The sequence below is a fragment of the Bubalus bubalis genome, chromosome 14 (assembly GCF_019923935.1).
Source record: "Bubalus bubalis isolate 160015118507 breed Murrah chromosome 14, NDDB_SH_1, whole genome shotgun sequence".
NCBI classification, from domain to species: domain Eukaryota; kingdom Metazoa; phylum Chordata; class Mammalia; order Artiodactyla; family Bovidae; genus Bubalus; species Bubalus bubalis.
The window spans coordinates 16213707-16333741 of NC_059170.1; the positions used below are offsets into that span (position 1 = coordinate 16213707).

The 120035-nt window shown below is 40.8% G+C and overlaps 2 protein-coding genes and 1 long non-coding RNA gene across 8 annotated transcripts; 1 reads left to right on the forward strand and 2 right to left on the reverse strand.

Moving 5' to 3' along the window:
• Positions 1 to 1495: 1495 nt before the first annotated feature.
• ADIG (adipogenin) lies at positions 1496 to 13080 on the reverse strand. The gene is made up of 3 exons (XM_006051753.4): positions 12905 to 13080; positions 6376 to 6508; positions 1496 to 4145 (listed from the first exon to the last, which is right to left on the reverse strand). The coding sequence occupies exons 1-2, from the start codon at positions 13029 to 13031 to the stop codon at positions 6390 to 6392; spliced, it is 246 nt and encodes an 81-aa protein (XP_006051815.3). The 5' UTR covers positions 13032 to 13080; the 3' UTR covers positions 1496 to 4145; positions 6376 to 6389.
• A 2471-nt stretch (positions 13081 to 15551) lies between these two features.
• RALGAPB (Ral GTPase activating protein non-catalytic subunit beta) lies at positions 15552 to 106179 on the reverse strand. Of its 5 annotated transcripts, XM_025263479.3 has the most exons (32): positions 105970 to 106179; positions 101828 to 101972; positions 91031 to 91246; positions 87801 to 88003; positions 79516 to 79679; positions 77824 to 78010; positions 74259 to 74390; positions 68561 to 68739; positions 67114 to 67262; positions 66769 to 66985; positions 64306 to 64341; positions 62882 to 63083; positions 59983 to 60150; positions 59354 to 59468; positions 58838 to 58985; positions 56964 to 57028; positions 55620 to 55749; positions 53677 to 53810; positions 50451 to 50633; positions 49032 to 49183; positions 43231 to 43418; positions 41095 to 41201; positions 39271 to 39423; positions 36670 to 36879; positions 32739 to 32897; positions 29651 to 29816; positions 27171 to 27293; positions 25536 to 25672; positions 24028 to 24136; positions 23188 to 23266; positions 20142 to 20290; positions 15552 to 19640 (listed from the first exon to the last, which is right to left on the reverse strand). In XM_025263479.3, exons 3-32 carry the CDS (start codon positions 91214 to 91216, stop codon positions 19447 to 19449), a joined length of 4524 nt encoding a protein of 1507 aa, XP_025119264.2. In that variant the 5' UTR covers positions 91217 to 91246; positions 101828 to 101972; positions 105970 to 106179; the 3' UTR covers positions 15552 to 19446. The 5 variants fall into 5 exon arrangements, with proteins under 5 accessions (XP_025119264.2, XP_006051811.2, XP_006051810.2 ...); XM_006051749.4 differs by lacking the exon at positions 101828 to 101972 and having other exon boundaries at positions 53677 to 53798; XM_006051748.4 differs by lacking the exon at positions 101828 to 101972.
• Positions 106180 to 106361: 182 nt separating this feature from the next.
• LOC102416515 lies at positions 106362 to 112466 on the forward strand. Of its 2 annotated transcripts, none has more exons than XR_326957.4 (4): positions 106362 to 106510; positions 109418 to 109533; positions 111238 to 111330; positions 112407 to 112466. It is a non-coding gene; the product is annotated as an uncharacterized LOC102416515 (long non-coding RNA). The 2 variants fall into 2 exon arrangements; XR_326956.4 differs by lacking the exon at positions 112407 to 112466 and adding an exon at positions 111645 to 111705.
• The last annotated feature ends 7569 nt before the right edge of the window (positions 112467 to 120035 follow it).

Sequence of the window (120035 nt, forward strand, 5' to 3'; positions counted from 1 at the left end):
TCCCTTCCTACTGTCCTCAGGCCAGAAAGGCAAATGGATGGAAATGCTTAAAGGCGTGCGGGTTCTCTCACTTCACAGAACAGCCCCTTAGTGAAGACTGGAGGATTCCCAGGGCCCTGGAGAAGGAAGGCCACTTAGGTGGAGGAGACTAAAAAGCCTCACAACCAAGTCACACCTGTGTTCAGTTTAGTTCAGTTCGGTCGCTCAGTCGTGCCCGACTCTTTTCGACCCCATGGACTACAGCTCTCCAGGCCTCCCTGTCCATCACCAACTCCCAGAGTTTACTCAAACTCATGCCCATTGAGTCGGTGATGCCATCCAACCATCTCATCCTCTGTCTTCCCCTTCTCCTTCTGCCCTCAGTCTTTCCCAGCATCAGGGTCTTTTCCAATGAGTCAGCTCTTCGCATCAGGTGGCCAAAGTATTGGAGTTTCAGCTTCAGCATCAGTCCTTCCAATGAATGTTAAGGACTGTGACCCCATTTTGACAGCTAAGCAATGAGGGAGGAGCAGTCGTTTCTTTGGGTGTACTTTCTGAGGAGGTCAGACAAGGGTGCAGAAAAGAAGTCAAGTAAAACCCTAACAGTTCCAATGGCATCACTGTCCTAAAGTCACGTGATGCGGTGTGGCAACAAATCCCTCATTCCACCAGAGAACAGCACATCCATAGAATTTGTTCCGAGCATCACTAACAGGTGAGTTTGTGTTTGTTTTCAGTGTTTTATTGATGTGCGGTATATGCAGAAAAGTGCACGGATCCTCAGTGGATGGTATAAATAACAATCTCTGGTTGTCATTTTGTTTCCAACATTTATCGAATTATTATTACTACATGCCCAGCACCAGACACATGCAGGCATCATTTAAATATTCAAGGGTGAGTGCTACTGTCCCCAGTTTACAGATGGGCAGACAGACCCAGGAGTAGATGGCCCACCTACACACATCCAGCTGGCAAGCTGCAGACCCAGGGTTCAAATCCAGGTTGCAAGCCCCAGACGCAGTGCTCTCAACTGCTATGCGCTATGGTTTGTGGACGCCACGGTGAAGGAAGTGATCTGAGCCCATTCTTTCCCCTCCATAAACCCTGCTCTCCTTTCTGAATTCCTGGTCTCACCAGATGGTCGCTTCAAGTGCACTGAGGGCCTGAAATGATTTGTTACTCCTCACATCCAATTCGTTGTTGTTGCTTAGTTGCTAAATCATGTCTGACCCTTTGCCACCCCATGGACAGGAGCCCACCAGGCTCCTCTGTCCATGGGATTTCCCAGGCAAGATACTGGTGTGGGTTGCCATTTCCTTCTCCAGGGGATCTTCCCAACCTAGAGATCGAATCTGCATCTCCTGCATTTGGCAGGTGGGTTCTTTACTACTCAGCCACCAGGGAAGCCCTCACATCCGACTAGCCACTAGACAATTTTGTTTCATTAAAAATTTTTTTTTTTATTTTTAACTGGAAGATATTTGGTTTAAAATGCTGTGCTGGTTTCTGCAGTACAACAATATGAATCAGTCATAACTATATATATATCCCCTCCTTCTTGAGCCTCCCACCCACCTCTCATCCTACCCCTCTAGGTCATCACAGAGTACGAGGCTGAGCTCCCTAAACCTCTAGATAATTCAATCCTTCATACACCTCTTGCATTCCCCCAATTCCCATCATCCTGGTCCAAGAACCCCTCCTCTCTGGCCTGGACCACAGCCTCATCACAGTCTTCCTACATGGCTTCAAGGTACCCTTAAGACCAGACGGGTTCATTTCATGCAGGGTGCTCATTCTTTGAATTGTCCAGCGATGTTCACCAACTTTCTTCCACATAGTAAGTCTGGTAGAGTTGATCTCTGGGTTGTGAATTTTTCAAGTATGGCTCTTTTGTGGTATAGACAACACGGATGAAAACATCTTGAAATAGAATTAATATAGGCTTCCTGAATCCGAGCTGAGGCTAGGCCAGGAGACAGAGAAAAGCACAGCTGTGGGCGATCCCTTTGCCTGGTCAAGGTGGGTGAGAGCCAGAGAAATAGGAGCCCTGCTGGGCCAAGGAACTGCATTCTAGGTGTGGAGACCAGACCCAAAGACCGCTGGTTCTAAACCCTGACTGTGCACAGGAAACCCTTCAAAGTCCCGACGCCTGGGCCAAACTCCAGACCAACGGCACCAAAAACCAATGGAGATGGGACGTGGGCATCCGCACTATTGGAAGCTGCCCACTTGATTCCACTGTGCAGCCAGGGCTGGGGCACTCTGCTGGAGGCATCATTATGCCACGAGGGCTCAGAGAACTGTACAGAAGCTTTCAAGAGTCGGGAGGGAACAGATGGGCTGCATCGAGATTCTCACATAGCACTTCTGGGAGGGAGCGGCCGGCTGCATTTTTCAGGTGACTAGGGGAAATTACAGTGCTGCCCGTGACCCCAGAGAAGACAAGTGCTCCCAACCAGATCAGGATCCTCCAAGCTCCATTTGAAGTAGCAGAGTGGCTCCCCCTAGCGGATGTTAGAGCACATTTAATATTTGCCATCATTTGAACCTGGGAATGTTAGCACGTTCAGGGTAGCTTGCCATTGTTTGAACATGGGGCGGTCTCACATTTTAAAATCCTCTAGCTCTAATTCCTCTCTGAAAAGAGACTAAGAGAGGATTATCCTGGGGTCCTGCCCCTGAGGGACAACAACTTGCAACAGCTGATGGTGGCTGCTCCTTCAACGGGCTTATCTGCAGGGCTTTCCAGAGAGGTTCTGGAAGTTCCCCAGGGGGTTGAGCCTTGCTCTGATCCTTCCTTGGAACTCGGTCAAGCCTGCCTGCAGAAGCACGTTCTCCAATATAAAATAAAAAGGTAACAAAAAATCAAGTTGCCCATTTAATGAACAAAAAAAAGTAATTCCGGCTCTAATAACTCAGACTTATTCTCTCTCTTTTGTTTAGAAGCCTTATGGGGGTTTATTGGTGGGACATGGGTTGAGAGAGAAAAAGGGGACAAAGATGACCACCCAGGGGATCCCGTGGGTCTGTCCTAATCTCCAGCCCATCAACCCTGCTGCCTCCGTGTAGCCAGCAGGGGTGCAGAGACGGGGGGGTTCTGGAAAGGTCAGAGCTCTGTGTCTCCTCCATGTTCTCTTCCAACACCCCATCCTGGAGAAGTGGCACTGCGGAGCAGGGCTGGCACTAGAGTCAGGGCTGAGTTTCCCTTCCAGCCCCACTGGTGTGACTCTGAGCAAGGTGATTGACAACTCCGTGCCTCAGTTTCCCCATCTGTCAACCAGGGATAACCAGAGACCCTACCTCACTGCCTGCTGCTGAGGGTTAAAAACCATCATGTGTATAAAAACAATGCCTGGAAAAGCACCTGGTACACAGTAAGCGTTCACTAACTGGGAGCTCTTCTTTTTGTGATAGTTATTAAATGAATATTTGTTATTAAAATCAACCTGAAGACTAATCAAGGAGTGAGACTGAGGGAATTCCTGGGTGGTCCAGTGGCTAGGACTCAATGCTTTCACTGCCGAGGGCCCAGATTCAATTCCTGGTTGGAGGAGTAAGATCACAGGTCATGTGGCTTGGCCAAAAAAAAGAGTGAATTTGTGCTTGAAATGAAAGAACAGAAGTTCAGAGCATGATCTGCCATCCCTTTGGACAGATGGGAACAGATCCCCAAAGGTCAGGATGGCACGAGTCGGTGCCAGGACTACCCCGGGTGCCAGGGCTGCCCCCGTCCCCACAGCTTGTCAAATGAGTGGACTTGATCAGGCCCAGCAGGCTTGTCAGGGTCTCCTGAGCACAGGAACCCTCTTTGTTTCTTTAATACGGATCCATGCCCTCTAGCCCAGCCCTGCCCTCGCAGACCTCTGAGCTCAGCTGGCCAGCTTCTCCCCGGGGCCGGCCCGCTTATGCTGTCTTCACAGTATAAGAGGAGCTCCGGCTCCTCCCTGGGGGGCCGGGGAGGTCGTCTGTAACATAGAAGAGCCGGGTCTCTGGAGGCGTTTGTGTGTCCATCGGTGGAGGAGCCAAACTGGGCTCACAGGGGAGCACCTCACTCGCCAAAGTCCTCTCCCCTCCCTGGAGAGTCTCCCATCGCCGTCGGCCATGGCCACGGCCCCACTGATGCCAGGAAAACCAGGCTGGGAAGTAGTGAAACACTGAATCTAGGGTGACAGGGAGATGAAAAAGTAAGTGAGGGGTGGGAAGGGAGAATGGGACGCTAGTGGGCGGGAGGTTCAAGAGGGAGGGGACATACATATACTTAGGGTTGATTCACATTGTTGTACGGCAGAAACCAACACCGCATTATAAAATAATTATCCTCCAATTAAACATTAAAAGAAAAAAAAAAGAATGGGACAGGATTCTAGGGTAGAGACCAAAAATCTCCTTCTCTCCCCCCATTAATAGTTCAACAACATACACTACCATGTGTGAAATAGGTTAGCTAGTGGGAAGCTGCTGTCTAACAGAGGGAGCTCAGCTTGGTGTTCTGTGATGACCCGGCGGGTGGGATGGGATGCGAAGCCTCAAGAGGGAGGGGATATGTGTACACATAGAGCTGATGCACTTGGTACAGCTGAAACTAACACAACAGTGTAAAGCAACTATACTCCAACAAAAATAATTGTACACAAACAGGTCAGGCTACGTGATTTGTGGCACCCATTAAAAAAATGAACATGCGGGGCCCCTTGTTCAAAAATTAAGAATTTCAAAGGACTTCCCTGGCCGTCCAGTGGTTAGGATTTCATGATTGCACTGCCTAGGGCTTGGGTTGAATCCCCGGTTGGGGAACTAAGATCCCACAAGCCACATGGCGTGGCCAAAATAAATTGAGAATTTCAAGATGAGGACAGCAGAAGGTTAAACAAAGCACGAGGCTCTCCTGAACAGGCACCCTTGTGGGACTGCACAGGTGACCACTGTGAAGCTGGCTCTGGACACAAAACTTTGAGTGCACATCCAGGTGTGTGGTTTTCTGGGAAAAGGGCCCTCAACTGTCAAGGTCATGACCTGACAAGGTTAAGAATCAGTGTCTCTGAGGTTGAGTGAAGATCCCTGCTTCTTGCCACCGCCTCTTTTCTCCATGTGAGATATACGGGCTGACCTGGGGGTGGCCATGGTGGCCCTGGGGACAGAGAGAAGAGGACGTGTAAGAGATGGCGTTTAGGATGTTGCTGATGGACTGGATGTGGGTAGGAGGAAAAGAAAGGCATGAAGCCTGACTCTTGGGCTTGAAGCTCAGGCAGCTAGACCAACCAATGGCAGCTCTCTTTGTGGGTATGGGGACCAGCAGGGAAAAGACGGGATGCTGTGCTTTGTTTCGTGGGGTAGCAAAGGGAAGGAAGAATCTCATTCTAGCCATGAGAAGGCTTCAAGAGGACAGATAACAGAGCTCAGAGGGAGATTAGAGCGAGAGATATTTGGAGTCACTGGCACAGAAATGGCATTTAATCCCATTGGGATGTCCTAGGTGTCCTCTGTTCAGCGAAGGTAGAACTCTGATACTTGGGCAAATTAGTTAACTGCACTGCCACTCCGCATTCCCTCATTTAGGACTCTGTAAATGAGCTTGCGAGTACTTAGCAAGGGTCCTAGCACCTCTTAAAAACCCAGTGACTATCAGCCATTATTATTACTATCACTATAGTTTTTAAAGTTTCTTTTTTTTTTTTTTTGATGTGGACCATTTTAAAATTTGTTACAATGTTGCTTCTGTTTAATGTTTTGGATTTTTGGACAGGAGGCCTGTGGGATCTTAGTTCCCTGACTAGGGATTGAACCCAAACCCGCTGCACTGGAAAGCAAAGTCTTAACCACTGGACCACCAGGGAAGTCCCGTTATTACTATACTACTGTTATGATGTCATTCGCCTTCCTTTTACAAATATCTACGGTGCTTAGGAAGAGAGATGTCAGTTATCGAGCATGTCAGGGATGTTAAGTGCCGTGGCAAAAGAAATTTTATAGCAAAGTAAGTGAGGGGGAGAGATGATAATATTAAGGAGGTTGGCTGCGGGCTCTACTGAAAAAGTGACATTTGAGCAGGACCTCCAAGGTGAGGGATGTCTGGAGGAGAAGGTTCCAGGCAGAGGAAAAGGCCAGTGCAAATACTCTAAGGAGAGTGGTGGGAGGTGAGGTCACAGAGATAAAAGGCAGGGGGACCTTTGTAAAGAAACCCTTTATGGAAGGGGTGACTGGTCCTCTAACCTGCAAAACCAGGTCTCCCACACAACAAGGCAGAAGGTTCTCTGATGGCAGAGACCTCAAGTTTTCCAGCACAGTGGAGGGTGAAGACTTTTAGGATGGCAGCCGCCCTAGGCTTTGGCTGAGGCTTCAGAAGCGCTGAGGCTTCTGGTTCCAGCTCTCCAACCCTCAGAGGGGCCTCACCGGGCAGAATAGGCTCAGCAGCAGGGCCTCTCCTCCTCTTGGCTGTGGAGCATCTCCTCCTGGCAAAACTCGGCAGGGTCTTTGCTCCAGGGCTCCCAATCGAGGCATACATCTGAGTCATTTTCCTCTGAATCTGTGGAAGGACAAGGACAAGGCCACTTGGGTGGTCACTTCTTATCTCCTATTCCTGATGCTGAAGGAGCCCCCTGCTGGATACCGGCATCCTTGCAGCCTTATCTGAGGCCAGGGGGCCAAGGCAGAATCATGACATGTGAGATAGCCCTCCCAGGAAGACTTCAAGGCCTTGAATGGTGGCCAGAGACCAAGAAAGAAGGCTGGTCCGTGAAATACCAACCTTCTAGAAGAGGGAGGACCCCAGGAAGTCCCTGGTGGGATAGTGGATAAGAATCCGCCTTCTAGTGCAGCAGACACGGGTTTGATCCGTGATCTGGGAAGATCCCGCATGCCATGGAGCAACTAAGCCCATGAGCCATCACTATTGAGCCCAAGTTCTAGAGCCTCGGAGCTGCAACTACTGAACCGGCACGCTGTAATTACTGAAGCCTGCAAGTCCTAGAGGCCACTGTGATGAGAAGCCCATGCACTGCAATGAAGTGTAGCCCCCACTTGCCTCAACTAGAGAACGCCCGAGCAGCAACGAAGACCCAGTGCAGCCATACATACATACATAAATTTTTTTTTTTAAGTGGAGGAAGGACCCTAGAGGTGAAGAAATGACCTACCTGCATTGAGCATGGTCCAGGAGGGGACACTGAGGAGACACAAGCCCGCCTGCCCACCTGCTCATCCATTGGTCCACCGGTTCATTCATTAACAAAAATCTGAGTATATGTGTCCAGTGGTTTTTCTCACAGCACTGTTCTTTGGTGAAGCACACACACACTGAAATACCCTGGACACCACGTGTGTGTCCATGATGAGAAGTCTGGGTGATGAAGTGTGGCACACTCACACCACAGAACCCCTCCATCCTGTGGCATGTCGTGAGGCTGTTACATGTCAGATCTGTATCTTTCTGCCTGCAGGATGTCCGTGGTGTATTATTGGGTTGGCCAAAAAGTTTGTTCAAGTTTTTCAATAACATCCTTCCCCAAGTGAACTTTTTGGCCAACCCAATCAATGGCGTTGCAGAGAAGTATATGACAGAATCCCTTTAACCTTAGAAAACATGAATTTTTGCCTAACGAAAAAAATTATGACATTTGGATTCCACTTGTTTGATTTAGTATGAATAGAATGCGAGATTTCTAATTTAAGAAATAGATATGCAACAGGTAAAAAAGGTTTACTGTATAGCACAGGGAGCTACAGTTGGTATCTTGTAACAACCTATAATAGAAAATAATCTGAAAAATAATATTCATATACATATTCAAGTTATACATATACTCATATATATTATTTGTGTCTATGTTTAATTGAATCACCTTGCTGTGTACCTGAAACATTGTAAGTCAATTATACTTCAATACAATATATATATTAAGAAAAGAGAATCCTTTTTTTAAAAAAATCCAAAGAACACACCTCCCATTTTTAAAAAAATGGGATTATTTTGTATTATTATACTTTGTATTATTTGGATAATTATGTATTATTAAATGGGCACATGAGCTTGCCGACATGGCTTATCTCAGAAAAGCAAGTTGAGAAAAGAAGGCAAATGGGAGAGATTATTATTTTTCTTGGTATACTCAAGCAGATTCACCAGTTACAGAGAAGTAAAGGAGGCTGAAAACAGCCCCTCAAATGCATATCAAGAAAAGGCCAAGCCTTGATTTCCTCCTTTGTAAAATGGGCATCATAGTAACTTCTGTTATGGTGAGGGTTCACTGAGAAGTAAGACATGTTAAACAGGCTTTCAGTGCAGTTACTGTGATTTAAAATCAGTGCGATGGACTTCCCTGGTGGCCTAGTGGTTGAGAGTCTGCCTGTCAATGCGGGGGACACAGGTTCAACCTCTGCTTTGGGAAGACCCCACATGCCACATGACAACTGAGCCTGTGCGCCACAAGAGAAGCCACCGCAATGCGAAGCCTGCTCACCGCAGCTAGAGAGTAACCCCCGCTCCCTGCAGCTAGAGAAAGCCCGCATGCAGCAACAAAGACCTCATACAGCCAAAAATAAATAAATAAATCTTTTTTTAAAAGAACTGAGATCATTAAAAAAAAAATCAGTGTGATGAAGTGACTTTTCCTCCCAAGAGACAGTGACTGTTTTTTGAACACATCCTCTGTGCTTTTGTTTTTTTGAAAGATAATTGCTTTACAGAATTTTGTTGCTTTCTGTCAAAGCGCAACATGAATCAGCCATAGGTAGTACTCTTGCCTGGAAAATCCCATGGACGGAGGAGTATGGTGCGCTGCAGTCCATGGGGTCGCTAGGAGTCGGACATGACTGAGCGACTTCACTTTCATTTTTACTTTCATGCATTGGAGAAGGAAATGGCAACCCACTCCGGTGTTCTTGCCTGGAGAATCCCAGGGACGGGGGAGCCTGGTGGGCTGCCGTCTATGGGGTCGCACAGAGTCGGACATGACTGACGCAACTTAGCAGCAGCAGCAGCAGCACACATATATCCCCTCCCTTTTGAACCTCCCTCCCATCTCCCTCCCCATCCCACCCCTCTAGGTTGATACAGAGCCCCTGTTTGAGTTTCCTGAGCCATACAGCAAATTCCCATTGGCTATCTCTTCTACACATGGTAATGTAAGTTTCCGTGTTCCTCTTTCCTTTGTGCTATGTTTTACATCACTTTCTCATTTGATCCTCTTAACAACTTCATGAAGGCAATTATCAGTGTTATTCATCTTTTGCAAGGAAGGAAGCTTGGAAAGGTGAAACCAGGCTCCCACCAGGTGGTGGTAGCTTGGGACTCAAAGGCAGGTTCCACAGTCTGGTGCAGTTCCTTCCCGGGCCCTTGTTCGAAGGCAGAGTTCAGAGGCTACATCCTGCTTCCCCATGTCAGGCCAGGGATTGGCATCACTCCCCTTCCCTCCTCTTCAGGGCTCAGCTGCCATGACCTTTTCTTTTTCTTGCCTCTGCTCTCATCTCACCAGGCAGCTCCCTCCTATCCACTTGCTCCCAGCTGCACTTGGAAAAGCGCCTCCACCCTCATGGGATGCATGGGTGCTGAGCCCTCTGCCTTCTGGGCTCTGAAACTGCCTGCTGAGCCAGGCCAAGCAGGGGTGGGGAGAGGGGAATCAGAATTCCTCTTGCCTGCTGTTCATACTGGATTCCAGACCAGACTGATTCCAACAAAGAAATCCAGGGCAGACTAGAAACCCCTGGACAGGGTGCCTGGAGTCCCAGCCCAGCAAACCCTGACAGACCCAGACCCTGGGTTTGAGCCAATTCTCAGCACAAGGACAGAACAGACCCAGTAATACTGAGAATTCCAAGAAGACAGGGGCCCTCGGGAGGGCTGCTTGCCTCGCTTTAAAGACAGTTTCTCTTCATTGCAAAATTAACAAAAGGATGTCTTTCAAACTGCCACGTGAGATGTCGGTGGGTGAATGCCCGTCAGAGAAGAGGTCAAACAGGGCAGGTTGTGGATGGCTTAGAGCTGAGCCTCCAGGGAGAATGAATTGCTGGAGGAGGTTATTGCCTTGGATCTCAGGGACGGTGTCCCACCTTCCAGAAGAGTCACCCAAAGCCATGCCTGCTTGTCCTCTAACCTTGACACTGCCTGGATTACTTCTCAGCCCTCGAGCACCTGCTAGGTGCCCTGTGTATCCGTGTACCCTGCCCTTGACATGCATCTTTCCACAGGCCTAAAGGGGAGGGAGATGGGGGTGGCTCAGATGGTAAAGAGTCTGCCTGCAATGTGGGAGACCCAGGTTCAATCCCTGGGTTGGGAAGATCCCCTGGAGCAGGAAATGGCGACCCACTCCAGTATCTTGCCTGGAAAATCCTATGGATGGAGAAGCCTGACAGGCTACAGTCCATGGGGTTGCAAAGAGTTGGACACGACTGAGCGACTAACACACACATACACAAAGGGAAGGGATCATTATCATCTCCATTTTGTAGGGGAGAAAACTAAGGCTCAGAAAGGACTTGTCGCAAGTCACACAGCTGGTAGGCGGCAGACCCCACATGGGAACCAGAGGCCACTCTCAAGTGTTTCACAGGTGTGTAGCCTTGGGCAGGTTACTTCTCTCCCAACTTTACTTTCCTCAATTGTACGATAAGGATTATTTCACAGGGTTATCCTGGGGATTAAATGAAATAACACACATCGAGTGTTGAGCATCAGGCTCCAGGACAGTTTTCACAAAAGCTATTGTTATAATTAAGGGCAAGGCAGAGGACTTCCCTGGTGGTCCACTGGTTAACACTCTGCACTTCCAATGCAGGCGGTGCAGGTTCGATCCCTGGTCGGTGAACTAAGATCCTACATGCCGTGTGGCATGGCCAAAAAAAGGGGGGGTGGGGGGCGGGGAGGGGGGAGGGGCGAGGCTGAAACCTGGGCCCACCTTCCCTAGGCTCGAGAGAGAGATGTGCTTCTATAGCCACTACCCAGACAAGGGCTCCGCCTTCTACCTGACACCATGACACCAGCCCTCAGCCTGCGGTCCACCCTGGGAATCGAAAGAGAACACACTTTAGACATTTTCTGGAAGCCCTCACCAGAACTCCCAACTGCACAATTGCCCGCCCCCACATTGGAGATCATGGGACAAGTTGGCGGTGAGCCGCTCGGCCGGTCTGGACGCCATCTGAGCAGAACTGGCAGCACACCCAGCACCCTCCCTGCCCAGCTGGTCAAAGGTGATGGGGCGGCGGAGCAGGAGGTGGGGGGTCAAGCGGTCCCCAGGAAGAGGTCCCTGGGTGAGGGGAGTGGCTGCGGGGGGCGGGCGGGACCCTCGGGGAGCAGAGTGTCATTCCTGACGTCCCCGCCTGCTGGCCCACTGCCCCCAGCCTCCCTCAGGCCGGCTTCGCCCTGCTTCCTGCTCCTCTGGGTGGTTAGCTGAGTTCAGGACACATGTCAGCCGGCTTCTGGGTCCCACAGTAACCCACAACCTCCCTGCGGCGCGATCTGAGCTGGAAACCGTGTGAGTGGTCTCTATGTGCGCATGCGCGCACGGTCGGGTCCAACTCTGCGACCCCATGGACTGTAGATAGCCCTCCAGGCTCTTCTGTGCGTGGGACTTTCCAAGCAAGAATACTGGAGTGGGGTGCCATTTCCTACTCCAGTGAGTGGTCTCCGGGTACCTGCTAAATGCCTAAGGCCGCTGTGCCTATCCAGCTGGTTGTTGATTGAAAAAGCACCAGGCTGAGGGCTGAGAGGGGCTGAAAGCCAGCCCAGGCTCTCTACTCCTGGAGCCTTGTGCCCTGGCTGCGTCCACAGGAGGGACAGCACATACTACTTCATCAGCCCAGAGGGGCCACCTCTTTCCAGTTGGTAACCAAAGACTTATGTGCTAGCGGTGGCCCTGAAGGGACACCTTGTTTTCTTTTTGTACTTGCTTATGTATTATAAAGATTCAATTCCTCCTCAATTACTGATTGGCTGCAAAAACAGAAAGCATTCACTACCATGCTGACACATACATTTTACATTTGATACCATATTTCATACAAAAAGTATAGTTCTGTTATTCTGTTTATATGTTTATAAATACAAAAATTATACTTTACATATACATTTTGATATTAATAGCTCTTATTACCAGTGGCACATAACTAGTGCTTGCTCAGAAATCATGAATTTTGTATACACAATAACCAAGTCCAAGTCCATTTCTGTTCCAGGTTTATTTTACCATAAATATTTATATTGTAGTGCAAAAGCAAATTGTTTTATCTTCTATCTGCTGCTGCTGCTGCTAAGTCGCTTCAGTCGTGTCCGACTCTGTGCGACCCCATAGACGGCAGCCCACCAGGCTCCCCCGTCCCTGGGACTCTCCAGGCAAGAACACTGGAGTGGGTTGCCATTTCCTTCTCCAATCTTCTATCTAGAATACCTTAATCAAATTTGCAATCACACTCACAATAATTTCATACAGACCAAAGACCTTCTGTGCTAGCGGCGGCCCTGAAGGGACGGACATGCACACATACGTGTTGTTTCCCAAACTCAGGATTCACTCTGGGACTCCAGGTTCAGAAACTAAACTAGCAAGTCAGTCCTTTCTCTTGCAGGCAACCGTCTGTTAACACAGAGCCAGCAGTTAAAACACCTGAAGAAGTGAAGTGAAGTCGCTCAGTCGTGTCCGACTCTTTGCGACCCCATGGACTGTAGCCTACCAGGCTTCTCTGTCCATGGGATTTTCCAGGCAATAGTCCTGGAGTGGATTGCCATTTCCTTCTCCAGGGGATCTTCCAAATGCAGGGATCAAACCCGGGTCTCCCGCATTGTAGACAGACGCTTTACCGTCTGAACCACCAGGGAAATCCCTAAAACACCTGAAGGAAACCCTTTTCTTGACAGTTGTTTCAGGAACCCCACCCTGTTCCATGCCCTGCCCAGCTCCAGGATTAGGGCCCAGCCTGGGCAGCTCACCTTGGCTGAGTAAGAAGCGTAGCCGGATGATCAGCAAGAACAACAGCAAGGCCACGGGCAGACAGAGCCAGAACACCAGGAAAGAAAATGTCAGCTCGTTCACCAGTGGCACCAGAGGGTACTTCATGGTGCGTGTGTGGCTAGGCCAGGCCAGCCGGGGCTGCCCTGGGGACCTGGCGGGCCGGGCCACGCTCTGCTCTCAGCCCAATTGTGACTGAGCCAGTGACGTAACAAGGAAGCCACGGCGTCCTTCAGGCCAAGAGAAAGCTGTTCCGGACGAGTGGGCAGAAGTGGGTAGTGGGACAGTTTGAGAACAAAAGCCCAGGCTCCCAGGCAGGCCAGCCCGGATTTAAATCCCTGTAAGATGCTGTGGGATCACAATCCTCTTGCTTGCTCAGAAATCATGAATTTTATATGTACGACAACCAATTCCATTTCTGCACTTGGAATTTCTGTACTCCCCAGTCCTCTTGCAGGATGGAAATCCTTAGAAGACACTGGCCAAAGGAGAAGGGCAAGGGGGGACACCACTGTAAAAATGGGGCAGGTGTTAGGGAGATTAAAATGGAGAAACGTCCTATTCAGGCTTCAGAAGCAGGAGAGCAGGCCTCTGACTTACCTGGACACTGCCTGGATTCCACGCCTGCTTTCAAGCACAGCAAGTCAGGCAGCACGTTAGATAAGAAAGGGAATGGGCCTTGGAATTCTTGAGCCCCTGGAGGTCTGGCCAATCCCCAGGGTCTAACGAAATCCTATGACTCACACTGTGAAATGAAAAGCATTGTAAAACCAGAGCTGCATTTTTGCCTGTAAACTGATGGTGGTATCAGTTTGCAGCCTGGGTTTATTAAGTGGGACCCCCGAAACTGCAATTTGAAGTCTTTCCCATGGGGTGGACACACCACCAGGGACCCTTTCCCAGCTGGTACTCCCGATTGCTGTTAATGAGGGACTTCCCTGCGCTGTTCAAGTCTGGATGTAGGTCTGCCCAATTTGGTGATATATATGCTGTTATTTTGTCTATTGTTTCTTTTCTTTTAATGACTGTACATTGAAATTGTCTAATAAACTATAAAAAATTGAAATTGTTTGTGTGTAATGAGTGGTTTAACAAATTTAAAACAAAAGTAAAAATTTCAGCAAAACAGGGACTTCCCTGGTGGTCCAGTGAATAAGACTTTGTGCTCCTAATGCAGGGTGCCTGGATTCCATCTCTGGTCAGGGAACTAGGTCCCACATGACTCAAGTAGAGATCCCCCGTGTCACAACTAAGCCAGCACAGCCAAACAGATAATTGAAAACTTTCAGCAAAACAGTGGGTAACAGCTGGGGCTCAGAGAGCCAGTGTGTTTAGAGGGAGTCTTAGTCCAGTTGTGGAATGACCAGAGTCCCCAGCAGAAGTCAGGGCAGATAGTATTAGAATGTGTACCTTCAAAGCATGGTCCCCTGGTGAGCTGTGCCATTGAGGACCCTGGGGCCAAGAGTAGAGGAAATGGGTAGTTTGGGTTGGGGTGATTTCTCGGCCCTGGGTCCTGAAGGGGCTGAGGTCAGAAAGAACTGAGCAATGTAGCTGAGACAGACTTGAGCACTCATTTCTTTTCCAGACCCCGAAACAGGACCCCCGGGCAGTCAGCCCAGGGCTAAGCTTCCCTGGCCACCAGGACACCGCGGCAGGTCCTGGGGGGAGCAGGCGTGGACACACGGCTGCAGGGGAGGCGGCTCCCAGCCCTGGTGTCCAGGCGTACTTTGTAAGGAGTCACACATTAGTGTCATGTGGTCAGCAGCAGGCTGGAGGGGCAGCTCTGGGCAGAGGCCAGCACCATAGCTGTGTGCTCAAGAGGCACACAGCTGTGCCACCACCTGTGACCTAGGCATTAGGTGCTAATGGGCCCCATGGAACGTGCTGTAGCCAGCTCTGCTCAAAGGGCCAGTGGGCAGAGGAGGCGCTCCCCCCGCGTCTCTGCTTTCCTGACTGGCCAGTCCTGATGGAGCTCTGATCTTCTGCAGGCAGGGAGCACAGCTGGCATTTCTGGTTCTCAAGACACAGAGAGACAGCTAGCCCCTCGGCAACTGCTAGCCTCTGTCAGGTGGGCCTTTTGACGGCAGTGCTTTAGTTACATGACATCCTTTCAGCATAAAAGGCCAAGTACTTTTAATTTTAAAAAATTTTATGAAGTCTAGAAAAATGGTATGGATGAACCTATTTGCAGGGTAGGAATAGAGACGCAGATGTGAAGAACAGACTTGTGGATTCAGCAGGGGAAGGAGAAGAGGGGAGTGAACTGAGAGAGTAGCACTGACTTGTATACACCACCATGTGTAGAATAAATGGTGAGTGGAAGCCGCTGTACAGCACTGGGAGCTCAGCTCGGTGCTTTGCGATGACCTAGAGGGTGCGCTGGGGGGAGGGAGGGAGGGAGGCTTAAGTGGGAGGGGATATATATGTATATATACAGCTGATTTGCATGGTTGTGCAGCAGAAACACAACACTGTAAAGCAATTATCCTCCAATTAAAAAAACGAAAGTAAATAAAAATTTTCAGATTTTGAGAATTTCATGATGATCTACAAAACCAGGGTAAAAACCTACTGATGTAAATTCTGAAGAACATCTATGCAAGAGTCAAACCAAAAGCACACGTGACATTGTTAGATAAGAATCTCCTTAAAATTTAATTGACTAAATGTATTACATTCAATATTCCATGGTTTCTTCTGGACAAAGGGTCTGCATAAATACAAACAAGCCTCTGGGCCTTCTTCCCTAACCGACGAAGAGGAAACACAGGAGGCGAGGGTACACGGACACCTTCGTATTTACATTTTGCCTTTACTTTACAGTTCAGTGCCAGAAATATTTACAGAAAATACAATAAGAAAAAGATCATGTCTTGGCAACATACCAAAATTCATACAAATTGTGTATATGATTTCAAGCAAATAATGATACTGTTTATTTTTTTAGCCACAACTGCCAAGCCCTTCAGAGGAGAAAGATGTTCTTGGTCACTGCAAGAGACAAGGACTTGGGAAACTCGGTTTGCTTCAACAAATATTTATTGGGCGCCTACTGTATGCAAGGCACTGTGGAATCCCAAATTATACCTTTCCCTCACCGTTAAAAAAAGAAAAGCATCTGAAAAAACATGAGCTGATATTCTGAGAAAAACACTATACAGTACATGGCTTCTTTTGCTGCTGAGAACCCACGGTTTGATTCCACGTTAAATGGGTGGATTACCTCCAATCTCTCCATCTCGGGACAAGAGGTTGTCATGGAAATCCCTAAAACAGACCATCTAACACAACTTACCGCTTTATGTAAACATATAAACCAATTCTTTTTTGGAAAAATATAACCAGAACAGGTTTTAAAATGCTGAATGAAGAACAACCAGCAGGAGTGTCAAATCACCTCTGATACATTTTTTTACTGTCCAGTGCGAAACATGTCTTTGAGCAAGGCTGACTTCCACTTTCTTTGGGTAAAGTTCTACCTTCCAATGCAAGTTAAGTACTCTTGAAGACTCTGCTTCTCTAAAAATCACTCTGCAGAACTCGATAAATGTTTCCTCGGTGTATACAGGAAGTAACCACTCATGAAGCCTCACATGTGCAACCTGTAGGAACTGACGTAACTGGCCCAAAGACCTATTTTGTTTTATAAATGAGTCCAAAGGGCTGCCTCAGGGGAGCTGAGGACTTGGAAATGGAGGGTAGCGTGCATGCGTGTTGTGTATATATTGCCAGGAAGGGAGTGGGGGTCAACCCACCAGGTAACGATTCCAGTCAAAGGGCCAATGGATAGGAGGGGGTCTTAGGAGGAAGCACTGGACAAAAAGAGAGCTGGCTGAACAGGAAAACGCAAAAGTACTCCTCACTGTCCTTGGTGCTCTCAGGCAGACGGGGAGAAAGCCCCTTGCCCTCAAATGTGAGAAGGGACTACGAGGGGCTACCTGCCTCTGTCCCTTGGGTAATACATTCCCTGTCACCAAATGCAACATTCATCCATGCCCTCATTCACCTGTTACAGCAGCAACCGAACTGTTCAAGCCAAAGACCCCCCAAAGGTTCTGAACCTCTGTTAGCAAACATCAAGTGGACTATTCAAGGTTATTCTTGGGACTAAATATGCCCCTCTGGCATTATTCTACTCAAAGTGATTTTTACAAAGGCAGTTGAGAGATCTCAGTGACCATGAAACTCACACCCACACTAGTGAAAGGTCTAAGGGTCCTCACCACACTCCCTTTTTAGGTAGATGTGATTTTGAGCAGAAGGAGCCAGCACCTGACGAGGTGTTGCATACCCTGTATTCTGTGCTGTATATACTGGGGTTTCATGCCTCTGGGAGCAGCACAGCCCTGAATCCATCCCGTCTTCCCTGGAAGACCACAGAGTCTTCCAGATCATAACTGTACTCAACACAGTTGTTCACTGACTTATCAAAGCCATTAGAATTACAAAGAGCTGTGACAAATTAGAGCAAACTGAAGCATCATGAAACCCGCCACTAACACGAACAACCACAGTACGTTCTCCTGACAGGAGAACTATGCCAAAGGTCAAAGTGTCATCTCAAGGGTCACACTGTGGAGATATACCTACACCAGCTATTTTTAGCTTCTGGAATGTTACAAGTTGCACATTAATTTATAGCCTTCTTTGCCCACACCTATTAGAAAGAAGGGCCCATTTTTTTCCCCAAGAAATGTCAATCTGGAATTTCCATGAAAGTTGTTAAATCTCACTCTATAGCTTAGTAGCTGGGCTACTAATTTAAGAGTAGAACTTACTAATCATACATCCCCCTCCCCCATTGCTACCATCTGGGAATATCAATTTATTGCCCAGATTAAAAAGAAAATCAAATGTTATACCCTGAATGGAAACTGGAGTCATAGAAGGAGGAGGTTACCTTTACCTGAGCTTAAAACAAACATGAAGAAAAAAGGTGAGGCAAACTTGGAGAGCTGCTATGCCCACATTTCTTGCTCCTAGATATCAATATATACTTCTGGAATAGAAATATCTGCACTGGGAGTTAGGTCCTATACTATCCCCTGTCCTCTAAGTAAACTATCAAAACATTGAACCAAACAGCCCACTATAGTCCTGACCTACAGAATCTACTGACATCAGAGTTCAAGTAGGAAATCACCCCTTACACAATTGTGATCATTCCTCTTTGGACTTTTAAATGTCACTTATCTTCTTAGCACAAAATAACCTTAATAAAAAAGAAAATAACATAAATATTCTTATGTTATTCTTAATAAACATAAGAATAGGAGAAATGAGCAGTGTACACTCTAGCACTGTAACAGGAATCCTTGTAAGGATGTTCTGGGTCTGGCCACCTCAAAACATTTATCCCTGGCAGAAAAGTAGCAGCGAGGTAACAGAAGTATTTAAAAAACCTGGGCAGGGATTTGTCACGCCTTCAGCTGGCAAAGTCCAGAAAATATGACAACAGCTGTTTCTAAAAGCAGCCACCCCAGGGGGCGGTCACTAATGTTTGTCAATTATGATGAAATCCAGTAGCTCTCTGAGAGAGATCTGAATTAGGAGCGTTGAGAGGCTATTTCCTGAACCCCAAATTAGAATCCTTCATAAACTACTGCAGTTTCCTGCTTGGTCCTGAAATAAGAGACAAGGGATGAAACCAAACAATGTTTAAACCTGTGCTATGAATTTGTATTTCTTAATATTTAACCAAGAAATTACCAAGGAATTACAAACGGTTAACCTGTCGTTTTGTCTCTGAGCTAGACAATAATGAAGAGGGGGGAGGTGTCACTTGTGACTTTTAACTCCACAAACTCCATCTGTATCCCCGTTAAAGGACCAGACCATGCCTCCATTTCAGATCCGTTCCTGGGCTGCCCAGAAACTGAGGCCTTCAGACAGACCTTTGCAGTGATGAGAATAACTTTTTGAAATCTGGAGAGAAACTATGAAATATTTTAATATCAGACTGAGCAAAAACACTTCTGTTCCTTTCTGTCAGTATGACTGCTGGATGACAGATGGATGACAACTGGACCTACGAGTGAGCAGAAAGTTGAGATTCCCTCCTTCTCCTCCACGCTAGCAACATGAGTTTTTAAACGTCCTGGATGATTCTGAGACAGATTTTAATTTTTAACACAACCTCCTAAAAAGTGAGGTATAAAACTATCTTCAACTGCTAATTTGCAAATTTGAGACTACCAATGCACATGTTTAACTGAGATGCATAAAAGCCTTTCTCCTCAAAAGGCTTGTGTTTAAGTAAAATTGTCACTTCTGAAAGAAAAGTTTATGGCTAAAATGTGTATCATCATTACCAGCAGGAATATGATTGTGTCTGGGAGCCCATTTCACTAGAAAGCCAAAAAGTCTTCTCTCAAATGGGTTTATAATGTGTCTCTTCTATTCTGGTGATTAAACAGTAAGCTCTTGGGGAGTGATTTATTTTTACAGTGATCGCCTATCAAATTGCTTCGCTTTGATATTATAGCCCCAAACTAGAGTTCAATAGTCCTAGACAGACAGTGGTCTAAGAACTGCAGTTTTTGAGTCCAACCTCCTGAAAAAGTGAAGTGTAAAACTCTGGCTCCAACTGTTTGTTCCGGTACTTGTTGACAATGTCAGTGATCTTCTGTTTCCGGCGGACGTGTGGTGGGCTGTAGGAGTCACTCTCCAGTCTCTTTCTTCTACAGATATTAATTACAGTCTGCCTCACCAGAAAACCTTGAAGACAGAAGGTTTTCATTCAAATCAATGTGAATAAACAGGTAGCTAGGTGAACTATAAGTATTCAAGTGAACTATTTTTGGCAAACTCAAACTATCTAATTCCATTTACAAAACTCCTCACAGAGACAGATAAAAACTGTCAGAAGAAAGTAAGATAAAACTGTCAAAAGAAACACAATGATGAAGAAAAACAGAATCAAACTCTAGCCTGACAACCCATTTCCTGCCCTGGATTACAAACAAACTATATTCATTTTCCAATACTGGAAGTTTGCGAATTACAGTTCTTCTGGTACTTACTAGATTGAAGCACACTTCAAAACAGAACAAAACATGCTTCCTCTTATAAATAAGAGCCAGAGGATTTTCTACATGTGAGACCTATTAAGTAATATTACCATTTCCTTATTTCTACTTCTTTCTGGTTCATAAAAATGTTAAATAAAAAGAAAAGAAAGAAAGAAACTTCAATCCTTCAGCTACATATGAGGCTTACCGAGCGCTCGCCTACTGACAATCATCCCGTCCACGAGAGGGATGACCATGTTAAATTTTCCAGTGGCTCCTTGAATTTTTATCCGGAATAATCCAGTGTTTAAAGGGTGGATGAAGATGACAGGAACTTCTTTTTCAAGAGCAGTGGATCTTAAGAAAAGAAAAGAACACTCCTTTTACTCCAGATATTCAAGAGCTGTAATCCTAGTCCCCCATGCATGATACAAGAATACCAAGGGAAATACTGCCAGGCAGTGTTTAGATGAGCCAAGTGATCAGTCTGCTCAGAACTCTTCTTCCTGGGAGGCCATGTGGAAGCCCCCCACCAACATCTGGCCCTACATGCCCATCACTCGGGTTAGCCTTTTGAAGCTGACCAAAAAAAGGGCCTAAAATTGTGCTTAGAAAACCACTGGGGACACAGGGTGGAAGGAAAGGCCAGAAAAATACATCGTGGGGAATAACCAATCTAGCAGCCAGCTGCGGGACTTTCACTTAGTTCCTCCTCCTTGCAGGGAACAAAAATGGAGCTGGCCAGAGGGCAGGAAATTCTACCATGTTGAAGACTAGCACCTCAGAGCAAGTGGGAATGTAGCGTAGGCCCACTAAGGGAAGCCCTGATATAACTTTTTTAGGGGCTGGGGAAGGAGGTTGGGAGCACCTTAGTCTGGGGCAGTTGCAGGTGTCCTCCTCAGCAGAGGTGAAGAACGGCTGAATCTTGACACAGCCAAAGCCCTCAAAGCCCCTGAACAGGCAACAGGTGCCAAGGCAAGCAACCACACCCATAGGAGACTGAATGACACATGTGTTGGGGATATGCCAATGCATCTGGACATACCCATGTAACTCTTGGATGCTATTTGTCAGGGTTTTGGTTTGTTTTTGTTTTGCAACACAATGAGCCTTCTTTCTAAAGTGATTTTGGCCAAAGCAACAGAGAGTCAATTTTTCAAGACATCTAATAACAATCAATCCTATACTAATTCTGTCCGTAAGACAAACTCTAAAACTTTGCTAAACTACTAGTAAAATACAAATTTTACAGTTCAAACATATTATAGCACTTTTGACCTAAAAAGTTTAAAACAACAACCAAAAAAACAGTACAAGACACTTAAAAGTTCTCTTCTAAACTAGTTCAAGTAAAGTTTACCTCATGAAATCTATTTTGGTCTCTTCAGCAAGTCAGTGTCAAAAAAGAAGGTTAAAAAGGAGTTAGAAAAACAGGACTGTTCTGTATTAAAGGAGACTGAAGGAATGAGTACCGGACACAAGGCTGAAATGCGTGCTGGTTTAAACAAACCAGCTGCAAAGACTATTTTAGGGGAAATGGAGAAATTTGAATATGAACTGGCTACCAAATGAAATTAAGAAATTATGACTAACTTTATTACTGATAACGTTATCTTTATACATTTGAAAAGTATTATTTGAAAAGTATTAATTTTCAGAGGTGCATACTGATATTCAGAATGTTAGAAAATCTGCAGTTTGCATTAACATACTTTGGCATAAAAAACAGAAATTTTAGGAATGATCTGCCCTATTCTGGAAATTTAAGGCTATGGTTTTTCCAGTGGTCATGTATGGATGTGAGTTGGACTGTGAAGAAAGATGAGCTCCGAAGAATTGATGCTTTTGAACTGTGGTGTTGGAGAAGACTCTTGAGAGTCCCTTGGACTGCAAGGAGATCCAACCAGTCCATTCTAAAGAAGATTAGCCCTGGGTGTTCTTTGGAAGGAATGATGTTAAAGCTGAAACTCCAGTACTTTGGCTACCTCATGAGAAGAGTTGACTCACTGGAAAAGACTCTGATGCTGGGAGGGACTGGGGGTAGGAGGAGAAGGGGACGACAGAGGATGAGATGGCTGGACGGCATCACTGACTCGATGGACGTGAATCTGAGTGAACTCCGGGAGATAGTGATGGACAGGGAGGCCTGGCGTGCTGTGATTCATGGGGTCGCAAAGAGTTGGACATGACTGAGAGACTGAACTGAACTGAATGTTAAAATAAACCCTCTTTCTAATGTTAGACTAAATTCATTTTATATGCAATATAAATCAGAACAGGGAAAATAGAAGGAATTTATTATTTATTTATCAAAGCTAAAATATTTTATGTAAATATTATTTAAATATTTAATATATTTAATATATATTTAACATATAAATATATTTAATAATTTTTAAATGTATATTTATATATAAATTATATAAAAATATAATATATATTGTATATTAATATATTTAATATATAAATATATATTATATATTAAATATATATGTTTACTTTTTGATATTTAATAATATATAAATATATTTAATATATATTAAAATAATTTAAATTTAATATTTAAATTATTTATTTAAATATTATTTATTTATCAAAGCTAATTTATTTATTATTTAAATATTAATTAATTTATTATTTATTTATCAAAGCTAAAATATCAAGTTAAGCTTGATATAAAGTATTTGTTTAAACAAAAGACAAGACAAGCAAAAAGCTTTGAGATGATAAAGCCTGCACAGACACATTTTTACTATTCTATTTTTAATCCATTTTTGTGCATGAGCAGCTAAAATAAAAATCTTAATATTATAATAAAGTTAGTATCCTGCTTTACTTAGAAATATTTTTCCATTAAATAGCTCATGGGATGAGGATACTTTAACTGCTATCTATCCAAATGTTTTGACCAGTTAAACTCCATTATTTCCATCTAATATTGCTACTCTATTATCACTCTTCATTAATACTTAATTGTCTCCACTTTTCCATCTTTCTTTTTGCCTCAGATAAATGTACAACAGCAATTAATTATGCCATTTAAAAATCCTTGCTAATTTGATCACCTTGTGCATTTATCTACAAACTTTTTTAATTCTTTCTCCATAATTATGTTTACTTCTTACTGTCTTCATCCCTTTTGTTTCATAAAAGTCATTATTTCTTAATTAAACTAGAACCACCATATTATAAAAAATAGCTTTCTCTATGCTTAAAGTCAATATTGATAAACTTCAAGCCACGTAAGGGAGTACCTCAGAGAAGTGCTACTGTTTGCAGTGGTTTCCACACCAGTACTGATTTCTGTCATCAGGTCTGAGAGGGGAAAGTTTTCTGGAAGAAAATCATGGCATTACATTCAATATCTCCCTTCAAGAAAACTCAATTTCCTAAACTCTTTACATAGCAGACAACAAATATATGGACTTTGCTCTCCTAAAACATGTAGTCCTAAATATTCCTCACAAATCAAAAAAAAAAAAAAAAAATCCATCAAGGCATATTTTAGAAAAGTTCATCTAAAGCAGAGTTTTTAGAGAATGTAATCTATAGTCCTCGAGGGCTTAGAAAGAGCTTTAGAAGTGTTAGAAAGCAACCATTACACTTTCCTATGAACTCTGAGCTGAAGGAGATTCTAAGGTAAATACACATTTCTAATGTTCTTATGCAGCTTACATAAAAATCATGAGAAACATATTCATAGCGGAATCCCTAAGGACCAATTAATCTTTACAATGAAACAAGATTGTGGAAAGAGGGTGAGGAAGGTGAACTCCCTTCCCCTTCCCAGAGGTCCTGGGGTGACTGGGAACCACATGAAGTGGGACCAAGTGGCCAGAAACCAGTATCTGCCATACCAAGAAGATCTGAAAGCTCTGTATCCATCAAATCTTCACAACTATGAACTAATTAAGTGCTGAGTCACTCATTTAACAGATTAGTCACCTAAGGTGTAATGAAACCCAAGCTTCCTGAACTCCAGTCCCAGCTCTTGGCCACCATATAGGGCCTATGCTGCCACTCCTTTTAGACATTCAGCAAGTCATTGTCATCCTACCAAAATCTTGTTTATGGACAAAGTCCTTGCACAATACCTATATCATCATAGCGTTCCACCCAGACTACAGAAACTCTTGTCTCGGGTCCAAGGGGAGGCACAGGGCGACCCTGAGGCAGCTTCTTCATTCTGGAACTGGGACTGAGCTGTATGAGGCAGAGAAAAGCAGAAGAGGGGAAAAAAAAACTGGCTTAATAAAACTACAATCATACATTCATCAAGCTATCCAGTGACATAAGGATCAGGTCATGGGAAGTCACTTCCGGAAAACAGTATAAAATACATTTTCAAAAAAGCCCTTCTTTGGTTTCTGTTTATCAAGTCTCAAACTAGAACAAGGCAATGAAAGTCTAAAATATTCAAATAAAAAAAAGATAAGCAATACTGAACAACTATAATTGACATTAATAAAAACAAAATTTGCATACTATGTCTTAATGAGGACTTAAGAGGATGGAGTCTATCTCTGTAACCAGAAGGTAATATGCTTTTTCCATCAGAGTAACATCACTGCTCCGCCTGGGGATCTTTCCAGTGTTGAAGTCTTGTCAACTGCTTTTCCTCTGTCTACTGAGATAATGATACAAAATTTTTTTTTCCCCTTAGTTTGTGAGTAGTCTGCAAAGTATGTGGTAAATAAAAACATTGTGCTTTGCTGATCTTGCTCTTCTCCAAACTGTATTCTGTGAAATCTTTTTTAAATGGAGCAACTTATGATTTTCAAAATCAGTCTACTTCAGAGAGTTTTATACAAGCTAACTTTTTTTCCTAAATCAATTGTAAAGGTGAAACCCCTCCCATATTCTTTTAAGCAAATACTTATATTAAAAATAATTTTAAGTGTAGAGAGGTCCAAATTAAAATTCTTTACAATGGAAGAAGGGCTTCAGACAAGTTTGCACAACACTTCTTTCGTCTTTATTATTTATTCTATATCAAGTGTCTTACATCTGTAAACTGATCCTATACTCTTGTTAATTACGACTTGGTCATTTTCCAGTAAGGATTAGGAGATAACACGAGGGGAGAACAAAGACAATGACGTAACATCCACTGATAAGGTCAGAAAAAAGTGTGAAACCAACATGCTCTCTTCTTGCAGTAGCCGCTGTGCCACCTCACTCGGTGCAGTTATTCATACACCGGATTATTCTTCAAAATGCTATCATGTGTGTTGTCAGACTGAAGTTGAATTTTGCATGATTAATGCTATAAAATACATACTATTGTACCTCTAGTGGATATTTCAGGGACCAAATAATAACCTATACTCGAGAAGGAATGGGTGAAAGAACCAAGCATGGAATCGAAATGACTAAATAGAAAAAAGCAACAAAGATGGAATTAGAGTGAATCATCTGTTGCAAGCTGAAAAGAAGAAAATCATGAAAATTTGATTTTAAAAAATTAAGATCCTAATGAATTAGTACAGATATAATTATTTTTTGGGTTAAAGTTAAAAGCTTTTCAGGTGTGATTCTGTAATTACCTAATTACCTCCATTTCATTACAAATTTCTGGAGATTAATCAACAAAGTGACTTACCCTCTGTGAGGAATTAAGATTGTCTGTGTGATTAGGGAAAAGCTCAAGTGTCAGGGATGGCTGTTTCAGTATTCCTGGCATAAGATCCATATTTGAATCACTATCTTGGTCTGAGATGTTACTTTCCAATGAATCAGCTATAGGGTAAAGAAAAATATATATAAATAAAATATCTACTACTTCGTTAGAGCAAACGTGTTTATTAAACTAGCTATGTTAACAGTACAACTTAAATTACTTAAGCAAAGCATTGCTTATAGTGCAAGGGTTGGCAAACCTTTACTGTAAAGGATCAAGTAATAAATATTTCAGGCTTTGCTTGCTGGCTATATAGGTCTTTATTGCATATTCTTCTTTATTTTATTTAAGCCCTTTAAAAATGCAAAAAACATTCTTAGTGTTTTGAATTTGGCCTGTGTGCCATAATTTGCTGGCTCCAGCTCTACTGAATTGGTGCAAATAAGCTGGGCCAGAGACACCAGAGATGGACTCAGTCCACAGAGGATGGTTGGGGCCTGGCTTCTGGAATTAAGGCAGGAGATCACAGCCTTGACATGAAGGCAAACAGCTGCTCAGACATTGACCTAGACCATGGAAGGGCCCTCCTGCCAGGGACACAACTGGCCCCAAAGAAGAGAAAGGGAGGAACCTCAAGTGCAAAATCAAGGGTCCAAGTACAAAGGTTAAGAGGCGGCCAAAGCAGGGTACAGGAAAAGTCATTAGCCTAGAAATGCGAAATGTGAAAGCATGATGTGCAGCATCCCATCCTATGGATGGTCTCATGGAAAAGGTCAAGTTTTCCATCTCCTGTCTGGTCAGGCACAAAGTAATGTACTTAATTTGCAAGAAGCAAAGGTTCAAGGCAAAATAAGACTAAGAATTCAGACTGAGAAGTAATGATCACTCCTGATCCTTGAGAAGAACATGCTTGATGGCCACCTTTTCCAGGTTGGAATTTCTCCACCTCAGTGTTAGAAGACCAGGCAGTTACCACCATGAGAGCCTCCAACTGCAGGATTCTCTGGGGTTCCATACAAAGGCTCTCACATGGAAAGAGGGAAGCAGGTGGGGGTTCACTCATTAGAGAGAGAAATGAATAAACTGAAAAACAGGGCTTCTATGTATCAGTTAAACTAATCAGATTTGTTGTTGTTTAGTCGCTAAGTCATGTCCAACTCTTTTGAGACCCCATTAGCCCGCCAGGCTCCTCTGTCCATGGGATTTTCCAGGCAAGGATTCTGGAGTGGGTAGCCATTTCCTTCTCCAGGGGATCTTCCCGGCCCAAGGATCGAAACTGCGTCTCCTGCATTGGGAGGTGAATTCTTTACCACTGAGCCACCTGGGAAGTCCAATTAATCACATTAAAGAAAGTTAAAAAATGGGTCAAAGTGGATCTCCTTTGCTATTTAAAAATTATTATTAGAGGGTCAGTCTTCTAGTCTTTCACTACCTTCCTTTGGTTAAGAGGAACTAACACCCCATACCTCTGCATAATCTAAAAGCTATCATGTCTTCAAAGCTTAAGAATGTCTTAGATGACTTCAGAATCTCTCCCAGTGCAGTAATACTGCACAAACCAGTGAATACAAAATTGTTCCATACAAAAAACCCAGCACCATAAAAAAATTCTCTTACTTAAGGACTCCACAGGAGAAGGAACCACAAAAGCTATTTCCGTAAGGGCATCGGCATAATACAGCACCTTCTTCTGTCCGTTGAAAATGCTAGCCCCAACGTCTTCAGAGGAAATCACTTCATCTATGAATGAGAAACACTACATCAGTGCTCTGAAAAGCGGGGAAAACCAGTATCACCCTGCTACATGAAATTTAACTGTAGCAGTTAATAAGAAGTGATAATAAATAGAAGGTACATTTCCAACATAAATAATGTGTAGGAAGAATAAACTATAAATGTTCATTAAATGGCTTAACACTAACTTTAAACCATAAAATCTTAATTTCACAGTTGCTGAAACTAAATCAGATCACTTCTGATTAGCAGGACCTTAGTTCATGTGTATCAGGCAGATTCAGGGAATAGTCTTTTTGGAAGAGGTAACAGTAATTAAAAGAGAGACCACCCAGTCCCTCTGAAGGGAGGTGGGGCAGATGTCTGCATGTGTGCACGCTTGCTCGCAGGCTTTGCTGTCCTTGGTCTCTCTGCTGCTCTTCAGCTTTGCTTTTGTGTCATTTTCTCCAGTGATCAGTGATATAATATGAAAATGTACAGGCAGCTTTAATCATAGTATCTGCTCTAAGTCAGCAAGATAGAATTAAGCAAAATAACACTCTTGAGAGCTGGTATAGTTCTCCATTAAAATGAACACAATGCCCTACAAGTAATACGTAAAAGACCAACAACCTGACAAAAAATTGGGAAGAGGAAATAAGTAGTTCTCGGCTAAGAAATAAAAATATGAGATGCTGAAACTCAATCATAATTAAAAATAGAAAACTCCTCACCTAACAGATCAGAAGACACCTAATTTGGTGAGGAGGTGGCAAACGAAGTTTAGACCAGAGTCTAGCAAACTTTTTCTGCAAAGGATCAGATAGTAAATGAAGCTTTGTGTGTCATATGGTCTCTGCCATGACTACTTAAGTCTGCCGTTGTAGTGTGAAAGCAGTCCGATAATACATGAACAAGTGTGGCTGAGTGCCAATAAACTTTACTTACAAAAACAGGCATGGGCTGTAGGTGCTGGCTCCTGGTTCAGATGTTGGGCGGGCATTGTGTCTACCATAGCAGACACTGTGGTTACTGCCCCAACACACTCATTCTTCCCGCCTCCTCGTTCACATCTCTCTCTCAGGGTCATTCCACCTCTCTTGCCACAGCAATGGCTCATGGTGGTCTAAACACTGTGTATTTCTGGCTTTGGGAGAAGGGACGTTCTGAGACCCAGCTAACCTCTCCTCTTTAGACTAGTGTGGTATGTGAATGGTTTTAGCCTGGAATGGCCTTTTTGCAGTGTGAGGAAAGCCAGGATGGGACAAAACCAACACATGGAAAACAGAGCTAAAAGAAAACTGCAGAAAAATAGAGCAGGAGTGCTGATCAAATGGCAATAAAACTGTACACTAATCTCTGGAATTTTAAGTTATATGAGGCAATAAATGACCTTCAAAATCTAGCCCAGTTTGGGTCAGGCTTTCTGTTACTTGCAACCTTAAGCATCCAAGTGATACATTTATACATTTATCAACTTGAAAAATGTGCAAATCTTTGATCAATTCTACTTGTGGGAATTTAGTTGATAAATACACTCAAGGGTAACTATTAAAGGTTATGTGGCAATTGAAATTAGAGCACATTCTCATATACTTTGATTCAACCTTGGTTGAAAGCAGGAGAAAACTATGTCACAAGTCACAATGGTATTTAATGGGAAATTTAAGAGCATAATCTCGCTGACAGAGGAACTCTGCTAATTCAAAGCACTAGATACAGGCATTCCCCACTTTGGAGAGGTATTATTAACTTTCCAGTGATTTCAAGAGCCCTTGGAACAGAAAGCTCCAGCCAGGTAGGGCAAAGGCCTTAAGATTAAACTTATACTTGCTATCCTGATTACAGTTCCTCAGGAGGATTTGCATTGATGTGTATGACTCTCTCAGTCAGCTGTTTACTACAAAGGTTATTGTATCATGTCCTAACAGTGTAACCTTAAATGATAGCCACAAAGTCTAAAAAACATACCTGCTAGTAGAAAAACTATATTAGACAAAGTATACTTGTTAGGAAACTACTGTTTGCTATAATCTAAATTTATTATAATACTGTTATAGAAAATGGAATTTGTTCACTCCCACTATAAAAAACTTACCAACTTTATGATAAGTAAGCCATTAATTTTATATTAGTTGTCATAATGTATGTATATAACATACATGTTTATATATATACATACATAATTATTCCTCATATTAACAGAAAATGTTTGGAAGATGATACAATTATTAAGTGATCTCCTGTGAGGATGAGAGGAAAGAGACTTCTCCATTCCATACCTCTGCCTGTTTTTTTTTTTTTCTTTCGTAAGACTACAAATTCATATTAAAGGAGAAAAGTCAAGAGTAACGAGAAAAAACAAATGACCATATGAGATTTACCTTGTTCAGGTCCTTCACCATCATCGCAAGTGTTAATAGACCAACTGGTGGAAACATGCCCAGTCCACCCAGGGTGTTTGCCCACATCTACTGACCAGCCAAGGGAGAGCAAAAATTCTAGGAAATGTGGCTGAACATTTCTGGAAGACTCCACATTCTTTAAAATCTGAAATACATACCAATCATCAACTATAGTGAAGGAAACAAAAGAGCATATCAAAGTATCTTCATAAAAATTCTCTTCGAAGTGTCTGATAAATCAAGTCCAAGCTGAGAATAAACTGAGAACTACACATATGACTGCAGTTAAACATGCATGCTTCTGGGTTATATAGATCCAGGTTCAAATCCTGGCTGGGCTTTGGGCAAGTTTCAGTTTCTGAAACCCCACTGTTTCAGTTTCTTCATCTATAAAGTGAGTAATAATGATGGCTGTGAAGATCAAATGAGATAAAGCAAGAAAATCCTTTAACTCTCTCCCTAGCAAAATAATTACTGAGCCAGACATGCTTACTAAAAGTAAACAAAAAACACTAGGTCCCTGCCTTCACATAGGTATGTGATTATTTACTTACAAGTCGTGACAAATGCTATAAAAAATATAAACTTGTTAAAAATTCAATAATGACTAGCTATAATTAATAAGTGAGTGGGAAAACATTCTTCTCTGGGTTCAAAGAAGAGAATACAACCATCCCAGATAAAAATGAAGGCTCTCTCCTCTTCACCAGGTACGAAATTTAATTTCTGGGCCCCAGAAAGAAAAGTCCCCTGTTCTAAAACAGTGGTTCTCATCAGGTGGATTTTGCTCTCCAGCAGACATCTGGCAATGTCCGGAAACATTTTTGACATCACAACTGGTGGGGCACTCCTGGGATCTAGTGAGCAGAGGCCAAAGATGCGGCTACATGTCCTATTTTTATAGAACAGCTCCCTGAACAAGGAATTACTTGGCTCAAAACAGCAACACTGCTGCTGTTCAAAGTCCAATGCTAGAAGAAGGAAAATGAGAAATCCTCTACAAATTAAAAATGAAATGGGGAGAGAGGTAGTGTATCAAAATCACCTGGGGAATTTCTTAAACATGAGATTTTCTTAGCCTACTCCAGAACTTCTGTATCAGATCAGCAGAGATAAGATCCTGGAATTACTACTTTCAAGAGGTCTCCCAAGTAACTTCTAATGTAGCCAGCCCACAGATCACTGATGTAGTTCATACAATGCTAACCTAATGAAGTCAAAATATGTGGTTACATCAAATACTTCTCAATCTAGTGGGCATCGTTGCCAGGCCTCATCTCTTAAACACTTCTTTTCAGAAGTGTACCTATTTAGTTTCCCATATCCCTTCATATTCTTTTAAGTGCCAGGAAACTGATCTGACAGCCAGTTTTTGTTTTCTCCCAAATAATTATTTTATTCAGAGGTGAGACTTTTAAACAATTTGAAAATGTAGCCAAGATACAATAAGTAAGTTAAATTCAACTTGTAGGCCACTGACTGGCAGCTTGAAATTCATCTAAATCTTCCCTATGGGGCTAGGGAAGGCAGGATTCAGTCATTCTAAAGGATGCCTCTGGGAATCTTATCGTTTTCTAGTCACCCTTGGTCCCTAAAAAGCTAAGAAAACTCAACTGGTGTAAGAATTACCTCAAGGGTTTGTGTCTTCTTCTATATGTAGGAGGAAAATGGCCCCACTACTCTCATATGAACCATCCATTAGAATTCCTTCAAAATAGATCCCCACCCTCTGCATTTAATCCACTTCTACTGAAGATCTTCCAAAAAACTTGAGTCTACCAGTCTCATCTCTGGCTACCGATAGCCTCCCAAGCTCTAAACAAATTGGAACCAATAATGAATTTTATGAAAATGAAATTCTCTCTCATCTCCAGGGCCTTTGCACATGCTGTTTCTTGATTAGTGACAACCCACTTCTACCTTTTAACCTACTGCCAATGTATACCTGATACATTAGCTTAAAAGTCTTTTATTCCAGGAAGTCTTCTTCAAACCAGGTTAGGTTTTCATGGTATGGCTCCTATAACATGTTCCTATCAGCACACTTTATCATAGTTGTGTGTTTAATCATCTGTCTTTCCCTCTACACAGTAGTTCCAGAAGTCCAGAAACCTTGTATATCTTGTTCACCACTATAACCCAAGCACCTGACAGGAGACACTTGGTAAGTATTTACTGAATCACTAACATGAAATGAGAAGAATTTTCTCCTTTTCTAGTAGTCTGCCAATAATCTGAAATATGCTTGTAGTATAAACATTTTGTAATTCTGGTACATTTCTTTAAGTGTGTTTAATCTGATTAACTAATGGTCTTACAATGATTATAGTGAAACTCCAAGATAATACAGTCATAGTGCTCTACACATGTGAATACATTCTATATTTTACACATCTTCCTTTGGTCCTCTCTTAGTCACAGTTGGTAACTACCTGTCCAATCCATGTTTCAACCACTTATCTCTGATAGACACTTGATCTCCTGACATTTGCTCTCAGTTTTCTGTTCTCACCTATCTTATGTTGTCTTCATCCTTCTCCTAGTCTCTTTGTTACATGTATCCAACTGTGTTTTACTTATTGTTTTTATCCTTTACTTTATTTCAGATGTTCTTCTCCTACTGTGCATGCCTTGACTAAAATTATTTCCTTGTGAAATTACCTGGAAAGTGAGTTCCTCAAGAGGAAAGGGTGTTATCACTTCTACACTTGGGCACATTAAGGGAGCCACAGGGAAGATGGTCAGTAAACAGTTGTTGCTGGGCAGTAAAGCCTAACTTTAGCTTTTCATGGTTAACTTTTGTTATTTTAGTTTTCTGTGTCTTAGGAATCTGAATTCCCTAAGGTAAGAAAGACATGCTCTAGCTCTTCTCTACATCATTCATTGAGAGTCAAAAGACTCGAGGCTCTAGGCACCATAGTTTTCATTAACTCAGTTTCTGAACTGATTCACAAGAAATCTTTAAAGATCAAGAATAACTCACCTTCCACCATAGAGAAGTGCAAGTCATGAACATTTTTTTCAATTTACAGCATAAAAAATTACCCCCAAAATCCAGAAATCTTACCTCCTGGTTTGTTTTCTGGCCTGGCTTCATATAGAAAATAAAAACTGTGTCAAAGGGACGACATGGCAAGAGATCCAGATACCCAATGTCATCAAAAAATCCAGGTATCGTGGAGTCAAGTGCGATAAGGTGAGGAGGTAGACGACTGTTTGCAGGTTCCTACCGCCAAAGGAAGAAAGGAGAAGATATCATCTCTTTGCACTATTCTAATTATAAAAGCAATACTTGCTCATGGTTTAATAAACATTAAGTAAAAAAAATTAAAAAGTGACAGGAATAAGCAGAACCATAATCCCAAACTACAGAAACTATTTAACATTCTTGTGTACTTCCTTCCAGTTCTTTTGCCTTTTTTGTTAAAGACGGTTGAGATTATACTATGTATTTAATTTAAAATCCAATTTTCTCTGTAATACACCAAACTTTCTAGAAAAAATTTAGTATGTATTTTATTCTTATTAATTGCTGGTGGAAATGGAAAATGGTACAGCCATGCTGGAAGACAGTCTGGCAACTTCTTGCAAAGCTAAGCATAATCTTACCATATAGGACAGCAACTGCATAACTTGATATTTTCCCATATGAATTAAAAACATCTACTCAAAAACCTCCACACAAATGTTTGTAACAGCTTCATTCGTAACTGCCCAAACTTGGAAGCAACCAAGGAGTCTCTCTGTAAGTAAACTGTGATAAATCCACCCAATGGAATATTATTCAATGATAAGAAGAAGTGAGCTATCAAGTCACAGAAAGACATGGAGGATCCTGAAATGCAAACTGCTAAGTGAAAGAAGCCAATCTGAAGAGACTACATACTATGATTCCAACTATATGACGTTTTGTAAAAGGCAAAACTGTGGAGATAGCAAAAGATCGGTAGTTGTCAGGAGTTGGGGGAATTTCCAGAGAAGGGGAGGGATGACTAGGAAGACTACAGTGGACTTTAGGGCAGTGAAACTCTTCTCTATAGTGTTATAATGGTGGACATATATGATTTCATATTTGCCAAAACCCACAGAACTGTACAATACAGAGTGAACACTAATGTAAACTATAGAGTTCAGTTAATAATCCATCTGATACTGGTTCGTCAATTGTTACAAATTATGTCACAACAATGCAAGATGTTAGGAGAAAATACATGTGTGGAGGAAGAGAGGTTATATGGAAACTCTCTACACTTTCTACTTGGCTGTTCTGCAAACCTAAGTGCTTTAAAAAGTAGTCTATTACTTTTTATGCATTTCTTGTTTTGTTTTCCCCCTGATCCCTTATCTTCTTTGAGATCTTGATCTTGACCAGCAAGTTGTATCATCCCTGGTATTTTTCAGGAAAGCAGCCCTCAGAGATGGCAAGGATTACTCTTTTCCTACTCCAAAAAAGGGCTGAGGCAACACCCTGTCTTTAAAGACACCACTATTTCTGCAGTCAAACAGAAGAGTATTAACACTATGAAAAAAGACTACAGATAGCCTTGTGTCAATTCAGGTCAGATTTCTCCACTAAATGAATTTTCTACAAACATACAAAAAACGTTCTGCTTTTCATTTTTCACTCTGAAATCGTGGAGAAGGAGCTGCAGTCTGGCAGTGTGCTGCAACACATCTTGTAGGACGAGGGCTCCTGGTTCTTTTTTTTTTTTAAAGCTACCTCATCAGCTTGTTCTCCGGATGATCTTCTAATTCAGGAACATAACACATATGTACTTTATATCTCTTAATAACTTCTTCAAGTTTTTTCCTCTAGGTCTGTGTTTTTCCTAATAAATTTTGTTAGGATAACTTTTATCAATATCACAGTTGTAACTGAGTTATTTTGCATTGTATTTCTAACTGGATATTAACAGCTATAGTCATTAATATTTGTACTTCATATGTGGGGATCTTAACTTTCATTTACTTTAAACACTCTACTGATTCTCCTTCTTCTTGTCATTCAGTAGCTCAGTCGTGTCCGACTCTTTGTGACCCCATGAACTGCAGCACGCCAGGCTTCCCTGTCCTTCACTATCTCATGGAGTTTGTTTAAACTCATGTCCACTGAGTCAATGATGCCATGGCTGCCTAACTAGAAATCATATTACCTGGGAACTGTCTTTTCCTTTCCAATGGTTTTTTCCCTCTTACTTAGTTTCTTTTAGTATTTCATTGACCTTCCTGGTTTTGATATTATACTATAGTTAGGTAAGATGTTACTCACTGGGGGAATCTCCCTACACATTTTTTTTTTTTTTTAAACATTTCCTCATTCTCCATCTTGTTTCCTAAATGGGCTGCCATTTACACAGATCTACATTACTGGCCCTGGTGAAGTTTTTGGCTGTTTATTCATTTTTTAAAAATCAGACTGAATATTGTTTTGCTGAATATTGACTGTTGTACTGACTGATCTGCTAACAGAATCAAATTATTTTCTTAATAACTTTACTAATATTTACCCATAACTGACTCTCCTGCATTCCTAAGATAAACTTTACTTGGTTGTAGAAGTTAATTTGTTTAACATGCTGCTGAATTCAGTTTTATTAGTATTCTCCTTAATACTTTTGTATATACTTTTGCATGTGTGTTCTGTCAGGTTTAAGTTATTAGAGGTACGCTTAGATTCATAAAATAAATCAGGCTACTTTCTGACTTTCCCTATGTTCTGACCCAGGTGAGAAAGTACAGGAATTATTTTCTTCAAAGATTAAACATTTCAACTACAGTAGGTAACATGAAAGGAAACTGCAATCTCAGAGATTTGTCTTGTCTCCATTCAGTCCATAGCATGCAATCATTTCCTTCTAGAATGTTTTTATGTACTGCTTCTACTCTGTCCAATTTTCTCCACCAGGAATATCACTAATCATCTGTAAGATTGTATCTTTGTTCCTTTCTTTCCACATTTACCACTGCATTTCTCATTATTTCCTCTTTCTGTTCTTTTCTTCTGCATTTTAAGAGTTTTATTTTTTAGTCTCCACCACTAATTCAATTTTCTACAACATAAAATATTTTTCATCTACATGCCAAAATCCAAACTCAAGACAGCAATGTTCCCTTCTACTTTTCTTAAAAGTTAAATGGCCTTTAGCCAAGTAGCTGCTAGAGAGTAAGGCAGGGGGCAACTTGTACAATAAGTGACTTCTTGCCTGGCAATCTTCAGTTGGGTTTTTCAAAATAAACAGGCTTAGTACAAATTCTAAATTCACATACATGGAAGCTATTTCACATTTTTGAGGCCCTGTTTCTACATATGTGAAATAGAGATACTACCACTTTCCTAGTAAAACTGTTTTAATGAAATTAAGAATAATGGCAACATTTACCTCACAGGCTGGCTGACTCTGTTCTATGCACTACATGAAATGCCTGACACAACCACAGTGAGATGATACCTTTATCACCCCTATTTCAGACATGAGGAACTAAGGCTCAGAAGTTGGGTAACTTTCCCAAGATCACACAGCTGGTACGTAGTGATGCCAGGACATAAACCAAGACAGTCTGACCCCAGAAACTGCACAACCTAACAAGTGTTTACACTCATTCCTTTTCAAAAGTGGCATGAAACAACAGTCAACTGTAGACCATACTTTCAGTCATAAACTTTACCAGAGAAAAGTTTTAACATTCTTTTTCTAACTGCTTATAGATGTCATTAATATATATATAATATGAGTTCTACAGCACCTAGGAAAAGTCAAAGGTGGATATACTATCAAAGCAGCTCTCACAACAGAACTCTGAATACATTCATGGGAAAACTGCCTTGGAGCTCATATTGTAGGCTGCAGCATCATACAATTTTATTTCCTTGTATGAAAGGTAAGATTTTAAGTAGTTTCTGTTTTTTTAATTCTCCATCTTCACAAAAATGCTTTAGCTATCATTAGTTGAATGTTAACTTATGAATATATTTACTCATAGAAGTTTATGAAAATTACCTTCAATGCTTCTAAAGACAAAAATCCGAAGTGTGAAAGGAAAAGACGTGCTGTTTGGAATTCCTGGGCAGGGGGTGGGGGCTTACAATCTGTAACTGGATCAGGAAAACTTCTCTTCTGCAATTCCTCCTCACTTTGTTGCTCAAGGTGTATTTCATAAGCGATCTGCTGGGCCATGCCATTCCTTAATTTTTCATGTCTCTCTTCTAACTGAAATAAACCGAACATTTCATTTTGGGGGAATTATCATATCAGGATTAATCTTAATTTTTAAATGAAAATAAGGCTACAAGCAACAAAACAGAAGATAATTTTCAGTGATCAACACTGAGCTTCAATTCAATACAACCAAGAGCAAATACGCATAAACCAAGCAAAAATGTTTTAAAGTTAAAATAAAACCCCAAGAATGTTCCTATAGCCTCAAAAATTGCTCCTTTATCTCCTCGCTATAAGTGAAACCATTCTGTCTCTGCTTCCCTTTACACTGGCAAGAAAGGGGGCAGAGTTGCCATTCTCTGCCATGTCCCCTCCATCTTCCACATCATTTTCCATCTTCTTCCAGACCCCTGTCCATCTTTGTCCTGCAAGGATCTCCTCATTCTTTGAAGTCCACAACTGCATGGATTAGCTGCTGTACTCTTGGGAGTTACCTCTGCTTTCCTTCTGATCTATCCTATTTAAAATTTCATCCTCTTTGGTGAATAGCCTGGCCTACATTCCTACAACTTCCTCAACCTTCACAACTCTGGCCATTCATGACAGACTCTGTACTTCAAATGTGCTGTACTTTCAAGAGCTCCAATTTTGAAATTCCTTTCTTACAGCTCACCTGTATACCCATTCTCCCTTTACCATCACTGTGGGGTAAACAACCCCTCTATTTCTCCAAGGCTTCTGGCTTCATCTATGTCCCAACCAAAACTAAACCCCCAAATCTGACATCTTAATACCCTCTTCTAAGCATATAAAATGGCTATGTTATTCCTTATGCTTCTATTCACCTGGCCAATCTCCATATCACTCAGATTTTTTTATTTATGCCTCTGGATACCAAGAACTTTTGAAGAAAGTCAGCAGAATGAGTTAAGTAACTTCACTACAGATGATACTACTTAATCTAGCAAGGCTGCCTGCAATTTTAAGAAGCATCCTTGCTTCCCTATGTCATTTCTAAGAACTAAGATTAAAATTTAAATAAGCAGCTTCAATTTCCGTCCTTTCCACCTCTAAATGTGTCTGAACCTAAACCAAGCCTCTCTTCTCTCCTATCTTACCAGAAGGACCCCTTTTCTAGATACAATCACAGATTTTCTTGACCCAATTGCCTCCAGGGCCTTATTCTATTACTTATCATTTCCTCAGCCTGCCTCACAGTGTAGGCTGCTGACCCTTCTTCACTGGCTCCTTCTACTTCTGATTCTTCTTAAATTAAAAAAAAAAAAAAAAAAGAAAGAAAAATTAGCCCTGCCTTTCCTTCACTAGGCCATTTCCTCATTCTATTTTCTACTCTGTACCTTTTGCTTCCCTGGTGGCTCAGAGGTAAAGAATCCACCTGCCAATGCAAAAGATGCAGGTTCAATCCCTGGGTCGGGAAGATCCCCTAGAGGAGGAAATGGCAACTTATTCCAGTATTCTTGCCTGGAGAATCCCATGCACAGAGGAGCCTGGCAGGCTATAGTCCACAGAGTTGTAGAGTTGGACATGACTTTAGCAACTAAACAACAACCTTTCCCCTTACTGCTAACAGTTAACAGTGTAGCCTATATTCACTGCCTTTTCCTCATTAACCATTCATTCCCCAGACCTTACACTTTAATACTCCTTTGAACTTGATCTCAAAGGTCACCAACATTTCATAACAAAATCCAGGGGCCTCTTCTTAGTGTTCCTTCCCCCAGTCTCTCCAGCATCTGATACTATAGGCAGCCTCCATACCTGCCCTTCTATTCGCTCATGCCCTGACATACCTGTCTTTCATTTCTTAGAACTCCTCTTCCTCGACCTAAGCAACCAATTATTTAATCTAGTTAAGTACCTACATTAATCTAAAGCCAAGTAATTTTTTCCTAAACCTGTCCTCTTCCTAATGTCTATATTTCTATAAATGGCACTAATATCTTTGCCACTCAAGCCTAAATTCTAAAGTTCTTCAGCTCTTTTCTATCCCTCATCAATCCAAGACTGTCTGGATCAAAATATTTCTATGAGACATGCCATATATTTAAACTTTATACTACCAGTAAGACAGTCCTTCCCATCCCCTGCCTGAGTTGTCATAACGGTCTCTGAATTGGTCTCCCCTCTCCAAATATCCTCCACTAGGGTTGGATCATGCCCTCACACTAATGAAACCACAGACCAGTCCAGTTCCTTTAGACTGGTTCCTTTGGACATCGGCAGCCCGATGTCAAGTTCCTTTCACTTAGCCACAATCTCTATTTGTCTTACTACATGGCAACCTCCTGGATGACAAACATCTAGGTCATCTTAAGAACCACCTCCAGGGATAACAAACAAAGGCAGTATCTTGATCGCAGAAGTTGTTTAAGGATGTTTATAGTCATTCTCTTAACAACAGCTGGTAATAATTTATCTTACTTCTTCCGTGACGATTTCATGCAAATCTGGAATGCTCAGATCTGCTTTCACAAAAGGAATCTTATCCACCTCTTCAGGAAATGGTCGATGTTTCACAGTATATTTAAGTCCAACATCATTTTTAGGAACTGGACGAGGTTCAGGCACAAAAAGCTGTTAAAAAAAACAACATTACGTTTATTACATTTGGCGCCATCCAAAATGACATGTATTTCCCTGGTCTCTTAGATGTCTATGTTTCCCTAGGGTTACAAAACACAGAATCTCAGTAAAAATCTGCAAATACTACTGCTAATGGTAAAGGCACCAGTGTACTCTTTTTTATTTTTATAAAAATCTTCATCAACTTACAGATTTTTGCAACTGATATATGTGTTACGGACCTCTATTGTACCAGGCCTGAATCTTCCACATTCAGTGATAAGCTAATAGATAAGGCATTTCCAAATTTAAGGCTCAAACTTCCTTCTTCCCCCAACAGCTCTCAAATCATACAAGTTGACATCCACTGGGCATCTCTAGACAGTGAATTCAATAATTAGAAACTTAGCATTGCTTAACTGAAAAAGTCTGGCACTGAATCTAGGTCTTCATGGCTCCAAATCCGTGCTTTAATAAACATATATGAGCTATGTGACTTCTCTTTCCACATTTGACAAATGGAAACAACACATCACAAGACTGCTGCAAGGGTTAAAAAAAAAATATATATATATGGCACATATTAAACTGTCAAACAGGTTTTAGTGCCTTTTCTGACCTCCTTCCTCCTCAGTCTTTAATGGGACTGAGTGGCTTATAGTGTTGCTGACAGATTGGTGACGGGTATGATGCCACTAGGAGAAAACAGGCATGTGCTCCTCAGAGCAAACAAATGTTATGCAACAGCAACGTCTAGAATGTTGAATTATTTTAGGCACATACTCTAATTTTGTGAGTTTCTCTCTCAAATGCTGGTAAAATTTTATTAAGCCATGTTTTAAAGAATTTTTAATAACGTAAGTAAAGCTTACAATGTGATAAAAAATGAAAAGAGCAGTATACAAAATGACTAAATTCTATTGAAGTGTTAGGTACAGAAAGGGAAAAAAAGATTGGAAGAAAATCCACTAAAACAGAGGCTGTCTACTTCTGAAGAGTGACTTAAAATACCTTCTTCATTATTTTCATTTTCCAACTTTCTCCCATGAGCAAATTTTATTCACATAATTACAACTGTTATAAAGAAATAAGCTGTGCCACCCCAAAGAAAGACTTCATTAAATTATACAGCACATTAAAAAATTACAGAGCATACTGCCAGTTAGACAGTTAAATGAAACAATCAGAAACTAAGTACTGTTGACAGAGACATCTAGGATCTGGCCACATGTTTTTCACATGGCATGTACGTAGATTTTATTTAACATTCCATGAAAAAAGGTGGGGCCACTCTTCAGAACAGCAGTTCTTTTTAACTTTTCATTTTACTTAGAAGTATAGCTGATTAACAATGTTGTGACAGTTTCAAGTGGACAGCAAAGGGACTCAGCCATACTCAGAAGAGCACTTCTTAATCTTAAGTGGATGTCAGAGGCACCCAGAAAGCTTTCTGAAATTACACCTGCCTTGAAGATGTCTTTAAAGAGTATTTCAGTGGACCTGGAATTCTAGCCTCCTAAGATGATTCTGATGTGAACTCACTGAGAACCTGGCTAGGATCAAAAATATTTATTTTCTCTGTTATTTTTGTTGGAATATTATTTAACCTTTAAATCACAACACACACAAACACATACACAGGCACTCACTCCTAGCCACTCCCCTGTAACTTCTGATGGATACCTTCTGATTTGCTTTTGCTCCTCTGGGTAAAAGGCAAAGTTGTTGTGCCCAAGCAAGTCTTCCAGACATTCCCCGGACGAGCACAGTGACAGAGGGGAAAAAATCATCTAGAATAAAATATTGGTGGAAAAGTTTTTATTTCTGGCAACATATAAAATACACCTGCTGTCTATTTTAGAGCTTCTACTAAACACAGCCCTAGCACAGTGCTTCTCTAGCTTTTCTCCTTTGTGAACCACCTCTGCAGATTCTGCCATACCCATGTACCGCTGTGACTATTATCTCACTTTCTCTATTAACTTCTTTCTTCCCTTTTTCTGTTTTTTCAAAAGGAAATTATATCCTTAAAAGGAAAACCAGGAACTCTGGTGTGTTAATTATATATTTTTAAAACACCTGTTTAAAAATACATAAAATAACATCATTATCACATACCTCCAGCAGTACACATACACATTTTTTGGAAACATTATCCTGGCAAATACTCTTAACTGTCAGTGTTGCAGACGGTCTAAATGCAAAAGACAGGCTGGGTGCTTGTGATGCTGAGGTCCCATTCACCCTTGCCTTTGTGTACTGCTGCCCACCACTGGCAGGCACTGTTTCATCCCAAGGGGGAATGAACGCAGAATGGACTTCTTAAGCACCTAGATCCTTCTTCCTATTCCTTTCTTTTTCCTCTGGTCTAGCAGTCAAACTTGTTCAAACTTCTCTCACTGTTGTTTTAAAATGTCCTTGTACATCTAAATAATCCCAATAGTTTATATTTTTGGTTGACTTTCAATGCAATGAAATAACTTAGAATGAGAGGAGTGGAGTCTTAAAAAATTTGGAAAAGGGTTGACACCCTTCCGGGCAGGAAACCTGGAGGAGAGACTGGTATTTTATAGACTCTTATAGCAGGTAGCTTGGGAGTGGGAAGCAGGAGGAGCCAGGAATAATTGATACAAGCCAGGGAAAAAAGTCAAGCAATCCCAGGTCTAAGGTAGAGAAGGATGAGGTGCCTGTAGGAAAGACCTGGGACCAGTGCTTCTGGAGTTGGGCAACAATTAAAAGCCCTACCTCGTTCTTATTAAAATCACTATATTTTACCATAACATGAAGGACATCTCTGGTGGTTATTTCCCTGAACTTCTGGGAAACACCTAGTTTCATTTCATGAACAAGTCAAATACCCTCTCTGAGCCCTACTTTCTTCATCTGTAGATTCCCTGCGTTCCTATATGCCTAAAGGTTCTGTAATCTTCACTTTCCTTCCTCTTCCCAGCAATAAGGATCTCTCTAAGAACATGCTTCCTTTACATACTGGTTGATTCCAATTGAAAAAAAATGTACTTTGAGCAGTCTGCACTGCAGGGATAATACACCTTGAGATGGTTGTAACTGGGGGAAAGATGGGAAGAAAACAGTGCATGTTGCGTCAATGGAAAATCAATGAAGGATTTTCAGGAGGGCACGGGCATGATCGGATCTACATTTGAGGATGGAGGCACCGGTGGCAGCAGTAGGATGGAGGGAAGGGTGATGAATTTTGGAAATGAAAGGAGGGACAATCAGATCAGGCAAGAAGCAACTGCAATAATCTAGAAATAAAAGTCCTGCATTTGGTTGTATTGGGAGGAATGCAGAGAACAGAAGACGCCAAAGTCACTAAGGGAAGAGAAACTTGGAAACCAAATACATAAGGGAGTAACAGGAAGGAGCAGGTGAAGATGACTCCTCCAATTCCCAGCCTGTTTGGGTGGCAACAATAACTGAAAAAGAACAATGTGGAGTGAAGGTGGGACAGGAGAGGTGCAGGATCCAAAGGCCAAGAAGGAAGGAAGAGGAATAATGATTTTCATACACAGGGAACAACAGAAAATATTCTATCAACATAAACTTTTTATACAGCTATGGAGTTCTTTTCTAGTAGATTTACATTAAGAGCCTCTAAAAGATTCTATTTCATATGTATATTCCACTTTCTGAGCCTCTGCTTTTCAGTTGCTATTATGTCATCAGCTAGAAGCCTTTTTTGACAAATGCAAAATTACTTAAAATTTGTCTTTCCTTCCCCGATGCCAGAGACAGCTTGCTAATATTGATAGACATGTTGATTTAGCGATGGAAAAAGCCCAAAGTGCTGAAACTTACTCTGTTCATTTCCAAGAGGTTGCTCCAGCATTGCCAGGATGACACTGTTATCCAAGACAAAGTACCGGAAACTATGTTTGTTTATGGTTGGCAGTCTGGAGTATTTGATCAAAGTGGTCTCATTCACCAGACTACAAGGAGAGGCAGGACCACTGGGTGAAGGAAATGCACCAAGCAACTGCATAATACTAGAGAGAATGCAAAAGATAACAGTTAATTCCCAAAGCAAGACCATAACTTTACCCCATGCATCAATCTGTCTCTCTAGATTTATCTGACCACAGCCATGCTTCCTCTTTGAGGGTCAGATTTACTCCCTGTGGTGGATGTTGTGGTGTGCTGTCTAGATTCCCTCTCCAAAACTGGAAAGATCCACTGCCCCAGATACAGGGAGATGGTGGCCCTAACTTTCAGCTGAGTCTTGGAGAGGCCAATGAGAACCACTTTATTCAAGACCACAGCTTCCTCCTGGGACAGCTCATGTCCAGTGAATTGTGGATGCTGGGGGATAAGGGGTATAAAGTCCCAGTACCCAGGCCCCAACATGAGAGACTCTTGAAGGGCCAGCCCAGCTCCAGAGCTCTTTGCTGCAAACGCATCGCAGTTTGGTTCTTCCCTCTGCTCAGTCTGACTTCCCTCATTCCCCCAAAAGGGTTGATCCTGACAGCACTTTCCAATAAACCTCTTACAGGCAAATTTCTCTCTCAAAGCCTGCTCCCCAGGGGACCTGACCAATCATACTTCCAAATCATGAAGCTCCTAAAGATATATTTTAAAAATATGCACACTCCAGGTTTAAGGACTATGCTAGCTAAAGCATTCTAGACCCAGACAAGGATCTGAAGATCAGCCAAATCCCCTCAACTTTCCAGCTGAGGAAACTCAGGCTCAGAAGAGATAAGTGATCATTAAAAGACCAGAAACCAAGACTTGCTGCCCTCTCACTGTGTGGCCATGAATAGCTATCCTCATTCTACAGACCAGGAACTAGATGCACTAGTAGTTACATCTTACAGGATTGCTGTAATTATTAAATGAGAATATATAAGAAAAAAATACTTTTTAAATTAGAAGTCAACTGATCAAGCCTAAACATTCCAAAATGTTTACATCCACAGAGATTCCTGCATGTCTTCAAGGAACAGTAGTAATAACTTATACAATACCACTTACTATGTGCCAGAGTCTAGAGCTAAGCACTTGACACCTAACATTTTATTTATTTATTATAACAACCCTATGAAATAGGTACCATTATTATTCCCATTTCATAATTAAGAAACTGAAACACAGACAGAATCTTGTTAAGAAAACATAAAGATTTCATCTTGTGGTCCTAATATCATCAAACCCTTCCAAAGCAACTCATTTGGAAAATTAGTATTCCCCACCACTACTTTCATCATTGCAATTCTCAGCTTGAGTAGCCTCTCCTCTTCTCTTTCATTCTAATGCTTGAACCCAAATCTCTCTGATAACAGAAGACAACACTGCTCAACAGATACTTTTCCTCCATTTTTTCTCTTCCTAGGACGAGGATTATTTAAGAATTTCAAGGACAAGGAGAATTTCATGATGAGTTCAGGCCTAAGGATTTGTAGAAAACCAGTAATGGGAAAAACATGGGTTTTCTAATATGGAACAGAGATGGCTGTCACAAGCATATGGACCATGTAAGCTTACGTTCCATGCAAGATTTTTAAGACATTATCAAAATATAGGATGCTAGGAAGGGAATAGGTCAGTAAGATCAAATCATACCAGCCTAACTACATTTTCTCTTCTCGATAATGACTAGACTGGAAAGGCAGAGAAGTATCTTTGAAATTAAGACATGCAACTTACTTGGCAGTATATCATTAAAAACTTATAGATAAGATTTAAAAATCCCTGTGAACCAGAAGGGAAATCTCTTATCACGTGCTTTGTCAGTCTTTTTCTGTTCAATATTCTTATCAGAGTTTCTGATTAGGACACACAGGGCAGGCTCATTAAATCTGCAGTTGACCTAAAGTTGAGCTGCAGAGTTAATATTACCAGACAGAGTAAGAGTTGGGATCCAAAGGAATCTTAAAAGATTAAAAATAATAAGGTAAATCTTACATAAAGAAATTTCAAGTTTAAATGTAAAATTCTATATATTACATCCAAATACCCCAAAATAAGTGATCAGGATGAGAAAGACAAAAGGTAAATGTGTTAAAAAAATAAATAAAAGCCTCTAAAGTTTGCCTTGACTAGGTTCTCAAAAACCCAATTTTAATGAAAATACAATATTCTACAGAGTTTAAAGGTGATCACCCTTTAAAGACGTACACAGTCAAACGAATGCCACTGAAAGAAAAATGACTAGGATAAAAAGTACTTTAAATCCCTGTCATTTGAAAAACAGTTAAAGGTACTGGCAGAAATGAATGAGAAAGAACATGAGCATTGTTGGAATTCCTTCAGTGGCCCAGCAGCTAAAACTCTGCCTTCCAATGCAGGGGTGTAGGTTTTATTTCTGGTCAGGGAACCAAGATCCCACCTACCAGGGGATGCAGCCAAAATGTAAAATAAAAAACAAACAAAAGAACACAAGCATTGTCTTCAGATATCCCCACTCTTTGGAAATAAAGAATTTCACGATCAAAAGTCTGAATCAGAACAAATGGGTAGAAGTTAAAGCGGGAGAGATTTCAGCTCGATGTAAACACCAAGTTATCAACAATTAAAATGAAATGGGCACATGGGGGGTTAAAGTATCTCCAAATTAGAGGCTAAATAACTTGGTAAATAACTCTTAAAAATCACTAAGCAGAGGGGCTACTGAAATGACTTCCAAGAGTCCTAATGTATATTATACGGCAAGGGGAAAACCACCACCAAGCTGATCTGCATTCTGTAACTATCTCCTGTGTGCTCACACTGTGAGGGGTGTAAAAAGGGAAATGGGGCCTCTACCCAGGGTGGGGAGCTAAGACTAGCACGTATCAAACACGACCAGGTGTGATCATGACACCACAGAATTCATGTAGTGTGGCAAGGTCAGACTGAATGAACACAGAGGTGTGGAAAAGAAGCAGAGTAATCAAAGAAGGTTCCACAGAGGTAGCTAGATGTGATGTGAGCAGCTAACAGTGGAGGATGTGGCCAAGAGGAGAGGGAAGTCCCGAAACGCAGGGGAAGCAGACAGACAGGTATGAAGACGTGCAGTTCACAGCCACAAGTGGCCAGCCAGCTGGGACAGAAGGATTGTGCTAGGAAAGATCACAGTTTGAGTGGGGACTCAAGGAGGGCCTTGAATACCAGACCAAAAATTTCATAGCATATGGCAATAAACAGAAATCTTCTGTTTTCAATCACTCACACAGCAGAATAAGCACAGTATCTAAGATGATGAGTTCAGTAACAGAATGCAAAATGAAAAGAGTAAGAGATTGAATTGGAGAAGGCAATGGCACCCCACTCCAGTACTTTTGCCTACAAGATCCCATGGACGGAGGAGCCTGGTAGGCTGCAGTCCATGGGGTCGCTAGAGTCGGACACAACTGAGCGACTTCACTTTCACTTTTCACTTTCATGCATTGGAGAAGGAAATGGCAACCCACTCCAGTGTTCTTGCCTGGAGAATCCCAGGGAAGGGGAGGCCTGGTGGGCTGCCGTCTATGGGGTCGCACAGAGTCGGTCACGACTGAAATGACTTAGCAGCAGCAGCAAGAGATTGAAAACAGGGAAATCAGACAGAAAGTGAGAAGGGCCTGGACTAGGATGCTGAGGTCTGAGGGAATGGAGGAAATACTTTCAAAATTAAATTCTACCGGACTTGGTCACTGAGTTCATATGGGGAAAGACAGATAAAACAGAGATAAATCAGAAAGAGTCAAAATTTTGAGTCTGCATAGCTGGAAAACAGTCATGATACTGACACAAAGCTCTAATTGTATGGGAACAGAGAAAACTGGTTTTGGATGTTTCATGGTGACTCTTTAGGGCCCTTTTTAAGACATGAGGCATTTTGTAGAGCTGCCAGCAGAGATAAGATGAGCCACCTAGGCAACTACTGCCTCGGTTGAGGACTACAAGCATGACTCTCTGCTCATTCCGGGCTTATATCCAATCCTTGCTGCCAATCATACTCTCAATGGAATGTCCCATCCACAGGCTAGGATGGAGCAAACTTATTTTTATATAATGCAGAGTCCCAGTGAGAAATATCCTTCCCCCTTTCTGCATATCCCTTTTATTCTTCAAGGTACACATCAGATCTTAGTTTTTAATAACCTTTTTAAGTCCACCCCAGACCACACATGGTCTTCTCTTTGGACTTTAATAATTATTTCTAGTAATTAATCACATTTTTCTGATTTTCCAGCTATTAGTCAAACCTCCACAGTTACTGAAAGCCCAGCATCAGCACAGTGAGCAGGAATGAACTAAAGCAAGCATGCTTCTAAAACTTTACTGAATAACCTAAGCCCATGAGGAACAAAAATAAACCCAACTTTATTGTGCATGCCCCAAGTTGTCTTGGAAAAGGCTCATATGCACACAAATCTTCTACCAGCTGTCTTCTTGTGTAGTCAGGGAGTTGTGTCTGACTCTGCTGTGATGCCATGGACTGTAGCCCGCCAGGCTGCTCTGTACATTAAATTCCCCAAGGCAAGAATACTGCAGTGGCTTGCCATTTCCTTCTCCAGGGGCTCTTTCTGACCCAGGGATCAAATCCCTGTCTCCTGCATTGCAGGCAAATTCTTTACTGCTAAGCCACCAGGGAAGCCCACAAGCTGTCTTACCACTTTTACTAAGAAGACCAAGATGAGCCAACTCAATATGATCTGACATTCCTCCTTCCTGCTTCTTATGTTGTTCTGGATCCTCATCCACACTTACCCTTTCATAAGCCACTTCTTCCCAACTGTACCAATTCTACGCAATCTTCTCCATCTGTCTCTTTCAGTCAATAAACTGCCTTTCTTCCCTCTTTCTACTCTGCTAACTAACTGGCCAAACATAAACTTTCAACTCTCTCTGCTACTTTTTCAAGATACCAGCCTGTCTCCGTCCCTTCATTACCAAATGCTTGAAATAGGAATTTTCTCTTGCTGCCGTAACCACCCCTGCAATCTGACTTATAGCTCAAACTATCCATTCTCTGAGAGTCAGGTCAATGTGATTTTCCTCAGGAATCTGACTTCCTGAATCTGAAACTATTCACTCCCTTCTTCCAACACACCTGCATTCCATATGTACCCCTTCTCTTGGAGCATTTATTCTCCAGCTAATATTATAGATATTTGTGTTCATATCTTATTCCTCCCTATTGGACCAGAAGCTCTCTGGGTGTGGAAACTAAATCTGATTTTTTTTAAAATTCTATTACTAGTTCGTAAGAGGATGTTTATAAGTTTTGACTGAATGAACCTATAATATGTAATATAAATGGTGTAGCACAGAATAAAAACCACTAAGCTGGAAAGCAGAAGAGGTAATGGTGTAATCGAAGTCTCTGGACTCAGCCATCAGAGTGAGGATGTGGGTAAGGTTCTCCAAGATCCTTTCTAGCTCTAACATGATATGACTTGAATTACTGCCAGCCAGCATAGAAAAACAAGGACCCAAACTTTTAGCCTCAAGATCCTGGTTTCTTTGGTCCAAAAGAACAAGACAGTTTCTTTTCCATTTTATTTCTGGAGAAAAAGTATCCTAAATCAGGTTATGTCACTTAATGTTGAACAACTGGGGAGGAGATGAAACAATACAGGATCACATCTAATCCCGTCTAACTCCTAGACACAATCCCTCTGATGTCACTTTCATACCATGTTAGGGTGGCTTCAGCAGCATCCTTTACTCTCATAGAGGCAGGGTTTGGCTCCTTATCACCTTTGTACTTGACCTCTTGCTCACTATTCTTGGACTTGCTTCCTGAAATACCCAGTTCCACAATTTCCAGCACTTCCTTAAGGCAATCCTAGAAAAAGGAAAAGCAGATTAGTTTTTGTAATACATCTATCTTATGAGAAGACAAGGAAATACATCCAAGGGTCAATGTTGGTTGTGTTTTGGTGGTGGGACTCTTAATTTCTCATTTTCTTTGGTACGTACATATTAACTTCATAATAATTTAATAAAATAAACTCCCCCCCCCATTTTTCTTTAAAGATCTATATTTGAGTATTAAGAGATCTAGATAATAAGTAATGATAACTTCACTTCAATTTTATCAGTCACCATTCTTATAAAATTATCATGGACTATAAATTGTGAAAGGTAACTGAAAGAGATATAACAGGAATTCAGCTAAACCTGGATACTTTTAAAACAATTTCTGGTATCCTAATGCTATACGTCATCATGCAAATGACTAAGATTTAATCAATGGTATCATTTTTATAAACTACATAAAGCTCTGTATAATTTTCCAATAAGCCTGATATCTCTTCTTTTATTTACACTATGCATTCTTTTATAACTGTCTTCCCATAAGAAAAGTATTACAATGGTAAGAGAAAGCAGCCTAGATAATCTGTGTTTACTTAAAATGAAAGAAACATTGTGAAATGAAATTTTTAGCTACAAACAACCTTTACGAACAAGGTGTTTTCTAGGTTTGCAGCCTGGTTATCAACCTCCCTTTCTGGTCTAATGATAGGTGACCAAAGTACCTTCTGGCCATCTCAAGGCTACCATCCTTTCAAGAAAAAACAATCCTGATTGTTTGCAGATAAATTATCTAAAGCTCCATCTTTCAAAGAATTTCTCCATGGGTTAATCTGCAATCAAATACAGTTGACCCCTGAGCAACATGGGAGTTAGAGGCATCGATCCCCAGTACAATAAAAAAATCCACATATAAGTTATTTTTTCTTTTTTTTTTTCTGTTCCACATATAAATTAAAGTCAGCCCTCCATATATGCAGTTCTTCCCTATCCACAGCTCCACATGCCTGGGTTCAACCAATCACAAATCATGTAATAGTATTAACAGTTTTTTAAAAATCTGCATGTAAGTGGACCTACACAGTTCAACCCTATGTTATTCAAGGATCAACTATATAAGCATGATGATAGTTTTTCAGTTATGCTCAATAGGATGAGTGTTCTCCTGAAATATAACAAGTTATATTCAGCTTAAAGTATGCAATATTGGATTTAAATTTAGATATTCTCTTTTAAAAGATATTTTCCCAATATACATTTTGGTTCCTATTTTCTGTTTTAATACCTAGTAAACTAACCTTTTCATCAAGCATGTCGGGGTGCTCTGTCAGCCAGACACAGAGACACTGAAAAGCTGCCACTATCATGGAGTGCAGATCCCGGGAGTGAAGAGGAGCTGGCCGACTACACTGGTACACAATGTAGCCGCACACAGAACTGATGGCTCGCTTCCGGTCTCCAGAGTCAACCATCACCTTCACCTGAGCATATTCGTTTGGTGAACACAGTTAGCCAGGAACCACGGTACCAATTTCAAAGCCTCTACACTGAGGCCCAGCCTTTCTGAGAATATAATATTTCAGATGTACTATCATATACACTCTATAAAAAGAGAGGGCATTTTTCAAACCCTAAAACAGTAAAATTTCATTTTAGCATTCCTTTTCATGCTCTAAAACCTAAACTGCTGGGCTACAACTACTCATCACTGCCATAGATCACAAGAAGAGCTGGCAATGGAACATTGTACACATTTTTTTAAGCCCCCTAACCCACCCCATAATGATGCTCTATGGGCTACAAAGTTCTATGCAGCTGTCCAGAGGTATAATTAACATATAGTAAACTACACATATTTAAAGTGTACAATTTGATAAATTTTGGACTAAGTATACACCTGTAAACTATTACCACAATCAAGATGGTAGACATATTCATTACCCCTCAATCTTCTCATGCACCTTTATAACACTTCCCCAGAAAAAAAACCCAAAACTTCCCCTACTCCTTTTTGCCCCCTCTCTAGGTTACTGCCAATTTGTTTTTTGTCACTATAGGTTAACTTGTCTTTCCTATAGTTTTATATAAATAAAAACATAGAGTATTGTACTATTTGGGGTGGGGGGAGAGTCTGGCTTCTTTTACTCAACATAATTGTTTTGAGATTTATCCACAGTCTTGTGTATATCAATTTTTCATTCCGTTTTACTACTGAGTAGTATTCCATTATATGGATTATACCATAATTAATTTATCCAGTCATCTGTTAGACATTTGGATTTTTTCCAGCTCCTGAGTATTACAAATAAAGCTGCTATGTATAAGACTTTGTAAGAGTATATGCTCTCTTACTTCTTAGGAGTGGACTGATTAGATCATATGATAGGTGTATGTTTAGTTTTTTAAGGACCTGTGAAGTGTGAGTGAAAGTCTCTCAATTGTGTCCAACTCTTTGTGACCCCATGGACACATTTATTAAGCCCCCATGGAATTCTCTAGGTCAGAATACTGGAGTGGGTAGCCTTTCCCTACTCCAGGGGATTGTTTTCTAAAATGGTTACACCATTGAACATTCCTTTCTCTCTCTTTTTTTTGTACACGAATATCTGATCTAGCACCACTGGATGAAAAGACTATCCTTTCTCCTTTTAATTATCATGGCACCTCTGTCAAAAATTAAATGTCCATACACACGCAGATCTATTTCTGGACTCCCCGGCTCTATCTACTGATCTAGTTGTCTAATATTCCAATACCAAACTGTTTTGATTACCACAGCTTTATAGCAAGTCATGAATCAGGTAGTGTCAGCCCTTTATGATTTGTTAGGTCTAGACAGCACTCCATTTAGGGTTAATTATTCCTTACTACTGCAAGGGTACTGAAGGTCACAGTCAACAGTATCTTGCTCTCAAAGACCATGTGGTCCTGCACATTGCACAAATGGCTGTTCTTACCTCCTACATCAGTAACTGCTCCTCACAAAACTATGGCCATTACATCTACGCTTGAGAATCTTTGAGGTAAAGGTAAGCTCTAAGTGGTGGTGAGAACACCTCAGGTTTTCTTGTCTATTTTGCCTTTCATGACTCAGGTAAGTCACAGCCTCTGCTCACCTGTCCCTCATCTATAAAATGAGGGCTTAAAGTTTACCATCTCAGACAACATCACCTTATGCGTGTATATCACCTTTGTGTTTACAAAGTGTTCTACATATTTCATGTCACTTCATCCTCACATGACCAGGTGTTACGCACAAGATAATCCTGCCTATTTTACAGATACGAAAATAGTTATATGCTAGTGAAGATTGAGAGAAACTGGAACCCTCCTACATCACTGGTGGGAAAGTAAAGTGATTCAGTTGCTGAGGACAACAGTTGGGCAGCTTCTCAGAAAGTTAAATACAGAATTACCATATGACCCAGCCATTCCCCTCCTAGTTATATAACCAGAATAACTGAAAATTGGCATTCAAATAAACACATGTACATGTATGCTCACAGCAGCACTACTACTCACAAGAGTCAAAAGGTAGAAACAGCTCAAATGTGCTACAGAGGAATGGATAGACAAACTGGTACACAAATATGATGGAATATCATTCAGCCACAAATGGAATGAGATTGAGACTTTTTCCTACAACATAAATGAACCTCAAGAACATATTAAGTGAAGAAAGCCACATACAAATGGTCATAGGTTATATGATTTAATTTCTATGAAATATTAGAATAGGTAAATCCACAGAGAGAGAATGCAGACTGGTGGTTGTTAGAGATAAGGGGAAAGGGAGATCAGGAAACACTGCTAAATGGGTACAGGGTTTCTTTTGGGGGTGATAAATGCTTTGGAACCAGAAAGAGGGGGTGGTTGCACAACACTGTGAGAGTACTAATAGGCACTGCATTGTTCACATCAAAAGGTTAATTTTATGTTATCTGAATTTCACTTTAATTAAAAAAAAAAGAGAGAGAGAAATGCAAATGGACACCCAACTCTAAGGTTCCACAAAATAGATGAACAGTTGGGAAAGAAATCTGAAAGTACAGCCAACTTTCATTTATCTCTGATAATGGAAGATGGAAGAGTCACAGGTAGGCCCAAATGGTGTATTTTAGGATAAGTTTTCCTTTTGTTGCCAAATCTGTATTTATTCGTTAAAATTAGATGATTGATGATCTTATAATGGCACAAAATGTCATGCTGAAAATTTAAGGGTATTATGAGTAAACACAAAATCAACCGGTGTTCCATCATTATGTGCAAATAAAGAACAAGTACTGAAATGTTTCCTATCATCTAACAGCAAAAATATCATTCACACCCTTTGACCCTATTAAACAAAAAAGTAAAGATCATTTTGTAAAATCTCACTTGAAGGCTCATTTTTGCACACTTTGGATATCAACTGTGATGAGTATAATCAAGACTGCAACACCCACATGAAGGGGGTCAGGAGATACAGAAAAAAGAGCCATACTCCAAGGCTGCTGGGCTAAAATAAAGGGACTGTCATCTCACCTTTGCCAGTCCAGAGAGGAGCTCCAGAGCTGCCAGTGATATGCTCATGTCTTGCCGCCACTGGGAATTGAGTCTTTGGGTGACGAGATGAATGCTGCGAATCAGGAGCCCAGCAGCTGAATCTGTATTAAGAGCTAGGATATAACCCCAATGCCACATCCCACAGGGAGGGAAAACAACTAAGCATTAGTAACGAGAAGCACAGCATTCCACTAGGCACAGACCACAGCAGCCACAGTGAGCATGACGGGCACCCACACAGTGTTATGCTCCCCGCCCCACTGGCCTGAGCAGCTGAGCCTGACTGAACAACGGTGCGCAGGGCACACACACTAGACCAGAGCAGCTTCTAGCTCCCAGCTCAGGTACTCTCACACAGACATCCACTGGGATTTGAAAGCTTCAATATCATTCTTATAACAGTATAAATCTCAACATTTCCAAATTAACTCACAGAGTTACATTTAAAAAACAAAAACAATGAAACAATCAAAAGGCTATCAATTATTTCCTTAGAATTTTATAGAGGAAGGAATTCAAATTTTAGAATCTCTTCAGATGCTGGGAATTATCCTAAAGCATCTGCTGAAATTATTTTCAGGGTTCATAACGTCAAAAGTCACATGCAATGCTTTTTCAAGCAAACTTTAACATTTAATTCTCTGAGACAACTTTAATACTCTTAAAAAATTAAATAATCAAGTTACTGTGTTTTTATGTAGCCTCCAATTCTATATTTAAAAGTAATTACTAGTCAGTTAATAATAAATTAGGACAAACTAAATTGAATTTATAAAGGAAGCTTTAGGGACATTATACCTGTCGATCCTATCAGAAAGAGGGCAGTGACAACAGAAAAAGGAATGATCATTAAAGAGAGACATTCATGCGACACTAACACAAATCTGGATTTTTTAGTAAAAACTATTTTATGACATTACAAGCAGAACTCACTAACACCAGTTCAAAATGCTGAAACAAACAATAACCACTTCGAACATTTATATTAGAACACATATAATAATGCAAAAATTTCTTTAGTTTAAAAGTGTCTTAGAAGCAGGAAAAATAAATAAATTTTCACCTATATTTAAATACAAGCATAATGAATAAAATAACGATTTAAATAACTTCTTCATAAATGCAATATTTAAATGTGTTAAATGGCCACATAATGACCTTATGTATCTGACAAGCTGAAGGATACTTATAGCAAACTTAAATCACTGAAACATGCCTGGACTCCTGGGCTCATAAACTCTCCAAATGATTAAAACATTAAACTCCATCTAAGAAGCTAGATTTCATTCCAATCTAGTTGGATTAATAATCTTAGATTCAATACACCACTAGTATTTACGCATAAAAACATAAAGGCACCCACAAACTCAACAAAACCCAGAAAGCAACTGGCCACGGTAAAGGACATTATTGAATAGGATGCTCTACTTGCAAATGCTTCCTTACTCTTTGTGACTGAAGAATCTAACCAGACATAGGGTATACAGGCTTCAAATACAAAGGCAGACTCCATCAGGTTGCCATCTAATGCATAAACCATTACCCATCCTCACCATACTGCAAAAACTGAAATACTGACTGATTCTGCCATTAGACTCTGTGGCAATGCCTAAATCCTATTTGATTCTGAATTACTAGTGCCTGGTACAGAATTCAGAAATGTTTCCTATAAATCACTTATAAAATCTAAGAAACTATCCAAAATCTAACTACTAAAAACTGTAGCGCTAAATTTAAAAGATCTGTTTTCTTTTTCATAATGTTTTAGACTAATAGCTTCTCTGTTATATTAAGTACATAAAAATCATGAATATGAAAATCTAGTTAAATTTCTCTGCTTGTTTAATATAGCTGGGCATTAAAAGTTTTTCTACAACTTTAGATTAAAAAAATAAAACTAAACTAAACTAAACATGGCTTACCATAATCTCTCAGGAGAGCTTGAGCAGGTCTTTCACTGTCAGGAGTTGTGGGTTCTGTGCTTCCACCACTTGCTGAACTAATACCACTATTTGTGCGACTGTGACTCTTGAAGTTATTTTCTCCACCACCCTGGTCAAAAAAAAATGAATCAAATATGCAAATATGGACAGAAGTCAATTACTAAAAGCCATGCTGGTAAAATGGAATGTGCCAGCTAAATAGCACAAACTGAAACATAGATAAAAATTGACAAAGGATTAAAACTGTTGTGGTGTTTTAACATAAACACCATTTACTGGTGGTATCAAGGGTCTGATGATTAGAGGCTGCCCATTCTGGAATCGTCTTTGTTGCTGTTTAAAAGGATCAGACTTTTTCCACCTTCATTGGACTTCAACAGTTAATGGTTCTGGGTCTGTAAAGAAATACCCTAGTGCCTCCCAAGCAAAACTTCAGAATAGGAATACATCTTAAAAAACAAAACACAAATAAACAAATAACAGTAACTTTCCAATGTTACATAAAATACACAAATAATAAATATATGATTAGTATATATAGCATGTATTAGTATATATAGATAGATAGATAAAGATCAACTGTTATATGTACAGGAGCTAATGAAGGTATCTGCTAAAGACTTCCCTCATCTCCCCTACAAACACAATTCATTTTATCCACGTAAGACGACTGTTATTAGCCACCTACTGGGACATGAACATAATTTCCTTAATAATAATTTGATCACCCATCCTACATCCACTCATCTCACCCCAGTATACTCGGTTAATTCCTCTCCCACCAACTGCCTGCCTCTATTCCAGGTAGAGGGATCACACATCTTGAAGACAGAAGCAGGGAGCACTGGAGTCTCTGGAAAGTACTTCTGATTTAGTAGCACTGGTGCTTTGGGGAAACCTTCAAACTTTGGTCTAGAGGGACAGAAAGAGCAGCTGAGATAGAAAAGGATAAACTAGATGCTGTTTACAGCCAACACTAGATCTACTACAGATACAAGGAGTCACAGAGTATGGGAATTTTTCTGATTATTCAAGCCAATTCACCAACACAGCAAAAGACATAAAAGCTTTAGGTAAATACTGTCCAGGAGTAAAGACACTGTTTAGCTGGAATTTCTCTCCTACAGAATCTCTCAGGGACTTGATGAGACACCGAAAGCTAAGAAACTTCAAAACAGATAATATTTCTAAAAGGACCTGCTGAATCAATGAGCTGAATCTACAAACAAATGCCTTTAAGAACACAAGGACAGATATTTTGGAATATAATTTACATAAAAACAGAAGTTGATATTCTCTAATTACATGTTGTATGCTTCTTACCATCTCCATTTGGCAACCAATGGCTTCTAAAAGTGCTGAATCTTGAACAATATTTAACATTGCCCCTAAAACAACAAAAAAATACATTTAAATACATGACAAGAATATGAAAATGGACAAAATATCTCAATTAACAGCAAAGACAAGAATATGATTTTAGCAGAGTATTTCTGGAAATTCCATAAGATTACTGATAAATCCATCAGTTGGTCAAAGAAGAAACTCTTCAAAAGTGACCTAATTCTGATCTGCCCCCCAAATTTCAAAATGACATTTTTCTAAAATAAATCTGAACATCAAACTTTGTTTTGTATAAAAACATGACCAATTTTTAAATTCGTGTAAAAGACTAGATGTAAACATCTCAATTTTAAGGGTAATATATACTAAGAAAAATATTATGGAACATTTTAAAACCAGATTCTGATCTTTTCAGTATAAAATAACAAAGTGAAAATCCACAGCTATATCTTTCTGACCAACCGCTTTTTAAGAATGCTTTTAGGGCTTGCCCACTGCATATTCTGAAGGCAAGCTGCATGTATTTATCACCAAGGAACTCATAGCCCTAGAAACTAGTAAAGAAACAAGATGGTGAACCTTGCACTCTACTCATCCCAGTGGGGGAGTGCTCCGGTGCACTATGGATAGAAAGAACACACATAGTTCTGCCAAACTATGCAAGAGTGACAACTGACTCTTCCTTGGAACATACAAGGGGAGCTTCTACAGAACAAGGATAAAGCAGAACTAAATACTCCATCAACTGTAGAAATTATCTGATTTCAAGTGATATGTGTTTTGAACAATCTAAAAAACTACAACGTGGAGGCTCTCTCATATTGAGATTTAACCTCTGTTCATTAAACTCCTTTACAAAATGAAGGATCTACTCTTCTGTTTATTCTCCCTTCTCGCTGCATAACCCACTATAATTACGGGCACCCACTCCAACCACTACTGTCGCCATAAATTCTCCAGCCTTGCTGTTTCCCCTCCTGAAATGAAATCCTCACCTCACTGGTGCCTATTCAAATCCTGCCCTTTAAGATCCAATTTAATTTCCACTTTCCCCTACGAAGTTTCCTTGCTCTTTCAGTTTATCCTCCCTCAACACTAAAGACATCCAACATGACATGCAATCAGCACTGCCTTCTGCTGTTATCTGAGTACTCTGTGAAGGTGTTTCAATCTCTGCAATGAGACTTGCTCAAGGATAAAAGCTGTGCAATTTGCTTCTTTCTCCTCAGAGTACCTGTACCTAGGACCACGCCCTTGGATTTGATTAAAAAACAAAAAAGTACAGTAATAGACAGCTGCAGTAACCAAGTTGAGAGGCGATAAGGGTTTAAAATATAGAAGTGGTCATAATGATGAAAAGTCATTCAAAACAGTATGATTAGAAAACCAATAGGAAACAATAAGGGAAAAGGGAGGAGGCAGAAACAGCTACTCCTCAATCTCCTTTTGGCAGGTTCTGTCATGACTTCCACAATTACACCCAACTCCAAATAGCCTTGCATGTACTAACGGGCAGGAGGAAAAGGCAGAAGTAGAAGTAATGATGGCAGAGAGGAAAGGGGAGAAAAAGGGGACACAAGGAGAGACGAAGGGCAAGAGCGGAAGAGAAAAACAAAGAACACACAAAAAACAAAGCCAGTATGACCTACCAAGACAACTGATGCGTTCCTTCCCTCATCTCACCTCTTCAAATTTTTTTCATGTTTAAGAGCAAACAATTCTGCCTCTGATTAAGATTTAAAGTAGGGCTGTACTTCGCTTAGGTTCCTATCACTGACCCCCTGCCTCTAGATGCCTGAGATCAACAACAGTATCTGGGTTTCCACTTACAGAAAAAATGTGTGAACACAAACCTAGTATCATCTGAGTGTTGTTGGGGTCCGTTTCCGTTTGCAAGGCACCTATTAGTATATTCACAAGTCTCAACTTCAGTGACAAAAAAGTTATTGGTTTATCATAAGAAGAGCTGTCATCATTACTAAACTTTCCTTCCAGGACTACCTGCGGAAGAAACAAATAACATTTAATATCACCTGCTGCGGCACACTACAGTCCTGTAGGAACTGCTACAGCGGATAAAGAGAGGATCAGCCCAATGAGCAGGGCTTTCAGTCTGACTGATGGTAGCCACCGTGCTAAGTCTATCACTAACTTACACAACATAGGGGATCAGACACACTAGTCTCTCACCACGTGAAATAGTAGAATGGCTGAGTGACAGAAGACATACCTTCACAAATCAACTTTGCTGATTCACGTGAAATAATCTGAAATTTTTAAGAAAGTTCCTGTTCCATCTTAAAAATATATATTGACTTGAATTAGCACACAAAACATACAGAATATGAAAAACTTTAATAAAACCTTACCTCAGATTTGACTGTGCCAAAGTGATGTGGGAGGGGCAACAAAGAAAGCAGGATATTAATGGAAGATCGTCTCAGTTCTGTTGGATTTACATAGCTTTTGAATTTTGAGAGCTCTCTGCAAAAAAAAAAAAACCAAAAGCTATTAGTATTTCTGAACTCAAGTATGTTTTTAGCTATTGCCAAATATATATTACGCTAATTTTTCACAATACAAATACTGGGTTTGGTTTTACAGAGAATGCAGAAACTACTTTCCACTGAGTTTATATTCTGTAATTTGTTTTTTTGGGAGAGAGAATCGTACTGTTAAACTGTTAGGGAATTAAACTAGAATCTGATGGATTAATTTAAAATATCAGGCCTATGCTACAAAAGACCTATGGGCTGGGGCTACTCTTATCGCTCCAGACCAGGCCAGAAAGGATTCAACACATCCATGGACAAATCAGAACTGAAGGAGTTCAGGGACAAGGTGGGTCTGGATGCTCTAACTCTCATTTAATGTGGCCTGAGAGCCCTTGGATTACGAAGACCACTGGACAGGAGAAACTGGGAAACTGGGCAGGAAGCACCAAAATACACCAGGCCAAAATCAACAACTGACATACTAGCACAGGATGAAAGCTTACCTGTCAGGCAAAATGGTTTCAAGAGCTGAAATAAAGTAAGGAACCACAACATCAATCCCTTTCAAGTCACAGCAGAACAAAGGAGGGGAGTTTAGAATAACGTTGGCCAAGACAGGATGGCACACATAATCATTTATCTGCAAACCTTGAATTAAAAGCATGTAAAATCTAGGAAAGCAAGAAAAAAATTTTAAACAAACTGCTGGTCAACTGTTTTCATAATCACTAATATTTTCTACATAGTCATCTTAAATTCTATTTCCAATCTTCTACTTCTATCCTTTAAAAGGCATTAATGAGAGTTAGAACAATTCAGAATCAAATACACTAAGAACCAAGTTGTATTTCTTAATCAAAAAAAAAAAAAGAGATTCATGTTTATTACACTTTCTTGCAGTGTTAATTAAGCCTTGCAACTCAAAGTTACAGGTGCCTGCAAATGAAGTTAACTAAAAACAAAAGGCCGCAGTAATTATCAATAAACTGGAGGAATTACCAAATTAAATTTCATGTCAGTAAAATTTTGCAGTATTCCAAAATTCCTGAAAAAAAAGTGTGTTGTGTCTTTTCCCACTCCCCTACTATTTTGGGGGCACGATGAAAGAAAGAAACCTCATCTGACCCTTTATGCACAGTATGAAGGTCACCCTGAGTAAGAATCCTTTTAGGAATGTACTTTAAAGTGTACCTTACTTTCAACATCCTCCCCTAACCCCAAAGAACTAAGCATTCAAACTTCTATCATTCAAGAGACACTATATAGGTACACTCTTCAACTATATAAGGCATTTTCTCCACAAAACTCCTCACCTCCTGGTTACTGCTCAACGCATTTCAATCTACCTTCTCTCTCTGGAACTCAACTAAAAACATGTTCTAACAAACAACCAGTGGCCTCTCAACTGCTGAATCCAAAAGACACGTCTAACTCTTAATTTACTCTGCTTTTTGAAAGCCTTCAACCTTTTGAGTACTCCCTCCTCTTATTCTTCTCTGATGTCTATGGCTAGTTCCTTTAACAAATCTTATTCCACATGCCTCATAATACTAGTGTTCCCCAGGCTGACAACCTTGGCTCTCTAAGCTGTTAGTCTGGTTAAATAATACACAAGCCAGCAAACATAGTCAAATTAGTCTCTAGCTCCATAGCCATTAGCCAAAAGCACACTGGAGACCTGAGGACAGCATGTGTCTGACTCTAGAACTCCCTGTGCACCATGTCTGGCACAAAGTAGGAACTTTATAAATATCTGTTGATAAATAACCCACAGGCACCTCAAATTCAACAGCTTCAACACTAAGCCCATCCTCGGCCCCCTCACACATCTGTTCTTTGGTTGGTCACACTACCACCCATCTGATCTTATGGGCCAGATGGAAGGCTCATGGTCACAGCCTTCTCCCTTACTGCTACTGACACCGTTTGGAGTACCACCCCAACCCACAGTCTCCCTCCTAAGAAATGTGCCCTTACAAGGGGTGCCTGTATACAGTATGAACCACCTTCACAGCCGTAGCTGATCAGACTAGAGGCAGACAGCTGATTAATCAGATCCTCTTTCCCAGGAATCTGAAATTGGGATTCAGAATAATAATTGGCCTTTGTGTCACTAAGGCAAAGGCCATGGAAATTTGGAACTTAGAAGCACACTACAATGTAAGAAATTGATATGCAGATAACAGAAGAATGAGGCAGTTCTAGAAGACCATGACGACAGAGAAACAGAAAGGTGTTTTGGTCCCTGAATACTTTCTAACCCCTGGTTTCTGCCCTTTCTGAGACCCTGCTGCATGTCCTGATCTTAGAAATATTAAATAGCATGAGTTTTTCAAACTTTTGCTTAAGTCACATTAAGAGGGGTTTCCATTAAAGTCAACAGCTTATTATTATTAACTCCTGATTAGTTCCCTGCATGTACCATTCTGTTTCTACCTATATTCTCTACTTTTTCTGAGTCAGTTTAATCTTCTCTCCTGAGAATCTAGTATGTACACAGACACCTGAATGTTCTTTCTAATATCACTTCAGCAGCTGTGTGAAAGATCAGTTGAGGAGGGCAAAAGAGAGTCAAGAAAAATAGGAGGCCATTACCAGTTAATTTAGGGAAAAAGTGACACCTGAAGTGTCATGGTGGGGACAGAGTGGAGAGATTAGAAACAGGGTTAAATAGAAGAAAGGCAAGAGTCGGCTGACTACCTAAAGATACAGAGGGAGAGAAGAGAGGCCTAAAATGACGGCAAGTTTCTGGCATAAGCAACTGAACGGATGGCAGAGACATTCAAAAAGACTGGCTGAAGGCACAGATTTGGATAGAATGACCCCATTCAACTTGCTAACACTTGCTAGTCTAAGTAACTAGCCATCTAGTAAGTCCAGCACAATCATCCAACTCTCTGTACTCTTTCCTGAACCCCCGGAGCAAGGGTATGCTGCTGCTTCCTCTGAATTCCTATAGCACTTTATCTGTGTCTCTCTCCTGCCAACTTCCTATTGCTGCTGGATTGGTATTACTGTGTACATGGCTCTGCTTGAGAAAATTAGCTCCTTAGAGGCAGGATTGACAGTTAACATTTTTGGATCATCTATAGTGTCTAATACTGTGGCCAAAAAAAAAGTATCAAAAATTGAGTGTGGCCCTTCCAAATCTCTCTATAATTATTAAATGTCAATAAGTTAGAATAAATGCTTCCAAAATAAAAGAGATGTATTGGGGGTCCTCATAAAATCTAGTACGGTAGGTAAAAAGGAATTCAAGCAAAACTTTCAATTACTTACATGCATTTGCAGGTATTTAAAACCAACATTTACTTATCAATTCAGCCTACCAAGCCATGCTACAATAGACTTTCACTATCACAACTATACAAATGGAAAAATAAACAAAAAAAATTCTAAGACCTGGATAAATAAGCTGGCAGAATCTCTTCTCCAGTCTTCTTGCTACAAAAAATCCTACACAGTGTCCCACAAGCCTCAGCTCTTCCTGCTTCATAGTTATCAGGAAATTCACTTGCATCAAACATAGGATTGGAAACCATGGTGTCTGTGGACATTTGTGACCCTTTCCGTCGAAACTCCATGCTAGCTTGTGTTGTAATGGCTGGGGAGAAAAAAGGAGGGTTTTATTATATTTGTTGATATGCAAAAAGGCTCATGGGACCCTGGACACAAAGATCAAATGTTGGTGTCATTGAATAGCTACTTGAATAGAATCCAATAATACTTTTGTTTGGCAACTAGGTCTTAATTTTTTTTTTAAAGGGCTCTCTGAAATCTTCTTTGAAAAGGGGTAACAATTAGTTTATAGTGGTACTCTCAGTTAACAGATTCAACAAGAAGCATTTTTCAACTGAATTTTTGATTAGCAGAGTACATTTATATATATATCTGTATTCACACACATACAGATATATAACACAGAATTTGGCTTTTCTATTACTTATTCTGTTTTTTCCTCTCCTGATAAAAGTGATGCTTAAACAATAAAAAAATAGGTGCTGCAATTTACACATTACCCCAGACAGACATCATAACTGAATGGGTCATCCCATGCCAGGGTGTATACTTTAGGGAGAGGACAAGGTAAGGACAGAATGGGTAGGGAGGAAGAGAGAGCGTTCCCACCACCCACCCAACTCCAAAACACACACTGAAGAATTGCTCAACCAAGCAAAATGAGAATGAATTTTAACAACCACAGACAGCAGCTAACTTGAGGTTGATAAATCAGAAAATTGGATTGGGTAAGAAAGATTATCATGGTCATTTGTCACTGAAACAGAAGCCCTTCGAAAGTTGCTCGCGTTTTTAGGAAAAGATTTCATTGTGTAGTGAAAGTCACTCTGAAATCTTTTATCACTCTACATGAAATGTTTATTTTATAGTAATAGATTTAACAGAATGCAGAGTCAAGCATAAATCTTTATGCAACTTCCCATGAGCCATTTTTAGTCCTGAATAAGGTATCCAGCAATAATACATTTGAAAAACACTACATGCAGAATGCATACAAATCAAACACTAAATCTGTAAAAAAATAAGCTTAAGCTTTAAATTAAAAAAAAAAAAAAAAAGCCAAAACACAGTTAGTGCAAAATCCTGGAATTCATGACATGACCAGACTAGTGTACAAAATAATGGGACTGATTCAGGCAGATTAATTTGCTTTTGCCAACAATCTTCCCCATTCAAAACACAGAAAAGTATTTTTCTTCCCAAGTGCAAAAACTACAAGAGACAATGACAATCAAAAATTTTAATGGAATTATGAAAAAAATAAAAACATGACTGCAATTAAGGAGAAGCTTCTGGTTCCTACTTACAAGATTTATAAGAAAGAAGAATTTGGATAAAAGATGCTGCAAGATAATAGAAATAAATGGAAACAAATCAAAGGACAGCAGTAATTATAAAATACTTTAAAGATGGTGAAATTTTACAATAAGTTTAGAAGCTTTTTAGCTTTTTAAAAGTTAGGTTAAAAGCTTTATGATACAACAAGCTAGTTCAAAAACAGGAAACTGTGCATTCAGATCCAAAATTATGATTTTTGTATCATGCAAAACAATGAACGAAGAAAATTACACAACTACAAAGAATTGAGGTTCTGAACTGCCCATAACGTGCATTAAAATTTTAGTTCATTAACCCTTCCCAGCTCAATGTTACATTTACAAAGCACCGTGTACTGTCATGTATATCTAAAGCTAACTAGTTCATAGAAGCAAACATTTTAAGTTAGAGGTGAACTACATGGCAGAATTCCTTGATGGCAGCCAGTACTTAGAAAACAGACTAATAGAGTTAGTATTCTCCAACTTTCCACCACCCCAAATCCTCAAAAGCAGCACCCAAAAGGACTCTAACCCATTCAACTGTCTGGACACCTCCTATCTCCTGAGTAATACAACAGATTTTCTCATCTCTGAACACAAGGTCGGGGAAGAAGAGCTGCTATCCTTTCCCCACCAAGGAAAATGGTTAAGAGTTGAAAATAAGAATTAGTTGCCCACATACGATGTGAATTTTAGTTTCTATCTTTTGGCACGAGAGGATGAGCAAAGCTGTTAAAAACTCCCTATAGAGTGGGAAGATTTGTAAGTTCCCTTTAAGCAAGCCCACCAAGGAAGCAGCAGGTTGAACCACTCTGGATTCAGGGATTTTAGTGTCAACAGCTTGATACCCAAAAGTTACACTGTAAAATAATTATATCTTAGTGAAAATAAATATATGACTGACTCAATCTAGAAAATATAATACAATAAACATAAACATGGGTCATACAATTCAAAATATAAGGCACATGAACATAAGAAAATAGAAGCCAGAAAGTTTTTTAAGTGTTTTCATTTAGTCATCAAATAAATACATTTACTTATCCATAAGTCAAACTTGTAAATAAAATATGAAATGGTAGAATAAAAGGTATCTGAATTTGAACAAAACAAACAAGGAATCCCTAAACTCAATCATGCAACCTCAAATTATATTCCTGAAAATGTCTTTATATCCACTTCTCTTATAAATTATTTAAAGATTTATAAGAACATCCAGAATAATTACATGTGTATAATGCTAACAGACATAGACCCTTAGTTCTGAGATGATATATAAAAGAAAAGAATTTATTTCTGAGAGAAAGCAAGAGACTTTTATGGCTATTTTATTAGTTTTATCCTTGAAATCAACACTCTCCCCAGAGATGCATTGTGTGTGGTAGTCGCTCAGTTGTATCTGACTCTTTGTGACACCATGGACTGTAGCCCACCAGGCTCTTTTCTCCATGGAATTCTCCAGGCAAGAATACTGGAGTGGGTTACCATTCCCTTCTCCAGGGGATCTTCCCAACTCAGAGACAGAACCTGGGTCTCCTGCATTGAAGGCATATTCTTTACTGTCTGAGCCACCAGGGAAGATGCATAATCTAATGCAATTAGGCATCCTTTTAACTCAAGTTATTTCCAACCCCAGGGGAAAAGTGCTTCTCTTACCAATCAACCAATATTAATTATATTATTACATAGAGCAGAATTAATGCATAAAGCACAGTGCTTGGTACAAAGTAACCACAACTCAATAAATGTTAGCCATTATTATTATTCAGCTCTATTCATACAGTCATAAATATTCAGTATATTCTATAGGACCCCACCCTCCCATCCTGCACCCTAATGCCACTACTTACAACTATAATGGTAAGATGACATAGATCAGATTTAGATAAGAGTTTCATTTCTGAGATATCAAGGTTGAGTTATTAATTCTTTATTAGTCTTATTTACTTACAGAGCAAATGATATTTTTTTAAAATGTGCCCTTGAAATAAACTTTTCTAGACTAAAACCTAAAAGGATAGTCTTCTGTGAAGCAGAAATTTGATTTATATGCAGTAATGAGGGAATGGCTGTCAAAATTTAAGAAAACACTTCTTGTGAATAAATTTCCGGTCAATCATGTTTAATTCTTTATATCAATAGTATTATCCTGGCTGACATGAAGGGAACTTCCAGGTCACCTACTGAAAGGAATCTGATTGAACAAAAAGTGGCTAGCCTGAAATGTATCTAATAAAACCAGACAAAAGCCAAACCTCGTAGAATAAACATGAAAAGGACACGTAGGAAAACGTTCAAAATTAGTTCAGCTGGAAGGGGTTAAGCACAAGACACTGCTTGGTCAGAGACAGAGAGCTTTTTAAGATACATATTAATCTTGCAGGTAGGAAAGATTAAAAAGAAAAAAAAGGAAAGAAAAAAATGATAACGTATTTCTTGAGCAATATTTACCAGTCATGCTGCTGTCTCTGTTTATCCCATTATGAAGTTTACAGTGAACAAATGCTGCATCAAATAACCATGATCCAAAGAGATTCAAGATGCTGTTAACCTTTGGTCTCCGGGGGGCAGGCAGTGGCCGGGGTTCTGAACTAGTCTGATTTGGACTTGACAGAGGAGAGGTGGAGGATGTCTGATGCTGAACTTTTGAGGTGTGAGCAGTACTAACCTGTTAGAAGAACAAAAAAATATAGCCACAGTCACAAGAAGTTTGCAAAAATAGCAGGACTTTTTAAAAGGATGGCTGATTAAACAGCCAATTTTATAAGGTATAATAATGGTGATGAAAACTCTTACTGTGCTTGTCTTCATGGTGGCCTTATTCACAGTAACAGCCCGGTGCCTCCGATTATGTGGTGGGGTGGTATTGACAGCAGTGCTCTGAGGCATACTCAGTCTGTTCACGGGGGTTGGAGGAGCACTGTCTGATCGGGGTCTAGAAATGCCTTTAAAGAAAGACAAAAAGAGTTATTCCTCTTGTTCAAAATATGTGGTCAGCAAATCTTCCTCAAGCAACACTGGTGAAGGCTCAGGACCGACTAGTATAGCAGAGACTACAAGCTGCCTCCCAACTGCCACCCATCCTTTCTTCCTGAGTTACAGAACACAAAACTTAGCTGGACGTGGCTACCCAGAATAAACAACTACATTCCAAAGGCTCGCTTATGGCCAGATGTGGCCATGTTCTGACCATAGAGAAGTGGGTGATTACTGGGTGAGTCTTCTCCAAAAATCTCCTTTTAAGTGTCCTTTTAAGGACCAATCAAAGGTAGATGCTTCTTTCTTCCTAGTTACTAAGAGGATGGCTGGAACTCTTTCAACCATCATGGTCCATGATAATGTGCTCGAAGGATGAAGAGCCAGAAGATGGAAGTGCCCTGGGTTTCTGAGAATGGTGGAACTGCCACAGCAGCCCCATACAGCTTAGCCTGGGGCTTAACATGTATGAAAATAAGCTACCCTGTTTAAACCACTGGTATTTTTGACCAAGTGGCAGCCAAACTTAACTGAACTAATGTATTACCTCTGTAATACCGCTGTAATATATTAAGTACACATAACAAATGTTTTCTAAATGACAGGTATTACATATCAAGGGCTTCTCAGGTGGCACTAGAATCTGCGTGCCAATGTAGGAGATGTTAAGTGACGTGGGTTCAATTCCTGGGTCAGTAAGATCCCCTGGAGGAGGAAATGGCAACCCACTCCACTATTCTTGCCAGGAGAATTCCATGGATGGAAGAGCTTGGCAGGTTACAGTCCATGGGATCACAAAGAGTTGGACACACTTGAGCATCTGAGTACATTAAATATCACTGCTCTTTAACAGGTTAATAAAATTCTGACTTTTCATGTGAAAAACAGTTTAAAACAACGTTTCACAAAAAGTATAATTTGCTTCCTAATGATTCATATAAGAATGATACCTAACACATTTTAATCTGTATTTTCTAGGATTATTAGTGAAATGACACGCCTCTCTTTTGCAAATCATTTATTCATAGCCTTTGTCCACTTATCTACTGGGTCTTATTCTTTTCTCTTTGCATCGTCTGATCTATTCAGCATTTATATAATAATAACAAAAACACTCAGGCTATTACATTAGTTGCAAATAATTTTTCCTAGTTTACTACTTGGCAATCAAATCTCTTCATCTTTTTCTTTGGGCTGTCCCCTAATAGTCTCTAAAACCAGACTCTAGAGTTATCTTCAAACATCCAGCAACATATACAAAATTCACCTAAGAATGCATCCACCAGACAGCTGATTCCACGCATGGCACGAAAAAATATTTGAGGCAGATGTTTAAGGCAGGGATACTGATTCAATTCTTGGGGCATTCCGCTCACATTTAAGAACTGTTCCTGAAATTTGGGAGTAGAGCTTATAATGGCTGGGTTACTCAAATCCACGGGATTACTATCAAAAGAGAGAGCAAGAATTAATTATACATTTAGAAATTTCTTTAGCAATAAAATACATACAATCTAATTTTAAGAACAGGGCTGTGTGTACCTATTTGATTCAGAGAGGAGATGAATCTGTGTTTAATAGGCTAGAGAAGCAAACATCAACTCTACAGAAGACCTGCAGTGTGCTTACATAAACTTCATTTGCCTATTCAGAGAATGAGAACCAAAATAAGACTAGAAATTTTTAATTTTTTAAAAGTATATATGGATATATTGTTATATGTTTGGAATTAAGCAACAGAATGGTTAAATTATAAATAAATGTACAAGAACCCCAAGGAGAAAATTTTACTTTAGTATTAATATTTCCAATTTTTAAAAAACTATGTGAAAATCAGGATTAGTGCTTACATTCTTGTGCATGCACTCAAGTCGTACATTTTGATATATTTAAAACAACATATTTGGGCTTGAGTATTTCCACTGAAAAACAGATTTATGTTTTCACTCAAAACAGTCTGCTTAAGTGTCCATTAAACAGCCTTTCCAACTCAAAGTAATAATGTTAGTTAACGCATAGCCAGCCACTTGGAAAGAACTTCCACTGGCTACAAGATCAAAAGAATTAGGCTGAGAAATATAAATCCGTGGTTTATAGAGGACCTGGGCCTTTGAAACCTTTTTCCATCTAGTTAGAATCTTAATTTCAAGTAAATGAAAGTGAGGACAAAAGAATGTGTGTGCCTGTATGGAAAAGGGCTTCTAGTATTAGTATACTGTATCCACAGAACTGTAGTTCACTCTGTGGGGTGGAGGAGAAAAGAAGCCTCTAAGGACTTCCCTGGCAGTGTAGTGGTTAAGAATCTGCCTTCTAGGACAGGGGACGCAGGTTTAATCCCTGGTTGGGGAACTAAGGTCCCATGTGCCTCAGGGCCAGAGAAAGAGAGCAATGCATATATGCACAAGAAGATCAAAACAGCCAAGAGAGACAGATGATAGAGCAGCCTATCCCAAGGCTGCCCAGATCCCTCCAGTCACGAGTACTGAATGTTCACTGCTTCCCGACGCCCAGTAAGACCTCTCTATCATCACACAATAACCCCTCTTTTCCACCAGCATTTGTTCAAATTCCTATCCTGTATATCCAAAAAAAAAAAAAAAAAAGCAACTAAAACACTCTTTCAGCTCAAGAAGAAGGACAGAGTATGAAGAGATCAATTAATAGTGAAAGAGTAGGAGCTTCCCTGGTGGCTGAGTGGTAAAGAATCTGCCTGTGAATGCAGGAAACACAGGTTCGATCCTTGGTCTAGGAAGATCCTACATACCATGGAACAGCTAGGCCCACACACCACAACTATTGAGCCTGTGCTCTAAAGCCCAGGAGTCACAACTCAGCCCACTGACTGAAAACTACTGAAGCCCACACACCCTGGAGCCTGGGCCCCACAAGAGAAGGCATCCCAATTAGAGGCCCATGCAATGCAACAAAGAGTAGCCCCCGCTCACTGCAACTAGAGAAAAACCCATGCAGCAACAAAGACCCAGCACAACCAAAAGTAAAGAAATAAATAGTGAAGGAAAGGAAAAGACTATCTAAGAACGACCACTAAAAAAAAAAGGAACTACCATTAAAGAAGATTCCACTACTAGAGTTTTACTGGTGGCATATTTCAAATTCTTAAGGAATATATAACTTTCATACAACAGAGTACAGAAAAAGATAGGACGTTTCCTAAGTTTTTTAAAGTTGCCAAAGAATAAATTAGTCAAAAAACAGAGAGAGAGACAATTTGGGAAAATATTAAAAGAACAACATTCCATAATCAAGCAGAATTTATCTTTAAAGGATGCAGGATGATTCAACACTGGGGAAGAAAATTAATATACTATCAATAGATAAAATAAGAAAAGATATTTAATTGCTTAAACGGATCCCAAAATATGACTTGAAAATAATTCAGCACTATTTCCTATTTGTATTTTTAAATTTAAAATTCTTTAATTGCTTATGAAATCAAGAACACAAGAAACAGTAACTATCTAATATTAACAACCAATATCCCATTCAAAATTTCATGCACTAGAGGCATTCTAATGAAAATCAGAAAAGAGGGATGTCAAAACAGTGTCATTTTAACACAATAGTGTTGTAGAAATTCTGACCAGTATCAATAACCTCAGATATGCAGATGACACCACCATTATGGCAGAAAGTGAAGAAGAACTAAAGAGCCTCTTGATGAAAGTGAAAGAGAAGAGCGAAAAAGCTGGCTTGAAGCTCAACATTCAGAAAACTAAGATCATGGCATCCGGTCCCATCACTTCATGGCAGATAGATGGGGAAACAGTGGAAACAGTGGTTGAATTTATTTTTCTGGACTCCAAAATCACTGCAGATGGTGACTGCAGCCGTGAAATTAAAAGATGCTTACTCCTTGGAAGGAAAGTTATGACCAACCTAGATAGCATATTAAAAAGCAGAGACATTACTTTGCCAACAAAGGTCCGTCTAGTCAAGGCTATGGTTTTTCCAGTGGTCATGTATGGATGTGAGAGTTGGACTGTAAAGAAAACTGAGTGCCGAAGAATTGATGCTTTTGAACTGTGGTGTTGGAGAAGACTCTGAGAGTCCCTTGGACTGCAAGGAGATCCAATCAGTCCATCCTAAAGGAGATCAGTCCTGGGTGTTCATTGGAAGGACTGATGTTGAAGCTGAAACTCCAATACTTTGTCCACCTGATGAGAAGAGCTGACTCACTGGAAGAGACCCTGATGCTGGGAAAGATTGAGGGCAGGAGGAGAAGGGGATGACAGAGGATGAGATGGTTGGATGGCATTATCGGCTCGATGGACATGGGTTTGGGTGGACTCTGGGAGTTGGTGATGGACAGGGGGGGCTGGCGTGCTACGGTTCATGGGATCGCAGAGAGTAGGACAGGACAGAGCAACTGAACTGAACTGAAAACAATATACAAAAATAACTGTAACAAAAATGGCAACTTTTCAAGCACCTACCACATACTAGATGCACTGTTTTATATTTTCTTCAATTCTTGTAACAAGATGGACACTATTATTATCCCCATTTTATAGATTAAAAAGAGACTGAGACTCAGAGAGACTAAATTGCTTGCTCAAGCTCACAAAGGAAAAAGCAGTAGAACACGAACTCATATACAGGTCTTACTGCAACCAAAACACTTTTAATGAATTACCACAGACTCAAGTATAAATTACTAGAAAGGAGACATTTTTTATTTGCAGATATATGCAAATATGTGTCCATTACATCTAGAAATCTAAAAAGAATCAGTGAAATACAGCATTTTAAAACCCCAAATATAATATACAAAAGTAAAATAGGTAAAACATTTTCTTTACAGCAGCAACAGCCACTTGTAAGACTTAACAATAGGAAAAAAAGTTGGCCTTTCACAACATCAGCAATAAATACATAGGAATAATCACACACACACAAAAAATTATGCAGATGTACAAAACACTTCCACAAGATATTTAAGATTCTTAAAAAGAAAAATACCTAGTCTTGAAAGGCAACCACAATATATTAAGATGTCAGCTGCTCCTAAATATAAATACAAGCTAATACAATTCTCATCTTTGGCGGAGATGAGAATTGCTTAGCTGTTTGATAATTTCTCTTTTCCTTCTATGTTCTCTTGTAATTTAATGTGGCATATGTGAGTTCCAGCCAAAGGAATATGGGTAGCAGTGATTCACATCAATTTAGGAAGTCCATAAAAACTTTCCACATAATTTTCCTTGCTTTCTCTTTTCCATCTTCTAGCCAGATACAGAGGCTTCTGCCTACAAAGTTAATGTTCTAATAAAGCCACATGTTGAAGATGGCGGAGCCTTTGCCAGCCTGAGGCCCTGAATAACTACCTAAGCAAAGCTGTTCCTTACCCAAGGCTTTTATGAAACATACTGTACTAAGCCACTAAGATTTCCAGGTTCATCTGCTAAAGCAGGACATGTTCCTTACCCTAATATATACTCCAAACCCCAACAGGTTTTGTGAGGTTCTTCTCTTCACATGTGCTTTATAGCATGTCAAATGGATTATAAAATTCATCTAAAATGTTAAACAGGCAAGAGGGATTCTTAAAAATATTCTAAGACGTGGAAAAAGGGAAAAAGTCGTTAGTTCTACCAAATACCAATAACTATAGAAGGTTAAAGTAATTAAGTGTGACTCTCCTATAAGAATGAATGGTTTTGCCATAAATAAATTAAAAAAATTTTTTTAAAGTATATAATAAAAAAAAAAAATGAATGGAAAGATCAATGGAATAATATGCAACCCAAAGACAAAACCCATACATATAAAAGGAACTTAATGGCACAAAGGACACAAAGTCAGAAGCAGTGAGTGAGTATGCTGCTGCTACTGCTGCTAAGTCACTTCAGTCGTGCGACCCCATAGACGGCAGCCCACCAGGCTCCCCCGTCCCTAGGATTCTCCAGGCAAGAACACTGGACTGGGTTGCCATTTCCTTTTCCAGTGCATAAAGTGAAAGTGAAGTCGCTCAGTCGAGTCCGACTCTTCGCGACCCCGTGGACTGCAGCCTACCAGGCTCCTCCGTCCATGGGATTTTCTAGGCAACAGTACTGGAGTGGGGTGCCACTGCCTTCTCCGGTGAGTGAGTATAGGTGAGTATATACCGGATCAAAGTACACAGAAGACTTTCTAATCTTAAAGGAAATAGAAAATGGTCACAGAAAAAGGTAGATGTAAAAAAATAAACTAAAATCACTGAAAGATGAAAAACAAACTACAAACTGAAAAATAAAATGACAGAAAATAGTTAAGATCCCTAATTTATAAACAAGTCATACAGAGTAATTCAGAATCACTAATATACAAATAGAAAAATGAGACTCATCAAACCAGAAAGAAAAGATGCAAGGAAAAAGTTTATGAATCAAGACAGTACACAACAGAATTAAAGTTCCACAGAGCACAAGGATAGGGCTAGAATAGAGAAAGGCAGGAAGCAATGAAACTGAATTGAAAACAATATCATAAAGAAAGAAAGAGCATGAAGTATTATTACTTTTAACAATCTGTCCCTCTGTGATATTTTATGCTGTTCCCTTAGTGGAATTTTAAACAAGGCTACCAGAGGAGAGGCCTTGAGAATAAGACTGACCAGTCAGTGCTGGTCACAGAGAGAAACAAGGTAGTCTTCAGGCCCCACAGAATGTGACAAAGTCCTGGAAGACAGACTGTCACCCAGGCGGCAGCAACAGGCAAGAGAACAAATACTGCACCTACTGCAGGGAAGAAGCCCCTAGAGAGTGTGGCCCAAGAGCAGCTGAGGAGAGCCTGACCCTGCCAGGATGGAAGGGGCATGTGACACAGATGAGTGTATTGTCCAATTTGGCTCCATCTGACTCCTGGGCTTAGCAGCCACACTGTGAACTCCAACAAGGAGTTATAGTATGGTTCCTGCCTAAGACATTTACTGGGTAAGGACACATGAAATACAACAACAAGGGTACCTTAACATATGTAAAAAGCGAAACCATGTCTGTGCAACACACTCATTATCCATTTCAGGAGGGATCAGACTGGCATCTTCATCAGGAACTTTGAATGGAGGAAATGAAGGACCATATGTAAAGCGTAGCAATCTAGAAAATTAAAACAAAAAAAAATCACACCACCAAGTTCCTTTTTAACAGAACTGAAGATACATTCAAGCATTAAAATATAGTAGGAGAAATATGATAGGAGAAAATAGATGAAACTTGTATTATACCTCACTGAAGTGAATAAAATAAATGAAAACCTTTTTATAAAATAAACTAGAAGAGGACTTTCAGTTTTGTAAAAATTATTTTAAAGTGTTTATTTCTTTAAAAAATTAATATCATTTATAATTTAGTTCATATAGTTATGTTATATGATTATATTATAAATGTTATTTACTTATATGATATAATTATAAAATGAAAAGTGATTTTATAAATTAAATATTGCTTCTCATATAAATTTTAATACATCTTATTATATATAACATTGTATGTAATAAACAACACTGTATATAACACTTATACAGAATATAAATTTATAATGTATGCTGCTGCTGCTGCTAAGTCGCTTCAGTCGTGTCCGACCCTGTGCGACCCCATAGACGGCAGCCCGCCAGGCTCCCCCGTCCCTGGGATTCTCCAGGCAAGAACACTGGAGTGGGTTGCCATTTCCTTCTCCAATGCATGAAAGTGAAAAGCGAAAGTGAAGTCTCTCAGTCATGTCCGACTCTTCGCGACCCCATAGACTGCAGCCTACCAGGCTCCTCCGTCCATGGGATTTTCCAGGCAAGAGGACTGGAGTGGGTTGCCATTGCCTTCTCCATTTATAATGTATACTATAACATAAATTACAAATTATATATAATTTTATAAAATTACAAATTGTTTAAAATTTTAATTTATAACTGCAAATAAATAAATAAATAAATCATATAATCATGCACAATTATGCTTATGTTGATTATATAGTCATATAATATAAACAATAAATTTTTTTAAAAGAGTCATCATACTACAAATGCCCTCAACACAACTAATTTATTATAATTTATTCGTAACAACTGCAACATAACTTTACATGAAGTTTAGAATTTATGGTATGTGTCCCATAAATTGAATTTGACCATTCAGTTACTTAACTAAATACTAATATTCCAAATGTATTAAAACTGTTCAAAGCCCTTTGACTCAATTATTAATCTATTATACTTAGAATAGATTATGATCTACTATAACTAATCTAAAAATATATCTTAATAAAATAACCAGAATACATACAAAGACTAAGTGTAAAGTACTCGCAAATCAACAATATTTTTTCTTTTTTACTTTTATATCCTTCTTTATTTAGCTTTTTTTGTTTTGTTTCTGCCCCACTGAGCGACTCATGGGATCTTAATTCCCTGACCAGGGATTGAACCCAGACCCTTAACAGTGAGGGTGCCAAGTCCTAACCATGGACTACCAGGGAATTCCCAACAATAGTTTTTAAAAGGAAAACAAAGAGAACAATTTAGATATCAAAACAGCAGAGAAACTATTAAATGAATTATAATTCCATTTATATAATGAAAAACTATAAGGCCATTTAAAATAGGATCTTGAGATCTACATAAGAAGAAAAAAGGTACATGTAATTACTAGGACAAGAATCAGACATCAAGCTAAAAAAAAGCAGGTAACACTATATAGAATAATCTCAAATTGATTTTTTAAAAAAGATAAGATAGAAGAAAATATCGGAGAAGGCGATGGCACCCCACTCCAGTACTCTTGCCTGGAAAACCCCATGGACGGAGGAGCCTGGTGGGCTGCAGTCCATGGGGTCGCTGAGGGTCGGACACGACTGAGCGACTTCACTTTCACTTTTCACTTTCGTGCATTGGAGAAGGAAAGGGCAACCCTCTCCAGTGATCTTGCCTAGAGAATCCCAGGGACAGAGGAGCCTGGTGGGCTGCTGTCTATGGGGTCACACCGAGTCGGACACGACTGAAGCGACTTAGCAGCAGCAGCAGCAGAAGAAAATATATTCAAAGATTGGTTATTTGTAAGTAATGGATATTTCCCCTTATGTCTTCCTAATTTTCCATAATAAGCATGTATTGTACTTTTATAATCAAGATAAAAGGATGTATTATTTAAAAATAGATTCATAATAGTGACATTCACAAAGACATACCAGAATAAACAAACAAAAATTCATCTTAAATGAGTGATAAAGATATATATATTAACTCATAAAAAGACCAATGTACCTTCTGATACGTAATACCACCTATAAATTATCTGTTCCCACCTCCACCACTAAACCTCCCATTAAGTCTAAATCAGATTAAGTTTCCAGTCTCCTGTCAGATTAACTACCAGCTGACAGGAAATATAAGGGACAGAGGAACATATTAATTAACAACTAGGACATAATCAGAAAAATCAAGAATGTGAAGCATTCAATAGGACAAAACAACCCAATTCAACAACAAAAAAAACCTGCAAGGAAATAAAAATGAGAGAGCAGGAACCTACAGTTTAAAATAGGCTTAAGAAATATGTCAACTAAATATAATGTCCAAACCTTGTCTGTGTTCTGATTCAATGGAATCAACTATTTCAAAAAGTTGAGACATTCAGGGACATCTGAACACTCAAAAGCTAAACAATATTAGAAAACTGTTAACATTTTGTTCATGTGTGATAATGGTATTGTGATCATGTTTAAAAAAGAATGCTCAGCTTTTAAAGAGTTATATATTACAAGAAATGAAAAAAAAAAAGTCTGAAAAAAATGAAGCCTAACGGTTTACTCACAGAATAGTGATATTATATATAAATGGCTAAAAAAAGAAACCAAAAAACAAAATAATTATTATAAAAAACTGCCTACTTTGGTTACATATGAGAACATTATGGTATGGTCCTATTTCTGTAAAATTATGTATAATAAGATTTCTGGTGAACTTAACTCTTTCTGTTATAACTTTCTTTGGTTCATTTTTTTTTTTAATAATGATCTTAAACATTTTGGACTTCCCTGATAGCTCAGACTGTAAAGCGTCTGCCTACAATGCAGGAGACCTGGATTCAATCCCTGGGTCAGGAAGATCCCCTGGAGAAGGAAATGGCAACCCACTCCAGTATTCTTGCCTGGAAAGTCCCACGGACGGAGGAACCTGGTAGGCTACAGCACTTGGGGTCACAAAGAGTCAGACACGACTGAGTGACTTCACTTTCGCTTTCTTTCTAAACATTTTAATAATTAGAATTAGAGTGGGATTTGGGGGGTGGGAATAGTAGGGCTCAGAATTCATCTGCCTCTCCAACATACTTTCTCAATCTAAAAGGTTTTAGATTAGACAGGCACAAAGCCCATTGCTACATCTATTTTTAAAAACTGATTGATTCTATTAACTAAAGTATAATAATAAGAGACACAGAATAGAGGCTTTTACCATGTACTCCAGAAAGATACAGAATTAGGGGAAGGCTGCCTACGGCCAGACGGATGAAAGAAGACAAGTTGATGACGGTAACTTACCTTGAAGTGAGCGCACAGATGACCTTGCTCCACTGCTCCACCACTGCTGGGTGGTGTCTCCAGTTAGCCACCATCTCCTTGGCTGTTTTCCAGTAAGGAGGTGTTGGGAAGCACCGCGTACATGCTAGTAACCAAACCTCAAAGAGAACACCAATCAACTTCTCTGCTAGATTCTCAGCAATGCCACCTTACCAACAAAAAGAAAACATCTTTGGCATACTTATTTGTAAAGCAGAATCTTTAACTCACTGATTTGGGAGAACTGGTCAAAAAATTAAAATAACTGCAATGTTAAGTTTTAACTTTCAAATAATCACTTAATAGTAAGAACAAAAAACTACTCTTAGGAGCTCTTATGAAGGAAATCATGAACACATCAACCCATTATCACATGGGAAGTTTTCAAGTGGCCCTGCTGGGTTCTTATGGAAGATCTTAACCTTCCAGTAGTGAGACAGGAGCACACACAGAAGAAGGGAAAGGATGATTGCCTACAATGAATGGCTATTAGTCACTTTCCGTGCCACATAGCTCATACACGTGACCTCACATTAATTCTGCAGGGTAGGTTTTTATATCAATAGTATCTATTACCAATTATCAATTATATCCATTTTGAAGATGAGAAAACAGGTTCTGGAAATTTAAGTAACTTGCCCAAGTTCACACAGCCAACAAGAAAAGGAATCAGAACAAATACCTGAGACTTCCTACCTTCAAACTTTGCTATAAAATGCTTCATGTGTTTGAAAGCCACCCTTCAAGGGAGAGGGAGCCAAAGAAGGGAGCCAAAGGACTAGTTCTGGCAGGACAAAGCCTCAACCACAGAGCCCAAAATAGAGCTGCTCCTCGGTTCCAAGCCTGGGAACTAAGGAGAAGAGCAGCGGTCTGTACTCTGCCTACCCACAGAAGGCAAACTTTGGATTTCCATACAGAACGAAAAGTTCTAAGGATTTCAAATGCGCAAAAATGAAGTTTCAACAATAATAAGCTCCAGAAGGGGAAGGATGGCTTGATTTATGGTGCTGAATCCCTGGCATGGGGATTGTTTAAGAGAGAGGCACACTACCTATCTGGCTAGCTCATCACCAATGCCAGACAGGGTATTTCTATTATGGAGTCCCTCTCAACACTAAAATTCTTCCTGGACACTGCACTTGTGTCAGAGCACAAGCACACTCACATGTGTCAGTAAAAAGAATACAAAGATGAATAAGCAACAGGGGAATTTGGAACTAGAATTATCAACTTATTGTCTGTGTATACTGTGCTATATTATACAAAGCAAGACATCTTAAAATACACTCTAAACTCATAAAACTGAAAGCTTTTTGATGGCTAGGTAATAAATGACACACTTGTCATACTTCCAAATAGAATACTTTAAGATTTTCTAGGTTTCATTTGCTAAACAAAATATCTTCTGCAGCCATCAAGTTTTCAGTCTACCTGGATAACTACTTTGTAACCAGGTACATTAGTTGTTTCTTATATAGGCTCTGTCCTGATACACTGAACAAGCTACTATTGCTGTCATTATCAAACATGTATTAATTCACTGAGTCTCTCCTCATATTGGTTTTTCAACTGTAGTGCCAAATTTTAAATCCCCACTGAGTCTACTACTCATTGAGTCTAAAAGTGAACTGTGTTTGGAGCACAGCAATAAATTAGAAAAAATAATTAACAAACCTTGAACAGTTGGTGGCGCTAGAAGTATGTCATTAATCTGCAGAAGAAACAACAGTAAGACTTCCCAGGTTTCTCGGGCCATAATGGATGACTCACGGGCCAGTTTTTGAATGGCTTTCAGGACCTGTAAGCATAGTCGGGTCTGACTGGAGCCCTGTTCCTGTCTAAAGAAGACAGACAGACATCACTGACAAGCTTAAGGACAGAATGCAACAGTTAAAGACAGGCAACTCCCTAACAGCACCAGCAGACAGAACTAGGCGCACCCTCTTCAGTTCAAAGCTATTTCCTTCTCATGCAGTTTGGCACTCTGGGATCTAAACCTACCACTCCTAAAGAGCTTGAAGAGCTCCCGGGGAGAGGGAGGATACTAGAAAGTGGATTTCACCTCTGGGTTTTCTAAGTCTGAAAAGTGCCTGGCACATACAACAGATACGCCATAGGTTTCTGCTGAATGAATGAGTAAATAAATACCCACAGCCACTTCTGCTGCTCACACAGCAGAATGACCTTTGTATTCTTTAAAAAAATTTTAAACATATGTTCACAAGAATTCAGCATGAATTTCATAATGCTCACAATCCCTTTGAAGTTAATGTCTGCTAGAGAAGAGCCTAAAAAATGAAATATCCTAACAGGTCCCCAAAACTGATGGGATACAGAGACAACTTCCTCAGAAATGAGCACCTGCTAACTGTGGCTCTATTAAAAAAAGGCAACTTAACCCAAAGGTACCCAAGATACTCCCAAAGAAGTTTTATAGCTCTGTTTAGTTCACAACACCATTTTTTCCCAACAGTATTATTACATTAGTATATCAGGGCTAGGGTTGAGGAGGAAGATAAAAGTACAAGCCCCAGCCCTTATCCCCACTGTCCAACATAGATCACCTTAAGATTTTCAAGAATCATAGTAAACCTACTACATTGGCAAATAGTGAATGGGCTTCCAGAGTTCCCATGTGAAGACCAAGGCAAGTAACTATTATTACTGAAATAAATCTTGAGGCCAAGTTTCTACATGACTCATGTCACAAAAAATTCATAAAACATGTTTCTATCAGAGGAGGGAATCTCAGAGCCTCCTCAAGAAATCCAGACAATGAAGTGAGTGCTCTCAGAACTTCCATCACAACCTCAGGATAAAGATTTTCAGATTCTGGGCCACGACCCATAAAACCAAACACTTACACTAGAGCTGCAAGAAAATGACAACCCTAAGTTCCCCCTAAAGCAGCCAGACCTAGAGTGAAATGATGAGACATTCACCTAGGAAAAGACAAGAGTCCCCAAGGACAGGGAGAGGTCCCATGTTCAGTTTGAGGTGAATCCGGACCCTGGGAAGCCAAGAGGCTCAAGCCTGTATCTGTTGGTCTGCTACTAAGCAAGAGTAAGAAATATACAATAGCCCCAAACCTCATGTAGCCATATAAGAGGAAACCCAGAATAAAAAATAAAAATACCACTAGTGGTCCTAGGGGCAACACTCTTACAAGCTAGCAATGACACTAGAAACTTCCCAAATGGTAACCCAGGCTTACCTACCATTCCTAGTACTACCTGCCCAGTGCAGAAAAGGAAACATCTGCTCCTTAGGTACTGTGGCATCACTCAGACAGCCTAAATTCAAGAGCAGTGTCCAAGTTTCTACAGCTAAGAGAAATACGGCAATCTTTACTGAAAAAGAAATAGAAAGGTCGAAACATCAAAGATGCTCTTTTCCCCCTAATATTTCCAAAAGCAACTTACGAACTTCAGAAAAACCATTCTAGAACATGAGCTGGTGAACTATGTATGGCCTGTGGGTCAAATCTGGCCTGTCATCTGTTTTTGTAAAAAAAAATTGGAACACAAACATGCGCGTTGATTTATATATTGTCTATGGCTGCTTCTCTCTATCAGTAGAGTTGAACAGTTGTGACAGACACTACGGTATGGCCCACAAAGCCTAAAATATTTACTATATGCCTCTTTACAAAAAAAGCTTGCCAACGACTGCTTTAGAAGAATGCCACACTTTCTAAAGTACAGTATATTTGAGCAATGAAGACCCTAATCAGTTTTAGATGATGGGTCACTCTTCACTCAGCCATGCGCTCCCCCAAATCAAACTGGCAGGCAAAAGAGAAAGGCTACATCATTCTGACCTAATCTTCAGCAAAGTGGTAGAGGCTGTTTCCTCTATTCTGAGAGTTAGTTTTCATAAAAACAATTAAATAAGGAAACTTGACAATTTTGTGACTATTTGACTCAAAAAACAAAAACAAAAAACTCCCAATAACAGGAGATAAGATCATAACTCCCAATATTTAGCACTGAAAATATTCAGCTCCCTAAGATACAATTTGCCAGGAGAACTCTAATACTCAGTTCAGCACCCTCTCAGAATTACACACACTTTTGGGAAAACAAGCTAATTACCAAATAGTAAAATGAACAATTTATACGATATTGATGCTTCTTAAAAAGAGAAAAGCAAAAGCCTAATTAATATAAATGCAATCGCTTCTTCTCATCAATAAAATTAACTGAGCACTCAGAGTTGGTAAGAGTACAAAGAGGAGACAATACTAGCCACGAAACTCTCCCATTTACTAAGAAAAAGCCTAGTAAATTAGTCTCCTAAATGGGATGATAAGAAAGCATTAAAAGTATTATCATTTTAGAAGAATCTGCTTAGCTACAAACAATGTCTTCCTACCACTTACTTTCTACCATTTACTGTTATAACTTCTTTTGAAATCAATAAATACAAACAACCAGCATTTAATTCACCCAAATGTAACCTAGACAGTGTATTAAAAAGCAGAGACATCACTTTGCCAACAAAGGTCCAAACAGTCAAAGCTATGGTTTATCCAGTAGTCATGTACAGATGTGAGGGTTGGACCATAAAGAAAGCAGAGCACTGAAGAACTGATGCATTTGAACTGTGGTGTTAGAGAAGACGTCCCTTGGACAGCAAGGAGATCAAACCAGTCAATCCTAAGGAAATCAATCCCAAACATTCATTGGAAGGACTGAGGCTGAAGCTCCAATACTTTGGTCACCTGGTGCGAAGAGCCGACTCGTTGGAGAAGACCCTGATCCTGGAAAAGACCGAAGGTTGGAGAAGGGGACAGCAGAGGATGAGATGGTTGGATGACATCATCGACTCAATGGACATGAGTTTGAGCAAGTTCTGGGAGATGGTGAAGGACAGGGAAGCCTGGCGTGCTGCAGTTCACAAGGTCACAATGAGTTGGACATGACTGAATGACTACACCACCAGAAGTAGAATTGGGTGGCTGGTGATGTGGTGATAAGATTAAGGGGTTAACAGACATACCTCAATGTACTGCACTTCGTTTTATTGCACTTCACCAATATTGTGGGTTTTTTACAAACTAAAAACTTGTAGCAATCCTACACTGACTGAGCAAGTCTATACGTGCAATTTGCCCCACTGCATTGCTCGCTTCGTGTCTCTATGCCACATTTTGGTATTTCTCAAAATATTTTCATTATTATTATATCTTTACAGTGATTTGATGATCAATGATCTTTGATGTTACTACTAGAATTGTTTTGCGGCACCACAAACCATGCCCATATAAGATGTCAAACTTCACTGATAAACGTGTTCTGACTGCTCCACCAACCAGCCATTTTCCTGCCTTCTCTTTCTTCTCAGGCCTCCGTCTTCCCTGAGACACAGCAATATTGAAATTAGGCCATTTAATAACCCTACAATGCCTCTAAGTGTTCAAGTGAAAGGAAGAATCATGTCTCTCACTTTAAATCAAAAACTAGAAATAACAAGTACCTACCGTAATAGCACAGGGAACCATATTCAATATCCTATAATAACCTATAATGGAAAAGAATCTGAAAAAGAATGTGTGTGTATGCATGCACGTGCACAAAACTGAATCACTTGGTTGTCTAACAAAATCTAACAAAGCACTGTAAAACGGTAGAAATGACTAAGCTTAGTGAGGAAAGCAGGTCAAAAGCCAAGACAGGCTAGAAGCTAGGCCTCCAGCATCAGTAAGCCAAATTGTGAATGCAAAGGAAAAGCTTTTGAAGGAAATTAAAAGTGCTAATCCAGTGAACACGCAAATGATAAGAAAAAGAAAGGGCCTTATTACTGATATGAAGAAAGTTTTAGTGTCTGAATAGAAGATCAAACAAACCACAACATTCCCGTAAGCCAAAGCCTAACCCACAACAAGGCCCTCCCTCTCTTCAATTCTGTGAAGCCTGAGAATGGTGAAGAAGCTGCAAAAGGAAAGTCTGAAGTCAGCAGAGGTTGGTTCATGAGGCTGAAGGAAAGACGCTGTCGCCATTTAAAAAAAAAAGGTGTACATGGGGGGCGGGGCAGCAGCAAGGTGAAGCAGCAAGTGCTAATGTAAAAGCTGTAGCAAGTTATCCAGAAGATCTAGCCAAGATAATTAAGGTAGATGAAAGTAGCCACACTAAACAATAGATTTCCAGTGGAGACAAAACAGCCTATAGGCTTCTATTGGAAGATGCCATCTAAGGACTTCCATAGCTAGAGAGAACTCCTGGCTTCAAAAATGCAAAGGACAGGCTGACTCTTGATAGGGGCCACAAGCAGCTAGTGGCTTCAAGTTGAAGCCAATGCTCATTTACCATTCTGAAAATCCTAGGACCCCTAAGAATTATGCTAAATCTACTCTGCCTGTGCCATATAAATGAAACAATAAAGTCTAGATGACAGCTCACCAGTTTACAACATGGTTTACTAAATATTTTAAGCCCACTGTTGAGACCTACTACTCAGGAAAAAAGACTCCTTTTAAAATACTACTGGTCCTTTACAAAGCACTTGGTCATCCAAGAGCTCTGATGGATGTGGACAAGGAATGTCACCTGCCATTTCAGTAAACAATGTTGTGGCCATAAAGCCACCAGTCACTACAGCCGCTCCCTACAGTACACCCTAGGGGAATTCAGGACAGAGGAAAACAAAATACTGGGCCTACACAGTTAAGATGCATATCAAAGGAATAATTTCAATAAGCTCAAACTCTTGCATCTTCCTATACAAAGAAAACTCATTAACTTGAGATGTCTTTTTTCTTTTTGATTGGCAGTAATTTTTCATGTTCTGCTACACAGCTTTTTTTTTTTTTCCAGCAAAACTCCTATATATTCTTGCTCCTTCCTTACCTCTTTGGAACACTCCCTCTGAGCTTCTGAGAGGCTATATCCAGGCTATAGTTTTCAGTAAGTCTGATGAATAAAATGTAATTCTCAACTTTTAGGCTGTGCATTTTTTTTCAGTCAACACTGAGATGTACAATGAGATAAATGTTGCCTGCTAACCTACCATTCATTCTGCTGCCCATGGATGAAGGAGTAATTTGAACTTTCAAGTCTTATTATTTAAGAAATACATTGGGTAAGACTATAGCTGCCATAGACAGTGATTCCTCTGATGGACATTTTCAATTTCAAGTAGAAACTGAAAAGCCGGTGGAAAAGATTCACCATTCTAAATGGCATTAAGAATATTTATGATTCATGGGGAAAGGTCAAAATATCAACATTAATAAAAGTCTGGAAGAAGCCGATTCCAATCCTCACAGATGACTCTGAGGGGCTTAAGACTTCAGTGGAGGAAGTGAATGCAGATGTGGCAGAAATAACAAGAGAACTAAAATTAGAAATGGAACCTGAAGATGGGGCTGAATCGCTGCAATCTCATGATAAAACTTTCATGGATGAGGAGCTGCCTCTTATAGATGAGCAAAGAAAGTGGTTTCTTAAGATGGAATCTACTCCTGGTGTAGATGCTGTGCACATTATTGAAATGAAAACAAAGATTTAGAATATTGCATAAACTTAGTTGATAAAGCAGTAGCAGGCTTTGACAGGATTAACTCTAATTTTGAAAGAACCTCTACTGTAGGCAAAATGCTATCAAATAGCACTGCATGTTACAGAGATATCATTCATGAACTGATGAGTCAATCAATGTGGCAAATGTCACTGTTGTCTTATTTTAAGAAACTACCACATCCACTCAACCTGATCAGCCAGCAGCCATCAACATCAAGGTAAGACCCTCCACCATCAAAAAGATTACAGTTCACTAAAGGCTCAGATGATAGTTAGCACTTTTTAGTAATCCTAGTGTTTTTAAATTAAAACATGTACTTTTTTTTTTAGACATAATGCTATTGCACACTTATAGACAACAATATAGTATAAACATAACTTTTACATGCACTGGGAAACCAAAGAATGCTTTATTTCAATGTTTGCTTTACTGCAGCACCCTGGAACCAACCAACAATATCTTGAGGTATGTTTGCACACTTGATCCTATAGATCACAGCACATAATGAAGATTCTCTTTTTAATTCAGATTTTCCAAAGTAATCTTCCTTCTAAATTTAAAAAGCTAAAATTTACAGAGCTGGTTTTGGCTGATTCATAGTCAGTCCCTCATCATCTGACAGACCAAAAGTCTTAACCAAAACTTTTCCAGAAGGATGGAAGTCAGCCCTCTTGACCCTTCCACAGACATTTTCAAAAAAGAAAAACACACATACACACACAGATGAAAACAGATTTTTCTCAAAGGAAATCCCTACAAATGGGTAGGCAACTAATGTTTTCCTCTCCATTTTCTATTATTTCCAAAATCCTTTAAAATGACATATAATTCTTTTAGAATGGGAAAAAATGTTCCAGGTATAAGTAAGGCAACCATGTGGATCACAATAAACTGTGGAAAATTCTGAAAGAGATGGGAATACCAGACCACCTGACCTGCCTCTTGAGAAACCTATATGCAGGTCAGGAAGCAAGTTAGAACTGGACATGGAACAACAGACTAGTTCCAAATAGGAAAAGGAATACAACAAGGCTGTATATTGTCACCCTGCTTATTTAACTTATATGCAGAGTGCATCATGAGAAACGCTGGGCTGGAAGAAGCACAAGCTGGAATCAAGATAGCCAGGAGAAATATCAATAACCTCAGATATGCAGATGACACCACCCTTATGGCAGAAAGTGAAGAAGAACTAAAGAGCCTCTTGATGAAAGTGAAAGAGGAGAGTGAAAAAGTTGTCTTAAAGCTCAATATTCAGAAAACGAAGATCATGGCATCTGGTCCCATCACTTCATGGCAAATAGATGGGGAAACAGTGGAAACAGTGTCAGACTTTATTTTTTGGGCTCCAAAATCACTGCAGATGGTGACTGCAGCCATGAAATTAAAAGACGCTTACTCCTTGGAAGCAAAGTTATGATCAACCTAGATAGCATACTAAAAAGCAGAAATATTACTTTGCCAACAAAGGTCCACCTAGTCAAGGCTATGGTTTTTCCAGTGGTCATGAGAGTTGGACTGTGAAGAAAGCTGAGTGCCGAAGAATTGATGCTTTTGAACTGTGGTGTTGGAGAAGACTCTTGAGAGTCCCTTGGACCGCAAGGAGATCCAACCAGTCCATCCTAAAGGAGATCAGTCCTGGGTGTTCATTGGAAGGACTGATGCTAAAGCTGAAACTCCAATACTCTGGCCACCTCATGCAAAGAGCTGACTCACTGGAAAATACCCTGATGCTGGGAGGGATTGGGGGCGGGAAGGGAAGGGGACGATAGAGGATGAGATGGCTGGATGGCATCACCAACTCGATGGACATGAGTTTGAGTGAACTCTGGGAGTTGGTGATGGACAGGGAGGCCTGGAGTGCTGCGATTCATGGGGTTGCAAAGAGTCAGACACGACTGAGCGACTGAACTGAACTGAAGGCAACCGTACATTACAATATTTAAGGTCTCTGTCACAGAAGGTAGGAGAAAAACTCAGTAACAAACTGTCAAAAGTATTCTTTTGGTCTTCTACAAATTTGCCCATAATTTCAAATCTGCTTACTTCTATATCTTCATTCTCTCATAAGATTCATTTTAAGGTACAGGGCTTACTTATTCTCTAGCTTAAGTTTAGACAAAAATTATGTTAGGCAAAAGCAGAGTTTTTTGACTGTAAGGGAAAGGGGTCACAGTATTTTCATATCTAATAGCTATCAGATCTTAGAAGCAAAGCCAAAAGCTGTTAAAATGAAAACACATTGTTAAAGAGTCCTAGAAAACATTATATAAGCCCATCTCTCTCATACATATTAACGCTTTTTTAACTGAAAAAGACATGAAAATTACTGCTCAAAAGACTTAACAATGAAATCAGTTCCTATAATTCAAAAAAGTAACAATGATGAATATTTTATTATGATCCGGATAATGGCCAGATAGACTAGTATAGCTTACCTTGGTACAAAAAGATTTTGCAGGTGTTTTAGTATATTTTGAACATATAGATTAGGCTCTTTAATAACTGGCAATGGAATAGAATCTTTCGGTAACACTAAAGCCATAATCCAGTCGGTATATACATCAACACAATATTTTACAGTCTCTCCATCCAATGGAAGGGTCAGTCCATAGCAAATTACTTCCATGGTCCATTTTACCTAAACAAAAGAAAATATAGATACAGAATTATTAAACATCCCTCCCTGTTTATCAGTAGACTGATTTAAAATGTTAACTTCTTATTGCCAAAAACCTCTCAATTGAAGTATATTCGTCTCAACAAGGATCAGATTAATTTTAGAAAATGCACCTCCCATGTATAAGACATACTCAGACAACAGTCTCTAAGCAAAAGATTTAAGAAAATAAATTATGTGCTTATTTCTAATTATCAAGCCTACATTGGCTTTCACCCCTTAGACATTATTATTGTTTGCTCTGTAAAATAAAAAGTACAGGTCATCTTGGCTTTCCACAGAGATTAGACGCGCAGAAATAGAAAATTTTAGATATTTTCCTCCACTTAATTTGCATGTGGGTATGTGTCATTTAGGAAATCATTTACATAAATTTAATCATATTCCATTTTCAGATTATGCAACTTTAACAAACAACAGGAAGGAAGATGAACTGTCCAACTCTTACTGTGTGACTATTTTCATTTGGCAAAGAAAATAATATTTTAAATGGAAGGGCAAGATCAAACACAAGTCAGAAGGGACTGAAGCTGGGTAACATCTTAAAAAGGCACTTAGCTACACTAAATGACTTCCAGCCTCCTGACCTGTCTGAATCATAGGGGCTGAGAGAAATTGTCTAAGAGACTGCTGAACCACTGCCAGCCATCATGAATGAATAAGGTACAATGAGAAGGGGAAAATGGTCCAACTTGCAAAAGAAGATAAAACTATATTCCAGATAATATAGACTGGAAAGTTTAAGTGAATTCCAGACAAAACTCTGGGACAAATTACTAAGCAGATGATCAGTGAGTACTTACAAAAGGGAAAAAGGGTCAGTGGGAACTAGCCTGCTCAAAAAGAACAAGTCATGCCAGACAAGCTTCATTCCTCTATCAAAAGGGTTACTATGAAGGCAGCTGGTATGAACCTGGTACTGATTTAAAATCAGTTTCCGAGGAACTTTCATAAATATTATCTAACCATCAGAATAACCCACGTGAGAGGGTAAACTATCCTCATTTTAGACAGAAGGCAACTGAAGTTTAGCAAATTAAGCTATTTGGCCCAAAGCATCTGCTTCAAAATGCTGGAGCTGAAAACCAGATCCCTGGCCTAGAAATCTAAAGCTATTCTCACCATGCCATTAACAGCCTTCTCTGGCAAAGGGGGATCTGGGCTTTAACAAATTTGGTCCTTGTGGACAAGATGGAGACAACACATAGTCCAGAAGAAGGTAGAATGGCTGGATTTGTAACTGGTCAAAATAACATGGGAGACTAGCAGTGGATTACCAAGATCATGTACCAAGATCATTTTGGAAGAAGATGTCCAATGGCATGCCAAAGGCTCTGCCAAGATTTTAACTTAGAGAAAATCAGATTACATGCTGACCATGTGTAGACATCACAAAACTAAAAAAATAACTAACTTGTAAAACAGAAATTTAGGATTCACAAAGATTTCAGCAGTTTAAAACTAAAGCTGAATGTAACAAGATAAATACATGTATTGAAATTTTTAAGCTCAGAACAAAACCACAAAGGTCACAGGTAGAAAATATATAACAACAGTATAATAGAAAACAACATGCCACGGCAATTACTATTAAAAGCAACTATAACAACACAGTGAGGCTGTGACAAATGAGGTGGGGAGGGGTGCAGAGCGGGATCAAGCTGAACAAGGGAAAGAATTTTAAAAGAGGCTGCCAAGTTCCTAATTATCAGAGGAAAGACCAAGGAGAAGATATACCTTTGGTGTTATCTTCATACAACAGTTCACTTACATAATTTGAGAGGACACTGGATTTAAGAACTATTATTCTCTCATATTCTTTCAAGGGTAGAAGGAGCTGCACTGAATACCACCACCTAATCACATGCCATCTCTTCCCAGGAGAAGGCAGCAAGGAATTACAGATACACCAAGAAGAGAGCGTACCAGGGCAAGTGCTAGTCCTTACGGCAGCTCTCTGCCAGGGCACTCTGAGAAGAAAACGCTCTTCAGTATGAAGGGCTTCCCCTACGGTAATCCATGGCCTACAGAGGGTAAATAAACTGCCTCCTGAGCCATAATCTTCAGTCTATCTAGAGTGGTCTTATACCTGGATTAAGTCTAATCTCTCCTTCAGGTGAAATCTGAACATAAATGAAAAGGGATGGGCAGGTTAAGTCCAACTTAAAGCAACTTAACTTTAATGCCCAGTCCCCTGAACCCAAGAACAGAACCAGCTCCAGGCCAAGCCACTCCAAAAACTCCTCATCTTTAGGGACAGCAAACATGACCCCTGTTCCAACCACTTGGGCTCACAGCCATACCGACTGAACTGCTCTGCAGTACTCTCAAACTTATAAGTCAGGATGGAGACAGCGGGAGAGCCTCAGGCTCAATGCACACGGGTAGCCTGAAAACCACACAAGACAGGCCTTTGGTTAGCGGCCTTTTAGAGGTAAAAACGAAGACCTTCCAAACACAGCCTCTGAATAGAAATCTGAAGACTGAGCCTAGAACTTGGGGAAAGGGGCCTGAGGTCCTGACATCCAAGTCTGCTCAGCACACAGCTCAGGTGGAGGAGAATTGGGTCCAGCTAGCAGGAAGTCCCAATAGCACAATGGAACAATCTATTCCTTGAACTCCCACAAACTCTGAGCTCTAACCCGCAACCCATATAAGTTCAAACTGAGAAGTCACACTCCATTGAGCAGAAATCCATTTTAAAAGCGTGTGATAGCTGCTCAGCTGTGTCCGACTCTTTGTGACCCTATGGACTGTAGCCTGCCAGGCTCCTCTCTGTCCATGGGATTCTACAGGCAAGAATACTAGAGTGGGTTGCCATTCCCTCCTGCAGGGGATCTTCCCGACCCAGGGATTGAACCTGGGTCTCCTTCATTGCAGGTACATTCTTCACTGTCTGAGCCACCAGGGAAGCCCATAAAATGTTAAATAAATCATGCAGTAACAAACATACTTTCACATAGTAGAATGAAATGAAGAAACACTTACTTCTTTGTCAGTTTTTAACAAACTCTCACTCCCAGCCACTGAAGGGGTACCTAAGGCCTGCCCGAGAGGATGAACCACTGCATTTGCCACCTCTCGCCCAACGCTCTCTGGATAGCTGTGCAGCACACTGGTGTGGCCCTGATCATTCTGAATCACCAAATGCAGCGACCTCCACTCAGAGTACATCGTGCCGCTAAAGGACTATCCAAATGGCACCTGGAAAGACAAAAGAGAATTCCACGTCAGATTATACTGCTGGAAGCTATAAAAATAAGTAAAATACATATTAGCACAATAAAGCAGCTGCCTCGAGATGACTGAGGGAAAAAAAAAACAAAACACCTAAATGTTTTGAGAATGTTCTCAATAGCCTCTTGGTGAGATCAGGTAGGAAAGGCAGACTCTGGGAAGCAGCTGTCTGAGCACCTCCCCAAAAGAGCCTTCAGAAGCCCAGAGGAGAGCTGGGGTAGATGGCTGCTGTGCAAGGGGATAAAATAATCAGATCTGGGGCACTCATGGCATGAGGGAACCCTCCTCATTCCATGTTCCAGAATGGAAAAAGATGGAAGAAGGGTATGCTCCAAGTAGAAAAGGGAGACAAAGGAAAGGGTTTACTCCAAGCCCCAGATTTTTCAGTTAACAGTTTCCAAGTACCTATTACATGCTAGAAACAGATCCCTGCAATTTCCCACCACTGCCCTTAAATCAGACATAAAATTCTTCAAGAACATTTCATTCTCTACAGCAGTGGCATACCCTCTTCTGGTAATGGAACACCTGGAACTCAGTATCCTTCAGAAAATCTATTAAGACCTGCCACTTATTGAGCATATATTACCTACTGCTCATGAAAGTATCACAACTCTGTGAAAATTAAGTCACGTTATCCCTATTTCACAGATGAAAAGACTGAGGCATAGAGAGGTGTGCTGCGTCTCTGGGGCTTCAGAACTATAACATGATAGAGCTGGGTTTTGAGTCCCATCTGTTGCACTCCATGGACCATGCTCTTAACCGGAGTACGTACTGCCTCTCTCTAGCCTATAGATTCTCCACGACATAGACTGCGTTTCCCAATGCTGTATATTCTCTATGAAACAATATCTAAGTCTACTATACAAATAAAAAATTCTAGCCACAGTAAACGCTATTTATATGATTACAATGTAAATATTATAATCACAAATGTCATATTCATGAAGCAAATCAAGGATGATTGGTCCTTTCCAAATCATTTCTGTAAACCTTCATTTTCTACTTGCTCTGAAATCTGTTGGCCCAACCAGCAGAGTTTAAGGGTACATTTAAGCTTTAAAAAGTTCCATCATTTAAGCGAGTTTTTCTTCAAATAGGTAGCTTTGTTTAATTTTATCTTAGAAAACCTCATTCCAGCTCAACAAGTACCAGTGTTTTTCAAGAGGATATGGCCCTCCTCTGGACAAGAGTCCCTGAAAACACAAAGGCAGAAGGGATGGATCAGCATCAAAAAAGGTACCTACAATGTGAAGGATGGGTGCATGCGAGACCCTATTAAAGCTGACTCAGTCTCCTTAGGATTTATAAGGAACCCCCGACAAGGGTATCCCGGTGTTCCCCTACCCCCGGCTGCCCTAAAGTAACTCTCTCAAAACTGGAAGGGAAAAAAGGGGAAACTCTGATAGGGTGCCATTCCCATCAGAGGACAACTTATACCCACACATTTTTTCTCACCTTTTAAAATAAGCATATATACACATAAATACATATATATATATAGTACACAGTATAATATACATACACACACTATAATCTCTTACCTAAACACACAGGAACATTATACTACAGGGTTTTTTGTTTTAGTGTGATTTTTCACCCTTTTCATTTGTTTGCCTTCATTCCCTATCCAAGTAATTCACTTCCCAGAATAGATAATCCATTTAAACAACCTAACACTTCCTCTTGTATTTTGCTCAATCATATTAAAATAATTTATATACACGCAAAGCTAGGAACTATATACTTTTTTCTTATTCACCAGTACCTCACAAATATATTTCTTTCTAATAACAGATTCTTTTTCATGGCTATGTACTATTCCATGATATGGCATAATTTATTCAACCAATCTCCTAATAATGTTTTTTTCAGGAGAAAAAAACTAATATATTTACTTCATTTCCCATTTTTTTGTCACTAGGAAATAATAATGCAAAAAATAGGCTTGCTTATATATCCTTAATCAGTGGCCTTTAAATTTCTACAAGAGAAACTACTGGATCAAGGAGTATATGTATTTTTAACGTTAACAGGTCTTGCCAGATCGCCTCCCCAAAAGCTGTAATAACTCCCATTCACATTAGGAATGGATGAGAGCTTTTCTATCTTCTCACTCCCAATCTTTTGCCAAGAATCAGATTTACTTATGTATGTATTTATTTGCCAGTTTGGAGGTATGAAATGAAATTTCATTATTCTAGCCAAATATATTTTTATTTTACACCTTCTAGTTTTGAGTCTGCCTTAGATGATTTCTCCCTCCTATCCTCCATATCAGTGCTTTCCAAAACATGGGTCATAAAATAAATGTAATAGATAATACTTTTTAATTATATGAAATAGAATATACAATAAAGGCACCACACACAGTAAAGGTAAGCAAAGTTCTGTGAAATTTTGTTTCATTTTTTATATATGCGTATGTTCTGGGTCACAATATAAAATACATAAAATATTTATTGTGGGTCTAGGTCCAAAAGTTTAAAAACATAGCCCTAAAATGTATATGTAGTCTACTACATTTCCAAGAAAGATAATTTAGTCCTCATATTTAAGTTTTTGCCATCTGGAATTTACTTCTATAAGTGTTACAGCAAAGACCCAATTTTATTTCCTTTAAGATGTATAGTCAGTTGTGTCAACATCATCTATTAAAAACACATCCTTGGGACTTCCCTGGTGGTCCAGTGGTTAAGAACCTGCCTTGAAATGTAGGGACATGGGTTTGATCCCTGGTCAGGGAACTAAGATCCACATGGAGTGGAACAACTAAACCCCTACCCTACAACCACTGAGCTTGTATTCTCTGCAGTCTGAGAATACAACTAGAGAGCTCGCATGTTGCAGCTACTGAGCCCACACACCACAACTAGAGAGTCCATGTATCGCAACAAAAGACCCTGAATGATGCAACTAAGACCTGATGTAATCAAATAAAAATTTTTTTTTAAATCACACCCTTTCCTACTGACCTGAAATACCAATTTGTCATATATTAAATTCTCATTTATGTAGAAATTTACAAACCTGTTCTGTTCAACTATTTGTCTATCCCTATGCTCATGTTATAATGATTTAAATTCAGTGGCTTTATACAATGTCTTGACTATTTTTTTTTCAAAACTTTTCTTAGCTATTCTCAGGCATTTACTCTTTTACATAAAATTTAAGATGATTTTATCCAAATAAAGGAAAACACCTTGCTGAAATTCTAATTGAAACTACTTATCCACCTTCTCAGTTTCATCTTCTACTGCCACTTTCCCATCCCATCCTCCAAGCAATGGCCCCAAGAACTACCAATGATTGCTCACACTCAACAAGTTTTTTCACACCCTATTATTACAACTCATGCTGTTCCCCACCTCAATGCACCTTATGAAGTCTCTACCCCTCAAGGCACAGCTCTGCTGCTGCTGCTGCCAAGTCGCTTCAGTCGTGTCCGACTCTGTGTGACCCCAGAGATGGCAGCCCACCAGGCTCCCCCGTCCCTGGGTTTCTCCAGGCAAGAACACTGGAGTGGGTTGCCATTTCCTCCTCCAATGCATGAAAGTGAAAAGTGAAAGTGAAGTCGCTCAGTTGTGTCCAACTCCTAGCGACTCCATGGACTGCAGCCTGCCAGGCTCCTCCATCCATGGGATTTTCCAGGCAAGAGTACTGGAGTGGGGTGCCATTGCCTTCTCCAAGGCACAGCTCAAGTATCCTCTTTGGGAAAACTTTTTTTTTTTTTTAATCTGCCAATCACCTCTCTACCCCATCTCTGAGTCCCTGTTACAGGCTATCCATTTTAAGTGTCAGGTTAGGTTATTCATTAGCTTTGTAAAGATATCTTTTACCACAAGTGTGTCAACCTTTTTTGAGGGGAAACCTCACTTCCTGAATCTTTGAGAAGTCCTTGGCACACAGTGCATACTGAATGTTTTAGAATGCCAAGGTTTACCAATGGGAAAAAGGAAGATGTTAGAAGCTGTTCCCTTTATGCCACTGAAGGAAGTCCAAACAAAAAATTGAAAATGTCCATTCGCTTTAAGGTATTTATTAGTTTAAAAAAAAAGTAGTTGGAAGGTTTTCAAATATTTAAGGAATATTTAAGTAATATTTAGTGTCCATTCCAGGCAATACATTATTGGAGGGGAAAAAGTGTTTTAAGGGGAAAAAAAGACAAGCTAGCTCTCAAACGCCACTGTACACATAAGAATAGCCCCTCTAGTTTAAAATGCAGATTCCAAAACTCCATCCCTAAAAAGCTTGATTCTGTAGGTCTGGGTTAGGGCCTGGGAATTTGCTTTTAAGAAACAGCTACCACCCTTCTCAATTCTGAAGTATAGACAGGAGTATCTTTCTTGAAAAAACACTCTGGAAGACCAGTCAAAACAGGACTAATAGCTCTTAAATTTTTCTTAAAATTTGTTTAAAGTTTTTAAATATAAGAGATTTCTAATTTTTCAAATCTATTAATGTTTAAATGATTACATGGAAGAAAATGAAATAAATGCTTAAAAATGCTTATCACATTTCAAGAAACATGTAAGGTAGACAGGAATAGAAAAGATACAATGAAAAGGTTGAATTAAAATATTTAAATGCATGTAATATCAATAGAAAAATATAGATGCTAACTTTCAATAAAATGCATAAAAGACAAAAATATTAAGACAAAGATATACATTGTAATTACAACTGTCCCTTGGTATTCATGGGGTACTGGTTCGAGGACCCTCCGACAATATTAAAATCACAAATGACCAGGTCTCTTACATAAAGTAATTACATGTAATCTATGCACATCCTCCCATATACTTTAAATCTCCAGATTATTTATAATAAATACCTCATACGGTGAAAATGCTATGTAAATAGTTGTAAATACAAGAGAAATGCCATATAAAAAGCTGCCTGCACATGGTAAATTCAAGTTTTTCTTTCTGGAACTTTATGAAAATTTTTTTCCTAAATATTTTGAATTCATGGTTGGCTGAAGCTGCAGATTCAGGACCACCAACAGAGGGCCAACTGCACAGGCAAGTTAAATAAAACAATGAAGAGAAAATAAACATTGGAAACAAATAAGAATATCAAAAAGTAAAGCAACTAAAGGTATCCTTTTGTACCTATTAAACTAGCAAAATGTGTGATAAAACCACACTCTGATTTAGGAGGTAAGGCCAATGGGACACATTTCAAGAGTTTAAGGGAAAGATTTTCAATTAAAAAAAGGACTGGCCCCCACCCCGGAGGACACCTAGGAAACATCAAGTGCACTTCTGGTTAACATTATGATCAGGGCATGCTACCGGTTATTCACGGACAGATCCAGGTTATTTATGGGCAGATCTTCTTATAATACAGAAGACAGTCCTGCACAATGAATAATTAGGTTACAATTATGCTACATTTTACCTGACTTTCTAATGTCTGCCAGAAAATCATTGTGTTTTTAATTGTTTAAGCCTAAAAATCTAACTTTTACTCATATATACAAAATATTTTGTGGTGTTTTAATATACATCAGATTTTCCAGTAACGCAATTAACCCTGCAAACTGAGGAAAAATTCAAGTTTTTCATGTTCAGAACCTTACTGTACCAAGAACTGTTCACCATTTCAGAACAATCACATCACCAAAGGCCACAGCATTGGTGGTATCTGAGTTGCTAATACCACACACTGCTTTCAGTAACACAATCACAAGAATTTCGTATGTACTTAGCCCTTATTTCAAAATGTCAAATATGAAGTGCATATTACTGTCTTACTTCTCAATTTATAAGCAGACACAAGCATCTGACCACTTTATATGTCTAGTATAGCTGGACCTGAACATTCTTACCAAAATACCAATTTTATCGGAAGGATAGTAATTCATGGTTTTAATTTATTATTGTTAGTTTCACATATTTTTTAAAATTTCTGTGTTGTTAGGTTATATATTATGTGTTAATTTCAACACAGTGAAGCAGTCATTACCAAATATTAGACCTGGGAAGGACGAAAACCTCCAGTCTAGGAAACTAAACACAGTAAATTGTGAAGCAGGTAGGGTGGGCATTGTGGCAAACTAGAGAATTAAAGCTCTCTTTAATGGCACAGTCACTACTCAGCCTTAACCAACTATTACCCTTAAAGAATGCAGACCCAATTTTTCAGGAGACACAGAGAAAATTTGAACTTCTCTGTAAAGTCTACTCTTCAAATGTTTTCAGCTAACTAAAGTTTAAAAAACAAAACAGGATGCAAGCTAAAAAGAACTCGTGGGTCAATTTATGACTGATCAAAGATAAAAGCATATGCTAGTTTTGATAACCAAATTAGCATGATTCTTGTGGAAGGAAGGTAGGGAGGCGTACATTATGAATGAGCCATTGCCGCCCTGGAAGTTACCCTAACCCATCTCTGCCCCAGGGTCTGGGGTTATAATCTATCTGTGGAGGTCCTATAACATCATTTTGTTTCATGTTTGCTGCTGTTAGGGGAGGAAAAAAGCTGAGGGTCGAGTGTAACGTGGCAGATTTGGCAGGGTAAGTCCTGCTGGGCTCAGTTTTGTCAGTGGTCAGCCTACTCTCAAACGCACAAAGAAGAACCCCCTCTTGCTGGACAGCTCAGGCTGTCCAAATACCAAACCCAGAGATCTCAGAGAACATCAACAGTTTTAGGAACCAGAAGTGCTCCATAGTCTGGGGCCTCCTGGACAGGGATGTTCACATCAGCATCAACCTCTCAGGAGTCAAAAATCCTGTTGGGCCTTGACTGCCTAGTCCATTTACCATGGAACCGTTTCTAGTTCTATCCTGTCACTAAATGGACACACATTTGTAAGGCACCTCAGGCTGATGCCAATTTTCTAACCATTCACCCAAGAACAGCATGAATGTTTTGCCAATACATAGTAGGAGACATAGTAATATCAGGTGCTTTGATGCAGTTATATTAATATTGCTTAATTTATCCTCATGAACCAATTCAATAGAGAAATGCACTAGACATTCACTGTTGTATTGCACCTAAGATGGGTAAGTGAGCATAATTTAACTGTCCATCAATAATGGAATACCTTCATAATTAGGGCAGATTAACTCTATATACTATAATGTAGCCATTAAACATAGAGATAAGAAGCATAAAAACAAATAGGAGACTGGTTAAAAGCCAGGACTCTGGAGCTAAGCTTCTTATATTCAAACCCAGCTCCACCACCTGCAAGCTAAGAGATCTTACAAGAGTTACTCTACCTCTGCATCTGAGCACCTTCATCTGTAAAATGAGAATATCAGCAGGATAACGGCTCCCTTTAGAGTTGTGATTAGAGAATCAAGACATGTAAGATGTTTGGAACATGTATGGGGGGATGTATATATCATGATTACAACTAGAAAAACATTCATGACTGAAAATTAGAAGGATCACAGAAAAAATATGAGTAGTTTTAGCTACGTAGTAGAACTGCTGTACAGTTTGATATAAGTTCTTATTAATAGCATGAATGTGTGCTAAGTCACTTCAGTCATGTCTAACTCTTTGTGACCCTATGAACTGCAGTCCACGAGGCTCCTCTGTCCATGGGATTTCCCAGGCAAGAAAACTGGAGTGGGTTGCCATGCCCTCCTCCAGGGGATCTTCCTCACCCATGGATCAAACCCATGGTCTCTTGCATCTCCTGCATTGGCAGGTGGGTTCTTTACCACTAGTGCCAAACCTAGGAAGCCCCTAATTAATAGCTCTTCATGTCATAAAGGCAGAGCATCGAAGAATTGATGCTTTCAAACAGTGGTGCTGGAGAAGACTCTTGAAAGTCCCTTGGACAGCAAGGCGATCAAACCAGTCAATCCTAAAGGAAATCAATTCTGAATACTTATTGGAAGGATTGATGCTGAAGCTGAAGCTCCAATCTTTTGGCCACCTGATGCAAAGAACTGACTCACTGGAAAAGACCCTGATGCTGGGAAAGATTGAAGGCAGAAGAGGGCGACAGAGGATGAGATGGTTGGATGGCATCACCAATTCAATGGACATGAACTTGGGCAAACTCAGTGAGATGGTGAGGGACAGAGAGGCCTGGTGTGCTGCAGTCCATGGGGTGGCAGAGTCAGATATGACTTGGTGACTGAACAACAACATGTCAAAGAATTGCTAAGTATATATGGGTAGACTTCACCATACACATAAATATTCAGACACTGGCATCAAGTTGATGTTTTCAATAGACAGTTATTAACCATCTATTCCAGTCCATTCTAAAGGAGATCAGTCCTGGGTGTTCTTTGGAAGGACTGATGTAAAGCTGAAACTCCAATACTTTGGCCACCTCATGCGAAGAGTTGACTCATTGGAAAAGACTCTGATGCTGGGAGGGATTGGGGGCAGGAGGAGAAGGGGACAACAGAGGATGACATGGCTGGATGGTATCACCGACTCAATGGACATGAGCCTGAGTGAACTCCGGGAGATGGTGATAGACAGGGAGGCCTGGCGAGCTGCGATTCATGGGGTCGCAAAGAGTCGGACACGATTGAGCGACTGAACTGAACTGAACTGAACTGAACCATCTATTATGTACAATGCAGTAGATCAGGAAGGAAACAGATTACTAGGACTTGGTTACTATTTCAGTAAGTTTATAGTCTAATTGAGGTTGAAAAATACATAAATAATGAACATAAGTTAAAAAATTCAAGTTCTGAACACCTTTTTTTAAAAAAAAGAAAAGCTATAGGCAAGATATTATCTAAGTTTAGAGGACAAAAGACTTTTGGATGAAAGAAAGGCTGAGCTGGAAAACAAAAGGATACAATCAGGGAAGACTATAGTATATAGGGCATATGAATTGGGTACTGAAGCAAAATTATAAATTTTTACAGAGATAAGAAAATTGAGTGGATAAGAGAATACAAGGAGCAGCTAGTATATAAGAGGAAGGACACTTGCTTCAAGTAGCAAAAAACAGCATCAGAAACTAAAAACCTAGAGTGGCAGAAAAGCAAGCTACATACAGAAGGCAGTAGGGTTTCAAGATAAGGAGTGACTTATCTTGAACTTATGGAATATCATTATTATAATTATAATGATAATAATTATGAAAGACTATGAATACTAGGACTGGAGATCTGAAATTAATGTAGTAAAAACTGGGGGCAGAGATGAGAAAAAGTTTAACTTTATCACAGGAATAACACAACAGAAACTGAATTCCTATTAAGGAAATTTGATGGAAGTATCCAACACAGGCTGAGGGGACAGCAGAAAAGCAGACTCCAGTGTGTCTGATACACTGAGGAAGGGAAGGGCAGGAAGGATGGGAACATGGCCGGGAGGGTTGGGCACTGTGGTGAAATAGGAAGACATAACTGAAGTCAGATGGTTGAGAGCTTTGACTGCTGTGTTAAGGATCTTATGAGTCTCCTTCCCAGCTATCAGGGCTGTTGGCTATCAATTTGAGCTGCTAACAGGGAAGTCTCCACTTTCAACACTCTAGAAGTAAATGTGATATTGAATTGAAAGTGAAAGTCACTCAGTCGTGTCCGACTCTTTGCGACCCCATGGACTATACAGTCCACGGAATTCTCCAGGCCAGAATACTGGAGTGGGTAGCTGTTTCCTTCTCGAGGGGATCCTTCCAACCCAGGGATCAAACCCAAGTCTCCCGCATTGCAGGCAGATTCTTTACCAGCTGAAGAACAAGGGAAGCCCAAGAACACTGGAGTGGGCAGCCTATCCCTTCTCCAGTGGATCTTCCCAACCAAGGAATCGAACCAGGGTCTCCTGCATTGCAGGTGGATTTTTTACCAGACAGGAGGAAGGCAAAAATGACAGTGTCCCCTGAAGATCACTTAATATCCTTCCCAACTCCACACACTTCCACTTTCTAGGTACTCTCTGGATGTTTCTAATGTCAGGTCATTGTGTGCTAGGTAACAGCTTATGGCTTCTAAGTACTACCACAGAATAACATGAAGGTCTGGTCTAATTGACAAATTACCAAAATGATCAATACAGTGGTAGACACACTAAGACCACAGTCTGGCATTAATTACATCAATTGACTCAGCCAATATTTATTACATGCCTTCTATACACCAAGCATGGGGAATATCATAATGAATAAGCATCATTCTTGTTCCTAAGGAGCTTCAAATCTAATTACAGAAAACAATTTTTCATAACTTTGTAAAATAAATTCATACATCCGTTATTTCATTGAACAAACATTTATTAAACACCTGCTATGTGTCAGATATTGTCCTAACATGTAGGGAGGCAAATATGAATACGACACAATGGCTGCCCAAGAAAAAGTTTCATAGTAAAGAAGAGAAACCCACGATGAATAAATCCATGATACAGTAGCATTCAACGTAACAACTGAGGTGATGATTTATGAAGGGAACATCCTACAACAAAAAAACTGCTATAGATCCTGCTGGATAACAATGCAGCTGGATACAATTGACCATTTTCAAAAAGTTCTCACGTTACTTCACTTTAGTTCCATAACAAGCCTAGGAAGTTAAGGAAGACAGATGTCACTAGCCACTACAACTTGCTCACGGTCACATCAAGCAACAGGTGAGCTGGGATAAGAAATTCCACCTCTTGCCGCGAAGTCCAATGCTCCTTCTTTTGTTCAGACTCTGCACCTCACCATATGACCTTGGACAAGTCACTTGGCATTTCTTTGTCATAGTTTCCTCACCTGTAAAACAGGGAGAATACCTGCAGTACCTAGCTACAGTGACTCGGGAGAAGGATCAAACAAAGCAATGTAAGTCAACATACTCTGAGTAGTACAAATCCAAGATAGACACTATCAGGCATGCTTTGTTTCTCTAAGGAAAAACAGGGTATAGGGTGCCAAAACACTGGATAAATGAACTGAGTAAATAAATGCTGGATCTTAAGGCACATACATGTGTTCAAGGTCACGCATAGAACTTTTATAACTAACAAAGACAAAAAGAACATATTTCATATTTCTGTTGTAATGGCAAATATCAATCAACCTTAGCCAAAAAGGAATGCATTCACCTGTGCACCAGATTCTAACTGTTAGGGATCCTATAAAATGCCTGAATTACAAGAAAGAGAGACAAGTTCTGCCTGCATTCCTTCCGAAAAGTGAAAACAGGTAGTTTTCGCTAGCCTACCCCACTTCCAAAAGAATACTCTGCCTGCACAGTGCTCATGCTCATCTTTTATGCCTCACACTTGCTCTAATACAGTAACCATAACTACATGTTACTTAAATTTGAATTAAATTACAAATTCAGTTCAGTTACACTAGTTACATTTCACATATTACATGTGGCTAATGGCTACCATATTGGACAGTGCAGATATAGAACAGTTCCAGAAATTTCTATTTGGCAAAGCTGCCTTAGATACTACCCTTTTATTACAACCCTTATTAGGCTATAGATTCCTGAAGGAAAGGAGCTGTGTCTTATTTATCGTAACATCCCCAGTTTATACAGCAAAGTACATGTCATACGATGAAAAGCACTCACTATTCATCTAACTTAGTATCTCAAACATAGCACACTACTCTGTCCACTTCCCCCATCCCCAACACACACACACACACACACACACACACACAAGAAACAAGACATCCTCTCATATGAGAGGTGTGAGGGTGGAAGGGGATACTGTATCCAGAGCAAGAAGACCTGCATTCTAATCTTGGATGTGCTACAGCCAACCATGTAGTCCTGAGCAAGTTACCTACTTTCTTCATCTATAAAAACTTAGACTTAAACTCCATGTACCTTAATATATCTAAAACTTTTAGTCAGCTTGCACCAAAGAAAATAATGTATTCTATCTGAAACAGACCTATCTGAAAGGTCTTTACAGATGTCAGGCAACACATCTACTAACACCGATGGGTATCTCATATTTAAAAGAATCATTTCGAGTTCTCAGGCTCTCATGATTAGTCACCTTTGGTCTTTAACTGAGTCTGTGTAGTTTTTCACCTTTTCTTGGGGATCAACTAGAGACTTAAACCTGAGGCTTAAAGATTGAGTTTCTTCCATGTGCTAAGGCCAGAATGGGATACTCTGCCATATCTGATCAGAAAAACAGGGCAAGTTTCTTGAGTATCTGAATTTAACATAAATTATTACATCAGTTTCTACATTAGCCTTAGCCTAAAATTTGAGCAAACAATACAAAACTGAACCAAGAAAATCTTTCTATAATAATCTGTATAATGTAAAGAGTGTCATTCCATGAAATGTGCTTTTTATTCAGTCCATATACTTCACCATATTTAACTGCCATAAAAAAATCTTTACTGTCAAAAAACCTCTTCATAATGACCTTCACACACATACTCACTTTTATAAACCTTACATGGTTTTAAGACTAGCCAAGTACAAATATAATCTGAATTACCAGCCTGCCTTCCTTTATAATTTGTAAATATGTTGGACAATAGCAGTTCAGGCATTCTGTAATAAATATATACTAACTTTATCAATTCTTCTGACATCAAGGTTTTAATCTTTGTTAAGTATTTCTTAAATTCTCCCTCCCAGTAATAGGATGAACTACCAATGGCACTTCCATCTATTAGTATTTACCAAGTGCCAACAAGGTAGTAACATTTTAAAGTATTAAGTTGCTCAGTGGTGCCCAACTCTGTGAACCCATGGGATGTAGCCTGCCAGACTCCTCTATCCATGGGATTTCCCAGGCAAGAATATTGGAGTGGGTAGCCATTTCCTTCTCCAGGGGATCTTCTCAACCCAGGGATCGAACCCCGGTCTCCTGCATTGCAGGCAGACTCTTTACCCTCTGAGCCACCAAGGAAGCCCAATTACACTGAGTGGATGATAACTAAACACTACTTTGGACAGCATAGTGTTCAGCGGGGAACACAGACAAAGGTCTAAGAGCAATAAAAAGGTTTCCACTACAGAACTGATTGTATCTGCTTGTGATAAAACTAGATATTAAAAATCAACCAATGTCGACTGCACATAGTCCTTTTGAGTGTGTCACTAAGTGCTAAGTGTGCAACTTAGTGTAATTCAAGTGCTAAGAATGCAACGTGTTTATTCAACTTGGGGACACTAATTAACCTAACTAGAGTATTTTCAAGCAAAAAAGAGCAAACCTCTGTAGACTAAGAACTACCAAACACCTTTTGCAAAAATGGAAATAGAGAAGGATCTGTTTGCCGCATGCAATATGTGGCATAAAAGGGACTCAAACATTCCATTCAGTAAAACCTTTGTTGAGTCTGTATGTCAAAGCACTGGGCGGAATACAGAGATGAGAAAAGATGGTTCAAGTCGCTCATAATCTTAGCAGAAGAAAGAGAAATATGGCACAGAAAGATCATTGGTAAATTTCATTAGGATCATGCTAAGGAGCGGATAGGAAAGACCCAAGGTTGTTGGGAGTGAGGGGTTGGGAGGGAAGGGTCACAGAGAGGCATCCTGAACGTTAAAAACTCTGGGAGTTATGCAGCCAAAGATAGGAAGAAAATACTCTGTGCACGTGTGTAAGAAAGAGCAGAAGTGTGTGTGTTTGGGTGGCACAGGGAGAAACCCAAGAGGACAGTCTAGGCAAAGAACAACATATGCAAACAAGACCCTGCGATCTAGGAAAATTGCAAGGTAACAGTTTCGCATGAGATGCACACACTTTACAAGGTCCAGCTGACTCGGAAATCCTGCACAGAAAGTTACTTCCCACCCCCAGTAGGCTTTCACAAGGTGCAGTGAGCCTAATGAAAAGATTATCTGCGGGTGGAACCAGAGTTAAAAAAAAAAAAAAAGTCCCATAAGGTTCTCCTACACTGGAGAAACACTGAAACGTTTTCTTGAGATGCAAAATTATCTAGCAGTTCCCAAACTTTGCTGCACACTGAATTCATGGCGGGGATCTTTAAGAAATACTGTCTGGCGTCGTCCCCGCCCCCCGCCCCCCAGCTCCCCTCCCAGACACCCTGATTTAATTGGCCTGACTCTGTTACCTGTGCATCAGAAATCTTTAAAAGATGTTCCAGGTCATTTTTACGTGCAGCGAAGTTGGAGAGCCACTGACCTAATAGTTAAGAACTTGGATCTGGAGTCAAATTTACCAGCTCTGTGACCTTGGGCATAGACGTCACCTAACCATTAAGGGCCTCAATTGCCTCATCAGGAAGATGGGGATAATAATCCTCCCTTACCGGGTTGTTGTGAAGTTGGATAGGGTGAACGTAATGGCCTGGCATAACGCCCGGCGTATAGTAAGCGCTAAACAAGGGCTAGTTGTTCATCTTCATTATTAACTCTTCCTCCTCGAGAGTCACCGTGCAATGGGCAGCATCGTTCCCACAGGGCGGCAGCCACTCGACCAACCTTGCTGCTGGACCAGATTCTTCGCCGGAGTTGTCTAGCTCCGCTCCAGACCCGCCCCCTCCCCCAGGCTGCCAGGAAAGAGCTTCTCCCGGCCAGGGCAGCTCTCAAGGACCACCCCGGGTTTGAGCAGATCCGACAGAGGCCACCGACTCCAGGGACAAGCTCCCCCGGACCCCGTGGGTCCCCCCCCCACCCCGCCCGCAAAATGAGATGCGCTTCCGAAGGCCGGGCCCTTAGAGCCTCCGGGGCCGAGAAACAAGGCTTAGCCATCCTTGGACCAGCCTGAGGGGAGAAGAGGGGAGGGTCTGGCCGAGACCTGGAGGCCCGCCCGGTTACCTGAGGCGACGGGCGGGGCCCGCATCGCTGGGGTGGGCGCCGCCGCCGGCCGCACTCGGCCTTCCGCCTCACGCCACCCGCGCCATAGGACCGGCGCTTTCGCTGCCCTGGCCGGCTGTCCTCAGGCGGGGGTTCTGTCCACCAGTCAGCGACTCTCCCACGGCGCCCGGGGACGACGAAGGCCAGTCGGGCCGGCCGGCTGGGATCTGCTCAGGCAACTTCCGACTGCCAGGGGCGGCAGCGTCAAATAACTCCCCGAGCCGACTGGGCCACCGCGCGTGCGCAGCGCGCCTGATCAGAGACTTGTGCAGGTCCCAGACGGCGGCGTCAAATAATTCCCAAGACACGGAGCCGGAAGCTGCGCGTGCGCAGCTATCCCAGATCGCCGCGCGCGGGACATAGTCCCTCCTTCTTTTCCGGATCAAGAAGCGCAGGAGTGGAGTGACGGATACTCGTATCTCATCGCTATACAGGCGTGGAGGCGGTCCACCTGCGTCCGTACGAATCAGTCGGAACTCTGCCTGTTTTTGATGCGAACGAAGTAAGGTCTTCTCTGCAAATTTCTAGCTCCTACTCAGGTTCCAGGAATTTCTCACGTCCCACCATTACAGCACCCTTCTTTTGAAATGTGGCCTTTACCCCCCGCCCCCTTATAGCATTATGAGCAATGCACAATTCCAGGCCAGATGTGAGTTACCAAGATGAATCAGACATCAACTTCAGAGCCTGTCATTAAGGATCTGAGTCTGATAAAGGCAATAAGACGTTATTAACTTTAGTAATAATAGCAAGAGATACCAGTTTGAGCACTTACAATGCACCACACGTTTCGTAAACAGTAGCACTTCCAATCGTTTGGTTTCAGCTTCAATGAAGAAAATGATAAATGCCATTAGAGAGATACAGCTCAAGTGCCTTGGGGGTGTAGAAGAGGAAACTTGGGCTGAGAGAGAAGAGGAGGGAGAACCTGGCCTTGAGATTGTCCTTGATATTCAGAGAGGAAGGGATCAGGGTAATAGCGCTGCACTCACTATCTGCAAAGAGCAGAATGGAGCATAGAAGATGCTAACTCCTCCTCCTTACCTTCAGAAGAGACCATGGAGCAAAGAGTGACAAAGGAATTGGTATCCTCATGGAAAGAAAAGAGAAGAGTGTTTAAGATTTTGTACACACATGAAAGTAGCTAGAAGAGAGCTAAATCTAGGTCACTTTGTGGATCATAGCTATACATTTCCATTAAATACCGTGTGGCAAATGTTATGAGAGGCTCTCAATATTTATTCCAACCACTTAAACTTGCTTTTCTAAACTACAGAGGCTGGAAAGCAAAGCACACACTTCCCAACTTCCTTTGCAGTTGGGAGTGGCAGTAAGACAAAGTTCTGGCCAATAAGATATAGGTAGAAGTCTCAAGGGAGAACTTCCTTTTCAGAATAAAAAGGAACTCTTTGGAGAAGTTTGTGAGCTTCACCCTTCCCCTAATTCATGCTTGAAACTGAGGCACAACACCTGGAGGTACAGCGGTCATCTTGGCACCGCGAGGAGGATTGTGCTAGGGAATGTGAAACAGAAGAACAAAAGAAGCCTGGTTTAGGACATACTCAAGCAGCTGCACAAACCCTGGACTGCCTTCCTGTTTTATGGGGGAATAAATGGGGGGCAGGGGGAGATTCTTCTTTAGATCACAATTTTTTTTAGTTATCTGTTACTTTCAATCAGACTCATTCCTAACATAAGAAATATGGAACTCCTGTAATATAACAGACAGGTAAGGGGCTAATAATGGAGGTGACAAATTAGAAGAGCAATGGATGATAGAAACTGGGAAAATGACAGACACAGAGGACTGGGAACCTGTCAGAGCTTTTAGGGAGATGATGAAAAATAATCTGTCTCCTACCTGGTGACTTTAATTCATTCCTGCAAATTCTGCCTCTAAGTGAAAAGCTGATAAATGAAAAACATTATATTTCCATTAATTTTGATGGGAAAAAATATGTTTAATTCCAACTTGAGACACCTAAATATTTTAAACAAAAAATATAGCAATGAAACAATGCAAACAAAAATCATAAGCAATAAATAATCTTAAGAATATGACTTCTACATAAAATATAAGGTATAAGGACTAATACATTGACCAAGAAGATACGATTTAGTATTAGGTGGGGGCAGGGGAGGTGGAGGAAAGATGCACGTGAGTCATTCTTTAAAGGTGATATTTCTGCACCTTTTCATTATCAGTTTCTAAAAAAAACTTTGAGGGTTTCTCTTAAACCAACATAAAAATAAAATTATAACACACACAAAGCACCTTGAGGGAAAATGAAGACTAAATATCAGAACACTGAAACGGGGAAAAGTATGCATACACAATAGAGTGAAGAGACGTGAAATGCTATATAGGAAAAAATTTGGATTCTCCAAAACAGATTGCTTCTCCATCGTAAATTCTAACTATAAAAGTAGAATAAAGTGGGAAATTATTGTCTGAAACTGAAATGGAACAGTTACATCAACTTTCCTGGCAGACTTTTTTCCTAAATTGATGACACCAATATACATTGTCTATCCCCCAGTACTTCTTACAATGTAACCAACATTTTCCCACTGAGAGATGGGATCCATACTCCCTCCCCTTGAGTCTGGTTGGCAGCTGTGACTGTTCTGGCCAATAGGGCAGAAGTAATGCTTTGTGTGGAGAAGGCAATGGCATCCCACTCCAGTACTCTTGCCTGGAAAATCCCATGGATGGAGGAGCCTGCTAGGCTGCAGTCCATGGGGTCGCTAAGAGTCGGGCATGACTGAGCAACTTCACTTTCACTTTTCACTTTCATGCATTGGAGGAGGAAATGGCAACCCACGCCAGTGTTCTTGCCTGGAGAATCCCAGGGACAGAGGAGCCTGATGGGCTGCCGTCTGTGGGGTCGCACAGTCGGACACGACTGAAGCGACTTGCAGCAGCAGCAGCAGCAATGCTTTGTGACTTCTGGGGCTAGGTCATAAAAAGGATACAGCTTCCACCTGGCTTACCCTCTTTTGCAATGCTCACCCCCAGAACCCAGTCACCATACTGGGAGGAAGCTCAGACCACAGGAAGAGAGCATATGGAGATGTTTCAGCTGACAACTTGAGAATGTTTCAGCTGACAAGATCAGTGGCCAGACATGTGAATGAGGAAGCCTTCAGATGATTCCAGTCCCCAGGCTTCAAGCCAGCCCACCTAAAACCAAGCAGAACAAAGACGATAACCTCAGCCCAAACAGCAGATTCATGAGCAAAATAAATATTGTCATTGTCTTAAACCACTAAGTTTTAGGGTAAATTGTATGGAATCATAGTAACTGGGACAGTTTTCAAGAGCCATAATTGAGAAAAGTTGTTAACTGAACAGATGTATGAGAAGTATGTTGTCTGTAGCCAATTTTTTCTTTTTTCCTTTTTTGAGTTGAGCAGAACTTGCTTGGTGTAGATAATGGTTGAGAAGACCCACTTTATTTCTCCTGAACCTAACACAATACTGGCACAGCGTTGGTGGTCAGTGACCATTTACTGGATGGATAGGTGAGTGGGTGGAAAATTCATTGGCTCAGCACTGAACCCACTTTCTTGCTGGACTGTTAAAGTCTTAATGAATAATATCCATTGGTAGTGGTAGTAACCATTATTAGACCTGGGTAAGAAGTCCCCAGGTTTCTCTGGTGGCTCAGCGGTAAAGAATGTGCCTGCAATGCAAGAGCCATGGGAGACACGGGTTCAATCCCTGGGTTGGGAAGATTCCCTGGAGGAGGGCATGGCAACCCACTCCAGTATTTTTGCCTGGAGAATCCCCATGGACAGAGGAGTCTGGAGGTCTATAGTTTATAGGGTCACAAAGAGTTGGACATGACTGAAGCGATTTAGCACAGCAAGAGGTACTAGATCCTGTGCTTTAAGCAGTACTTCATTTTGGAATGGTATTCCTCAAAATTTTCTAAGTGCCTTTCTTAGGCCAATAACACCATCTTGGTCAGGTGCCCCAATTAGACCAGTCCCCATGAGGGGCCTGTTAGCCAGAAATTTCTAACTTGAAATTTTGTAAGGCTCCCTCCAGTGGTTGGGACTGACCAGAGCCAAAAGTGTCATGCAAGCAGGACTAAGCAGTCCAGACCACATCCATCCCCTGTGGGTCTCATTCTCCATTTCTTCTCTTTGAAGAACTCTTCGACCCTCTGTCTTACCCCCCACCATTCCCTCACATATGTGTGGGTTGACAAGATGCCCTGAGATACTCCAGGACTCATGTCATGAGCCTTATAGCCAGCTGTGGTTCCCAGTGGGCAGCCTGGCAAGGACCCCACTCTTGGTATCTGGTGCAGTAATTTTTTCATGAATTTGTGAAAGATTGGGCTGCCAAAATGGTTTTAACATGCTGATTTTGATGATTCTCACATTGAAACCAGGCTGGGTTTCAGATTCTGAGCTACCAGCAGTCCCCACAGATGCTTGAGCTGCAAGCATGGGCCCAGGCATTGGCTTGCACAGCTCTGTTCAGACCACACTGCCTCTCTGACCTACTGCAGCCAGAGCAGTGAAGAGAAGGGCAGTAGATGGCCTTAACTCTGTGTTCTGCAGTCTCTTGCCTACCTGGCCCCTGACATGGTCACCTCACTCCCTTTGGCAAAAGCAGCCATGCCTGTCTCCTCTGCAGACTTCTGAGATGTTGCTCTGCAATGCCAATGCACTCTTCCCACTGATGTCTCCGTGAAGCTTTGTATTTCCCAGTCGTGACTTGCCTCAAGCTAAACCTGTGAGAGCAGAGCTCACAGAGGGTCTATTAGAAGTGGTCTGATGTTTATAACGAGGCGGCACATTCTGAAAAAAGGTAGCACTTACTGGCAACACCTGTGACATCGGAGCAAACTTCATTACTCAGAAATTTTTATTTTAAAAAGAGGTTAAACCTGTATTCTTGTGTGACTTTTTTCACTACTGGGAAGTTGTCTGTCTTGGATTTGGAAAGGACAGCTTCTTTTAAATGATAAATTGCTTGCTCCCAACAAAGCAATGTCTTTAGTGGATCTAAATCAAGTATAACATAAACCCTGGTTTCCCTTAACACCTCTGACAGAAACCACAAGGCCAGCTTACTTCACAAAGCTACAATAGGGAACACATCTCATCCCTTTTCTCTGTAAAATTGAAAAGAATCTGTTCTGTACCTCCACTTTTCGGACGTGGTAGGCTATCCAATCTCAGTGTTTTACTGTGGTTCTGATTCTGTCACAGTTCTCCAGGCTAAAGTCCTGGTGGAGTGCCCAAGACCAGAACACTGGGGAGAAACCCTCTGAACTCCTGTCCACACTCCAGTCCACAGTGCAGGTAAGTCTCCTGTGTGCTGAGTCACGTGTTCCCTTTACTGGAGAGAAGTTCTCAATGAAGTCATTTGCAGTTTTAAACTTCTCCTTACGTACTGATTTAGCTGCATTCCACAAGTTTTGTATATAGTATTTTCATTATGGTTCAAGTCTAAGCGTTGTCTAAAGTTTCGTGGTTTTTTTTTTTAAGGTATTGTTCTTTAATTTTACTTATTTATTTGTTTTGGCTGTGCTGGGTTTTTGTGGCTGCATGGCCTTTTCTCTAGCTGTGGTGCTCGGGCTTCTCACTGTGGTGGTTTCTCTTGTTATGGAGCACAGGTTCTAGGATGTGTGGGCTCAGTAGTTGCGGTTCCTGGGCTCTAGAGCATAGGCTCAGCAGTTGTGTAGTGCATGGGCTCAGCCACTCCACGGCATGTGGAATCTTCCCAGACCAAGGATGGAATCCATGTCTCCTGCATTGGTAAGCCTTACAACTCCTTACCACTCAGCCACCAGGGAAGCCCTGAAGTTTTGCTTTTGTGTCTTTATGTTGTAGTCACATATTGTAATCTGTGTGCTTCTGATGCATTGGTATCTGAGACTTGCTTTGCAGCAGATAACGTAGTCAATGGTTGTAAATATTCCAAATGTGCTTGAGAAAGAGATAAACTCTCTCATTGTTGAGCATAGATTTCTAAATATGTTTTTTAAACTATCTATCAAAATTAAGCCTATATTCCAAAGACTAGAGTATGGATAGGGAAATATAGTGGGGATGTCTGGCAGCAACCACTTTAACCAAGTTATCAAGGTGATAAAGCATGTTGATGTCATGTACTCTCTGATATGACATGATGAGAGTGGCATTTCACCTCTGATACTCTTTCCCAAAACCCACAACTCCAGTCTAATCATGAGAAAACATCAGAAAAATCCAAACTGAGAGACATTCTTACAAAATACTTTTACCAACACTTTTCAAAAAAAGTCAAGGCCATGAAAAATAAGGAAAGACTGAGAAACTCTTTCAGATTAGAGGTTAAGGAAAATAAGGGAAAAATAATGACTAAATATAATGTGGTATTCTGGATTGGATCCTAGTACTTTGGCCACCTGATGCGAAGAGGCGACTTAGTGGAAAAGACCCTCATCCTGGGAAAGATTGAGGGCAGGAGGAGAAGGGGACGACAGAGGATGAGATGGTTGGACGGCATCACTGATTCAATGAACATGAGTTTGAGCAAGCTCCAGGAGACGGTGAAAGGACAGGGACGCCTGGTGTGCTGCAGTCCATGGGCTTGCGAAGAGGTGGACGTGACTGAGCGACTGAACAACAGCAACAGAAAATGGATATGAGGGGGAAAACTGGGGATAACCAAGTTGAGCTTGGAATTCAGTTAATGGTATTTAATACCAATATTAAGTTCTTAATTTTGACATGTGCTTATTAGGAACACCTCAGTAAAGGATACATGGAAACTCTCTGTACTAGGTTTTAAACTTCTCTGCAAATCTGAAACTACTCAAAAACATTGGGTTGACCAAAAAGTTCATTCAGGTTTTCCCATAATGGGAAATTATGGGAAAAAATTTCCCATAATTTTTATGAAAAAACCTGAATGAACTTTTTGGTCAACCCAATAAAATGTTCATTTTAAAAAGTCAAGCCTATTAATCATATCATTCAAATTTTCTAGTAAAAATAAAGTCAGGAAAAAATTAAAGGGGGGAGCTCTGCCTCTACTTCTCCAAACACTTCTAATTTAGAACCTTCAACTCCAAAGTCCCCATTGCGATGCATGTGTACATGGTCAGTCATGTCTGACTCTTTGCAACTCCATGGGCTATATCCCGCCAGGCTCTTCTGTCCAGGGAATTTTCCAGGTAAGAATACTGGAGTGGGTTGCTATTTCCTTCTCCAGGATGTATTCCTGTCAAAGTCCCCAAGACAAGGAAACAAACACAAAACTTGGCCATCTTCTTGATATAGTGCAGAAGACCCTTCAATAAATAATAACAAGGGTCAATAATTTAATGAGGCAGGGCAGCTGGTATACCAAGAGTTTTCATACATCACTCTTTAATTTTCACCACATCCCCCTAAGGGCTTCCCCCTGTGGTTCAGCAGTAAAGAATCGCCTGCAATTCAGGATACACAAGAGACATGGGTTTGATCCTTAGGTCAGAAAGATCCCCTGGAGGAGGGCCTGGAAACCCATGCCAGTATTCTTGCCAGGAAAATCCCATGGACAGAGGAGCCTGGTGGGCTACCGTCCATGGGGTCGCAGGGAGTTGGACACAGCTGAAGCGACTGAGCAAGCATGCATGTCCTTCTAAAGGAGGTAACTGGGGCCCAGACAGGTTGAAACTTGTCACCCAAGTTTCTGGCTGAGTTGCACCAGGTCTGTGTGACTCTGAAGCCAGGGCTCTCCCATCCACTCTAGGCTGCTGCACTAAACCTCTGTGATGCTCACCCTCCACACTGGCCATGTTAGAGCACCTCCCAGCATCCCTGACACTGCTTTTGCACGTAGACCACTCCTCTGCCCAGTTAATTCTACTTCCTCCAAGAAAACTTCTCTGACCCCTAAGAGATCAGGTATCCTTGTTTAGACTCACAGCACCTGTCATTTGCCCTCCATAGCATTTCTTACAGTTTGTTCTTTTTTTTCATTGTTTCCCAAGTTAGTGATCTTTTTTTTTTTTTTTAATTATTTATTTGGCTGTGCCAGGTCTTAGTTGTGGCATGCAGGATCTTTAGTTGTGGCAGTGTGGGGTCTAGTTCCCTGGACCAGGGATTGAACCTGGGCCCCTATATTGGGAGCTTGGAGTCTCAGCCACTGGACCACCAGGAAAGTCCGTCTTAGTTTTTAATGGTTTCTTCATTTGTGGGTTACTTGTTTATCATGGTGGGACTGTGAGCTGTCAGCTATCTATGTTCACTGGTGTGTGTTCCCAGTGCTTACTTAGCACAGAGGCTGGCAGTTAGTAGGTGCTCAATTAACAAGTGGTAACTGACTGAATGATGCATTCTGGGCACACTGAGATTAACTCTAGGAGGCGGGGCTTATGCTGGGCTAGCACTACAGAACCTGGCATCCTGCCTCAGGAAAGTTTGGGAACATGCCTCAGGGATTCGATCAGGCACACCTGATATATACCTGGCCCCACTCTGACTAGATAAGGAAGAGGGATACCAGAGGATGGCGAACCCAGGCTGGAGCAGCTTCTTTTAAGCCCCTACAAGATGCAGCAGTCTTCCGTAAAGGAGGCACGTTTGCAACACTCTTCGATAGCCTTGAGCCGCTCATCATCCAGATCTGTGCTGTAGTCACCAGCCACATGTGCTAGAAGCATAATCCAGAGGTGCTAGAAGCGTAACATGCACACCAGGTTTCCAAGACTGAGTTTGGGAAAAAATAGAAAACATCTCAGTCATTTTTTAACCTTGATTATATTGTTGGAATGACAGTATTTTTTGATGTAGTGGATGAAATAAAATCTATCACTAAAATTATTTCATCTGCTTTTTATTTCTTTAATGCAGTGCCTAGGGAATTTTTATTTTATTTTATTTTTGGAAAATTGTCAATTACATGTGTGGGTTTCTCTTGGCAGTGATGTTCTAGATCGTACACTCCATGAAGCCCCTCCTCAGCTTTGTTCAAGGTTTCTGTGCACATCTTAGAGCCAGACCCACACACAGTGACTGTTCCATAAATACCTAGAAATAGAATTTAGAGCTGTATATGATCCCTGGGAGGGCAGACACTTTCTTATATATATATAATTTTATTTATTTATTTTTGGGTGTACTGAGTCTTTGTTGCTTTGTGGGCTACTCTCTAGTTGTGGTATGTGGGCTTCTTATTGCAATAGTGTCTCTTTTTGCAGAGCACAGGCTCCAGGGCACTCGTGGGCTTCAGCAGTTACAGCTCTTGGGCTCTAGAGCACAGGCTGAACAGTTGAGGCACTCAGGCTTAGTTGCTCCATGGCATGTGGAGCCTTCCTGGATTAGGGATGGAACCCGTGTCTCCTACATTGGCAGATGGATTCTTTATCACGGAGCCACCAGGGAAGCCCTGAGGGCAGAAACTTTCTTATTGATCCTTGTATTCCGATTCTCAGCTTTCTTATAGGGACAAATGAACCTTCATTCTCCCAGCTCTCCATTCTCCTAGCTTGATTCTACTATGTATAACTCCCACTAGTGGCTTCATGAGGGCCTCTGGTCAGTTTAATTCAGTTCAGTCGCTCAGTTGTGTCCAACTCTTTGCAACCCCATGGACTGCAGCATGCCAGACCTCCCTGTCCATCACCAACTCCCGAAGTTTACTCAAACTCATGTCCATTGAGTCAGTGATGCTATCCAGCCATCTCATCCTCTGTCGTCCCCTTCTCCTCCCACCTTCAATCTTTCCCAGCATCAGGGTCTTTTCAAATTGAGTCAGTTCTTTGTATCAGGTGGTCAGAGTATTGGAGTTTCAGCTTCAGCATCAGTCCTTCCAGTGAATATTCAGGACTGATTTCCTTTAGGATGGACTGGTTGGATCTCCTTGCAGTCCAAGGGACTCTCAACAGTCTTCTCCAACACCACAGTTCAAAAGCATCCATTCTGCGTCGCTAAGCTTTCTTTATAGTCCAACTCTCACATCCATACATGACTACTAGAAAAACCATAGCTTTGACTAGACAGACCTTTGTTGGCAAAGTCATGTCTCTGCTTCTTGCTGATAGGATCATGGCTCTTCTTTATTTTTTTTTAAATAACCTTTACTTTAGTTGTATTTTTAAAAACTATTTATTTGGCTGCACCGGGTCTTAGTTGCAGCACGCAGGATTTTAATTGCATCATGTGGGATCTGCATGGTGGTGCAGGGACTCTAGACATCCACAATGTCCAGCCTCAGTGGCTGCAGCACTCAGAGCTTAGTTGTTCCGAGGTATGTGGGATCTTAGTCCTTCGACCAGGGATAGAGCCTGCTTCTCCTGTATTGGAAGGTGGGTTCTTAACCACTGGATCACCAGGGAAGGCCCTTATGGCTCTTCTTGACCCTAATCCTGGTTCTTGGGTCACTTCAATCATACCCTGCAAAGGTTTCCTCAAGCTTGGAAGACCCAGGACGAATCCTGCTTCAGACACAACCCTGATGAGATGCACACAGTATTTTGGCATTGGCTGAAACATGCCCATCGTCTCTGTATGTGTCAGGTTCACAAGTTCAGTCCTCAAGACTGGTGGTTTGAATGCGGAATATTTTAGGAAGACTGGATAATAGGCAATAATTTGAAACAGATGGAGGGAATAGTAAAATATCCTAATTTCCAGTTTTCCAGCACAAACAAGCATCTGACAACCTCGTATGCTTGTGCTATTTATGAAATCAGCCTGCAACATATTTCACTATTTCATACACTAGGAGATGGAAACCAGCTGGGCTGCTCATTGGAAGGGAGACAGGTCCCTTCATTTCTCTGAGCTTTGGTTTCCTCATTTATAAAATGGAGGATAATTAAGTCTACCTCACTGGGTGGTTGTGAAGATTAAGTGAAGTAATTATATACACAGGCCCACTTAGTACAGCACATGGAATTTAATAAAAGTTCATTCCATGGTAGGGATGATTAACACCAGCCCCACTGGGATGCCTGCAGATCTGCACAGAAGTAAGTATTCATGGTGTCACATTAACAGATGAGTCTATCATAATGACATTTTATATTTGTTATTCATTTTTAACTATCAGAAAGCTAGACATACTCATCAAAAACAGCTGATGTGTACAGAGCACTCAGTGTTAGGTAGGTACTGTGTTACGCCTTTAGCACGCATCATCTTATTTCATCGTTACTATTTGTGGTAGGTCCTTATAATGGTCAAACGACAGAGCCAGAAACTGATATTCAAGGAGGCAAAATAATGTGCTCCAGGCCCCACGACAATTAAGGGACAACATCAGAGTTCAACAGGCTCTTGGGACTTCCCTGGCGATCCAGTGGTTAAGACTGTGCTTCCATTGCAGGGATCACAGGTTTGATCCCTGGTCAGGGAACTAAGATCTCGAATGGTGCAGGGCACAGCCAAAAAAAAAAAAAAATAGAATTCAACAGGCTCTTAATGATTTCCTTAGGTTTCTTCCTCATGTAGGTGGAATTAGGTATCCTGGTGACATGGCAGTTGTAGTCACAGAAACAGAGGGGCCCCAGTGAACTACTCCTTGTACCCGTGGTCCAGGCCACCACTGGCTTCATCCTTCATTAAATATACATTGAGCTCCTCACCTGTGTCAGCCACTATGCTTGTAACACACTATAGGCTGCTATCAGCAGAGACTCATTTAACGGCACAGTGCTGGTGAATGTAAGGGCTCTTAGAAAGAAAAGGAAGATGGGAATTTTGGTCACATGACCAATCACACCTTGTTAAAATTCAGGGAAAGCTGAACCTCAGGCTTCCTATCAAGTCTGAGTGCTGCTCTGACTCCAGAGCCAGGCCCTTGTGGAACATGAACGTGGCTTGGAAATTGGAATCTCATCCTGTCCCTGTAAGAATTCCAGAAATGGCTCTCTTGCCTACAACAGGAGCTCAGCTCTCTGCACCTCTAGGCTCTATTTTATTCTTGGCTGCGCTGGGTCTTCCTTGCTGCATGCAGACTTTCTCTACTTCGCAGTGCAAGGGCTCGTCATGGCAGTGGTTTCTCTTGTTGCAGGGCATGGGCTCCAGGGCACATAGGCTCAATAGTTGGCCACATGGGCCTAGTTGCTCTACAGCATGTGGAATCTTCCCAGCTCAGGGATTGAACCCAAGTCCCATGCACTGCAAGGTGGGTTCTTACAACACTAGACCACCAGGGAAGTCTTAGACTCTGCTGTTAAAGGGACTTAAATCCTCCATCTCTTCCTGTTTTTGTTCCTGCAAGCAATTACTCAGGCTCTTGACACACTCAGGTGGTGCAGTGGTGAAGAATCTACCCACCAATGCAGGAGACACAAGAGACGCAGGTTCGATCTCTGGGTTGGGAAGATCCCCTGGAGTAAGAAACGGCTGCCTACTCCAGTATTCTTGCCTAGAAAAATCCCACGGACAGAGGAGCCTGGTGGGCTACAGTCCACAGGGTTGCAAAAGAGGGAGCACACACGCATGACACACTCAGCTCAAAAGGAAAACATGCCTGGCTTGGTTAGCACTACTCTTGGTCCTCAACCTAGGGCAGACCTAAGAGGCTGGGTTGGGGTGAGCATCAATTTGAAAGTGAACAAGTGAATGGTCAAAAACGTGTCCTTTTTTTTTTTTGCTACACTGCATGGCACATGGGATCTTAGTTCTCTGACCAGGTCATAGGTTAGGCCTATCCTTGCGTGATAGCACCGAGTCTACTGAGCTGTGGATAGGGGGTGGGGCGAAGGGGCCACAGAGCTGACAGTGGAGAACCTGCCCTCAAGATGCACACAGCCTGGTCTGACTGCTGCTAAGTTGCTTCAGTCGTGTCTGACTCTGTGCGACCCCATCAACAGCAGCCCACTAGGCTCCTCTGTCCCTGGGATTCTCCAGGCAAGAACACTGGAGTAGGTTGCCATTTCCTTCTCCAATGCATGAAAGTGAAAAGTGAAAGTGAAGTCGCTCAGTCATGCCCGACTCTTAGTGACCCCATGGACTGCAGCCTAGCAGGCTCCTCCATCCATGGGATTTTCCAGGCAAGAGTACTGGAGTGGATTGGCATTGCCTTCTCCGACTAGCTAACCCCAACTTGATTCAGCCGCCACCCCTCAGCACATGGCAGATGTTGCTAATTAGCCTTAGTCCTGCAGTTCCCTGGGCCTGAATCCCAGAGGAAAGATGCCTCCCAGCCCCAGTCCATGCTGTGACAGCTGGTGCACAGGTTGCCATGAACACCCAGAGGTGAAAGCCACTCACTCTGCTCAAACCACACCTCCTAGGGGAGGCCTTCCCCATCTCCAGATTCAGAAGGCCACACACCCTACTTGCCCTCAGGCTTCCTGTCTTAGTTCTCTGCTCAATTTGTAAAGCGTCTGTCTGGAATGCAGGAGACCCGGGTTCAATCCCTGGGTTGGGAAGATTCCCTGGAGAAGGAAATGGCAACCCACTCCAGTACTCTTGCCTGGAGAATCCCATGGAGGGAGGAGCCTGGTAGGCTATAGTCCATGGGGTCACAAAGAGTCGGACACGATTGAGCGACTTCACAACGACACGACAGTCCTTTTTCTAGCACACTACACATTTCAATACTTTATGGTCTATCTCTGTTCTCTAAAATGGAAGCACCATAAAGTCAGGGGTTTTTGCTCTTCTGCCTTCTTCCATTTACTGATTCCTAGAATTAGGCCTGCCCCAAATTGACCCTTTATGTGAATGAAAGCCATTTCCTTCTCCAGGGGATCTTCCGGACCCAGAGGTCAAACCTGAGAAGCCCACTGTGCACAAAACTGACACTTGATGTGAATGAAAGGAAGGGCAGGGAATCCAGGCTGGGTGGTGGTTTAGCCAGTGAAGGCTTCCTGCAGGAAGTGACACAAGCTGAGTCAGGCAAGCATCTGAAATGAAAGGGGGTTTCCAGGCGTGTACACAGGCTGGGAAAGTGGCGGCGTGGTCAGCAACATTATGTGGTAGCATGGCTGGGCCTGTGGTGCTTCTGGAGTGTGATGTGTGAGATGAGGGTGGACACAGACCGTGGGCCATGAGGGGGCCCCAGGTGTCTTCCCTGAACAGTG

Coding starts and splice junctions, on each gene's coding strand:
- RALGAPB (XM_006051748.4), bottom strand. CDS start 91,216: ATGTACTCTGAGTGGAGGTCGCTGCATTTGGTGATTCAGAATGATCAG. Junction 67,263..68,560: donor TCTGGTGGATGCATTCTTAG/GTGAATTTTGTA, acceptor CTTTCTTTAAAG/GCATTTCTAGACCCCGATCA. Junction 39,424..41,094: donor GAGCAAAAGCAAATCAGAAG/GTATCCATCAGA, acceptor TTTTTTTAACAG/CTTTTTGTGCCTGAACCTCG.
- ADIG (XM_006051753.4), bottom strand. CDS start 13,031: ATGAAGTACCCTCTGGTGCCACTGGTGAACGAGCTGACATTTTCTTTC. Junction 6,509..12,904: donor ACGCTTCTTACTCAGCCAAG/GTGAGCTGCCCA, acceptor GTCCTTCCACAG/ATTCAGAGGAAAATGACTCA.